The sequence below is a fragment of the Budorcas taxicolor genome, chromosome 20 (assembly GCF_023091745.1).
Source record: "Budorcas taxicolor isolate Tak-1 chromosome 20, Takin1.1, whole genome shotgun sequence".
Lineage (NCBI taxonomy): Eukaryota > Metazoa > Chordata > Mammalia > Artiodactyla > Bovidae > Budorcas > Budorcas taxicolor.
Window position 1 is genome coordinate 51061757 of NC_068929.1, and position 144179 is coordinate 51205935.

Here is a 144179-nt window from a genome sequence, read left to right on the forward strand (position 1 = left end):
GGTCTCCCCATCCTATTCCTCTGACATCTTCTAAAAATTATTTTTAAAAGATAGTTTGGTACTTTATTTTCTGTTTTTGAAGTGATTCTTCATTTCCCAACTATTGATTTTATTTATGAAAGATCGAGTTTGAAAAGATACAAGTGAACAAGATTAACTTTCTGTGTTGTGAAAGGGAAGGAGGTTAAGCAATTTTAACAGTTTTCTTTATAAACTAATGCATTGTTGAATTTTATACCATTTACTACTTGGTATTTAAAAAGTAGAATTAGAAATGCAATGTAAAGCAACTGAATTTGTAATAAATGTCAAGTTCAGTTTATGAAGTGAATGGAAACAGTCTTCATGGTTGTCATGGGTTAATAACTAAATCAATTTTTAAAGGGATCTCTGAACAATAATGCCAAATTAATCAGCCACTGATTCATTTGTACTGTCATCAAAACTGAAAAAGGGAATTAAAATATGGGCAAATTCTTTTCTGTCAAACACTCTGTCATAAAAAATAATGTTTTATTTAATGTAGATAATAGAGTGTCTTTTATGAATTCTTAGGGGATGGAAACCGATAGTGGCTTATAAAACTTCAAATCTATGGAAGTAATTAAAAGCCTGGGAATATAGTTGCATTGCTTCTTAGTGAAATATATCAATCTTGACTTTATTTTCATGTTAAAATTTTTTTCTTGAAGTTTCAACAGTTTTTTAAAGCCTAAAATTTACAAGCAACTGTATGAGTCCTATCATTTACTGTAAATCAGAATTGTCTTCTTTATCAATTCAGTTCAGTCACCTAGTTCAGTTCAGTTCAGTCACCCAGTTGTGTCAGACTCATTGTGACCCCATGAACTGCAGCATGCTAGGCCTCCCTGTCCATCACCAAACTCTCAGAGTTTACTCAAGCTCATGTCCAATGAGTCGGTGATGTGATCCAACCATCTCATCCTCTGTTGCCCCTTCTCCTCCTGCTTAAAATCTTTCCCAGCATCAGCGTCTTTTCTAATGAGTCAGTCCTTCACATCAGATGGCCAAAGTATTGGAGTTTCAGCTTCAACATCAGTCATTTCATTGAATTTTCAGGACTGATTTCTTTTCAGTGACTTATCTCCTTTAGGATGGACTGGTTGGATCTCCTTGCAGTCCAAGGGACTCTCAAGAGTCTTCTCCAACACTACAGTTCAAAAGCATCAATTCTTCAGCACTCAGCTTTCTTTATAGTCCAAATCTCACATCCATACATGATTACCAGAAAAACCATAGTTCTGACTATATAGACCTTTGTCAACAAAGTCTCAACTTTTTAATATGCCATCTAGGTTTGTCTTTGTTTCTCTTACAAGGAGTAAAGTGAAAGTGAAGTAGCTCAGTTGTGTCCAACGCTTTGCGACCCCCGTGGACTGTAGCCTACCAGGCTCCTCTGTCCATGGGATTTTCCAGGCAAGGATACTGGAGTGGGTTGCCATTTCCTTCTCCAGGGATCAAACCCAAGTCTCCTGTATTGCAAGCAGACGATATACTGTCTGAGCCACCAGGGAAACCCAAGCATTTTTTAAATTTCAAGGCTGCAGTCACCACTGCAGAATCACTGCAGTGATTCTGGAGCCCCTCAAATTGAAGTCTGTCACTGTTTCTACTCCAAAATGAAGTCTGTCACTGTTTCCACTCATTCTGCATCTATTTGCCATGAAGTGATGGGATCAGATTCCATGATCTTAGTTTTCTGAATGTTGAGTTTTAAGCCAACTTTTTCACTCTCTTCTTTCACTTTTATCAAGAGGCTCTTTAATTCATCTTCACTTTCTGCCGTAAGGGTGGTGTCATCTGTATATCTGAGGTTATTGATATTTCTTCCTGCAATCTTGATTCCAGCTTGTGCTTCAACCAGTCTGGCATTTCACATGATATACTCTGCATATAAGTTAAATAAGCAGGGTGACAATATACAGCCTTGACATACTCCTTTTCCTATTTGGAACCAGCCTATTGTTCCATGTCCAGTTCTAACTGTTGCTTCCTGACCTGCATATAGGTTTCTCAAGAGGCAGGTCAGGTGGTCTGGTATTCACATCACTTTAAGAATTTTCCACAGTTTGCTGTTATTCACACAGCCAAAGGCTTTAGTGTAGTCAATAAAGCAGAAGTAGATGTGTGTGTGTGTGTGTGTGTGTGTGTGTGTGTTTAATTATCTTGCTTTTCTATTATCCAATGCATGTTGGCAATTTGACTTCTGGTTCCTCTCCCTTTTTTGAATCCAGTTTTAAAGTCTGGAAGTTCTCAGTTCACATACTGTTGATGCCTGGTTTTGAGGATTTTGAGCATTATTTTGATAGCATGTGAGATTAAGGCAATTTTGTGGTAGTTTGAACATTCTTTGGCATTGCTTTTCTTTGCGATTGGAATGAAAAACTGACCTTTTCCAGTCCTATGTTCACTGCTGGTTTTCCAAATTTGCTGGCATATTAAGTGTGGCACTTTTAAAGCATCATCTTTTAGAATTTGAAATAGCTCAGCTGGAATCCATTACCTCCACTAGCTTTATTCCTAGTGATGCTTCCTAAGACCCACTGAACTTCAAACTCCAAGATGTCTATATGAGTTATAGCACCATCGTGTTATCTGGGTCATTAAGACCTTTTTTGGATAGTTCTTCTGTGTATTCTTGCTACCTCTTCTCAATATCTTCTGCTTCTGTTAGGTCCACACCGCTTCTGTCCTTTATTGTACCCATCTTTTCATGAAATGTTCCTTTCATATCTTTAATTTTCTTGAAGAATTCGCTAATCTTTCCAATTCTATTGTTTCCCTCCACTTCTTTGCATTGATCACTTAGCAAGATTTTCTTATCTTTCCTTGCTATTCTTTGGAACTCTGAATTCATATGGATATATCTTTTTTTTTTTTTAATTTGCCTCTCACTTTTCTTCATTTCTCATCTATTTATAAGCTTCCTCTGACAACCATTTTGATTTCTTGCATTTCTTCTTTTGGGGGATGTATTGATCACTGCTGCCTTTACAATGTTATGAACCTCTGTCCATAGCTCGTCAAGCACTCTATCAGATCTAATCCCTTGAATCTATTTGTCATTCCCATTGCATAACTGTAAGGGATCTGATTTAGTCATACCTGAATGGTCTAGCAGTTTTCCCTACTTTCTTCAGTTTAAGTCTGAATTTTGCAAAAAAGGAGTTCATAATCTGAGCCACAGTCAGCTCCTGGTCTTGTTTTTGCTGACTATATAGAGTTTTCCCATATTTGGCTGCAAATAGTATAATGAATACTTATCTTAGTGTATTAAACCCTCACCAAATAATATATCTAGTTTAAATATTTTTCAAAATGACAGAAAAAAATGAGAAATCTCCCTTAAAGTTCTAGGGAAACTAATTCAAGATATAGTCATCATGTCATTATAAAAATGATTTTATATTATGATACAGCTGAATGGAAGTTGAACACAAAAGAAAGTTGATTGCTTATATTATTTTGATTTTCTAAACAGATGTTTCCTTTAGGGTAAATTGCATTTTAATGTAACAGAGAGAAATGAGAAGGATATTTCAATATGTTTTATTTTCCAGAATATTCTGCCAGAACTATCCTCATCATTTCAAAATAAGTGGTTTTGTCTTTATATTCACTCATTTTACAAATATTTGCATAGTTACTAGACATTATTATTGATTTACAGAACTGTCTGTACATATGAATCAATCATTCATCCAATAGCTAACTGTAATTTACATCATGTATTATGGATAGTCATAAAGCATAAGACATATTAAGGTAATAAATAGAAATTAAAGGGATTGAAAGTATCCTAATAGATAGTAAAATGCTGTCATTTTAAATGTTCCCTAAACATCATTGCATTTCAGTTATTGTCCTAAAATAAAAAAACTTATTAAAGACACAAATAAAACAATCTTTCCAGTATGAATAAGGAAGTATTTTGGTTTAGAAATAACATGAAATTGATGTAAATATCTAGAAGATACAGATACGGAAATACATGCTTATATTTACAGGCAAGTAAAGAAAACTCTCTAAAATATATAGTTCACTCCTGAGTCAAATGGGAAATTTTAATTCTTCTTGATATGTTAGCAAAGCATCCAAACTCTTGGCTGAAGTTTATTATTATTTCTTCAAAAAAAGGCCCATTGCTTTTGTGGAGACAAGCAAGAATATTTTCAACATATTTGCATGTTACTTTAGGTATACATATTATGCATACATATTATATAATTGGCTTATTGGTCATTTTATTATAATGACCTCTTAAGACACCCAATACAATATCCAACAGATTTCCAAGAGTGGGTATTGTGATTTTTCCTATTTTTATGGTAAATATTGGTAATGTTTTATGATCAGATACTACAGTCACCCACACCCATATATATCCCAGAACATGTAAATTTTTGACATAAACCATCACTTAGTGAAGTTATGCCCTTTCTAAATTTCATGCAAGTTCGTCTGACAAGACGGATGACCCATTAACTTAACGAGATACTCCAGTTCATTGGCATTTCCATTTGATTTCCAACTGATAACCTACTTTCTTTGTCTTTATTTATCCCTAATATATTTTGGTATATCCTGTCTACCATTTTACTAATTTTTTAAAAATTGATACATGAAATATCTACCATTTGCTTCTCATTGTCTTAAATCCTGTCTGCAAGATTTTGAATTTGGCTGATTACAAATTATCAAAACTTTGCTCATGCTCATAATCAAATAATTTTATATTGATGTAAAAATTCATATAGCATTTTTAACATTTTCTATAATAAATCAGAATCAGTCAGGTCAGTTCAGATCAGTCGCTCAACCATGTCCGACTCTACGACCCCATGAATTGTACCACGCCAAGCCTCCCCATCCATCACCAACTCCCGGAGTTCAGAAAAAATCATGTCCACCGAGTTGGTGATGCCATCCTGCCATCTCATCCTCTGTCGTCCCCTTCTCCTCTTGCCCGCAATCACTCCGAGCATCAGAGTCTTTTCCAATAAGTCAACTCTTTGCATAAGGTGGCCAAAGTACTGGAGTTTCAGCTTTAGTATCAGTCCTTCCAATGAACAACCAGGACTGATTTCCTTTAGAATGGACTGGTTGGAACTTCTTGCAGTCCAAGGGACTCTCAAGAGTCTTCTCCAACACCACAGTTCAAAAGCATCAATTCTTCGATGCTTAGCTTTCTTCACAGTCCAACTCTCAAAGCCATACATGACTACTGGAAAAACCATAGCCTTGACTAGACGGACCTTAGTCACCAAAGTAATGTCTCTGCTTTTGAATATGCTACCTAGGTTGCTCATAACTTTCCTTCCAAGGAGTAAGCATCTTTTAATTTCATGGCTGGAGTCACCATCTGCAGTGATTTTGGAGCCCCCCAAAATAAATCTGGCACTGTTTCCACTGTTTCCCCGTCTATTTTCCATGAACTCATGGGACCAGATGCCACGATCTTAGTTTTCTGAATGTTGAGCTTTAAGCCAACTTTTTCACTCTCCTCTTTCACTTTCATCAAGAGGCTTTTTAGTTCCGCTTCACTTTCTGCCATAAGGGTGGTGTCATCTGAGGTTATAGATATTGATATCTGAGGTTATTGATATTTATCCCATCAGTTTTGATTGCAGCTTGTGCTTCTTCCAGCCCAGTGTTTCTCACGATGTACTCTGCATATAAGTTAAATAAGCAGGGTGACAAAATACAGCCTTGATGTATTCCTTTTCCTATTTGGAACCAGTCTGTTGCTCCATGTCCAGTTCTAACTGCTGCTTCTTGACTTGCATACAGGTTTCTCAAGAGGCAGGTCAGGTGGTCTGGTATTCCCATCCCTTTCAGAATTTTCCACAGTTTATTGTGATCCACATAGTCAAAGGCTTTGGCATAGTCAATGAAGCAAAAATAGATGTTTTTCTGGAACTCTCTTGTTCTTTTGATGATTCTGCGGGATGTTGGCAATTTGATCTCTGGTTCCTCTGCCTTTCCTAAAACCACCTTGAACATCTGGAAGTTCATGGTTCATGTATTGCTGAAGCCTGGCTTGGACAATTTTAAGCATTTACTTTACTAGCATGTGAGATGAGCTCAATATGCTACTGGAGATCAGTGGAGAAATAACTCCAGAAAGAATGAAGCGATGGAGCCAAACAAAAACCATACCCAGCTGTGGATGTGACTGGTGATAGAAGCAAGATCCAATGCTGTAAAGAGCAATATTTCATAAGAATCTGAAATGTTAGATCCATGATTCAAGGAAAATTGTAACTGGTCAAACGAGATGGCAAGAATGAAAGTCGACATTCTAGGAATCAACGAATGAAGATGGACTGGAATGGGTGAATTTAACTCAGATGACCATTATATCTACAACTGTGGGCATGAATCCCCTAGAAGAAATGGAATAGCCATCATGGTCAACAAAAGAGTCCTAAATGCAGTACTTGGATGCAATCTCAAAAAATGACTGAATGATCTCTGTTCGTTTCCAAGGCAAACCATTCAGTATCAAAATAACCCAAGTCTATGCTCCAACCTGTAACACTGAAGAAGCTGAAATTGAACGGTTCTCTGAAGACCTACAAGACCTTTTAGAACTAACACCCAAAAAAGATATCCTTTTCATTAAAGGGGACTGGAATGAAAAAGTAGGAACTCAAGAAACACGTGGGGTAACACGTAAATTTGACCTTGGAATACAGAATGAAGCAAGGCAAAGGCTAATAGAGTTTTGCCAAGAGAACTCATTGGTCATAGCAAACACCCTCTTCCAACAACACAAGAGAAGACTCTACACATGGACATCACCAGATGGTCAACACCAAAATCAGATTGATTATATTCTTTGCAGCCAAAGATGGAGAAATTCTATACAATCAGCAAAAACAAGACCACCAGTGGACTGTGGCTCAGATCATGAAATCCTTATTATGAAATTCAGACTTAAATTGAAGAAAGTAGGGAAAACCACTAGACCATTCAGATATGACCTAAATAAAATTCCTTGTGATTTTACAGTGAAGTGAGAAGTAGATTTAAGGGACTAAATCTGATAGATAGAGTGCCTGAAGAATTATGGACTGAGGTTCATGACATTGTACAGGAGACAGGGATCAAGACCATCCCCATGGAAAAGAAATGCAAGAAAGCAAAATGGCTGCCTGGGGAGGCCTTACAAATAGCTCTGAAAGGAAGAGAAGTGAAAAACAAAGGAGAAAAGGAAAGATATAAGCATCTGAATGCAGAGTTCCAAAGAATAGCAAGGAGAGACAAGAAAGCCTTCCTCAGTGATCAATGCAAAAAATAGAGGAAAACAACAAAATGGGAAAGGCTAGAGATCTCTTCAAGAAAATTAGAGATACCAAGGGGACATTTCATGCAAAGATGGGCACGATAAACCTACCAAAATGATAAATTATCTTTCAATATTTTCTAATATATAAATTGTGCTGTCCTGTGCTTTCTCAGTTGCTCAGTTGTGTCCAGCTCTTTCTGACCCCATGAACTGTAGCCCATCAGGCTCCTCTGTCCAAGGTATTTTCCAGGCAAGAATACTGGAGTGAGCTGTCATTTCCTTCTTCAGGGGATCTTCCCCACTCAGGGATTGAACCCATATCTCAGGTTTCCTGCACTGGCAGGCTGATTTTTATGACTGCATCACCTGAGAAGCCCTCTTACAGAGAAAGTTCATGTAATATAATTAGTTTTTTAAATATTGTTGAAGAAATTATGCATCTATTTGTTGCATCATTTTACTTAAGAATTATGTATGCCAATTTTCATATGCATTATAACTATGTCATTTACATAGACATGTATATTATATTCATAAAATATTAAGTATATTCAAACTAAACATGTTATAGATAAATTTATATTAGAAATACATTTATTAAAGAACATATAATTCATATAATACATATTCTACATGAAGGATATCATTTTCACATTATCTATGTGCACATTTAACTTATAATGTGAGTCCTCTATAATTAACATGCAAAATTCTAATACCATTTTTATTTTCAATTCATTCCCTCTTTCAACCCATTTTGCTCAATAATCTCAGAGCAGAATTTGAGCAGTCTATTATGCTAAAAAATAAAGGGTTCAGAGAAAATGAATATATTATTCTGTTCGTTTTCAGTAAGTTTCTTCACCCCAATACTTGAAAAATAATAATGCTATTTTTTGTGCTTTGTCAAACCAAAAACACTGTTCACCTTAGAGCCTTTACACTGGCTGATCTCTCTGTCTGCAAAGATCTTTTCATAGATATGATGCTGGTATCTTCTTCACTTCTTCAAGCATTTGCTAAAGAATTGTATTACAATGAAATTTAATTATACTATTTCATTTAAATGATTACCATTGAGGTGGAGTTTTACTCCATCAGGATTTTTCAGTTCTGGGCTCTGGTGTCATTTGAAGATAGATAATCTTTGTTGTGGAGAAAGAAATGGTAACCCACTCCAGTATTCATGCCTAGAGAATCCCGTGGACAGAGCCTGGTGGGCTGCTGTCCATAGGGTAGAACACAGTCGGACAGGACTGAAGCGACTTAGCATTCATACATGCATTGGAAAAGGGAATGGCAACCCACTCCAGTATTCTTGCCTGGAGAGTCCCAGGGACAGAGGAGCCTGGTGGGCTGCTGCCTATGGGGTTGCACAAAGTTGGAAACGACTGAAGCGACTTAGTAGCAGCAACAGCAATTCTTTGTTGTGGGACCAGCTCTCTGCATTGTATTGAAAGTGAAAGTTGCTCAGTCCTGTCCAACTCTTTGCAACCTCATGGACTATACTGTCCATGGAATTCTCTAGGCCAGAATACTGGAGTGGTATTATTAAATACTGGTAGCCTTTCCCTTCTCCAGGGGATCTTCCCAACTGAGATATTGAACCCAGATCTCCTGCATTGCAGGAGGATTCTTTACCAACTGAGCTATCAGGGAAGACCAATTAAGAGGGTGTTAAGTTATATCCCTGGACTCCAAATATTAGATGACAGTAATGTTCCTCACACAAAAATTGTGGCAATGAAAAGTGCTTTTCAGTTCAGTTCAGTTGCTCAGTCGTGTCTGACTCTCTGTGACCCCATGAATTGCAGCACGCCAGGCCTCCCTGTCCATCAGCTACTCCCGAAGTTCATTCAGACTCACATCCGTCGAGTCAGTGATGCCATCCAGCCATCTCATCCTCTGTCGTCCCCTTCTCCTCCTGCCCCCAATCCCTCCCAGCATCAAAGTCTTTTCCAATGAGTCAACTCTTCGCATGAGGAGGCCAAAGTACTGGAGTTTCAGCTTTAGCATTATTCCTTCCAAAGAAATCTCAGGGCTGATCTCCTTCAGAATGGACTGTTTTGATCTCCTTGCAGTCCAAGGGACTCTTAAGAGTCTTCTCCAACACCACAGTTCAAAAGGATCATTTCTTCGGAGCTCAGCCTTCTTCACAGTCCAACTCTCACATCCATACATGACCACAGGAAAAACCATAGCCTTGACTAGACAGAACTTAGTCAGCAAAGTAATGTCTCTGCTTTTGAATATGCTGTCTAGGTTGGTCATAACTTTTCTTCCAAGGAGTAGGCATCTTTTAATTTCATGGCTGCAGTCACCATCTGCAGTGATTTTGGAGCCCCCCAAAATAAAGTCTGACACTGTTTCCACTGTTTCCCCATCTATTTCCCATGAAGGGATGGGACCGGATGCCATGATCTTTGTTTTCTGAATGTTGAGCTTTAAGTCAACTTTTTCACTCTCCTCTTTCACTTTCATCAAGAGGCTTTTTAGTTCCTCTTCACTTTCTGCCATAAGGGTGATGTCATCTGCATATCTGAGTTTAATGATATTTCTCCCGGCAATCTTGATTCCAGCTTGTGTTTCTTCCAGTCCAGCGTTTCTCATGAAGTACTCTGCATAGAACTTAAATAAGCAGGGTGACAGTATACAGTATTGGCAAATATCCCCTGGGGGCCTGGTAGAAACATCGCTTTCCTTCTCAACACATACACATGGTGGAGACCCTTGTAGTAGGTTATAATGCATGTATCAATGTTTTCTTCAATTGAAAATAACTCTGGAATTAGAGACATTTGAACAACCATATTATGACTAAGAAGTCACAGAATTTATTTTTTGATAATCTGATCTAAAGAAATAGCATTCCACCTTGCATTTTCAAAAGACACAAAATGAGATCTGATGCAGAAGCCAGAATAAAAATAATTTCCAATTTTTTTCCCCTTACATTCTTACAATGAGGATGCTAGTGGCTATACCTAAACATAATGGTTACTATTTGGATATTTTATTTGTATCAGTCATAATGTTAAATGCATAATTAATTTATCTGGAAGTATAAGTAGATTATTATAAATCTCCAAATGAAATAACATTTTCAGGTATTTTTATAAGTAAATGTGAAAATGAAAATGGTTTCAATTACTGCCTAAGCAAGCAAAATAGTTTAAAAGCAACCAATGTTTTAATAGCTAATGGCTGCATATGCTACATGATGTATTGTACATTGAAAAGGGGAATCAATCCATATAATCTGAATCCATAGAAAACATACATAAATTGCTCATTTAACAGATAATTTATTAAAATTTTCTATAGATTATAATTGATGTTCCACTGTCTTTTCTACCTAATGTAAGAAATTCATAGATTATGTAAATATATGTGAGTCATATCTTTGAAAATAAAGCAGATACTTTATTTTAATCTTTATACTCACAGGAGCTAGTAAAATTGTAACACAATTATGACTCAATAAATAATTGTAGAATCAATTTTTTTGATGTAGGTGATACATTTTGCCTGCCTTAAAATTGTACTTTATGTTATTTAATTCTTCCCTCTTAAAGTATACTTGGAACTCAAAATTATGTAAGAAAGTTCACCTGAATTTCCTAAAAATGTAATTTAATAACTTTCTCTTCAATCCATTCTTCTTTTACTCAAAGGCTACACCCTGGACATTCAGTTGCCTTGTATTGGCTCTGCTATTGATCCCATCATCCTCTAAGTTATTTTTGTCTAGACTTCTGTTGCCATTAGACTGCCATTTAACTTTTCCAATATCATCAGTATTCACCTTTACTTTCTCAACTATTTTACTGAAAAGCCCAGAGTTCAACCAGTGTTTTCAACAAAAGCAATGCAGAGCACACATATATCTACAATAATATATAAATGTGTAAGCTAAATGTCTACAATTATCTCATGAGTCATAAGAAGGCAATGTTTTTCTAATTTCCTTATAACTGTACACACACACACACACACACACACACACACACACAAACGTCTATAATATTCTTGTGGCTCATTAGAATAATTCCCTAACTATTCACTATCGCCTAGTTGGAGTTAACACTCATCCCATATGATTTGTTTGACAGATGAATTATGAGTCAAAGTGGTAAAGGGTCACTTCAGGACCAAATATAAAAGGTATTGTGTATTTCAACTCGGCCTTCTCGCTCTTGGTCCCCACCATAAGAGCAAGTGTCTGATGTAATGCCTTTCCTTGATTCTGTATTATGGAAAAAGTAGATAGGTTGAGCCAAATCAAGCCTACCTCAGGTGAGTCTAGCAGAGATTAGAAGACACAGAGTTTTCAAAAAACCTCTTGCAAAGCAAGGAAGAAGTACTGGAGCTTTGAGATTATTTGTATGCTGTGTATCTTCATAGAAGCAAACTAACATAAATACTCAATAGGTTATTTTAGTCTTGCCTCACTATTCCAGAATTTCCTTCCCTATTCAAAAAAATTATACCAAGCTTAAAATTCAGGATTGTGCATTTTTCATGCATATCAAATCCAGAGGTTAAATAGGTCCAGAATTAGTATTTCAGCAACTAAATAATGCATGTAGGGCCAAGCTCCTTTTATATTTCCTTCGTTTCCTAGTAGCATATTGGATTTCCACATTCAAGCTTGTCCATTTACGATCACAGATGGCTATGACAGTTCCATCAGCCACGTTCTTACTCAAACACATGAAAAGGGATAAGTGAATTTTTCTCATGCCTTTGTTCTTTGCAATGGAAAGAAACCCCTCACCACCAAACAAATCCATCCCCCTCCAAAAAAAAAAAAAAAAATTCTGGAGGAATCTCAACAGACTTTTATTCACGCAGTATCAGTCAGATTTCCCATAGTTATTCCTAAATCAATTACTGAGAAAAAAAAAAAAAAAAAACCCTGCAATTTTCTTTAAAGTTTTAGGCTATTAAGACTTAGCTCTTCCTTGATTTTCCTGTTTTAAGGGAGAGTAGATAAAGTCAAGTTTGAAAGTTGTAGGCAGGAAGGTAAGCTGCTAGTCACTTTTATTTTTAATTAAAAGCTAGGTATATAGAAAGTAATAATATCTATTTTTTAGAGACACAAAAAAGTTATAGAATCATACTGCTTCCTAACATTTTTCTAAATGTCAGTGATTTTTTTTTTTTAACCTACCACACTTACGATTACAATGTTAGGAAAATTATGTAAAGTAAACATGTCTTGTACAGTGCTACATTTTTTATTAAAATTTAATGAAAAGTTATGAAATGCACATTCTGGCACAACTTGGATGAAATGTGTTTTGCTAAGCATATTCTTCAGAAAAGTAAATCATTATGGAAAATATTCATCTACTTTTCTGTTTTGACTTGGGTATTGTATTGATATATTCAAGCTGCCATAACTAATTTCCACTGACTGTGTTACTTATAAAACGTAAATTTATTTTGTCATAGCTCTAGAGACTGGAGGTTCAAGATCAAAGACCAACAACAGTATCAGTTTCTCCTGAGTCTTTTCTCCTTGACTTGCAGATGGCCACTTTCTCTTGGTGTTCTCATATGTCCTTTTTCCTGTATATACATCTTTCTGATCTCTCTCTTCTGGTAAGAACACAGTCAGATTGAAATTGGATTCCACCCTTATAACCTCATTTAAGTTTACCCTTTTTAAGATGCTATCTCCAAATACAATCACATTGCACGTTAGGACCTCAACATATGAATTTTAGGAGAAAACAATTGAGTCAATAACAGGTATGTTTCTTTAGGACAATAGAAGTTGCTACCCTCTTCTAAGTGTTTTTTTTTTTTTTTTGCCTTATTTTCATATTCCAAATTTTATTTCGTTAGCCTGGATTTTTTTCTACAGTTCTAAAAATACAAATACAATTTTAAAATATATTTCCACCTATCAGATGTTATCTATGATCCCAAAGTGTAATTTTTCAGCCCTTCATTAAAGGTGTTATGATGCTGAGAAAAACCTTTCAGATATCAGAGTTTTAGCCTTGAAAAACCTCAATGACTACTAATCAGTCTGGATTTTTTTTCCAACACTGTTTTTTTAATAATTTAAAGCATTTAGGACAAAGTACATGAAACAACTTCTTTCAAAATCAATTCGTTAAGAATGAAATGCACAAAATATATTCAAAATGAAAATTATAAACCAGTGCTTTCTTTCTGACTGCATTCAGCCATAAAATATTAAGTGGAATATTAAGAATAACAATTAAAGAGCTTAGCTTTTAAGCTGTCTGGTGATGTGTAAGATTCAGTTCTTTATTGCCTATTAGAAAAATTACTCAAGATGGCTTTAGCTATTCTAAGTGAATATAGAACTGCCTGCTCAGCCACAGTGGCAGAAAGTACTTAATGAGTACTAAAAGTTCTTACATTTTCATTCTGGATAAACTATTTTGTAATTTTTCCGAGGTGAGTTTATTTAATTGGAATAAAATTTAAAGTGATATTATACCTAAAATAAATCATTACAACTAACTTGTTCTTAACCCTGGAAACATTTGGAAAGTTATTTTCAATGTCTCTTTTCTAAGACAGTCAATCACATAAAAATGCTCATTTATTTAATGTTCCTAATGAATAGTAATAGGAAATAAATCCATAGAAGATATCTAAATTGTAAGAAAACCACTTCTGGTTTGAGACAAAGTCCATAAGAAACAGCAAAGCATTATGAAACAAATTATATCTTTTTTTGATTAAAAGCAGTTTATTATGTGCTTTTTAGTAAGAGGTATGCTGTAAGTGGAAATGAGGTAATTGAAGGCAGAGGCCTCTTTGACTGCTCAGCTCTACAAGGTGAGAAGGATACAGCCAGCATAAGTGGGAAGGAAAAAAAAAAAAAAAAAAAAAACACCTTTCTTCTTAATGAAAACTGCTGGCTGCAACATGAACATGGGATTTTATTTCAGTTTATGTGAATTCTTTCTTTCATTGGTAATCTTAACTCTTCAGAAAATAACATGCCATTCCGTGGTAGCACAGCTTTTCCTTTCCTGTCTTGTAAGTAAAAGAGCTCTGGGATCAAGATGATAAGAGTCTTTATCGAGTACTTTAGAAGTCTAGGAAATAAGGGGTGGTATAATCATGGCCCTCCAGGAGTGCTGTGGTAAAAAAAAAAAAAAAAAAAAATCTCCAGTACATCAGCTCTGGTGGTTGTACTTCACGAGATTCTAGTTTCAATGAGGTCAGACAACAGCAATTTGTTATGTGGGTCATGGCAGAATCCTTCTTCTCAACACTACAAACAATGACTCTTTTGTCAATATAAATACATCCTAATGTATTTAGTCTCCCTGTAGGCTGTATTACAAACTTGAGAGCTATTGTGCCAAATTGTGCCACTCAGCATTATAACAGCTTTTCATCTTGCCTTTTTTCCCCTACTTTATAATAAAAGAAAATAAAACACACTATTAAAAGGTAAGGCTTCTCCTCAGTTTTTTAAATATACATTTTACTTTGCAGACATTGTAAGAAATGAACATCACAAGAATGGACAAGTTTTAGAATGTGTTTTAAGACAGGAATATAATACAGCAGAAAAGTTATATTAATAATTCAGTTCATTTATATTTTTATTTCCTCACAAGTAAACTTCTCTAAATCTATTCTTTCTTATTCATCCAAATAAATACGTATCTGTTAAAAAAAAATTGGAAGAGATAATTTGTCCCCAAAATTGTAAATTAATGTAATACAATGAACAATGATTTTGCAATTATCTGGATAAATATTGGTAGATCTTTCAATTGTTATTCTATTGTTATTCTAAATTTCCTAACTTAAAATTCTTACAATTCCTGGAGCTTTAGATTAAAGTATTGCAAAGCAATTAACATAAATATATATTAAAATGAGAAACTATTAATATATTATGATGAGCCATTTTGTTACATATGCCTTTTTTTTTTTTTTTTTTGCTATATTTTATTTCACAGTACTGTATTGGTTTTGCCATACATCAACAAGAATCTGCCACGGGTGCACAGGAGTTCTCAATCCTGACCCTCCCTCTCACCTCTCTCCCATACCATCTCTCTGGGTCATCCCAGTGCACCAGCCTCAAGGATCCTGTATCGTGCATTGAACCTAGACTGGTGATTCGTTTCTTACATGATATTATACATGTTTCAATGCCATTCTCCCAAATCATCCCACACTCTCCCTCACCCACAGAGTCCAAAATTCTGTTCTATACATCTGTGTCTCTTTTGCTTTCTCTCATACAGGGTCATCATTACCATCTTTCTAAATTCCATACATACGTGTTAATATACTGTATTTGTGTTTTTCTTTCTGGCTAACTTCACTCTGTATAATCAGCTCCAGTTTCATCCACCTCATTAGAACTGATTCAAATGTATGCTCTTAAGTCTCCTTTTTCCTCATCCATTCATAAAACAAAGAGAAAGAGCCAGGAAATTTCTACAGTCTCATCAAATACTAATACAATTTATATGGTATTTTTTCTATACTATCTTCACTGTATATCTGTATAGCAACCCCTGTTCACACACACACACACACACACACACACACACACACAATGACCATACACACACTAACAGATAAACTATAGTAGATAATGGACTGGGTTTCAAATTGTGGATATCCTAGTCTTATTGTTCTGAAAAAAAAAAAAAAAAGATATGAGGTCAAAAACATTAGGTTTTGAAGTTTTTTTGTGTTGTAACTTTGAGAACAAGAAGTTTAACTCAGACAAACTGTAAAAAAATGCTTTTCTCAAAAATCTGTATAAATAAATAAGGAAAAAGACAACCTTGTTCTCAATGAGTCATGATTCCTGGAGGCAAAAAATCTTAGACAAGATGTTAAACAACAGTCATTTGCTGTTTTAAGATTCAAAGATACTGTACTTTCCTTGTTCTCTGAAATCCACATTAAATTTTAAATGATCTGCTTATAGTAGGTGCATTTTTTATATTTGTACTTGAAAAATTAACTCCAGTTTTAAGTATTCACTGATAATAAGTTTTGTAAACAAATAGACATCAAGTAGCTGTTGAGTTGGCCCAAAAGTTTGTAACCCCAACAAACTTTTGGGCAATCCCCTAAAGTACTTACCATATCAAAATTTCAATAATAATAGGTTTTTTTTCTATTAAAATCATTTTCAAAGATCAGACATTTGGTAATGGAGTGTTAAAATGTAAGCACATATTTATAATGCTGTGACATTTAAACTACATAACACACCAGCAGCAGAGAAGTATTGGGATTGCCCAGTTTTAAACATGTGTGCTCATATTCTAACACCTGTCATTACAAAATGTCTGATCTTTGAAAATGATTTTAATAGAAAAATCAATTATTATTGAAACTTTTAATATGATTAAGTACTTTAGTAAGTACCTTGAAAACACCTCTTGAGAAACCTATATGCAGATCAGGAAGCAACAGTTAGAACTGGGCATGGAACAACAGACTGGTTCCAAATAGGAAAAGGAGTACATCAAGGCTGTATATTGTCACCCTGCTTATTTAACTTACATGGAGCGTACATCATGAGAAATGCTGGGCTGGAAGAAGCACAAGCTGGAATCAAGATTGCCAGGAGAAATATCAATAACCTCAGATATGCAGATGACACCACTCATACACAGATGACACCACTCTTATGGCGGAAAGTGAAGAGGAACTAAAAAGCCTCTTGATGAAAGTGAAACAGGAGAGTGAAAAAGTTGACTTAAAGCTCAATATTCAGAAAACGAAGATCATGGCATCTGGTCCCATCACTTCATGGGAAATAGATGGGGAAACAGTAGAAACAGGGTCAGACTTTATTTTTTGGGCTCCAAAATCACTGCAGATGGTGACTGCAGCCATGAAATTAAAAGACTCTTACTCCTTGGAAGGAAAGTTATGACCAGCCTAGATAGCATATTGAAAAGCCGAGACATTACTTTGCCAACTAAGGTCCATCTAGTCAAGGCTATGGTTTTTCCAGTAGTCATGTATGGCTGTGAGAGTTGGACTGTGAAGAAAGCTGAACGCTGAAGTATTGATGCTTTTGAACTGTGGTGTTGGAGAAGACTCTTGAGAGTCCCTTGGACTGCAAGGAGATCCAACCAGTCCATTCTGAAGGAGATCAGCCCTGGGATATCTTTGCAGGGAAAGATGCTGAAGCTGAGACTCCAGTACTTTGGCCACCTCATGAGAAGAGTTGATTCACTGGAAAAGACTCTGATGCTGGAAGGGGTTGGGGGCAGGAGGAGAAGGGGATGACCGAGGATGAGATGGTTGGATGGCATCACTGACTCGATGGAGGTGAGTCTGAGTGAACTCCGGGAGTTGGTGATGGACAGGGAGGCCTGGTGTGCTGTGATTCATGGGGTCACAAAGAGTCGGACACAACTGAGCGACTGAACTGAACTGAACTGATGAATGCTCCTCTACTGTTTCTTGGTGGCTCCTCTCTTATCTCTTCAACCCTTCCCTTCCCTGATTAGTAACTGTGTGAATCTGTCCTTTGGGACTCAGGGAGAATCATGGAGGCTGGAGTCTGTTCTCTGCAAACAAGGAACAAGGTACTGAGGCTTCCATAACCAGGAGCCATACAGGGTATTGCCAGCATCACCCTAATTATTAGATTAATATTATTTTATAAATAAACACAGTTATTCTGTTTTTAAAGAATTCAGAGTATTTCAAATATTGTTAAGGATATTCTTATTTTTGAAAGAAGTTAAGCTCTCAATATACTTTCACTTAAAGATCAAAACCATTTTAATATTTAGCTGATCTTGCATTAAACTTTCAGCTCCAAAATATTTGATGAGCATCATATATAATTTAATTAAGCTACATAATATATTTAAATTATTATAAAAATAATTTTATTTCAGCTAATTTTAAGCTATAGATTTTTTTCTGTTGTGAATTTCTTGGCTAAAACATCTAAGAAATGAGACAGCTATCTATTTTTGACTGGGGACTGTCTTCCTAAATTTATTTTATTTTTCACTCTGCTTGTATCCCTCAGGGAGATATTTTATTTCCATGAGATGGTTCCAACATGTGTATTTAATTTATACTATGGGTTATAATCTATGGTACATTAATTGTCTTCTGATTTTTTTTTTTCTTTTCTGTCTTCTGTTTGGAAAAACTCAGAAACTGTCAGAACCAAGAGGAGTTTAAAAACATATGGTGTTCATATTCTTATTTTTTGAGAAAGAAGTTACATACCCCTATCTTTTTGGAGCATATCTTTATTTTGTGTCACTGCAAGATCCTCCAAATTGACGTTGTGTTTTACTTTATTCAGCTCTAGAATTAGCTATCTCTAATGATTCCTGGTTCTCTTTATTTGAGAATGGTATGCAGAAAGTAACGAATGGGTTCTGGGTGTGATTTCTGCTACTGGCATGTCACTGCTTTAAAGCCCTCTCAGTAGAATGAATCAGGAAATAACATGTATGCATTCTAAGCTATGCATTCCTACATATCTATAATTGTATATGTATCTTGCCATTTGTATTAATATTAAACAGATTTGATGTATCTGGCTCTAATCTATTTCTAATTATCAAGTGGATTGGTCTAGTCTTTTTTCCTTCTATATCATAACTTCCTTCTCCCTCAGTGAGAACTCTATCTCCCACCATATAATCTCCACCTAACTTATTTCTCCAACTTCAATATACACGTATAGTAGATTCTGAAGTGTTAAATCACACTACTAACGATAAGCATATTAACCTTTAAATATCATTCCCAAATAGCTGTTCCACTGTATCTATGCAATTGTTCATTTAATGCATCTATAGAAAGATAAATTGGTTGCTTGATTTTTCTTATTATTAATAAGTAAATTTTCTATAAACATGCACATGAGCTGACTCATTGGAAAAGACCCTGATGCTGAGAAAGAATGAGGGCAAGAGAAGGGGAAGAGAGAGGATGAGATGGTTGAATGGCATCACCAACTCAATGGACATGAGTTTGGGCAAACTCTAGGAGATAGTGAAGGACAAGTAAGCCTGGCATGCTGCAGTTCATGGGATCACAAAGAGTAAGACACAACTTAGCGAATGAATAACAACAACACATGCACATACAGGTTGTTGTGTGAAAATAATTTCCACACAACTATCCAGGAGCGTGACTACAACATTGTGTGCAAATCTATATTTAATTTTATAATAAGTATTAAATAACCCCTCTAATAATACTTCCTGACATTCTATATTTTCATTCATTTTGAATTTTGGTTTAATTTTAATAGCGTGCAAAGATATCACACTGTTTCCTCAATTTACACATTCTTAGTGACAATCACAAAGAAAGGCAATGCCATAGACTCTTGAGAATCCCCTGGACTGCAAGGAGATCCAAAAGGTCCATTCTAAAAGAGATCAATCCTGGATGTTCTTTGGAAGGAATGATGCCAAGGCTGAAACTACAGTACTTTGGCCACCTCATATGAGGAGTTGACTCATTGGAAAAGACTCTGATGCTGGGAGAGATTGGGGGCAGGAGGAGAAGGGGACGACAGAGGATGAGATGGCTGGATGGCATCATGGACTCGATGGACATGAGTCTGAGTGAACTCCGGGAGTTGGTAATGGACAGGGAGGCCTGGTGTGCTGCAATTAATGGTGTCGCAAAGAGTCGGACATGACTGAGCAACTGAACTGAGCTGAAGAGCTCAGTTTAATTTGCTGTTATAGTAATTTTTAAAATTTGATTATTATATTTCTTATTTGAATATCTTATATTAATCATCTAGATTTTTCTTTTTGACTTTTGTCTTAACATTTTAGTGAATACTGTTTCCTTACTGTTCTTTTAAGCTGTCATTTAAAAAATATGTAATCCCAGTAGACCCCATATTTTATTCCTGCTCTAATTCATGGTGCTTTGTTTCATTAAATTAATACTAATTGTACTCCAGTAATATCATTACCAATAATAACTATCTATAGTTACTAATAATAACTATCTTTTGAAATAATCTTAGGGCCTAGCTGAAAGTGACTTCTTCCAGAGGGTCTCTAATAAATTCAGTGAAGCACTTTTGAATACTATAATGTAGGCTCTATATAATTAATTTTATGACCTTTACAACTTTCATGAAAAGTTAATTCTTAATAGATCATCAATATAAAATATAAAATTCCAAAATGTATAGAGAGAAAAATAGGAAAAATTGTTTTGTCCTTGAGTTTGAGGATGTTTTAAGGTATAACATTAAAAGTGCAATTAATTAAAAAAAACTGATAAATTATATTTTGCTGAGATTGTCTAAAGACAAATAATATATAATCCAAGGATGAAAAGAAAATATTTGCAAATAACATATCTAATTAAGGACTATTTTTCTTGATACATAAAGAACTTAAAAGTTAAGAGTAAAGTAATAAACCACCAATTTATTTATCTGTCAATGAATTGACAGATAAATTCACCCATTCCAGTCTATTTTAGTTGGCTGATTCCTAAAATGTTAACGTTCACTCTTGCCATCTCCTGTTTGACCACTTCCAATTTGCCTTGATTCATGGACCTAACATTCCATGTTCCTATGCAGTTTTGCTCTTTACAGCATCAGACCTTTCTTCTGTCACCAGTTACATCCACAGCTGGGTGTTGTTTTTGCTTTGGCTCCATCCCTTTCTTTCTGGAGTTATTTCTCCACTGATCTCCAGTAGTATATTGGGCTCTTACCAACCTGGGGAGTTCCTCTTTCAGTATCCTATCATTTTGCCTTTTCATACTGTTCATGGGGTTCTTAAGGCAAGAATACTGAAATGGTTTGCCATTCCCTTCTCCAGTGGACCACATTTTGTCAAACTCAGCTCTAGAAAAAAGGTAAAATTCAAGTATTGCTAGATTACAGTGTGGAAGAACATAAAAATATAAAAGTGATTAAGAGCAACAAAGGTGACTAAGAGTTTTAAAGGATACCGCAAGGGTCTAACAAATATCGAAGTATATTTACATATGTCAAGAAGCAAGTCAAAAGCAAAATATAGAGCCAATGTTTGAAAATTTTCCAGAATCAATGAAGGATACCAATTCATAACTCTATGAAGCCCAACAAATCCAAAGCAGAATAAATATGAGTAAATTCTATTCTTAGATACATTATGATAAATTTCCAGAATACAGTAACTAATGGGATAGGTAGTAGATGGGGTTGGATAGGGAAGGTTAATTAATTTTTGAAAGAGGAAGAATTAAATTGACTATTGACTTTCTACCTAAACCATGGTAGCTAGGAATTAGTGAAATTTTATTTCCTATGATTTTAGAGAAAATAACTACTTATCTATAATTCTATTTTATAGATAATTTAAAAAATAGAAGAAATATAGTTATATGGAGTGGTCAAGATGTCAGAGTTGGAAGACTATGAGTTCATTTCATCCACAGTACACCAACATTTATTACTATTTATGGAGCAACAATTGATAAGAAAAATCAGAAAACTGGAAGAAAAAAATCTACAGCTAAAAATATGAAGAAGATAGCATAAAAATGTGGATAGGAGAATGCGTGCATGTATGTGCTAAGGAATGCCGGAGAGGATGAGACACAAAGTAGTTGGGTCCCACAGTCTGACAAACAGGAGGATAATTACAATTGCAGAAGCTCTCTCCAGGGAGCAAGGGGTTCGAGCCCTAAATCAGACTCCCTAGCCTGAGCGTCCTGCACTGTGAAGATGAGCCCTTTGAATATTTGGCTTCAAGAAAAGCAGGGCTTACTTCTGGGGGAACCAGAGGACTGAGAGAAACAGAGAATGCACTCTTAATGGACACACACAAAATCTCACATGTTCCAGGACCAGGGCAGAAGCAAAGATTTGAAAAGAGCCTGGATCAGAATCAGCAGCTAATCTTAAGAGTACCCTGGAGAGGCAGCAGGCAAGCATAGCTCACCCTGGGTACACAAACATTGGAACAGCCATTTAAGGGAGCTTATATTACAATGTGGAGGCTGGTGTTGAAAAGCACCATTTTGAATCCTCCCTTTAGCTTATTAGTGCTGTCACTGGTCCATCACTGGACTTTAGTCACCAGTACTGGAATCTCTTAGACCAAGAAACTAGTGGAGACACAGCTCCCTCTCAGAAGCACGTCAGTTACTTTAAGACCACCTGAACCCATAGCCATTAGGACTCAGCCTTGTACAGCAGAGGGCCTAGCCCTTGGCCCTGCATAATACTGCATAGACAGTAGGTCCAGGAACTCCAGGCCCTTCAGCTTGAGGCCCTGTGACCCAGCTCTATGCACTAGTAGACTGGAAAAAGCCTCAGGACCAGCCTTACCCACCAGTAGGCCAACACCAGCGCTGGGACCCTTGGGCTCTGAAGTCAGAAAGAGCAGGATATGGCTTCATCCACTAGTGGGCTAGAATTATAGCCACACACCAGAGGGAAAACAACAGCTCCAGGATGACTGCAGCCACACAGCCTGCCATTTCAGGATGCAGCCAATCCACCAGTAGCCTGGCAGCACCTCTGGGATGCCCTGGACCCTATCCCTGCTTACCAGCAGGCCAACCACAGCTTTGGAATACCCTGGTATCCTCAGGCAGTAGCCATGGGATCCAGAGCTACCCACCACAGACACTGCCATCAGCCACCCTAGGGAACAGCCCTATCTACTAGTGGGCAGAAATCAGCTCCAGTATCCCCAGGGCCCTGCTGTCAGAGACCCCAGGAGCCAGCAACATCCATCAGTGACTGAGCAGTGGCCACAAAGACACTTTGAGCATTGTCCTTACCCAGACGCAGGCTAGCATCAGTTCCAAGACATTCACCCTAAGATCCAGGCTCTACTCGCCATGGGTGAGGAAAGCTTTGGAATAAATCAGACACAACAATAAGCCGTGTCTGAAACTGTCCCCAGCAGGTCAAAATACTTTTCTGGATAGATCTCCACAGGCAAGGGAAACAAAAGGTAAAATAAACAATTTGGACTCTGTCAAACTAAAAGGCCACTGTCTGACTGGGAGAAGATCTTTACAAAGGATATATTTTATAAGGTGTTAATATTTAAAATATACAAAGGATTCAGACAACTCAACATTTTTTTTTTAAGTCAACTGGCTTGAAGAATGAGCTGAGGATTTGAATAGATAGTTTCCCAAAGCAGACATACAGATGGCTAACAGGCATAAGAAATGAAGCCAAACACTGCTAATCATCAGAGAAATGCAAACCAAAACCCCAGAGAAATCAGAATCACACCTGTCAGAATGGCTACTATCAAAAAGACAACAAACAACAAGTTTTGTTGAGAATGTGAAGAAAAAAGAACCCTTGTGCACATGTAAATTGGTGCAGCCACTAAGGAAAACAGTACAGAGGCTCTTCAAAAGATTAAAAACAGAATTAAGCCTAGGAAAAGGAAAACAATCATTACAAAAAATACATCCACGTCTACTTATTGCAGCATTATTTACAATAGTTAAGTGGAAGCAATGTAAGTGCTCATCAACAGATGAATGGGAAAAAGAAGTGGCAACATCTGTTGGATCACAGAAAAAGGAAAAGAATTCCAGAAAAACATCTATTTCTGCTTCATTGGCTATCCTAAAGATTTTGACTGTGTGGATCACAATAAACTGTGGGAAATTCTTAAAGAAATGGGAATAACAGATCATGTTAACCTGTCTCCTGAGAAATGTGAATGCAAGTCAAGAAGCAACAGTTAGAACCAGACATGTAATAATGGACTGGCTCAAAATTGGGAAAGGAGTTCATCAAGGTTGTGTATTGTCACCCAGTTTATTTAACTCCTATGAGAATATGCCACTAAAGGAATACTATCTGCATCAGCAATTAAAAAGAATGAAATCTTGCCATTTGCAACAACATGGATGAACTTACAAGGTATTATGCTGAGTGAAATAAGCCAGATGAATACAACTATTATATTATTTCACTTATATGTAGAATCTAAAACATAAAAACAAATGAATAAATGTAACAAAACAGAACCAGAATCAAAGACTTAAGGAAAAAAAGCTGGTAGTTGCCAAAAGGAGGCAGGTGGGGTGAGGAATAAAATAGATGAAGGAGATTAAGAGGTACAAATTCCAGCTTCAGAATAAATGACTCATGGGTATATAATGTACAGCATGGGGAATAGCCAATAACTATGTAATATGCTTGTATGCTGGCATATCATAACTAGACTTCTGGTGTTGATTAGTTCAAAATGTATAGAAATATTGAATTACTATGCCATGTCAAAAGAACTAACATAGTGTTGTAGGTGTATTATACTTCAAACAAATAAATAAACAAAAAAAGAAATTAGATTTCTTGTTACCACAACTTGGGGGCTTGGGGAGGGAGAGGCGAACGAAGGTAGTAAAAAGGCACAAAATTTTAAATATAAGATAAAATAGTATTAGGAATGTAATGTAAGACATGATACATATGTGTGTTATATAAGTAGCTATGAGGTTGAATACTAAGATTTCTCATCACAAGAATATTTTTTTTTCTATTTTTAAATTTTGTATCTGTATAAGATAATGGATATTCTTTAAAGGCAGTGTGATGATCACTTCATGATGTATGTAAGTCAAATTATTATGCTGCACACCTTAAACTTATACAGAGTTGCATGGCAATTATAGCTCAAGAAAAATGGAAGAAATCTTTTTTAAATATATAAAACCTAAAACCCCAACAGAAGGTGAAATTAACCACAAATTAGTCAAAAATAGAACTTGAGAATGAATAACCAAGAGTAAAATAGTTCTAGTTAGTATAAGTTTCATTTTTCTAACAATAACCATCACCATCATTTAAAATAAAATCTTTGGAAACTGTATTTGTAAAAAAGAAGTTAAAATTGGCATTTGCTCAGGTTACTGCCCTCATAATCTCAGAGTTTTATCTTATTTTATTGTCTTCTTTTTCTCCTTATTTTCATAGTCATTGTCCTTTCTTTGAAAGCCATGCCCTTAGATAATTTAAGATCATTTTCACAGTTCAGTTCAGTTCAGTTCTTCACTCATATCAAACTCTTTGCAATCCCATAGACTGCAGCACGCCAAGAATCCCTGTCCATCAACAACTCCCAGAGCTTCCTAAAACTCATGTCCATCGTGTTGGTGATGACATTCAACCATCTCATCCTCTGTCTTCCCCTTCTCCTCCTGCCTTCAAACTTTCCCAGCATCAGGGTCTTTTCCAGAGTCAGTTCTTCCCATCAGGTTGTCAAAGGGTTGGAGCTTCAGCTTCAGCATCAGTCCTTCCAATGAATATTCAGGACTAATTTCCTTTAAGATTGACTGTTTGATCTCCTTGCAGTCCAAGGGACTCTCAGGAATCTTCTCCAACAGTCTTCAGTGCTCAGCTTTCTTTATGGTTCAACTCTCACATGCATACATGACTACTGAAAAAACCATAGATTTGACTAGATGGACATTCGTCAGCAAAGTAATGTCTCTGTTTTTTAATATGCTGTCTAGGTTGGTCATAGCTTTTCTTGCAAGGAGCAAGCACCTTTTAATTTCATAGCTGAAATCACCATCTTCAGTGATTTTGGAGCCCAAGAAAATAAACTCTGACACTGTTTCCTTTTTTTTCCCATCTATTTGCCATGAAGAAATGGGCCCAGTTGCCATAATCTTTGTTTTTTAATTATGTTTTAAGCCATAATTTTCACTCTCTTTCACTTTTATCAAGAGGCTCTAAAGTTCCTCTTCACTTTCTGCAATGAAGGTGGTGTAATTTGCATATCTGAGGTTATTGATATTTTTCCCACACTCTTGATTTCAGCTTGTGCTTCATCCAGTCTGGAATTTCACAGGATGTACTCTGCATATAAGTTAAATAAGCAGGGTAACAATATACAGCCTTGACGTACTCCTTTCCCAATTTAGAACCACTCCCATTGTTCCATGGCTCATTCTAACTTTAGCTTCTTGACCTGCATACAGATTTCTCAAGAGGCAGGTAAGGTGGCTGGTATTCCCATCTCTTGAAGAATTTTCCAGTTTATCATGATCCACACGGTCCAAGGCTTTGGTGTAGTTAATAAAGCAGAAGTAGCTGTTTTTCTGGAACTCTCTTGCTTTGTTTAAGATGCAATGGCTGTTGGCAGTTCGATCTCTGGTTTCTCTGCCTTTCCTAAATCCAGCTTTAACATCTGGAAGTCCTCGGTTCACTTACTGTTGAAGACTTGCTTGAAAAATTTTGAGCTTTACTTTGCTAGTCTGTGAGATGAGTGCAATTTTGCCGTAGTTTGAACATTCTTTGGCCTTGCCTTTCTTCGGGATTGGAATGAAAGCTGACCTTGCCAATTTTGTAGCCACTATTGAGTTTTCCAAATTTGCTGGCATATTGAGTCCAGAACTTTAACAGCATAATGTTTTAGGATTTGAAATAGCTCATTTTCACTTAGTTCCTTCAAAGACAATTTCCTCACTCAATTTTCTGATTGTACCCTTAATTTTGATTTATGAACTTCACCTTCTCAGCAATCTTGGCTACATATTAACTGCACTGTGGCTGTCCTCTATGATATTGTTTTCTCCAGAAATCTTGATTCTTTAGACAGGGAGACATACATTTTCAAAGTGTTAACTAGCTCCTGATTCCCTTCACCTGCTTGAAGAATAAAATTATAACAATGAATAAGCTACTTGAATGTTTAAATATACTTAATATATTCATCATTTTACATATGAAAACATAAATGAAAATTACAAAGACAGCCTTATACAATCAATTTAAATGTTATATATGCATTTAAAAAATATAATATTGGATTATGGTTTTGCATGTGTTCAGGTTTGGAAAGACTGACCATAATTCCATCAGATGATATCTCCTTTTGTGCATCCAATTCTACATACTATTTTACATATATGCTACAGGAATTTCCTCTTTTCTTATTTTCTGGAGATTTATTCATCCATGCCTCCTCTTTATCACTTTAAAAAAGCAATCTGATAAAAAAGGCAGATATGCACACTTGCTGCTGTTGACACTCTGCTCTGTATCTCATTCTAATTTCCTGCCACCACCTTCCAAACTGATCTATATCTTGGCAATTCCCTGTGACAATCTGTTCACAGCACCATCTACTGTTTTAAAGATAAGCATTATTTTTATATCCTGAACTACTGTAACAAATGACCTTTATACATTTACTAAAACAATGACTGATGATTACTGATATGTTTTCAATCAAGACTATAGCAAACAACCCAATTCATCTTATAAAAATAGTCAAATGAATTCAAACATTTGAAGACTTCCCCCTTTCCCCTTTCCTCCATCCCATTTTGGAGACACTTCAGCTTTACTGTTAGACTGGCTGCTTTGTCAATGTCATCAAATAAGGCAAAGGACAAGCACATGCACACTGCCATTTAATATACCACCTGAATCAGGAACACAGTAGTCCAGAATATTTTGAAACATTATTTCAGGACTTATTCCAGCTAATCACTCCACCCCCAAATAATCCTTTCCTCTCAAATCTGAATATGTGGGAGCAGTTGCCCTTTTAGATTTGGAGGGGACTTGGGTAACACAAGATAAATTAGATTCTTAGTTTGGTTTGTTTGGCTTCTTTTTCCCTCTTGTCAGTATTCCACTTAAGCTGTTTCCTATCGTGCACCTTGCTTCCCTTCTCACCAGAGGACTGACCTCAGGAGACAGAAAAGAGCAGGCTTTGTTGCAGCTAATTAGAGAGGGTAGCTACCTGGGAAACTGGCTGGCTACAACAACACAGTAACTATTGAAGATCTTTGTATTTAACAAATCTTTACCAAAAACTTTATTGTGATCAGGGTTCTGGAATAATTTCACAGTTTTTCACTTTTAATTCTGGTTATAGTTTATGTTTGTTTTCATTTGTTCATTTTTTTCCTTCTTGAGAATATGTTCAACAGCTTCAAAATTTCACATAATTCATATAACTTTAATAATCATATTTAAAAATCATAGAACATTGTGTACTGGGCTAGTTTAAAACTGATATTTTATATTTAATATGGAAACTAATTTCTTCATTCCCTTTCTTACAAGATTATATATATTTATATAAATTTACTATATATACTTATATGCAAATTCATTTTATATAATTATATGTAAATTAAATATATATAATTATATATATATTAATTTTACAGCAGACACACATACCCCACTATATATATATAATCACTATGCTCATTCTCAATGTGTTGACCCTCAGTCTTAAATCACAAAGCAAACATTTCACATAATCAATAAGGAAATATGGTAATATTTAGTAATTTGCATAAATTTCAGTTTCTCCTTTTGATATACAAAAAATAATATTCTATTATGCTTTGAAGTGGTTTGTTTGCTTTTACTTGGATTAAATAATCTAAATGAAATATAAATAACTTGGAATTGAAAAAAGGAAATAAGTTTTATTTGTTCAGTTTACTTCAGTTCAGTTCAGTCACTCAGTTATGTCTTGACTCTTTGCAACCCTATGGACTGCAGCATGCCAGGCATCCATGTACATCAACAACTCCCAAAGTTTACTCAAACTCACGTCCATTGAGTCGGTGATGCCACTCAATCATTTCATCCTCTGCTGCCCCCTTCTCCTCCCACCTTCAATCTTTCCCATCATCAGAATCTTCTTTATTAAAGACTAATTTCTTCGCATCAGGTAGCCAAAGTATTGGAATTTCAGCTTCAACGTCAGTCCTTCCAATGAATATTCAGGACTATTTCCTTTAGGATTGAGTTGTTGGACTTTCTTGCTGTCCAAGGGACTCTCAAGAGTCTTCTCCAACACCACAGTTCAAAAGCATCAATTCTTCAGCACTCAGCTTTCTTTATAGTCCGAGTCTCACATCCATGCATGACTATTGGAAAAAATATAGCCTTGACTATAAGGACTTTGTTGGTAAAGTAATGTCTCTGCTTTTTAATATGCTGTCTAGGTTGGTTATAACTTTTCTTCCAAGGAGTAAGTGTCTTTTACTTTCATGGCTGCAGTCACCATCTGCAGTGATTTTGGAGCCCAAGAATATAAAGTCTGCCACTGTTTCCACTGTTTCTCCATCTATTTGCCATGAAGTGATGAGACTAGATGATATGATCTTAGTTTTCTTCATTTTGAGATTTAAGCCAACTTTTTCATTGTCCTCTTTCACTTTCATCTATAGGCTCTTTAGTCCCTCTTTATTTTCTGCCATAAAGGTGATGTCATCTGCATATCTGAGGTTATTGATATTTCTCCCAGCAGTCTTGATTCCAGCTTGCGCTTCATCCACCCAGCGTTTCTCATGATGTACTCTGCATATAAGTTAAATAAGCAGGGTGACAATATGCAGCATTGACATACTCCTTTTACTATTTGGAACCAGTCTTTTGTTCCATGTCCAGTTCTAACTGTTGCTTCTTGACATGCATACAGATTTCTCAAGAGGTAGGTCAGGTGGTCTGGTATTCCCATCTCTTTCAGAATTTTGCACAGTTTATGGTGATCCAGACAGTCAAAAGCTTTAGCATAGTCAATAAAACAGAAATAGATGTGTTTCTGGAACTCTCTTGTTTTTTGATGATCCAACAGATATTGGCAATTTGATCTTTGGTTCCTCTGTCTTTTCTAAAACCATCTTGAACATTTGGAAGTTCATGGTTCACATGTTGTTGAAGCCTTCATAGGAGAATTTTGAGCATTACTTTACTACTGTGTGAGATGAGTGCAATTGTGTGGTAGTTTAAACATTCTTTGGCATTGCCTTTCTTTGGGATTGAAATGAAAACTGGCCTTTTCCAGTCCTGTGGCCACTGCTCAGTTTTCCAAATTTGCTGACATATTGAGTGCAGCACTTTCACAGAATCGTCTTTTAGGACTTGAAATAGCTCTACTGGAATTCCATCACCTCCACTAGCTCTGTTCATAGTGATGCTTTTAAGACCCATTTGGTTTCACATTCCAGGATGTCTGGCTCTAAGTGAGTGATCACACCATCATGATTATCTTGGTCATGAAGATCTTTTTTGTACAGTTCTGTGTATTCTTGCCACCTCTTCTTAATATCTTCTGCTTCTGTTAGGTCCATATCATTTCTGTCCTTTATCAAGCCCGTCTTTGCATGAAATTTTCCCTTGGTATCACTAATTTTCTTGAAGAGATCTCTAGTCTTTCCTAATCTATTGTTTTCCTCTATTTCTTTGCGCTGATCACTGAAGAAGGCTTTCTTATTTCTCCTTGGTATTCTTTGGAACTTTGCATTCAGATGGGTATATCTTTCCTTTTCTCCTTTGCTTTTCATACCTCTTATTTATTAAGGAACTTACGAAACATAACATTTTTTGAAATCAAAGTATCATATATATTTAGTTCTATAATAATCAAATTTTTACAAAATAAACTCTGCATAATAACACTGTAAATTGAGAATCTAGCATGGTCTCTCTGATTACTGCACACACAGACACAGACACACACACACACACACAACCAGTGCACTCACAAAGTACAAAAGTATATAACTATACTTATAAATGAATTACTATAAACTGTTTTTGACCTAAACTTAAGATCCAATACTATAAAATCATTATTTCATTTTCTTGTATGCTTACCCAAACAAAGTATGAGCTGAATTGTTTCTCTCAAAAATGTAACTGTTGAAATTTTAATCCATAATACTTCTCAATGTGACTGAATTTAGAAATAGGGCTTTTAAAGTGGAAATAAATTAAAATTCTGGTACTTTACCATGCTGACAAGTGAGAGAATTCATTTGCCAGCATTTTTTTTAATTGCCCAAGAAGACTATTGCCTGTTTTTAAACAATATGATAGGTCTTATGCTCTCACATATTGTCTTCAAATGTTGCTGCCTCTGTGAATATCTTGTTATACAGATATAAAATAATCACATTGATAATCTATGGGAACTCAGGACTATTTATCTAAGTCCCTGTGGGACTTTTAAATAGTTCTTATCAATCTTCCTGAAGCTCATTATTTTTTCAACTATTTTTAGTGTTTGTGTAATTTAAAGAAAATATTTCCATATTTGTTACTCAAATATAATTTTATATCATTTACTGTATGTGCCTCTGACCTGACTGTACACATATAATCTCTACACTTCCAAGTTTGTTGGGGAAAAATAAGGCTGTTAAATTCAAATACCTATAAAGAAGAGACTAGGATGTATTCATCAAAAGCACACTGATCAGTATACATAGAAGAGTGCTGGGGATTGTGGAAAACTGGAAATTGATGAGTACATTAAAAGATATTTAGATACACTTTTGGTTGACACAGTTGGTCAAAATAAAATATATTTGAAGTCTAAATAATGATACATTGGTAACACATTTAATGTCCTCACATCAGTTAAGTACTCATGAGCCACTGTATTTTCAATATGCATGGTAATAAAATTGATTTTGAAATTCACTGTTCCTTATTTTGTTCTCAATATGATCCTAGTTTCCATGTGATTAATATAAAGTATTCAACTGATATCTATATGTCAATAGATTATGGAATTATACAGGTAATATTTGTTAGTCTTTGATGGTGAAATACAAGACAAAGTATGCAAAGTATGGAAAGTAGAATGCCAAATATTCTTTCATTGAATGTGTATACTTTGTGTTAACTCATTGCTTTGTGCTTTATGTGATAACACACACCCGCAGTAGCAAACATGAGATCTTCTTAGTCTAAAGTTGCACTGCCCTGTGACTAAAATTAACAATGGGCATTACCTTCCTCTGGCTCACTAACCTGATGATGAATTTTCATTCCTCTAATATAATAGAGGGGTCAAGTTGGTCTTATATCTACAAACAAAATAATATTTAATATAATGAAAAAATGTAAATAATATGGTTATGACTGGAAAGGTCTCCAAAAGATTTGACCTTTCTTGGCTTTATGTATAAACAAATACAATGGGATTTTATTCTAAGATAATCTTACATAAGAAAAAAATCTGTGTATATAATGGTGCTGCTGCTATTTCACTTTAGTCATGTCTGTCTCTTTGTTATCCTATGGACCATAGTCTGCCAGAGTCCTCTTTCCATGGGATTCTCCAGGCAAGGATCCTGAAGTGGATTGCCAAGCCCTCCTCCAAGAGATCCTCCCAACCCAGAGATCAAACCTGCATTTCTTATGTCTCCTGCATTGCAGACAGGTTCTTTACCACTAGTGCCACCTGGTAACCTGGTAAGTCCATACAAAATATTGATAAACTTAATCTTTTATTATTATTTTTTTGATGGTTGAAAAACAGCTTAACTGAACTATTCTTTTCTATCATCTTACTTTAAGGTCGGAACTAACTCAGTTTAAATGTTCAATATTATAGGGGCATACAGAATAACAAAGCAGTAATGATAGAAAAACAAAATTGGAGAAATCATACTTGCAAAAGTAATATAGTGGATGGGATGATTCTTGACCAAGATATTAAGTATATGTCATTCTCAAACTTTTACATATGGAAAGCAAAAAAAGAATTTTCAGCTGCCAAACTATGGCTATTTAAGATGAATTTTCAGAATATTTTTCACAAAAATTGTTGGAATGCTTTAATCAAGATTTAGTCTGTAGTGGAATTTAATTGTGCTAGTCCTTCCTGTTAAATATGACTATGTTATTAGATCTGATTATGAGGTGAAGTTAAAGATAACAGACATTATACAGTAAGCATAATGTACCACATATAGTGTATGACAGAAATATTTATAAATAGAAGCTACTTTCTTCAGTTGTATGTGAATATATTATTCTATTTTTCCCATGACAATTTTTTCTTCACTTGGATCATTGCAAATTAACTTTTATTACACAAATATAATTAAAGGAGTAATGATACATATAATAAAATAATATAAAATGGGTTTAAGTTTCACAGGGATTAAAGTATTATCATATTTAGTTTGCTATTAAAATCCGTATCATGTCTTTTCATTTTTTAGTAGATATAAATGGAGCATTCAGACATTTAGAAACTTTATGTTATGTCTTATAACTGATGCAGATATAAGCCCAGATTCACTCCCTTGAAACCTGTGTATATTAGCATCAACTTATCATTTGATAGTCATCATACTTCACTCTCTGATATTCCCTCTTATCTCTCTGTTCTCCTGTTTTGATTTCCCGATAGATTCTCCTTTGTTGTTATTTAGTCACTAAGTGATGTATGAATCTGCAACCCCATGAACTTCAGCATGTCAGGCTTCCCTGTCCTTCACTATCTCTTAGTGTTTTTCCTTTATTTCAGTGATGGCACACCCACAAACTTTTTCTAGCTCCCTCTTCTTTACCCATAATTCTATAGTTATGCCTGGGGGAATTCTCACTTATTTATATTTCTCTATATACTATTTTATATAAAGATAGTCCCAACCTACATTTTAACCTAGATCCTCTACTTGACAACTTCATATAACACTATTATAATACAGCTGACTATATTTAGATATATATACATACATATGTATGCTGTATATTTTGCACCTATCTATATGTGTGTGTATCTGTATGTTTGTGTGTCTATGAAGTACATCCAAATACATATTTGGCCTTTGGCCCATGGTCACTGCTTCCTAAAGTGACTTTTTAAAGAATGTCAAAACTGCTATTTATGACAATTAGTAGTCATATCACAGAAACAGTTAAAAAAAAAAAAAGCTCATAATCTTTTAAAACTACCTGAGGGTGCAAGTTGTTTTAATTAATCTTTTTTGCTTGATTGCACTTAACTTCCACACCTTCCATTTTTAGTCATCACGAGACAGTTCACAGTAACTCTATTTACAAACTATGTAAAATCATAGTATAGGAAAATGAATCTTAGAAATAATTACACATTATACAAGATGGTAATAGCTGGCAAATATTATGCAAAATGCACATGAATTTTCAATCATCTGATTCTATATCAAGACACTTCTTTTTAATAAAGTCATCTGTGAACAACAGTTTGCTGAATCAAGGTATAAAAATGTCTTGAGAAGTTACATAACCTACCAAAATTCCTAACAGTATTAGAATGAGGCTGTGAGATAATAACCCAAAGGATGTTTAGAGGAAGTCTCATTTGCTTAGTTATTCAAAAATTAAGTGGGACAAATCACAGGGGAATATAGTTAAAGAAATGATGCTATGTATTTCTTGAAGATGGGCACACTGATCTTGATCTAATGGCCTTTTCTTTATTTTGAAATTATAGGGTAACTTGAAACTTTCCACTCATTTTTATGTTCAGTTTTCATAGCTCTAGAGTTTGCTCTATAAACTAAATCTGTACACATTTTGAGGAATAAAAAGTTTTGAAGCTTTTTTTTTTTTTTTAATTCTAAGGATGATGTCTATACAGTATAGTTCATTTCAGTGATTAATGATCATACCTACATTTCCAAAGTTTTCATCATGTTAGCACAACATCACACATTTGTGACATAAAACTGTGAAATAAAGAATCTGTTCTCATACCAGTCATATTAAATTAGAAATTTTTAAAAAAAATCTGTTTGCAATGTAGATAGTGATGCTATATAATAGTATGATTATACTAAATAAAAAGAAGCAGGAAACCTATAACACTAAGGTGAAGTCATTTTAATATCCATATCCTTTTCTTACTTTTTTAATTTCTTCCTTCCTCTTTTATAAAGAATCAGCTGAGGGGGTTGCTTAATTACATAACAGGGACCAAGGAAGGAAGAGGGTGTACTCTTAAGAAAAGCAAAAATATGCTTAATCTGAATCACCACAGAATAACCCTGTCAACTGTTTTGATGGAATTTTTCCAGTCTTTTATTTCTAAATGAAATTTCATATAAATATCATGCATATTATATAAATGGTTAATATTTTTAAAATATTATGTGTGTGTGTGTGTACATGCTAAGTTACTTTGGTCATGTCCAACTGTGTGACCCTATGGACTGTAGGCCCCAAGGCTCTTCTGTCCATGGAGATTCTCCAGACAAGAATACTGGAGTCAGTTGCCATGCCCTACTCCAGGGGATCTTCTCGACCCAGGAAACGAACCCGTATCTCTTATGTCTCCTGCATTGGCAGGTGGATTCTTTACCATTTGTGCCACCTGGGAAGCCAAAGATATAACATAAAGAGAGATAAATATTCTTTATTTTTTCAGTTAATTAAAGGTACTTTTCAAGTTAAGAAAACAACCAATGCAACATATTATAGTGGAAACTATGCAGCTTTTAACATCAGCTTGTGTTTGTGCTGAGTCGTGTCCGACTCTTTGTGACCCCAAGGCTTGTAGCCTACCAGGCTCCTCTGTCCATGATATTTTCAAGGCAGGAATACTGGAGTGGGGTACAATTTCCTACTCCAGTGGATCTTCCTGACCCAGGGATTGAACCAACGCCTCCTGCATCTCCTGCATTAGTAGGCAGATTATTTTACCAGTAAGCCACCAGGGAAACACTTAACATCATCTAGACCCGACCAAAAACATTTTTTTTTTTTAATTCTAATTAGCCAGGAAAGTGTACTCACTGGCAGGATTCTGGGTTCTGGAAACAATATATGAGATTTATTCAGACTATACTTTCTGCTACATGTTTTTCTCTGCCTTTCACTTTCTCCTTCACATATAAAGTGTACTAAGAGAGCTTTCATTCCCTTGAGGAAGCTACCACACTTTTGACTTTTTCTTAGATTTATTAGGTAGAAATAGGTTATCATTCTTTCTCTTGTCTTATCCATTTTTTCTCACAGCACATAAATTTAGATATTATTAAAATTTAGACTCTTTTGAATTATCATGAAGTTAATTTTACAGTATCACAGTTTAAGAGGTTTTTTTTTCCTCTTTATATAAGAGGAAATCAAACAACTTTTACTACTTGCCACTTCACAAAGCTTATATAATAACATGATATTCTAATTCTTGTCTTACAAAATGTTTAATGCTTTGGCACTTTTATTTGACTTTTAATAATCACATTTGAATTTTCCATTCCTTTTACTGAATTCTCTTAAGCTGCTGAACCAATATGAGAAAGAGACTTTGATAATTACACTGTGAAGTTTAATCTTTAAATTTTAGGAATACTTTAATTATCACTGGGAATTTGTAGAATAAGCACTACATATTAATTTATTGAGCAACATGAGCACTGAATTATCAGTTTCAGACTGAAGATGGCATATGTATGGACTGAAAACTCCTAAATAATATAGGATTGACCAGGAGAAATTCCAGGCCACAGAATGTTTAATTAATTTCATAGTAAATTAGTTCTGAAAGATTCCCCAGATAGGTTGAGAAAATCTCTTTATTCATATGAAATTATAAAGGCTTCCCTGGTGACTCAGGTGGAAAATAATCTGCCTGCAAGGTAGAAGACCTGGATTCAATCCCTGGGTTGGGAAGATCCCCTGGAGAAGTGAATGGCAACCTACTCTAGTATTCTTGCCTGGAGAATCCCCTGGACAGAGAAGTCTAGCACTTTACTGTGCATAGGGTTTCAAAGAGTCAGACACAACTGAGCAACTAACACTTCACTTTTGGCTTCCCTGGTAACTCAGACAGTAAAGAATCTGCCTGCAATGCAAGAGATAGGGCTCAACCCTTGAGTCTAGAAGATCCCCTGGAGAAGTGAATGGAGAATCCCACGGATGAAGAAGCCCGGCGGGATACAGTCTATGGGATCACAAAGTGTCAGACACACCTGAGTGACTAACATTTTCATTGTCTTAACTGCAAAAGCTTTAGAGGTATTCCATCCTGATTATCTCCCCTAATCCTGATAAATAGATGCAGAATAGGATTCTTTGTTCAAAAAAATGACACTCAGAGGGATCCAAATCCAGGCTCATTATTTTGACAGATATGGCCGACAATTTTTCTAACAACCTAACTAGAAGATCTGTAAACCTATGGTAGTATACAGATATCCTACTGCTGATTTTACTTGATTTCTGTAACCTCTCTGCCTTTATTATATTTCCTTCACTTTGGTAGTCTTCTAATGCTGTGATCAAATTTTGCTACACTGGAGTCTTAAATCTTTACCTCTGTAGAAATGGGTTGTTTAAAAAAAAAATCCCAAATTTGTAGGAAGAACACTAGGTTTGGCTTAGTTTGGAGTCAAAAAATTACTTTATAAAAGGTTAACTGAAGTATATGATGAAGCAAAACAAGACAATGAAACAAAGCAAGACTCTGTGGATCATTCCTGGGACAGATTCCCTATACTACCTCCCTTTCCTCCTATTCATAGAAAATCTTTATTCTTCTAAGCATCCCCTTCGTTCCAAAGAATAGATTAAATCAGAGAAGTGAGAAAATACAGAGATAAAGGAAAGCAGTTAAGGAAAACAAAATGATAATAGTTTAGCCCTTTGAGAACTTTAGTTCTTTCTCAAAGGCTATAGATAATATCCCGAGCTATATTTTTTAGTACCTGTTTCACAGGTACTAAAACCCACACCAAGTGGAAGAAATTAACTGCATGCTTACCACTAGCATGTAGAGCCCAGATTGGTTAGAACCAGAAGTTTGATGATTGAAATCCCTGACTCATCACCATTTACCTCACAATAAAGCAATCAGACAATTGCTCATAAACTGATCACACACCCTGTGATACTCTCTCACATTGTCTTTAAAAACCTGCCCCTGAAAGCCATTGAGTAGTTCCGGTGTTTGGGGCATGAGATGCCCATTCTCCTTGCTTGAATGTGAATGTGCTAAGTTGCTTCAGTTGTGTCCGACTCTTTGAGACCCCACGAACTGTAGCCTGCCAGACTCCTCTGCCCATGGGATGCTCCAGGCAAAAATATTGGAGTGGGTTGCCATGCCCTTCCCCAGAGAATCTTCCTTGGGATCTCCCAGGGATTGAACCCAAGTCTCTTGGATCCCTTGCAAGAAAGGCAGATTCTTTACCACTGAACCACAGGGAAGTCCCTCCTTGTTTGAGACCCAGCAATAAGTGAAGTAGTTTTCTTCACCACAACCTCGTGTCATGACTGGCTTTACTGATTATCAGATGGACTAACCCAACAGTAGAAGTTTTCTCTAAGAGAATACAAATATTTCTGTTTTATGGCAAGTCATTCATCTCAGTCTACTGGAAAAGTTCTTCAAGTATCTATTTAACAAATAAAATCTTGATTATTAATTAATCTTCTGTGTCTACATCATTTACTGGAGTGGATTGTCATTTCCTTCCCCAGGGGATCTTCCTGACTCAGGGATCAAACCCGGGTCTCCTGCATTGTAGACAGAGGCTTTACCAACTGAGCCACCAGGGAAGTCCTACTTTACATCAGGTTAAGGAAACATTGTGAATATTTAAATATTTGCAAAAGGTATCTTAAAGGTTATAATATTTGAATTAATTAGAACTCAAGCATTTGGCATTTCATATTAGATACAATTCCTAAAGGTGACTCTATAGGTATTTTACATATATATATATTATTTTTAGATCTCCTTCTTGTAGAATAGAATAAGAGAAAGTGAAAACAGTTTTCCTATAATTTCTTTATTATTATCAGTAAACCCAGGGAACAGAAATAGTATGGAAATAATATATATGAAGAAGCAATAAAGTTAATAATTAGAAGATTATAAATTATAACCTGGTTGACCGTCAGATATATCCATTTTATGTTTATCATTACAAGCTGCAAAATAAGAGTAATATTTATAAAGTATTGCTCTTTTACTGACCTTTATAAAGTGAAATACAAAATAACTTCCACATAACAGCATCATATTTAAAGGCATCTATCATTTAAGTTAAAGAATTTCCAAAAGCATAAGCTTTAGAGACAAGGTAAATTGATTGGTAAGGGACACATACATTATGATGATTAATATTTGAAGTTTCCTTATAAAATGCTTTTATCTTTTTATTTTTTATTTCTCTGTATCATCTGCCTCAAGTTCAAAAAAAAAAACAATTTTTAAACACTATAATTATTTTCATTTTACAAAATGATTAGAAATAAATGTAAGTTATTTTCAGATTTTTGTTTAACAAAATGGATTATTCACTATGTTTTGCAATTGTTATTCAATATGTTATTCTTTGCATATATTACTTTGGCCACTTGATGCGAAGAGCTGACTCATTGGAAAAGACCCTGGTGCTGGGAAAGATTGAGGGCAGGAGGAGAAGGGGACAATAGAGGATGAAATAATTGGATGGCATCACCAACTCAATGGACATAGGTTTGGGTGGACTCTAGGAGTTGGTGATAGACAGGGAGGCCTGGCGTGCCGTGGTTCATGGTGTTGCAAATAGTCAGACATGACTGAGCGACTGAACTGAACACAAAAAGAACACTTTAATTTTTATTAATAAGAACAAAGTATTCTATCTTTTAGATGTAGAAATGCCAGATTAAATCCATTTTTTGATAAATATTTATTTTTATTTAAAGTAATTAAAAAACTAGAAATATTTTGTTCTTCTATTTCAGCCACTGTTTGCAAATAAATACAATATTTTAGATGTTGCCAAATCACTCTCCATGAATTTTTTACTAATTTATTCACCTACAGACTATATGACAGTACTTTTTCTTCATATAATAATCAATACTTGATATTATCTTTTGTTTTCATTTAAAAAATATTTTTAATTTAATTGGAGGTAATTTCAGAATATTGTGGCTGGTTTGTACCATGCATCAGTATGAATTTTTCTCTAAAATATTACTTTAAAACATATTCAAATATATGTATGAAAAATTGCATTTTGTGATTTACAAGAGAGGTTGAGCATTACTGTAGGTATTTACTGATTATTGATATCCATTTTTCTTTGATCTCTTTGTTCCCATATTTCGTGCCTCAGGATAATTTTTTAATGCAAATTTGTTTGTATATTGAGGAACTTTGCTTTTTGGTTAACATCAGTGTTTTCTAGCTTATCTTTTTTGTCTTCATTTGTGCTTTTTTTCTGACATACTAAACTTTATTTATTCATTTTAATCATTCCTGAATTAAAATGCTCTATTTTCTTATAACTCTTTCATTGAATGGTTTGATTTGATAGGCATATCAAGAAACAGCTGTATTTATGTGTGTATGTGTGTTTATATAGCCCAGCCTATAGTTTTCATGCCTCTTGATTTCTCAGACAAATCCCAAACATATTTAGGTATTTGAAAACTTCATTTAAAGTTATTTCCAAGATCAGTTCTAATCAAAATCAACTTTTTTTCAATTTTTTAAATTTAATTATGTTTTCTACATACATCTCTATACATAAATGGGCTTCCCAGGAGTCTCAGATAGTAGAATCATCCCACAATGCAGGAGACCTGGGTCCAATCCCTGGGTCAAGAAGATTCCCCTGAAGAAGGGAATGGCTACCCACTCCACTATTCTTTCCTCCTGCTGCTGCTGCTTCTAAGTCACTTCAGTCGTGTCTGACTCTGTGCGACTCCATAGACAGCAGCCCACCAGGCTCCCCTGTCCCTGGGATTCTCCAGGCAAGAACACCAGAGTGGGTTGCCATTTCCTTCTTCAAAGGAAGAAGGAAATTCTTGCCTAGAGAATCCCAAAGACAGAGAAGCTTGGTGGGCTACAGTCCATGGGGTCACAAAAAGTCAAACACGACTGATCAACTGGCACATTGAAGAGTGAGTGAAAGTCATTTAGTTGTATCTGACTCTTTGCGACCCCATGCACTATCCATTGACGTTTCCAGCCCAGAATACTGGAGTAGGTAGCCTTTCCCTTCTCCAGGGGATCTTCCTGACCCAGGAATTGAACTGGGGTCTCCCACATTGCAGGTAGATTCTTTACCATCTGAGCTATCAGGGAAGCCCAACTAGCACATTAACAACACATAGAAAAGGTAAGACCGAGGTTAATTATCTTGTTGAAGGAAAGTAAAGGGAAATAAGACCTTAGCCTGCAATATGTTTTCCACATCATCTATGTGAGCTAGAGGTAAATTTCCATTTTCAGTTCAGTTCAGCTCAGTCACTCAATCGTATCCAACTCTTTGCAACCCCATGGAATGCAGCACGCCAGGCCTCCCTGTCCATCACCAACTCCCAGAGTTTACTCAAACTCATGTCCATTGAGTCAGTGATACCATCCAACCATCTCATCCTCTGTCATCCCCTTTTCCTCCCACCTTCAATCTTTCCCAGCATCAGGGTCTTTTCAAAGCAGTCAGTTAGTTCTTCGCATCAGGTGGCCAACGTATTGGAGTTTCAGCTTCAACATCAGTTCTTCCAATGAACACCCAGGACTGATTTCCTTTAGGATGGACTTGGTTGTATCTACTTTCAGTCCAAGGGACTCTCAAGAGTCTTCTCCAACACCACAGTTCTAAAGCATCAGTTCTTTGGTGCTCAGCTTTCTTTATAGCCCAACTGTCACATCTGTACATGACTACTGGAAAAACCATAGCCTTAACTAGATGGTCAAGAAACACCTGGAGTAACAGGCAAATTTGGCCTTCGAGTACAGAATTAAGCAGGGCAAAGGCTAATAGAGTTTTGCCAAGAGAACACACTGGCCATAGCAAACACCCTCTTCCAACAATACAAGAGAAGACTCTACACATGGACATCACCAGATGGTCAACACCAAAATCAGATTGATTATATTCTTTGCAGCCAAAGATGGAGAAGCTCTATACAGTCAGCAAAAATAAGACCTGGAGCTGACTGTGCTTCAGATCATAAACTCCTCATCCCAAATTCAGTCTTAAATTGAAGAAAGTAGGGAAAATCACTAGACCATTCAGGTATGACCTAAATCAAATCCTTAACGATTATACAATGAAAGTAAGAAATAGATTTAAGGGCTATATCTGATAGACAGAGTGCCTGAAGAACTATGGATGGAAGTTCATGATATTGTAGAGGAGACAGGAGGCAAGACCATCCCCAAGAAAAAAATTTCCATTTTACGTACATTTAATTCTTAATTTCTCCGTGGTTGCATTATCAAATGGATGGTGAAAGGAAACAGGTTTCTTTTGACTGGTGTTGTTGGAATTTGGTAATGATATCTCCTTTGTGGATGACACCCACCTGTCAGCCCTTGCTCATTAGCATAATAAATTATATGAATGCAACACTTTGTCCCAGGATTACACTGACACCACCGTCACATTTCCTTCAACTTGACTAACCCAACTCCCACAGCCAGATATTTGGAGAATGCTTTTGGAAGCCTCTGGGAAGTAATTGGAATAGTTTAGGTGATGAGGGTGGAAACCTTGTAAATATGATTATATCCTTATGAGAGTCAGGAAAGAACTTTCCTCATCTCTCTGCTTTCTGGGCTATGAATATGGATAGAAGAGTAGTCAACAGCTTGCATCAGAAGATGGCTTTCATTAGAACCTGAATGCTTGCACCCTGTTCTTAGAACCCCAGTCTCCAGAACTGTAAGAAGTAAATTTCCGTTTTTTATATGCCTCCTAATTTATGGCAGTTTGTCATAGGAACCTGAATTAAGATTCTTATTATTCCCTTCAACATACTGGCTTATTCTCTGATCCTCCACTGGACTTTTTACACATAGGCTGGCAATGGATTATGGACTAAAAGTTAAAGACTGATTTTTGTCCATCTCTCTGCAAGTCACATCCTAGCAAAGGAAATGCCAATTCACTCCAGTATCCTTGCCTGGGAAATCCCATTGACAGAGGAACCTGGAAGGCTATAGTCCATGGGGTCACAAAGAGTTTGACATGACTTAGCAACTAAAGAACTATAACAAACTACAAGTCACATAAAGATTATGCTAGCATATTTTCCAAATAAGAATTATATTCAGATATTCTCTATAAAACAATGTTTTCCTAGTCAGGAAATTATGCTGATTAAGTTTTAAAAAATGTCTTACAGAAAAATTTTTATAAAGCATTTATTCAATTTCATCGACTGATTCCTGTATACTATATGTTTATTAAAACTTCAAAGAATATTATTTCTGATTGGCTAATAATGTTATATATACCAAGTTTAATTGCAGATACTTTTGTCACAATGAATTTGGAAACTGTCATCACTATTTTTATTTTAAAATTTATTGAATTTTGACCTAGTGGTCTAGTGGAAAGAAACAACATATTTCATGAGTATGAAAAATAAAATTGCACTCATAATTAGGCATATAATTTTGTTTGTATTTACTATATACATTTATTAATTCAAAAATTCTAATATTTTATATAGTATGCATATTTCAATCACTTAATTTGCCAGGGTTCGCAAAAATGAGTCAGATTGACTAAAAAGATTATGTTTTTTTAAATATTTCTATATTTCTATATTTCTGGAAATATATTCTTATATTTTTAATTTTTAGTTTATAAATTATGTGACATGAGGATTCTTTTACTCTTTGGATCATCATTACAATCTGAATACTTCTGAAATGCTATTTCTTAGATGAATCCCTGACACAAATATATATGTTTGTGTTATATTATTTCATCAATCTAAAAGCAATTTTTCTTTACAAATTTGAGTTTATTCATTTATATTGGCTTGAAATTTTTAGCATATTTTAGGTGAAGTTCTATTTTAGTGCTCTGGGTTTTTTGTTTGTTTGTTTCATGCTGTATAAATCACTTTTTCCGTCTGTTTTAATACTTGCATTTAATAAACTTTAAAGTCAGTACATTATAGACAAATTTATGTGCCATGCATTCATGTATGTTTTTTATTTATAAATTACAACTGGGACTATTGGCTTTTGTCAAAAATGTTAAAAATTGATGACTTTATACTTCTCCTTCTAAGCCTGGATTTCAGTTTATTTTTATTTTTACTTTAGTTTTCCTGCTTGTTAATTTTATGATAAGTAAAAAAAATTAAAATAAATCAATACAGAGTGTTAACTTAAACATATATATTATTGTTGCTAATTATATAGTAAATTCTCACAAGAACGGTAAGGTTAGTAGTACCTTTCCCATCTCTTTCACTCCTGCTCTCACTCTGTACATGAATTTTTGTCCTTCATGACATTTACCTACAACAAATGCATCTTAAGTATTTAATCTTGGGTCTCTATGTTAATGTGTTCAATGCAGAGCAACAGTTGGTTTATCCTGGTTTTAGGTTTAAGTGGAAATCTAAAATCACATGCATGTCTGCCTGAATCAGGAAATACAAAGTAAACCTACTGTTTTGTCTCATGGAAGTGTATCTTTAATTCTGTAAGAATAGGTTTGTGATGTATTGGAAGTAGTATTTAAGTTTAATTAAGAAAGCAATTCTTCAATATAGAAGTTATAATCAAATATTCATTACAGTGGTAAAGAAAACACCTTATTGATATGTGAATTGCAGATATTTAAATGCATATATTTAAAAACAAGCTTTTGCCATATATTTAGCTGGAAAATTTTTGACATTATATTATTTTAAATGTTTTGTACTCAGAAGGGTAATCAAATTATCCAGGTATATAGCAAGAAATCAGCTGAATAAATACTGAAAAGTCAGCTGCATTTTCAAAAACAAAAATATCATTCTAAGCTAAAACTTACACAAGATCATTACAGGGTAAAATGATAGGAGGTGGTAGAGTTTATTTATAGTAGTGGAAACTTTTTTTTTTCAAATATCATGAATAGAGTTCAAAAATTCAATTAAAGTAGATGATATTAAAACAGTTGCTGAAGGAACACTGTAAATATACTCCTTAGTCCTGAATTCTTGTGCTAGTCCCCTCTCTTATGTTAGTTTAACAGTAATAAAGGAAGAACTCTATAGCTATGTCATTAAATAAACTAAAAGCTAATAATGATAAAACAAATAATTTCTAATGTTCTGCATCTATTTTTTGCAATAGTATCTAAAACTTCCTAAATATTTGATCAGTCTCATTTCAGTCCAATACACTGTACCTATAAACTACTTTATTTTTAACCTTTCGTCACTAATTGTGCATTTTCTTGGCAAAACTCTAGTAGTCTTTGCCCTGCTTCATTCTGCATTCCAAGGCCAAATTTGCCTGTTACTCCAGGTGTTTCTTGACTTCTTACTTTTGCATTCCAGTCCCCTATAATGAAAAGGACATCTTTTTTGGGTGTTAGTTCTACAAGGTCTTGTAGGTCTTCATAAAACCGTTCAACTTCAGTTTCTTCAGCGTTACTGGTTGGGGCATAGACTTGGATAACTGCGATATTGAATGGTTTGCCTTGGAGACGAACAGAGATCATTCTGTCATTTTTGAGATTGTATGCAAGTACTGCATTTGGGACTCTTTTGTTGACCATGAAGGCTACTCCATTTCTTCTGAGGGATTCCTGCCTGCAGTAGTATATATAATGGTCATCTGAATTAAATTCTCCCATTCCCATCCATTTTATTTGGCTGATTCCTAGAATGTTGACATTCACCCTTGCCATCTCTTGTTTGACCACTTCCAATTTGCCTTGATTCATGGACCTGACATTCCAGGTTCCTATGCAATATTGGTCTTTACAGCATCGGATCTTACTTCTATTACCAGTCACATCCACAACTGGGTATTGTTTTTGCTTTGGCTCCATCCCTTCATTCTTTCTGGAGTTATTTCTCCACTGAACTCCAGTAGCATATTGTGCACCTAATGACCTGGGAGTTCCTCTTTTGGTATCTTATCATTTTGCCTTTTCATACTGTTCATGGGGTTCTCAAGGCAAGAATACTGAAGTGGCTTGCCATTCCCTTCTCCAGTGGACCACATTCTGTCAGATCTCTCCACCATGACCCACCGTCTTGGGTTGCCCCACAGGCATGGCTTGGTTTCATTGAGTTAGCCAAGGCTGTGATCCTAGTTTGATTAGATTGACTAGTTTTCTGTGAGTATGGTTTCAGTGTGTCTGCCCTCTGATGCCCTCTTGCAACACCTACCATCTTACTTGGGTTTCTCTTACCTTGGGTGAGGGGTATATCTTCACAGCTGCTCCAGCAAAGCACAGCTGCTGCTCCTTACCTTGGATGAGGGGTATCTCCTTGCCGCCGCTGTTCCAGACCTTTAGTGTGGGATAGCTCCTCTAGGCCCTCCTATGCCTATGCAGCCACTGCTCCTTGGGTGGCTGCGCAGCTGCAGATGACACCACCCTTATGGCAGAAAATGAAGAGGAGGTAAAAAGCCTCTTAATGAAAGTGAAAGAGGAGAGTGAAAAAGTTGACTTAAAGCTCAACATTCAGAAAACGAAGATCATGGCATCTGGTCCCATCACTTCATGGGAAGCAGATGGGGAAACAGTAGAAACAGTGTCAGACTTTATTTTGCAGGGGCTCCAAAATTACTGCAGATGGTGACTGCAGCCATGAAATTAAAAGACACTTACTCCTTGGAAGAAAAGTTATGACCAACCTAGATAGCACATTCAAAAGCAGAGACATTACTTTGCCAACTAAGGTCCATCTAGTCAAGGCTATGGTTATTCCTGTGGTCATGTATGGATGTGAGAGTTGGACTATGAAGAAGGCTGAGCACCAAAGAATTGATGCTTTTGAAATGTGGTGTTGGAGGAGACTCCTGAGAGTCCCTTGGACTGCAAGGAGATCCAACCAGTCCATTCTTCTGAAGGAGAGCAGCCCTGGGATTTCTTTGGAAGGAATAATGCTAAAGTTGAAGCTCCAGTACTTTGGCCACCTCATGCAAAGAGTAGACTCATTGGAAAATACTCTGATGCTGGGAGGGATTGGGGGCAGGAGGAGAAGGGGATGACCGAGGATGAGATGGCTAGATTGCATCATGTACTCGATGGACCTGAGTCTGAGTGAACTCCGGGAGACGGTGATGGACAGAGAGGCCTGGCGTGCTGCGATTCATTGGGTCGCAACCAGTCGGACACGACTGAGCGACTGAACTGAAACTGAACTGATTACTAATTGTTTATATTTCTCTGCTTTGGTCGCAACAGTCCTAAGAACTGGTACATAATTACCATAATTACCGTTCAATTGAGGATATTTTATTATCAAATTATGGGATTCTTATAATGACCTCTTCAAAATGCCCACATTTATTATCCCACAACACATGAATATGTTACCTGGAATGGTGAAAGATAGTCTGTGGATGTGATTAACTAAAGGACCTTAAAATGGGGGAAATTATCTTTCATTATCCAATGATGAAACCTTAACATATAAAGAAGTTTATCAGATTGTAGTGAGAGAGAATTATGATTACAGGAGATAAAAGACTGCTAGAGGAGGGAGATAGAGGAAGAATATGAATCAAGAAATGTCAGCAGCTTCTAGAAGCTGGGAAAGGAAAGTGAATTGATTGAATCTTCCTACTTAGCTTCCAGAAAGGAATGCAGACCTGCTGACACCTTGATTTTAGCCCAGTGGAATCCCTGTAAGAATTCTAATATACAAAACTGTAAAATAAGAAATTTATGTTGTTTTAAGCCACTAAATTTGTCATTAATATGTTAAAAGAGCAAAAGGAAACTTGGTATCCAGGTTAAAAAATTTAAGGTAATCACTCAATTCTCACAGAATGCAGCTTTCGGAGTAGTCTCTCTCTCTCTTTTTTATTTTATTTTATTTTGCTTTTCTTTTCAATACCTTTCTTTTCTCCTGAATTTTACTATTCATATTTTTAAGCCTAGTCCTGAGCATAGCAAAAGGAATTCAACAAAAGTTGAGTGAAATAATCAATGAAGAAATTAATGAGATGAATTTGATACTTTCAAATAATAAGTGGTTATCTATTAGCATCAAGAAATTTCTCCTCAGTAAATATCCTTTCAATCATTATTGATTAGATTTTGACAGACAATAAAGTCAACTTACCTGCATCACGTGAAGGTCTGACTATCTAGTAATAGCCAGAGACCAAGAGTAGTGGCAAGTACAACTATAGTTAGAAAAAGGATTGAGAATGTTACTAATATGCCTCCCCAGCTGAGAATATGTATCTTGGACAGGATGCAAAACAAAAAATATGAAAGGAAGGTAAAACAACATCAATTTACTTAGTTGGAAAGAAACGGAAATAGGTATCAGGAGAAAGAAGTTCTAAGGGCAAATCTGTAAATCTGTCACATTTTTAGATCAGTGCCTTTGAGACAAATTTTAAAATTTCCTGCTTGTCTCTTTCTTCACATACAATTGGAGGAATTTGCATTAGAAGCACTTTTGGCTCTAATTTTGTTACTTTAGATTGTTGTTATTGTTCAGTCACTGAATGATGTCTGACTCTCTGCAACCTCATGGACTGCAGCACATCAGGCCTCCCTGTTTTTCACCATCTCCTGAAATTTGCCCAAGTTCATGTCTATTGCATCAGTGATGCCATCCAGCCATCTTACAAGTTCTAATTATTACAGCAGTTAAATTTGATAGCAAAAATAAAAAAAACTTACAGGGGTCACCCAGAAGGGTATTTTGATCATTAGTCAGAGTCCAACAGCTAGTTTTCACCCACACTGTAACATTCATCATGAACTTTATTTCTTCTGCCCCTGAGTTAACTGGTGCAAATGCTCTTACCTCAAATAAGGCTGCATCATTAGTAAACAAACATACTGTTCACAGCCTGATTTCTTGCTCAGACATTGCAGTACACACTCTGGTCATCCTGACCTTTTCAAGTGGTGAGAGTTTGTCAGAAGATTCAGAGACTATGTAAATTTTAGAATAAATATATAGAGTTAATAAAGAAGTGGAATTTTTTTTATTATTTTGCACTGAACCACTCGCTCACATATAAATCCTGACATTTTATAAAATTCCATATAACCATAAAATGTGCAATGTTCTATTCATAAAATAAAACTTGTAGTCCATTTAACAGCTAAATATATTTATTTCTGTAGAGCTTCTGTATTTTATTTTCTAAATTAATTTGCTCAAATTGTAAGTACCATTAACATTTTGAAAGTTGTCTTATTTGTAATATGTATCCCACTTGATTATTGCTGGTGAGCTTCTAAGCAGCAATACTGTTAAACTTTCTAATCAGTTTCTATAAATTCTATTGTTTATTCTATATAGATATTTACATTACTGATAATTACATTCCTGATAATTGCAGGCTTATTTCTCCAATGAAAATAGTTCTCACATTTGTTTCATTTTACATTATTCTAATTTACACCAATTCTTCTAATTGCATGATCTGTTTATATATTTGAGATATTAACTGTTTAGCAGTCATATCATTTGCAAATATTTTATCCCATTTATTGGACTGTATTTTCATTTTGTGGATCATTTCCTTTGCTGTGGAAAAGCTTTTAAGTTCAACTACATCCCATTTATTTTTCTTTTTGTTTCTTTTGCCTTAGGAGATAGATCAAAAATGAATATTGCTACAATTTATGTCAAACTGTTCTGCCTAGGTTTTCTAGTAGGGGATTTATAGTGTCATATCTTACATTTTGGCATTTAATCTGTTTTGATTCTATTTTTGTATATGGTGTGAGAAAAAAATATTCTATTTCATTATTTTATGTGTAATTGTCCATTTTTCTCAGCACCGTTTATTGAAGTCTTCTTTTAACTCCATTGTGTATCCTTGCCTCCTTTACCATATGTTAATTGACTATAGGTGCATGGGTTTATTTCCAGGATGTATATTTTGTTATATAGATCTATGTGTCTGTTTTTGTGCTAGGATCATGGTTGATGTTTTGATTACTGTAGCTTTGTTCAGTTGAGTTCAGTTCAGTCGCTCAGTCGTGTCCGACTCGTTGCGACCCAATGAATCGCAGCACGCCAGGCCTCCCTGTCCATCACCAACTCCCGGAGTTCACTCAGACTCATGTTCATCGAGTCCGTGATGCCATCTAGCCATCTCATCCTCGGTCGTCCCCTTCTCCTCCTGCCCCCAATCCCTCCCAGCATCAGAGTATTTTCCAATGAGTCTACTCTTCGCATGAGATGGCCAAAGTACTGGAGTTTCAGCTTTAGCATCATTCCTTTCAAAGAAATCCCAGGGCTGCTCTCCTTCAGAAGAATGGACTGGTAGGATCTCCTTGCAGTCCAAGGGACTCTCAGGAGTCTCCTCCAACACCACATTTCAAAAGCATCAATTCTTTGGTGCTCAGCCTTCTTCATAGTCCAACTCTCACATCCATACATGACCACAGGAATAACCATAGCCTTGACTAGATGGACCTTAGTTGGCAAAGTAATGTCTCTGCTTTTGAATATGCTATCTAGGTTGGTCATAACTTTTCTTCCAAGGAGTAAGTGTCTTTTAATTTCATGGTGGCAGTCACCATCTGCAGTGATTTTGGAGCCCAAAAAATAAAGTCTGACACTGTTTCTACTGTTTCCCCATCTATTTCCCACGGAGTGATGGGACTGGATGCCATGATCTTCAGTTTCTGAATGTTGAGCTTTAAGCCAACTTTTTCATTTTCCACTTTCACTTTCATCAAGAGGCTTTTTAGTTCCTCCTCACTTTCTGCCATAAGGGTGGTGTCATCTGCATATCTGAAGTTATTGATATTTCTCTTGGCAATCTTGATTCCAGCTTGTGTTTCTTCCAGTCCAGCATTTCTCATGCTGTACTCTGCATACAAGTTAAATAAGCAGGGTGACAATATACAGCCTTGACGTACTCCTTTTCCTATTTGGAACCATTCTGTTTTTCCATGTCCAGTTCTAACTGTTGCTTCCTGACCTGCATACCACTTAGTGCCACTGTAGCTTTGTAGTATAGACTAAAGTCTGCAAGCATGAGATATCCAGTTTTGTTTCTTTTTCTCAAGGTTGCTTTGGCAGTTTGAGGTCTTCAGTGGTTTGATATAAATTTTAGGATTATTTGTCCTAGCTCTAATAAAACATAGATTATAATTAAAGCTATTTCAAAATACTTGTGTGTGTGTGTGTTTAAAATATTTTTATTTATTTTATTTTTTTAATTTAAATTTTTATTTTACTTTACAATACTGTATTGGTTTTGCAAACATTGACATGAATCCACCATGGGTGTACATGCCTCCCCAAACATGAACCCCCCTCCCACCTCCCTCCCCATAACATCTCATCATCCCCGTGCACCAGCCCCAAGCATGCTGTATCCTGCATCGGACATAGACTGGCGATTCGATTCTTACATGATAGTATACATATTTCAATGCCATTCTCCCAAATCATCCCACCCTTTCCCTCTCCCTTTGAGTCCAAAAGTCCGCTATATACATCTGTGTCTTTTTTGCTGTCTTGCATACAGGGTCATCATTGCCATCTTTCTAAATTCCATATATATGTGTTAGTATACTGTATTGGTGTTTTTCTTTCTGGCTTATAATGGTTATATTTCCCTGTTCTGTACAATATATCCTTGTTGCTTATTTATTTTATGCACAGTATTTTGTATTTCTTAATCACGTGGGTTTTTCTTTCCCCTCCCCATTTCCCTTTTCTCTTTTGTAACCAATTTTCTTCTCTATATCTGTGAGTCTATTCTTGTTTTGTTTGCATTGTTTTTTAGGTTTCACTTATAGATGATAATATACAGTATATCCCTTTCTCTGTCTGACTTATTTCATTAAGCATAATAGGTTAGGTTAATCCATGTCATTTTAAATGGCATAATTTCCTTCTGTTTTTAATGACTGGATAATAATCCACTGTTTGTGTGTGCGGTGTATATGTATATATATAAATATACATATACATATATATATAACACATCTATATATAATCAATCATTTGTTGATTCACTTTATTCATCATTGTCAAATATTTATTTTTGTATTATAAACATAATTATTAATTATATTTTATATATTAAATGCATAATTTATTACATATTTTAATTGATATTCTAATTTTGGTGTCACAAGTTCATTGTTAGTATATACAGATACAAGTGATTATTATATATTTATCATGTATCTTATAACCTGCTAACCTCAGTTATTAGCTATGAGTTAGAAATATCATTTTTGTAGGTTCCTTCGGAATTTTTACATAAACAGTTACATGAAACGCCGAAGAGAAGTGTTCAGTTTTTACTTCTGTGTACCTTTCTTGCCTTGTTGCTTTAGCTAAAACTTCCAGCATTATATAAAGCAATAGTATAGATAGCAGATTGCAATTACTTGTCTGTGAATGGAAGAAAGTGTTCTTTTTCTGATTAAATATGATACTATTTATAGAGTTTTTGTAAATATTCTTAATAAAGTTAATGAATTTGTACTCTATTCTCATTTTCTGAGTTTATTTTTTTCAGGATGGGGTGTTAAATTTCATCAAAATCATTTTTTAATTATTTGATATGATCATGTGATTTTACTTCTTAAATTAATATGGTGTAATACATTGATGGATCTTTGAAAATTAATCAGTGGTATACCCCTTGAATAAATCTCACTTGGTCATAATGTATGATGTTTTCATATATTACTGAGTCTATTGCTAATATTTTGATAAAGATTGTTGTTTTTATTTTGTGATTTAGGTATCATGAGGTCTCCCCAGGCCTAGTATTGAACCCAGATCATTCCAAATGGTTTCTTTACCATTGCAGGCAGTTTCTTTACCATCTGAGCCACCAGGGAAACCCTGGTAATACTAACTTCATATAATAAATAGAAATGTCTTTTTTCATTTTGTATGTTATGAAAGGGATTATGGAGTTGATTTTAAGTCTCTTTACATGTTTACAGTTATAAAAGGGCCCAACATTTAGATGAACTCCACTAAGTTGCTTGCTTTGTCACTTCCTGAAATTAGTAATAAGTTTGTATCAGGGGATCTTGGATGTTTGTTTTGCCCAGGGCCCCAAAGCATTTGTCGCTGGTCTGATTTGTGATATATAAATATGGTTACTGCTGAAGAAATAGTTGACTCAAATCAATATATGCAAGATTCCCACAATGAAATGAGATAACATTTCTTAACATGCATTGATTTGCAATAAATGACACATTTGATATATATTCTTTGGTATTTATGAATTTCACATGTATTACATATCCATAATGCTATAGAGGTCTTCTTTGATCTTCTTTTATTGATTTTAATAAAAATATAAATCTTTGATACTAGATATTTTAATTTGCATATCTAATTATACATGAATTATTAAAGAACTATTGGAAAAATAGATTGAGTCCACAATAATGCATGCATTTTCTCATTATAATAAAGTTTAATTAGAAGTCTAAGTTACTGATTTCTTGCTTGGGTAAACTAATTCTTCTATTACTGGTGGCAACACAAACATATCATAATTATGGGATAGTACTAGGTAATGGAGAAGTTTCTCATCAAATAATTATACCTCTCAGTTTGATGGATCTTGAATGAGAAGAGGAAAACAATATCAGTTATAGTAATATATTTTAATTTGCTTATTTTTCTACTTATAAAATTCATAAATAGTCTATATTACATTATATGAATATATTTCTTTTCAATTATTCAGGCAATCAAGAGAGAAATAAACATATTAAGGAAATACTAACATTCAATGAAGAACAGAAATCTTATAAGTTTATGTTTTAAAATTGCTTATTGTCTTTTTTGGTGGGGGAGGGGCAAGATGGTTGAGTAGAAAGATGCAGAATTCTCTTCCCTTCACATAGACAACAGAAACACATCTATACACAGAACAATTCTCAATGAAAACTAACTTGAGACTAGTAGAGAGTCCTATGCAATGAAGGCTGTAAGAAAGACCAGAGGGAATCAGATAGGAAAGGGAAAGAAACCATAAAATTAGGACCTGTGACCCAGGAAGGAGACTCAGACAAGGACGGTATTACATACATGGAAATCCTCCTGAAGAGAGAGAGGTCTGAGCCATATACGGAGCAGCCCAGCTCTAGGGTTCAACAACAGGAAGATGAGTTCCCTAGACTGGGTAGACCACTGGTAGGCCTAACAGGAGGGCTGTGGGAAGCCAGGACTCTACTCCTGAAGAATATTCACATACTTGCTTATTCTCGAAGTAAGGTAGAGAAGGCAGATTAAAAAAGGCACAAATCTTTAATGATTTCCCTGGTAGCTCAACTGGTAAAGAATCTGCCTGCAATACAGGAGACCTCTGCTCCATTCCCGGGTCAGGAAGATCCCATGGAGAAGGGATAGGCTACCCATTTCAGCATTCTCAGGCTTCCCTGGTAGCTTAGATGGGAAAGAATTTGCCTGCAATATGGGAGACCTGGCTTTGATCCCTGGGTTGGGAAGATCCCCTGGAGTAAGGCAGGGCAACCCACTGCAGTATTCTTGCTTGGAGAATCCCCAGACAGAGGAGCCTGATGGGCTACAGTCCCCGAGATCACAAAGAGTTGGACAGTACTGAGGGGCTAAGAAAAGCACTAATGTTTTCAGCAACTGTTAGGTGCACACGCCAGCCTGGGCTGAAGGACTGCCTCAGTCCCACTTGACACAACTCCGAACGGGGGTGAGGGCTGCCATAGCCAAAAATATGAGTTCAGCTATGGGGCCCCACATCAATTTAAACCTTAAGCAGATCTGAGCAGGGTGCAGGCAATGTATAGTAGCCCTGACAGAAGCAGTGCATCAGACGTAGTTTGGATCTCTGACTGTCAGAGAATATGCCGAGACCATGCTGAGCACCTCTGCCAGCCCCTCTTGCTCCAGCAATAGCTCCCCTTGGGAGCAAGAGTGCTGGTGCTGGGAGAGGAGAGGGCACACACTGAAAGACAACAGAGCCAGCTTAGACTGTGTCCACAGGGTTTCCCCTCCAGAAACTTGGGACCCAACCCTGAATCTCATAGGCACTGGGAAAGCTCTGGCTCTAGCCCCTTCTTCTCAGACCCACCTCCTGTCAAGGTGATAGCTACCGGTACACACTGGGGAAAGATGGGACTTGTGCTTAAGTCAGATCCACTTCTCCCACCAAAGTCACTGGGTACACACAGACTTTACAAGGTCACTCCCACACAAGGACACTCCTTCAAAACCACATGAAGTAATTTATTTCACCTAATTTTATAGAGATGGAAAAACTTAAGCAAAATGAGAGATGGAGGAATTGGTTTCAGTTGAAAGAACAAGCAAAAGCTACTGAAAACCAAAAAAAAAAAAAAAAAAAAAAAGCAACTAATGTAAAAGAAATAACTCATTCGCCAGGCAAAGAATTTAGAGAATTATTCAATTGGGCCTTCCCTGGTGGCTCAGTGAGGAAAATCTGCCTGCCAATGCAGGAGACACAGGTTCGATCCCTGACTTGGGAAGATCCCATGTGCTAAGGAGAAACTAGGTCCGTGTGCCACAACTGTTGAGCCTGGACTCTAGAGCCCAGGAATTGCAACTTCTGAGCCCATGTGCTGCAACTACTGTAGCCCATGTGTGCTTAGAGTCTGTCCTCTGCAACAAGAAGCTACCACAATGAGAAGCCCTGACACCACAACTAGAGAGTAGCCCCTGCATGCTGCAACTAGAGAGAAAAAAAAAAAAAGCCCATGCAGCAAAGAAGACACAGCACAGCCAAAAAAAAAAAAAAAAAGAATGCTAACTGAATTAGGGAGAAGAAAAGATGAACATAATGAGAACTGTCCTCTTCGAACTGATTTTTCTGTGTTCCGAGGAGTTTAGATCTTCGCATTTTATGTTTGTCTTTCTACAGGTATTCTCTGATTTCTTATTTGATTTCTTCAGTGACCCATTGGCCAGGGAGATAGTTTAAAATATCAAGGAACAGCACAAATGAGCTCCTCTGGTTTGTAAATAACTTGGGCAAATGGAGCAATTGAGGCAGGTACATTGGGGTGCCTTGTTAATGTATCCTTACCAGGATTAAGCAGTCATGAGGGACTTTGCTGGTAAGAGAAGGGAGAGAGATAGCAAGTAAAAATTACTGCACTTAAAAGAGTTATATAAAAGACTTAAAAAAAGAACACAGGAGGAGACATCTGGCAGAGAAATGCTGAATGTGATGAGAATTCAGGAGAGCTTCTACTGCATGAGACACAAAAATGGTTAAAGGAGATCCCACAATAATTTTCTCCTCAATCTTAACCAAAAGGGTTAAGGTTGTAATGGCCTTAAGCAAGACAGTTATCTCCATATCATAGGGTCCAGCTGTTGGCTATAATACTCTAATGGATCAATGATAGTCCCTGTGATTTTGGGTGAGTACCCCAGGGGCATTGCCTGTCTTTTTATACACTAAAAGAAAAAAAATGAATTTAATAACTGGAATGCCCAAGGGTAGGTGAGTTCATCAAACTCTTCTTTCAGGTCTTGAAGCCTATGTGGTCCAGCTTTTCCCATAAAACTGAATTAAGGTTGGTACTGTTGGGAAACATATAAAGACATTGGGCCACAGGAGAAAAAGTTGAAACCCACCTTCAGCAACAACCCACTAGACTGAGAAAGCCTCAAAGTGATACATAGCTTTGAATTTTGAGAAACTTAGGACACCATGGAATCTAGATGCAACTCTTTTTCTAAATCGGATGCCCTAAATATCTAAACTGGATTTGAGCAAACTGAAAAAAAATTTTTTTTTCCATTTTCTCTCCCTTTAAGGCTAAAAGCTGTAGCAGAGGGACACTGTCTTCCTGTTAGGAGTCTGGAGAAAGACAGCAAAGAAACAAATCATCCACGTTCTGTGATAGAGTAAAACTCTAGGGAAACTTTATATCACCCAGATCAGCCTTTTAGGATTTGTAAGAAATAAGGTTTCTCTATAAAACCCTGAGGCATTACTTTCAGGTGAGTAGGTTTTCTTCCCAAGTGAAAGTAAGATATACTTTCATCAACTGGACTACCAAGGAATGCACTGCATACATCAATTATAGTAAAGAATTTATTTCCAGTGGGAATGGATGCTAGAACATAAAAAGGTTAGGGATATCAAGATGTTGAGGGATAGCGACACTGCATATTGCTCAGAGATCCTAGATAAATCTCAACACTAGGCCTTTAGATCTTCTTACCAGTAAAATGGGAGTGTTACAGGGACTAGTACAGGGATAGTAAGGCCTTAGGATCTGTGATCTTCTATTAGAAACTTTATGCCTTGAAGGGCTTCTGTACAAAAAAATTCCTGAAGGAGATTTTGATGACTGAAGGAGATTTTGATGACTCTATATGCATTTGGTCATGATAAAGGACAGAAATAGGAAGAATGCGACAGAAGCAGAAGAGATGAAGGAAGAGTCAGTGAGAATACATAGAAGAACAAAAAATGTCTTAATGACCCAGATAACCATGATGGTGTGATCACTCACCTAGAGCCTGGCATCCTGGAGTGTGAAGTCAAGTGGGCCTTAAGAAGCATTACTAAAGCTAGTAGAGGCGAGGAAATTTCAACCGAGCTATTTAAAATCCTAAAAGATGGTGCTGTGCAAGTGCTTCACTCAATATGTCAGGAAAGTTGGAAAACTCAGCAGTGCCCACAGAACTGGAAAAGGTCAGTTTTCATATAATCCCCCAAAAAGGGCAATGGCAAAGAAAATTCAAACTATTGTACAATTGCTTTTATTTCACATGCTAGCAGGGTTATGTTCAAAATCCTTTGAGCCAGGCTTCAGCAGTACATAAACTGAGAGCATCCAGATATACAAGCTGGATTTTGAAGGGGCAGAGGACCCAGAAATCAAATTGCCATCATACACTAGATCTTGGAGAAAGCAAAGGAGTTTCAGAATTTAAAAAAAAAAAAAAATCTACTTCTGCTTCATTGACTCATCTAAAGCCTTTGACTGTGTGAATCACAACAAACTGGAAAACTCTGAAAGAGATAGGAGTACCAGACCACCTTACTTGTCTCCTGAGAAACTTTCATATGGGTTAAGAAGCAACACTTAGAACCAGACGTGGAACAAGTGACTGGTTCAAAATTGGGAAAGGAGTATGACAAGGCTGTACATGATCACCGTGCTTATCTAACTTATATACAGAGTGAAAGTGATAGTGAAAGTCCCTCAGTCCTGTGGCCATTCACTTGAAGGCCTTTGCTGAAGCTGAACCTCTGATACTTTGTCCACTTGATGCAAGGAGCCAACTCATTGGAAAAGATCCTTATGCTGGGAAAGATTGATGGCAAAAGGAGAAGAGGGAGGCAGAGGATAAGGTGGTCAGATAGAATCACTAATTCAATGAACATGAATTTGAACAAACTTTGGGAGATAATGGAGGAGAGAGGAGCGTGGCATGCTGCAGTCCATGGAGTCACAGAGTTGGACATGAATTAGCAAAAGAGTCATACATGACTTAGCAACTGAACAACAGCATCATCAACCCTCAGAGACAAGACAGATAAAAGGTGTTAAAGTGTCATTTAATTCATCTGGTTATTTACTTTGATGGTGACTATCAAATTCTAAAATTATTTTCCCCTTTTGGGAGGCACAAATCCAATCATGATACTCCTCTGCTACTGCTAAGTCACTTCAGTTGTGTCCGACTCTGTGTGACCCCATAGACGGCAGCCCACCAGGCTCCTCCATCCCTGGGATTCTCCAAGCAAGAACACTGAAGTGGGTTGATACTCCTCTAAGAAGTCATAAATGGGACTAGACAGAGGAACTAATGAATGTATACCTCCTAAGGGCCTAAACAAAAGGAATCATAGGTTCAGAGAAAGGAAACTTTTGAAGTTCATTCCGGATCCTCACTATTTGAACTTAGTACTCTGAGGCAGATAACACCCAGATGTTAAAGCTGGATTTAGAAAAGACAGAGGAACCAGAGATCAAACTGCTGACATCTGTTGGCTTATGGAAAAGCAAGAGAATTCCAGAAAAAAAAAAAAAATCTACTTCTGCTTCAACGACTATGTTAAATGTGGTTGTGTGGATCACAACAAACTGTGGAAAATTCTTGAAGAGATGGGAATTCCAGACCACCTGACCTGCCTTCTGAGAAACTGGTATGTAGGTCAAGAGCACAGTTAGAACTGGACATGGAACAATGGACTGGGAACGGGGTATGCCAAGGCTTGTTTAACTTATGTGCAGAGTACATCATGCAAAATACCAGACTAGATGAATCACAAGCTAGGATCAAGGCTGCCAGGAAAGATATCAGAAACTTCAGATATGCAGATGACACCACTCTTACGGCAGAAAGAGAAGAGGAACAAAAGAGCATCTTGATGAAGCAAGTAAAAAAGCTGGCTTAAAACTCAATATTCAAAAAATGAAAATCGGACATCTAGTCCCATCACTTCATGGCAAGCAGATGGGGAAACAATGGAAACAGTGATAGACTTTATTTTCTTGGGCTCCAAAACCAGTGCAGACTGTGACTGCAGCTATGAAATTAAAAGACACTTCCTCCTTGGAAGAAAATTATGACCAACCTAGACAACATATAAAAAGCAGAGACTACTTTGCTGACAAAGGTCCATCTCATCAAAGCTATGGTTTTTCAGAGAGTTCCAGAAAAACATCCATTTCTGCTTTATTGACTATGCCAAGGCCTTTGACTGTGTGGATCACAATAAACTGTGGAAAATTCGGAAAGAGATAGGAATACCAGACCACCTGACCTGCCTCTTGAGAAATCTGTACGCAGGTCAGGAAGCAACAGTTAGAACTGGACATGGAACAACAGACTGGTTCCAAATAGGAAAAGGAGTAAGTCAAGGCTGTATATTGTCACCCTGCTTATTTAATTTATATGCAGAGTACATCATGAGAAACGCTGGGCTGGAGGAAACACAAGCTGGAATCAAGATTGCCGGGAGAAATATCAATAACCTCAGAAATGTGGATGACACCACCCTTATAGCAGAAAGTGAAGAGGAACTAAAAAGCCTCTTGATGAAAGTGAAAGAGGAGAGTGACAAAGTTGGCTTAAAGCTCAACATTCAGAAAATGAAGATCATGGAATCTGGTCCCATCACTTCATGGGAAATAGATGGGGAAACAGTGGAAACACTGTCAGACTTTAATTATGGGGGGCTCCAAAATCACTGCAGATGGTGACTGCAGCCATGAGATTAAAAGACGCTTACTCCTTGGAAGAAAAGTTATGACCAACCTAGATAGCATATTCAAAAGCAGAAACATTACTTTGTCGACTGAAGTCCGTCTAGTCAAGGCTATGGTTTTTCCTGTGGTCATGTATGGATGTGAGATTTGGACTGTGACGAAGGCTGAGCACCGAAGAATTGATGCGTTTGAACTGTGGTGTTGGAGAAGACTCTTGAGAGTCCCTTGGACTGCAAGGAGATCCAACCAGTCCATTCTGAAGGAGATCAACCCTGGGATTTCTTTGGAAGGAATAATGCTAAAACTGAAACTCCAGTACTTTGGCCACCTCATGCGAAGAGTTGACTAATTAGAAAAGACTCTGATGCTGGGAGGGGTTGGGGGCAGGAGGAGAAGGGGACGACAGAGGATGATATGGCTGAATGGCATCACGGACTCGATGGACGTGAGTCTGAGTGAACTCCGGGAGTTGGTGATGGACAGGGGAGCCTGGCGTGCTGCGATTCATGGGGTTGCAACGAGTCGGACACGACTGAGCAACTGAACTGAACTGAACTGAAAAGAGTTTTGGTTTTAGGAGCCTTCATTCTTAGAGTTGGGATCATAGGAAATGAGGAATTTGGTCAGATACTAAAGGTGTTCAGATTTTGAGGGAGATAATTCTCTCTAAACTAATTTAGTGGAATTTTTGCCCCCATTGGACTCTATGAGAACAGACACAGAAGCCCAAGGTTGGAACTAGTTGTGAAAAGTCTCAGAGAGACCTGACTAAAGATAGGTCAAACAGAGGCATTCTCTCACCCTGACAATCATTCATGCCTAGAAGAAAAAAGTCTCATTATAATAATGTTTGACACCGTTTCAGGAAATTTGTTTCCTCACAGTCTTAATGCTCCAGTCAATGAACAGCCCCTTAAAGACTCATTAATAATGGCAGAAATGTCTACACATTTATCTGACATTTACTTTAGATCAAGAGCTCATTTGGATCTTTCTAAGTGGTGTATTAATAGAGATCATTGTCAGATTTCTTAAAGAAAGCAGGTTTAGACTCATTTGCAATTTTTTTTTCATTATTTTTGGAAGCAAACTAAATATAACACACTTGAATTTTGAATTCTATGGTGAAATCAACGGATTGAGGGAAGAAGAAGTTGATTTTTTCATGAAGCAAAGCCTTCTTTTATTCTCCAGTGTGAACCTAATGAGAGAAATGCTTTCTCTGCAGTACAGGGAACTGAAGGTCATCATCAATTCTGTTTACTCCTGTTGCCAAGTGACTTCATTGCTTGTAAATAATTCATGATACTGTGTTATAAATAACATTTTATGTAGAAGAAAACCATGTCTGGTTTACTAAGTGTTTCTTTAATCTGCAGAAATATGTCAACTCATATAGCTTCCACCTCTGTATACAGCCTTAGTATAGTCATGTAAAAATAGCTTTCTGAAACTTTACTATTGAAATGAGGTGTCTGATTGTTGATATACAGAAAACTTGTAGCAAAAGGTAAACTGATATCCACCAGATTGTTATTTTTAAGAGTTCCCTAAAGAAGCAATGTAATGCATCAAATGTTTATCTGAATTACTTGAATACTCAAGGGATTATTAAATGATGTGTTATAGGCTAAATTTCATAAAGTAAAAATTAATGCAGAAGCAAATCCACCCCCACCCCTAAATCTTGATTTTTTTTTTCTTTTTCAAAACAGTAAATAAAAAGATTTGGGGAGAAAAAAATGTTTGCCTTTTTCTTTCTATTAAAGTTTTCAAGATCTTTCTTACACTTACAGAGTATAATTGTTCACCATTGAAATAATATATGCCTTTATTAGACAAATAGGTTTTCCCTGGTAGCTCAGATGGTAAAGAATCAGCCAGCAATCCTGGAAATGCAGATTCAATCCCTGCATCAGAAAGATCCCGTGGAGAAGGCAATGGCAACCCACTCCAGTATTCTTGCCTGGAGAATTCCAAGGACAGAGGAGCCTGTCCATAGGGTACAGAACATGTGGTTGCAAAGAATGAGACAGGACTGAGCAACTAACACATACAATAAACAAATATAACTACCTAATTTATAAATAATGACATACAATAACAAATATTTCTCTAATTTGAAATTTAGTTGGAAAAATTCTTCTAAAATATTGTACAAAATTTTACTTTACAGTATTCACTTCACTATTTCTTTCATTCAACCTTACTTAAAAGTGAGTAAAGTTCATGATGATTCAGTTATCTAGTAAAATAAAAATATATTTAAACAAAGAATTGCATTTAACTGTACATGGAATACTTCATGTGCTTAATTACATTGATATTTTACAGCTTAGATGTGCAAATATGTTCATACCTCACAATTTGATAAAATATTTGACATTTCAAATATATGCCTATCAAGAAACCAAGATACATTATTTTTTACACATTTCTGTATGGTCAGGGATTTTTAAGAAAGGAAAATAGGCAACCAGAATTAAGTAATATTAAATGGCAAACAGTGCTTGAAAGTCAGAGGGTGTATATTTTCCCAGAATCATTTGATCACATTCCAGGGACAATAGAGCCAGAATCATTTGTTCTCTTTCAAAGAGTAATGTAACCTTTCTCTTTTCCCCTATAGTCAAATGTTCCCACTAAAGACATGTGAAGTCACTCTTCTTCTTTTCCAATAGCTACTATACAAGAGGCTCCAAGATTCATAATTTCAGATTTCTTCAGTGGTACAGAATTTTCTTTCCATGTACATTTTAGTGTTGTTGTCCTTGCCCCAACTTTCCAATATGGAATACTGATCTATTTACTTATTGTATTTCATTCACTAGAGTTTTGTAGTTTTGTACACATTTTGTTATATTTAAATTTTGAGAGTGCTAATGTAAATAATATTTTGTTTTAATTGGAAATAAACCTTATTCATGCCGGTATAGAGGAAAGGGATTAACTGAATTTTGTATAATAGCCATACATCTTACAATCTTATTAGATTGGTTTATTAGTTCAAAGAAGTAAATGAATGGAGAGATATTCCATGTACATGGATAGAGAGACTTAAAATTATCAGGATATCACTTCTTTCCAACTTGATCTATAGATTTAGCAATCCCAACCAAAATCCTAAGTTATTTTGTGGTTTATGATGACTGATTCTGAAGTTTATATGGAGAGGCAAAAGACTCAATATAATCAACATAATGTTGAAGGAGGAGACAAGTTGGAGGACTAACACTGCCCAACTTCTAGACTTATTGTAATGATATAGTAATTAAGACTCAGTGGTGGCATTATTTACATTTGCCAAGATATGAAAGCACCCTAAGTGCCCAAGTATCAAGCAAAAGATAAATGGATAAAGAAGATACACACACACACACACACACACACACACACACACACTTACACGATGGAATACTACTCAGCAATAAAGAAGAAAACTCTCCATTTGTATCAACACAGATGGACTTGGAGGATATTATGAAATATGCCAGAGGAAGAGAAATCATGCATGATATTATTTACATATGGAATCCAAAAACATCAACAAACTAGTGACTGGAAACAAAAAAAGCAGATTTATAGATATGGGGGCAATATAGGGCTATCTAGAGATTAAGAGGGACAAGCTATTATGACTAAAATAAGCTAGAAGGATATAGCCAGCATCTTGTAGTTTAGTCACTAAGTCCTGTCCCGTACTTTTACGACCCCATAGACTTTAGCCCACAGGTTCCTCTGTCCATGAGATTTCCTAGGCAAGAATACAAGAGTGGGTTACCTTTTCCTTCTCCAGGGGATCTTCTTAACCCAGGGATCAAAACTATGTCTCCTGCATTGACAGGCTGATTCTTTACCACTGAGCCATCAGGGAAGCCCAACCAATATTTTATAATAACCAGAAATGGAGTTGTTGCTACTATTCAGTTGCAAAGTTGTATCTGACTATCTAAAGACCTAAAGAACTAAAGACCTAAAGAACTGTAGCACACAAGCCTTCCCTATTCTTCACTATCTCCCGGAGTCTGCTCAAACTCATATCCATTGAGTTGGTGATGCCATCCAGGCATCTCATCCTCTGTTGCCCCCTTCTCCTCTTACCCTCTATCTTTCCCAGAACCAAGATCTTTTCCAGTGAGTTGGCTCTTTGCATCAGGTAGTCAAGGTACTGGAGCTTCAGTTTCAGCACCACTCCTTCCAATGAGTTTTCAGGGTTGATTTCTTTTATGATTCACTGTTTTATTTTCTTCTCCCTGCAGTCCAAAGGACTTTGAAGAGCCTTCTCCAGCCCCACAGTTTGAAAGCATCAATTCTTCAGTACTATAATTTCTTTATGGCCCAACTCTTACATCCATACACGACTACTTGAAAAACCAGGGCTTTGACCAAATGGACCTTTGTCGGCAGTATTGTCTCTGCTTTTTTAATATGCTGTCTAATTTTGTCATAGTTTTCCTCCAAGTGGCAAGTGTCTTTTAATTTCATGGCTGCAGTCACCATCTGCAGTGATTGTGGAGCCCAAGAAAATTAATTATGTCACTGTTTCCACTTTTTCCCCCTCTATTAGCGATGAAGTAATGAGACCAAATGCCATGATCTTTGTTTTTTGAGTGTTGCATTTTAAACCAGCTTTTTCACTTTTCTCATTCACCTTCAAGAGTCTCTTTAGCTCCTCTTTGCTTTCTGCCATTAGATTGGTATCATCTGCATATCTGACATTTCTGATATTTCTCCCAGCAATCTTGATTCCATCTTGTGAGTCATTCAGCCCAGCATTTTGCATGATGTACTCTGCATATAAGTTAAATAACCAGGTGGACAATACACAGCGTTGACATATTTCTTTCTCAGCGTTGAACCATTCCATTGTTCCACGTCCGGTTCTCATGGACTATAGCCAACCAGGCTTCTCTGTCCATGGAATTCTCCAGGCAAGAATGTTGGAGTGGGTAGCCGTTCCCTTCTCCAGGGGATCTTCTTCACCCAGGGGTCAAACCCAGGTCTCCTGCACTGTAGGCAGATTATTAACTGTCTGAACCACCGGGGATGCAACTGAGCACATTGTTCACATTGTTATTGGCAATACTGAATGCTTTCCAATTCAGTTCAGTTCAGTTCAGTTCAGTCCAGTCGCTTAGTCGTGTCTGACTCTTTGAGGCCCCATAAATCGCAGCACGCCAGGCCTCCCTGTCCATCACCAACTCCCGGAGTTCAATTAGGCATTAATAGCAAAATAGCCCACAAGAAATGAAATAAGCTTTTAAAATATTACTGCATTTGTATTCTTCTCAATCATTTAATTTATATTTGATGATTTTGGTGTTGTAGTTCAGTTCCTAAGTTGTGTCTGACTGTGACCCCATGAAGTGTAGCACGCCAGGCCCTTCTGCCCTCCACTATCACCCAGAAGCTTTTGGTGGTTTGGTTACATTACACAAAAATTAACAACTTGAACTTTTCCAGGTTGCTGTCTGTATGTGCAAATGTAAATTTTATGAAAATTTGAATAAAACTCCCAGCTCAGAAATAAACAGAATAACACCATTGAAACTCTATCTATAATTGATGTGATCAATAGCCTCTTAAAGTTCCCTCCCCTCCCCCGCCCCGCCCCGGGGAAAGAAGAGATGCCTTTGTGGTCTTCTGTGTGGGTGCCCGGAGGCGGCCGTGACGGCCCCACAGACCAAGGCTTAAACCGCAAGCAGACCGGGGTCGGTGGCCTCGGTTCCTCCCGGGGCCGCCCTCTGCCGTCCGCCTGAGGGCGCCGTCTTCCCTCTGCATCTGTATCTGTCTCCTGTTGTTCTTTTGCCATCAGGACGTTAGCCCTGTTGATCAGGACCTTCCCTGACAAACTCCTCTTTTTTTTTTTTTTTTTTTCCCCAAGATTTGTACACGTTCTTTTTTTTTTTTTTAAATTTTAAAATCTTTAATTCTTACATGTGTTCCCAAACATGAACCCCCCTCCCACCTCCCTCCCCATAACATCTCTGTGGGCCATCCCCATGCACCAGCCCCAAGCATGCTGTATCCTGCATCAGACATAGACTGGCGATTCAATTCTTACATGATAGTATACATGATAGAATGCCATTCTCCCATATCATCCCATCCTCTCCCTCTCCCTCTGAGTCCAAAAGTCCGTTATACACAGCTGTGTCTTTTTTCCTGTCTTGCATATAGGGTCGTCATTGCCATCTTTCTAAATTCCATATATATGTGTTAGTATACTGTATTGGTGTTTTTCTTTCTGGCTTACTTCACTCTGTATAATCGGCTCCAGTTTCATCCATCTCATCAGAACTGATTCAAATGAATTCTTTTTAATGGCTGAGTAATACTCCATTGTGTATATGTACCACAGCTTTCTTATCCATTCATCTGCTGATGGACATCTAGGTTGTTTCCATGGCCTAGCTTTTATAAACAGTGCTGCGATGAACATTGGGGTACATGTGTCTCTTTCAATTCTGGTTTCCTCGGTGTGTATGCCCAGCAATGGGATTGCTGGGTCATACGGTAGTTCTATTTGCAATTTTTTAAGGAATCTCCACACTGTTCTCCATAGTGGCTGTACTAGTGTGCATTCCCACCAACAGTGTAGGAGGGTTCCCTTTTCTCCACACCCTCTCCAGCATTTATTGCTTGCAGATTTTTGGATTGCAGCCATTCTGACTGGTGTGAAGTGGTACCTCATTGTGGTTTTGATTTGCATTTCTCTGATAATGAGTGATGTTGAGCATCTTTTCATGTGTTTGTTAGCCATCCATATGTCTTCTTTGGAGAAATGTCTATTTAGTTCTTTGGCCCATTTTTTGATTGGGTCGTTTATTTTTCTGGAATTGAGCTGCATAAGTTGCTAGTATATTTTTGAGATTAGTTGTTTGTCAGTTGCTTCATTTGCTATTATTTTCTCCCATTCAGAAGGCTGTCTTTTCACCTTGCTGATATTTTCCTTTGTTGTGCAGAAGCTTTTCATTTTAATTAGATCCCATTTGTTTATTTTTGCTTTTATTTCCAGAATTCTGGGAGGTGGATCATAGAGGATCCTGCTGTGATTTATGTCTGAGAGTGTTTTGCCTATGTTCTCCTCTAGGAGTTTTATAGTTTCTGGTCTTACATTTAGATCTTTAATCCATTTTTAGTTTATTTTTGTGTGCGGTGTTAGAAAGTGATCTCTCCTTAACTTGATTTCCTCAGTGAAGACCCGACTCCCAGTCAGGTCTTGACCAGAGGTGCTGGGGTTCAGGACCCCCACATCTGAATTCCAGGCGAGCCCATGACAGCGTCCATTGATGTGGATGGTTACTATTGATGTGATCTTAGCGAATTGGCCTATTTGACTTCTGTGCATATGAAATAAGAATAGGCTTACAGTATGAACAGTCATACACAAATACTTAGTAACCTGCCTTCCTAAAATTAAACATTGAGTAGTATCATAATTATCACATAAATACATGCAACATTTAAAAAGAGAATTTTTATATGCACACACACTATATATATACATATATGTTATCATAGGCAAATATATCATTCACATCAGGTAGATGTTATGCGTAATGGTATTTTATTTTTTATAATTATTAATAATTGTTTTCTAGATTTGAACAGTTGTAGTTTAGCTTTTATTACATATTGTCAGATATTTAAAATTATTATCAATATTTTTGGACATGTTATAGAATTGGCTTTGTATAGTCTGACAACCTTTATTAAAACTTGAAACAGTACATATTTGATTTTCTGCAAAATAATAGCAACATATTTTTAAGATATATGATTATATTTGGAAATTGTATCATAGTTCTCAATTAACTATTGGCTTCCTCTTCAAGAAAATAACAGACTAGAACTTCTTTGCCTGTTTGGAGTATGTGTATTAAATATTTATCATTTAATATGTTTCAAGTGGAATTATATTTTCATATATTATTCATTCTGTCTTTCATTTCTCTGTAATTACTAAATTTTTGAATAGTCCTCTTTTTAATCTGAGTGGAATAAAATATTTAATCACTAAGGTATTTTATTCTGCAACAGGTATCTACAAGAACTTATAATTTACCTTTTATCATTGACTTAAACCACATTATTTTCAGAAAAGCTTTCCTTTAAATGTGTCATTATGTCTTTTATCTGATACGATCATTCTTTTCTATTTTTAAGCATTATCCATTTTCCCTCAAATATTTATACTATTATAACTATTATATTGTATCATAATGTAATTGTGAACATTTGAGAAATTGTATTTCTCTTTCTATGCTTATTTTATTTACATATTTAAAATAAAATTTAAAATATCTCAAGATTTTTTTCATAGTATTTTGAAGACTTGGACAGAATAAATCTAAATTTTCATGATAACATGATAAAATGATAAATCAATACACTTTTAGGGCTTTCTTGGTGGCACAGATGGTAAAGAATCCATCTGCCATGCAGGAACCTGGGTTCCCTGGAGAAGGGAATGACAACCCACTCCAATATTCTTGCCTGGAGAATTCCATGGACAGAGAAACCTGGTGGATTGCAGTTCATTGGGGTTGCAAACAATTGGATACGACTAAGTGGCTAACACATAATTTTTTATATGCTTCCAAAAGGATCCTGCAAGCTTAGTATGCTATATATAATTTGGATGAATGTTTGTTCTGTGCATAATTTCTGTAAAAATAGATTAATCCTCTTACTTAAAAATCCTATGATAAAACCCTACAAAATGTTTTCAAACACTAGTCCCCATATTGAGTTACTTTTTATACATTTGATCATTTTTTTGTCCTTGTTGATCTGAAAGGTGATATAGTCAAATTGTTGAGTAATTGACTTATTATATATAACAGTTGATGCCTTCGAACTGTGGTGCTGAAGACTCCTATAAGATTTTTGGACAGCAAGCATATCAAACCAGTCAATCTTAAAAGAAAACGGCCCTTAATACTGGTTGGAAGGACTGATGTTGAAGCTGAAGCTCCAGTAATCTGGTCATCTGATGTGAACAGTTGACTCAATGGAAAAGTCACTGATGCTGGGAGAAAGATTGAGGGTAGGAGGAGAAGATGGTGTCAGAGGACGAGATGGCTGGATGGCATCACCAATGCAATGCATAGGAACTTGGGCAAACTTCAGGAAATGGTGAGGGACAGGGAGGTCAGGCATGCTGCAGTTCATGGGTGTCACAAAGAGTCAGATACAACTGGGTGACTGAACAACAAACAGTGTAACAGATACACAGTCTAAAGTTGTTAAATACACACAAATTAAAAACATTCGTTTTAAATTGATTACTTTGATTTGTTTATATTTTTAATTGATATGTTAAACAGTACCATTACTTTGCCATTAGTACCAGTGTTGCTGATTCCAAATGTCTATAACCTACTATCTTTAGGATTTTCTGTTACAAAGCAGAATACATAGCACTCATTGAAAGACCACACCTGGTAATGAACAGAAATACTTAGAAGCATAGACTAATGACAGGGCTGTTCCCACAAAAGCAATGAGAAATAGTAGATAAGATAAAAGGTATACACAAAACTTCATTTTTTTCCCTTGTTTAATTTTAGTGCATTAATGCTGATCCTCAAATAATTTTTCAGATCACATTACAGAGTAGTAGTGAAGGTTCATAGAAAAATAGTGTAATTGGAAAAACATTTGAGTGAACTTCTGACATTTAAAAATATTCTAATTTACTATAGGATGTTGAAAAACCTTGGATCTAGTCATATTTTTCCCTAATTACCTCTTAGAAGAGAAGTTCAGTTGTAAGCTTTTCCTCTGACATTGTATTCTGTTTCTTAATTGTAGGCTGGCCCACACTAGGATAAAAGTGGTTAACAAAGTATATGTCATAGGAACTAGAGAATGGAGATATTTTGCTTGTAGAATTGTGGGATATAGGAACAGAATCAAAAAAAAAAAAGATTTTCCTAAGCTAAGCATGGGCAGCACAAGATACTCACTGATGTTTTATTCAGACAAAATTGCTTTTTAGTGTCTCATGAATGCAGGTTCACAGCTGCTTACATCTCCCTGTGGTGAAAATCCATGGAGGTTACATTATCTGTCCATTGCAAAATCAAACTCTTCTGTCCCTTTTCTTTTAAAATAACAAACTGGAGAATTTTTGGTGAAGAGATGATACAAAAATTTAAAAAAAACAAAACAAAACAAAACCCTGTAATCTGCCTTCTTGCTTTTACTTCATAATTGGTTGCAAAAAGTCACATCAAAATAAAAGTTCTTAAAACACTTGCAGCTTCCCCAATGAGAAAAATCACCCTGCTTAATTAACTATGGATAAGAAATCATAAGGAATCCATACACTGATGAATTATGGTAGGCAAAGGCTGTCAAATTCTGAGTGCATGAATTTAAAAAGTCACCACATACTTTGGTTGGAAAATCTTTGACAAATTTAATGATCTGATTTTATACATGCTCATTTAAGTTAGCATCTATATTATCTATATACAATTGTAAATTCTACTCAGCTAACATTTATGAGGATAAATGATAATATTATCCTTATACTACAACTTAAAATCTGATATACTATAACAATTTTATAGTCTTCTATGTTAATTTTTATACATTATTTTTTAATTTCCTTTATGAAACTTTAAATTCAGAATTACTGAGTTTATATTTTAAATTATGATTATTTCAGAAAAATATTACAATGATAGCAAGAACTTTTTAAATTTAAAAGATTGCTTCAAAAGATATTGCCAACTTACAGGTCATTTTCTTAATTTCAAACTTTGTATCAAATACATATAGGCTAAACTAAAAAACTGATACGATAGAAAATCATGCCCCACAAAATTTCTGAAGAGAGTATATTTTTCATATTATGTTTGCATTACTGAAAAACTAGCTTTATTACTGATTTAGCTCTATATGCTAACTATAGCAAATATATATATTTTATCACAAATATATTTCATTTGAAATGTGACTAAATCTACTGACTCAGTTGCAGTTGGATATTGTGGGAATCACTATGAGAAAGTATTTGCAAATTAAGAAAAAATATCTTTGGTCACAGATACTGTTGGAGAAGGCACTGGTGATCCACTCTAGTACTCTTGCCTGGAAACTTCCATGAACAGAGGAGCCTGGTAGGCTTCAGTACTTGGGATCGCTAAGAGTTGGACACAACTGAGGGACTTCACTTTTTCACTTTTCATTTTCACTCATTGGAGAAGGAAATGGCAACCCACTCCAGTGTTCTTGCCTGGAGAATCCCAGGGACTGGGGAGCCTAGTGGGTTGCTGTTTATGGGGTCACGCAGAGTCGGACACAACTGATGTGACTTAGCAGCAACTGTATTTGTTACATTTTAATAATTTTAAAAAATTATTCAAAAAATAAATAAATTAATTATTCAAAACTGTTCTAATATAATTTAAATAAGTATTAGATATATTTAATAATGGTTTAAATTTAGTTTTACCTTTGTATCTAAATTTTTTTAATTACTTATAATTTTTTAAATTTTATAAATAAATTTCAGGTGGGTCATTATCAGTTCTACTTCACAAATTAAAAAAAAAAATGCATTCTTCAGCTGAAAAGAGGCATTATATTTCCACTTGGTTCTGTTTTCCATTTGTCTATTTTTACAGTCAATAATGTGGTTGAATTTTGGTTATCATGGATATTGTTTCATTTGTTCCACAGAAACTATACTCTTTGTACCACATGAATACTTTTTTAATGCTAGACATAATTGTAGCTTGATAACATTTTATCCACTACAAAGTATAACATACATTTTTAAATATGCTCCTGTTCATACCAGAAGGTAATCTTGTCAGATGAAGATAGCTAATATTGATATCTCTATTGTACAGGTGAGGAAATAGTTTCAGAAATGCAAAATTGTTTCAATTATTCATGTGCTGAGAAAAGTAGTGATAAATCCAAGTTTTATGTTCAAAGCTCTTTTTCGCAAATAGAGAATACATACAAAACAGAAAGGACTCAGAGCTTTTATTTAATGATATATTTTTATAACTAGCAATTTTTATGTCCCTAAGTTTCCCAATAAACGGTCATGATTTCACATCATTAAACATAAAACGAGAGGGCAGTGTAGGGGAAGGAAAGACAAAAATAACATGAAATAATCTTACTGCCAGATTCTCATCCTTCAACAGTCATTAAACATATGAGAAGACAGTGTTACACTCGTTCAAAATAAATACACTGCTTTTCTTTTTCACTTTATTTTTGTTATTTACTTTCATGATTCACTTTGTCTTCTGAAGTACTTCTAAAATATACGCAAAGGAGAGTTTTAGTAATTATCAATTCATGAAGAGTTGAAATCAGTACCTTTTTCCATCTAATCATCAAATATTATAGAAGAGTTAGGCACATATAATTTTGTTTTTCAGTTGCTCAGTCATGTCTGACTCTTTGTGATCCCATGGACTGCAGCACGCAAGGCTTCCCTGTCCACCATCTCCCGGAGCTTATTCAAACATGTTCATTGAGTCGGTGATGCCATCCAACCATCTCATCCTCTTTCGTCCTCTTCTCCTCCTGCCTTCAATCTTTCCCAGCATCAGGGTCTTTTCTAGAGTTGAGTCTTCACATCAGGCAGCCAAAGTATTGGAGTATCAGCTTCAGCATCAGCCCTTCCAATGAATATTCAGGACTGATTTCCTTTAGGATTTACTGGTTTAATTTCCTTGCTGTCCAAAGGACTCTCCAGAGTTTTTGAACACCACAGTTCAAAAACAGTTCTTCAGCACTCAGCCTTCTTTATGGTCCAACTTTCACATCCATACCTAACTACTCAAAAAATTACCCCTTTGGCTATGGACCTTTGTTTGCAAGGTATTGTCTCCGCTTTCTCACATGCTGTCTAGGCTCGTCATAGCTTTTCTTCCAAGGAGCAAACATCTTTTAATTTCATAGCTGCAGTCACCATCTGCAGTCATTTTGGAGCCCCCCAAAATAAAGTCTGTCACTGTTTCCATTGTTTTCATGACTATTTGCCATGAAGTGATGGGACCGGATCTCATGATCTTATTTTTACCATGAATCATAAAGAAGGATAAAGGCTACTTTTTTTTATCATATTTTAAATAATTACTTAATATGATCAAAAATTCAATAAGTATGCTAATTTCAAGTTTGCCTCACAGAAATATGAATTGCAATGTGTTTGAATCATCATCCAAAAACAACCCTTTCACTTTCTTTGCTTGAAAGGTGTCTGTAGTTTTAGTGTATATGTCCATTTCTTTCTTGGCTTCTTTCTATCTCTCTCCCTCTTTTAACTTCCTTATATGTATTTTGCTAGATAAAACTCTGGAGATTTACAACAGTGTTGAGTGAATCCTCCTGCCATAGCTGTAGTTATAAATTAAAGATCATATCAAAACTCTTGAACAAATTCAAGTTGTATTTCTTTTTTGACTGAAGTGTCAAGAAAACACCATATATAACTTCTATTATAATATGTAATATCAGGTCTTCTTGTGTTTAGAGCATTTGAATATAATAGTTAATAGGTTTCATTTGCTTTCTGGATATGTGTGCATTGAGAGCTATTATCAGTCATAGGATGCTATTGTCTTCTATATTCTTTGTGTATGTAGAATAACTGTAATTTTGTGTTTTTTTTTTTTTCACTCATGTATAACTTGACATTACTTCTCTTAAAACTTATCAAGGACAGGAGAAGTCAACATAGCTTTTCTAGTATCTCATTGGTAAAATCTCCTCTTTTTCTTAACTTAAGAATTGTTTTAAACATGATCTCTTTCTTCCTACAATCTGCTGTCTCTGAACCTATGCTCCACCCATATTTTTATCCTGACACTTTATTTTTACCTTGCTTCTCACAAAGCAAGTGGAAAAGAGTGAAATATATGTTTATAGAGATTAAATTAATGTTTACTTAATGTTAATGTATAAATGAGTGAAAAACCACCCTTATGGCAGAAAGTGAAGAGAAACTAAAAAGCCTCTTGATGAAAGTGAAAGTGGAGAGTGAAAAAGTTGGCTTAAAGCTGAACATTAAGAAAACAAAGATCATGGCATCTGGTCCCATCACTTCATGGCAAATAGATGGGGAAACAGTGGAAACATTGTCAGACTTTATTTTTGGGGGCTCCAAAATCACTGCAGATGGTGATTGCAGCATGAAATTAAAAGACACTTACTCCTTGGAAGAAAAGTTATGACAACCCTAGATAGCATATTCAAAAGCAGAGACCTTACTTTGCCAACAAAGGTCCGTCTAGTTAAGGCTGTGGTATCTCCAGTAGTCATGTATGAATGCGAGAGTTGGACTGTGAAGAAAGCTAGTCATGTATGAATGCGAGAGTTGGACTGTGAAGAAAGCTGAGCACCGAAGAATTGATGCGTTTGAACTGTGGTGTTGGAGAAGACTCTTGAGAGTCCCTTGGACTGCAAGGAGATCCAACCAGTCCATTCTGAAGGAGATCAGCCCTGGGATTTCTTTGGAAGCAATAATGCTAAGGCTGAAGCTCCAATACTTTGGCCACCTCATGCAGAGTTGACTCATTGGAAAAGACTCTGATGCTGGGAGAGATTGGGGGCAGGAGGAGAAGGGGACGACCGAGGATGAGATGGCTGCATGGCATCACGGACTTGATGGACGTGAGTCTGAGTGAACTCCGGGATTGGTGATGGACAGGGAAGCCTGGCGTGCTGTAATTAATGGTGTCGCAAAGAGTCGCACACGACTGAGTGACTGAACTGAACTGAACAGTTATTCTACATAAAAAAATAATATAGAACACAATAATATGCTTATGACTAATAATAACTCTAGAAAATATGAAAAAGGAAATTAAGAAATGGAGGCTAGAGGGAGAACTCAAATCTACACTTCTAGTTGGAGTCATCAAGAATGAGATAACAGGGTAAATCATGATAACAAATGTTTAATAAATTTGTCCATACATCTGTGTCTCTTTTGCTGTCTCACATACAATTAAAATAAATAAATTTTATTAAAAAAAAGTTGCCCAGAATTAAGCAGTGAGACACCTTTTAAACAAAATAAGTATACTAAATTCCAAACAAATGACAGGTATAAGAAAAGAAGGGAATGAGGAAGGGAGGGGAAGACGGTAAATAAAGAAAAATATTTAGAAAAAATTTGGGAGTGCAAGCTTCACACCTTTAAAAAGGATAGGAAAGTAGAGTTGATCAGAGGAAGAAGTCAAACCAAAGGTGAACTTATACCCAGAAGGTAAGGGCTTCCCTGGTGACTCAGTAGCAAAGAATCTTCCTGCCAATGCAGGAGACTCAGGTTCAATCCCTGAGTTGGGAAGATCCCCTGGAAAAGGAAATGGCAACCCACTCCAGTATTCTTACCTGGGAAATCCTATGGGGAGAGGCGCCTGGCGGGCTACAGTCCATAGGGTCCCAAAAGAGTAGGACATGACTTAGCAACTAAACAAGCCAGCAGGTAGTTTGGAGACTGTCTGACTGCTACTGTATAAGGAGAGATGAACAAGCACTGGTTTGAGCTGTTATGGGAAGAGAATGACTTCGGACAAGGTTGCTCTTTGAAACTGATCCAGAATCTGAGTAAGCTGACAGACAGTTGGAGGCAGCCTGCTGATCACACCCCCCAATTGATATGGACAGCTAAGTCCTTAGTTAAAGGAAATGTGGAAAGTTCATATCCTGATCCACTATACTGCTTCATTAGACTTGCCATCTGGAGATCAAGTATTCAGTGGTATCAATGCTCTTATTGCACTATTGAAATGCCTGTAATTTAAAAATTTCTGCTTTTCAACTGAATGCAGATACAGCATAAAACAAGACACAAACTGAGAAAAGAGAAAGATATATTTTTATAAACTTTACTAAAGGATTTTTATAAATCAAAAAGAAAATGATTAATAGTCTGGGAAGGGGGAGGAAAGTAACAAAGGACATGGTTTCCAAAAAACATGTATAAAGGTCTAAATCCTGTTGAAATATGACCAGCTACACTTAAAATAAGAGAAATACATATTTTCCTTCAATGGAAAGCCAGTAATTGGCAATCAGTTTTGTCAAGTACAAAATATCTACAATATTCACAGTGTGTACAAGTATGTAAACAGTTCTCCTGCACATTACTGAATTATATGGAATATTGGGTAAAACATTCTTCCAGGACATTCAGAAATATCTTTCAAAATGAAAAATGCACTATATGTTTTCCCTAGCTTTTCTACTTTTATGTATTTATGTTAGAAATATACTTGATTTTGGGGAAAAATATCAATTAGGGACAACTGAAAACCAGTGTATACCAATGTGGACTTTGCTTATGGCACTTTCAAGTGGCTAAATAAGGTACAGATATTAGAAGAAAGATGGGTATATGTACCAAAAGGAAATTTACTCAAAGGACTAACATCCTTTCCAAACCAGATTTCCTCATTAAAAAGAGCAAGGTATATAAGTGCATATTCATAGGCTAGTTGCGTTAAATATATGCATATCCTCACAGACAAACAAGCTTAGATTAGAAACTAACAGTCACACACTATGTGAAAAGTTAAATTATTTCTATTGTTAATACGTAAAAGCTACTTCTTAAAACAAGTCCTCTTTCTGCTAATGGTCTAAAACTTTATCATAGTAGAAGAATACAGTTGCTTCTTTTAAAAAAAAAGTCATAGCATTTTTCTGTTATTTTATATCATCTTTATAGGTATACATTGTTGTTTAGTCACTAAATCATGTCTGACTTTTATGATCCCAAGCACTATAGCTCTCCAGGCTCCTCTGTCCAAGAGATTTCCCAGGAAAGAATACTGGAATGGGTTGCCATTTCCTTCTCCAGGGGACTTTCCTGACACCAGGGGATTGATTCAATCCTTCTAACGGATTGAACCTGCATCTTCTGGTTGTCAGGTGGATTCTTTACCACTAAGCCACCTGGGAATCCCCTTTATATGTTTACCTTAACATATTTTGCCGAATTCTCAACCTCACCGTGGTAGTCAATTTCAGATATGACTCACAATGTTCCCCAGCTCCTGGTATTCATGCTCTGATGACTCTGCTTCCCATGTGTGACTGGGCCTACTGATTTGCTTATGACAAAAAAAAAAAAAAAAAAAAAAAAAATTTGGCAAAGGTGATGAAGATTATTTCCAAGATTAGTGTTTAAAAGTGTGTGTATTTCATTTTGTTTGGATTTTCTCTCTTTCTCTGTTCTAACTGGCAAGAAACTTGGAAACTTTCAGGTAACAGCCCAGGAGAAGCTGAATTCTGTCAATGGCCTTTTGAGTGGTTAGTGAGGGTATATCGGAAGTGTTCTTTCCTCCTTCCAAGCAAGGAAATCAAGCCAGTCAATCCTAAAGGAAATCAACTCTGAATATTCATTGGAAGGAATGATGTTGAAGCTGAAGCCCCAAAACTTTGGCTACCTGGTGTGAAGGTCCAACTCATTGAAAAAGACCCTGATGCTGGGAAGAATTGAACACAGGAGAAGGGGTTGACAGAGGTCAACATGGTTGGATGGCGTCACCGAATCAATGGACATGATTTTGAGCCACTGGAGATAGAGAAAAACATGGAAGTGTTGCAGTCAACGAAGTCGCAAAGAGTTGGACACGACTTAGCCACTGACCAATGAGCAACCTTCCCTAGTTGAGTTTTCATGAAAGATTAGTAATCTGGAAGAACAATTGAAAAGTTTTGAGAGACATTATAATTGAGGACCTAACTAAGCTGTACCCAGATTTCTGAATCACTGATACTGCAATGTAATAACTATGTATTGTTTCAGATCATTAAATTTTGGTGAATGTGTTATTCAGCAATAGAGAATAAGGACACATGTTGAAAGTAAATATTTGGCCAAAGAAAAATATCATTGTGATAAAATATACCCCTGGACAATATGAATAAATTGAAGCATTTAATAAAATATAAAAATAATATTTTATATAGATTCTATAATATTATATAGATTCCTGTATAATTTTAACAGGATACATTAGATAAGTGGTTTTCAAAGGGTGAATGGTAGATCAGTGACAACGAAATTGAGGAAAATTTAGAAATGCACAACTCAGGCTCTAAGTCAGACCTAATGAACTGGAAATTCTTGTTTTAGAGACCAATATTCTGTTTTACCAAGTGATCTACATAATGCTGATGTAAAACTCACCAAAAGTTAAGTGGATTTTAAAAAGCAAATGTTCAATTATTGAATAGTTAGAAAGGGGTGAGGGGCTAAGAAAGTGGCCTGTAACATGAGCTTATTCTTTAAAAGTAGGTTGATAAGAGTTCAGTTCAGTTCAGTTCAGTTCAGTCGCTCAGTCGTGTCCGACTCTTTGCGACCCCATGATCGCAGCACGCCAGGCCTCCCTGTCCATCACCAACTCCCAGAGTTCACTCAGACTCACGTCCATCGAGTCCGTGATGCCATCCAGCCATCTCATCCTTGGTCGTCCCCTTCTTCTCCTGCTCCCAGTCCCTCCGAGCATCAGAGTCTTTTCCAATGAGTCAACTCTTCGCATGAGGTGGCCAAAGTAGTGGAGCTTCAGATTTAGCATCATTCCTTCCATAGATATCCCAGGTCTGATCTCCTTCAGAATGAACTGGTTGGATCTCCTTGCAGTCCAAGGGACTCTCAAGAGTCTTCTCCAACACCACAGTTCAAACGCATCAATTCTTCGGCGCCCAGCCTTCTTCACAGTCCAACTCTCATATCCATACATGACTACTGGAAAAACCATAGCCTTGACTAGATGGACCTTAGTTGGCAAAGTAGTGTCTCTGCATTTTTTTTTTTTAAATTATTTTTACTTTATTTTACTTTACAATACTGTATTGGTTTTGCCATACATTGACATGAATCCACCACGGGTGTACATGTGTTCCCAAACATGAACCCCCCTCCCACCTCCCTACCCATAACATCTCTCTGGGTCATCCCTGTGCACCAGCCCCAAGCATGCTGTATCCTGCATCAGACATAGACTGGCAATTCATTTCTTACATGATAGTATACAGGTTTCAATGCCATTCTCCCAAATCATCCCACCCTCTCCCTCTCCCTCTGAGTCCAAAAGTCTGCTCTACACATCTGTGTCTCTTTTGCTGTCTTGCATACAGGGTCATCATTACCATCTTTCTAAATTCCATATATATGTGTTAGTATACTGTATTGGTGTTTTTCTTTCTGGCTTACTTCACTCTGTATAATCGGCTCCAGTTTCATCCATCTCCTTAGAACTTATTCAAATGTATTCTTTTTAATGGCTGAGTATATTACACCCGATTATACAGAGTGTCTCTTCTTTTGAATATGCTATCTAGGTTGGTCATAACTTTTCTTCCAAGGAGTAAGCGTCTTTTAATCTCATGGCTGCAGTCACTATCTGCAGTGATTTTGGAGCCTTCCAAAAATAAAGTCTGACACTGTTTCTACTGTTTCCCCATCTATTTCCCCTGGTGTGATGGGACTGGATGCCATGATCTTCGTTTTCTGAATGTTGAGCTTTAAGCCAACTTTGTCACTCTCCTCTTTCACTTTCATCAAGAGTCTTTTTAGCTCCTCTTCACTTTCTGCCATAAGGGTGGTGTCATCTACATATCTGAGGTTATTGATATTTCTCCTGGCAATCTTGATTCCAGCTTGTGTTTCTTCCAGTCCAGCATTTCTCATAATGTACTCTGCATATAAGTTAAATAAGCAGGGTGACAATATACAGCCTTGACGTACTCCTTTTCCTATTTGGAACCAGTCTGTTGTTCCATGTCCAGTTCTAACTGTTGTTTCCTGACCTACATACAGATTTCTCAAGAGTCAGGTTAGGTGGTCTGGTATTCCCATCTCTTTCAGAATTTTCCACAGTTTATTGTGATCCACACAGTCAAAGGCTTTGGCATAGTCAATAAAGCAGAAATAGATGTTTTTTTCTGGAACTCTCTTGCTCCTTCCATGATCCAGCAGATGTTGGTAATTTGATCTCTGGTTCCTTTGCCTTTTCAAACACCAGTTTGAACCTCAGGAAGTTCATGGTTCACGTATTGCTGAAGCCTAGCTTGGAGAATTTTGAACATTACTTTACTAGTGTGGGAGATGAGTGCAATTGTGCAGTAGTTTGAGCATTCTTTGGCATTGCCTTTCTTTGGGATTGGAATGAAAACTGACCTTTTCCAGTACTGTGTTGTAGGTTGATAACAGAGTCACCATTTTCTGATGGCCACATATCAAAATGCATTTTCAAGGCTTATTTAGGTTATAGGTTATCTCATCAAAAACCATTCCCAAATTTAGTGGCTTTAAAAAATTCAAGGCTTTACTCTATCTCATAAGCTTTTCAGTTGACTAGGTAGTTTTTCCAATGGTCTTGCCTTGGTTCACTCATGCTCTTACATCCAGTTAGTGACTGCTAGAGGACTGAATCTAACTCTCTCTGTCCACAATCTCTCTACATCATATAGTCTGGTTTGACTCTCTTTAGATGGACTCTGGCTTAAAAGACAGCAATAAACACCCAGGGGCCTTCCAGACTAAGCCTGAAACTGTCACAGGGTCACTTTCATTATGTTTTATTAGGATAGGAAACTACAAGGCCACCCAAATTCTAGAGAAGAAGAAAATATAGAGTTCATCTCCAGATGAGAGGAATAGCATGAACATAAAAGGAGGAGAGAAATTGTTGGCTGGCCATCTTAAAAGAAAAGCTATCCCAGAATTTATTGTAACCAGAGAATAAATGTTTCAAGCAATCATTTAAATGTTTCAGGCCAGAAATTATATACAACCCTTCACTAATATTCTTTTCTAGAGTTATTTAAATGGTGCCACCTAATTTCAAATAAGAGAAAGTGCATTTCTTTGTGTACCCTGCAGAATGATTAAACTGGTGAATGTTAATAATGTCTACTCCAAAAAAGATTCACTTTTGTATGAATTTCAGTATTAGTGATGTTAATAATATAACAACAAAGTCATTTTGTCTTCCTTCGTTTCCTGTGTTGTAAATAACCAGGACAATGACTAATCTATTCTTTACATTTTAAATTTGAAGATTCAGTTGCAGGAAATGATTCCTGTGATTGCTGAGAGAAGGGCGGTACACTGCTTTTAAATTTATTTCTGAAAATTTTTCAGAGGCATACTTAAAATTATTACTTTTTTTCTAATGCTTTTTCTAATATTTGCATGTGCTTCCTAATTTTTAAAATATCTTGAATGAAATATGTCATAAAACACTGGTTCTTAAAATGGAATTGCAGAAAATAAAATCATCTCTCACTTTTGTCTGCATTTTACTTTGATTTTATGTTTACAAAAAATGATATCTCTGATGAATTTAAAAGGTAGGTTAATTATTCCATTCAGTTCAGTTCAGTCACTCAGTCATGTCCGACTCTTTGTGACCCAATAGACTGCAGCATGCCAGGTCTTCTTGTCCATCATCAACTCCCAGAGTTTACTTAAATTCATGTCCATTGAGTTGGTGATGCCATCCAACCATCTAATCTTGTTATCCCCTTCTCTTCTCACCTTCAATCTTTCCCAGCATCGGTGTCTTTTCAAAGGAGTCAGTTCTTCACATCAGGCGGCCAAAGTATTGGAGTTTCAGCTTCAGCATCAATCCTTCCAATGCATATTCAGGACCGATTTCCTTTAGGATTGACTGGTTGGATCTTCTTTCTGTCCAAGGGAGTCTCAAGAGTTTTCTCCAGCATCACAACTCAAAAGCATCAATTCTTCAGTGCCTAGCTTTCTTTACAGTCTAACTCTTACATCCATACACGACTACTGGAAAAAAACATAATTTAACTAGACGGACCTTTGTTGGCAAAGTAATGTCTCTGCTTTTTAATATGCTGTCTAGGTTGGTCATAACTTTTCTTCCAAGGAGTAAGCGTCTTTTAATTTTGTCATTAGGAAAGCTATTGTGCAATAGATTCTTACATGAGATACTTACATTCTCAAAGCATCATTTTGCTACTTCTTGCTCAGATTTCAGCAAATAAAATACTTTCTTTGAAAACTATTACTAGAATATTCTTCCAAGTTATCACAGTTTAATAAGATTTATTTAATTATTAGATTTTTTAACATGTATTAGCTACTATATCATCCTGTTTGAAATTTTGAATAAATCTCTGACAAAAAATCAGAAATTTTTAGATATCTTGTGTTTATCTTTGAGACACAAATCTTTATCTTTGAAGACTAATAAAAGCACCATTATATTTTTTCTGGTTCTAGTGGTTAATACTTAAATATTACACTGTATTTTAAATTCTGTCAGAAAGCCAAGTGAGGAAAAACCACTGTAAAACTGTAACTCTTAAATCATTCATAAATTCACTGTGTTTGTCTAGTGTCAATGACAACTATATGTCACTTCCTACTTGATGATTTTTTCACTCCATAAATAGCTTTTGAATTAAATTAAACATTTTCTATGTACAACTCAGAAACTCCTAAGCAAGTAATTAAGCAGAAACTGATACAAATTTAACATTAATTGTTAGTTCAGTTCAGTTGCTCTGTCATTCCAACTCTTTATGATCCCATGGACTGCAGCATTCCAGGCTTCCCTGTCCATCATTAATTGTTAAAATAAGTGTAAAAAAATCTTGAAATCGAAAGTCTAGAAATAGATCCACATCAATATATTCACCTGATTTAGACAAAGAAGCCAAGGCAATAAAATGGAGAAAAAACAGCTTTCTCAACAAAAGTGCTGAAACACTGGAGATCCACAAGTGGAAAAATAAAGTATTTAAACAAAGATCATTCTCTCCACAGAAATAATAATAATAATTCAAAAAGACTTATGCCAGCACACCCTGTGGCTACCAGGACTGCTATATTCAGGGCCTTTGACCCCACAGCAGAACACTGTTAACCCCCAACTCCACCAGAGATCCTTGGACACCCATAGGCAATTTTGGCTCAGTCTCTTGTGGGATCACTGCTTCTTTCTCCTGGGTCCTGGTGTGCGTAATGTTCTGTTTGTGCCCTCCAAGAGTTTGTTTCCCTGGTCTTGTGCAATTTTTGTAATCAAACCCCACTAGGCATGCATTGGAGAAGGAAATGTCAACCCACTCCAGTATTTTTGCCTGGAGAATACCAGGGACAGAGGAGCCTAGTGGGCTGCCATCTATGTGGTCTCACAGAGTTGGGCATGACTGCAGCAACTTAGCAGCAGCAGCCTTCAAAATCTAAGTCCTTGGGCGTTCTCAGTTCCTTTGCCAGATCCCCAGGTTGGGGAAGCTGTTGTGGGCCCCAAAACTTTTACAACAGTGTGATAACTTCTTTCATATAATTTTTCTTCAGTTTGTGGGTCATCTGCTTGGTGACTCTATGGTGGGGTTAATGGTGACCTCCTTCAAGATGATTTATGCCACATGCAACACTGCCAGGTCTGTTGACACCAAAGCGCCTGTCCCCACTGCTGATCCATGTCTCCACAGGAGATAGTCAAACACTCAGAGGTAGGTCTGGCTCAGTCTCTGTGTGGTCTCTGGGAACTGGTACGCACAAGGTTTTGTTTGAGCCCTCTGAGCATCTCTGGCAGTTATGGGGCTTGATTCTAAATGCAATTTTACCCCTCTTACCATCTTGTTGGGTCTTCTGTTTTGCTCTTGGATGTGAGGTATCTTTTTTTGGTGGGATCCAATTTTCTCTTATCAATGGTTGTTCAGCAGTAAGTTGCAACTTTGGAGTTCTCAAAGGAGAAGATGAATAAACATCCTTTTACTCCACCATCTTTTGTCAGGGTCATTGGTTGTAACCAGTATATCACTCTCGTTAGAGATATTGAAAATTGGGAGGTTATACATGTGTGGGTGTGGAAGGTATGTGAAGATCTCTCTACATTAAGGTCAATTTATACCCAACTCTAAAACAACTTTAAAAAACTAAATTACACTAAAAATAAGACTACTGGTTGTTTATGAATATTCAACTGATGTACATATAGAAGTAACATTTTTGATAGTAGTTTTTGTGCATAGGAGAATATATTTAAAAATACATATTTCTGTAATGAGTATTCTGAAAGAAGTTTGTATCTAGAATTCATAGCTTGCAGAATTTCAAAAATCTTTATGGACATCAACTATTAAATTGATTTCAACCTATAGAAGTCATTTCAAGAACCCTTTTCACCTAAGTTTTAGTTTTCATTGACTAAAATTGGGAAAGATTGAAAGAAAAAGGAGAAGAAAGGGGCAGAGAATGAAATGGTTAGATAGCATCACTGACTCAATAGGCATGAATTTGAGCAAACTCCTGGAGTAGTGGAGGACAGAGGAGCCTGGCATGCTCCATAGGGTTGCACAGAATTTGACATGACTCAGTCACTGAACAACAACAACTAGACTAATTAATAACAGCAAGACTAATGTTAAAGGATATTACCTTTTTAAAGTCTTTAGAAGTCTACTATTTTCAAGTGTGACTAATAGCATTTTTTATAATATATCTCCAATAAATAAAGCATAGAGAAGCATGCATACACATACACACATGAATACAAGGGTGTATATTGAGCAGAACATAATTTCCCCTGTCACTATATTTGTCAGTGTGGCAAAAACTAAATAAAGATGATACTCAGAATGAATGAAATCATCTTACTATCTATATATTTACATAAGACTAATGTAAAACAGTTGCACATGCTTTACCCCTATGTTTGTACAATCTTTGTACAATCCTCAAAATTCTCCAAGACAGACTTCAGCAGTATGTGAACCATGAACTCCCTGATGTTCAAGCTGGTTTTAGAAAAGGCAGAGGAACCAGAGATCAAATTGCCCACATCCGCTGGATCATGGAAAATGCAAGAGAGTTCCAGAAAAACATGTATTTCTGCTTTATTGACTATGCCAAAGCCTTTGATTGTGTGGATCACAATAAACTATGGAAAATTCTGAAAGAGATGGGAATACCAGACCACCTAACCTGCCTCTTGAGAAATCTGTATGCAGGTCAGGAAGCAACAGTTAGAACTGGACATGGAACAACAGACTGGTGCCAAATAGGAAAAGGAATATGTCAAGGCTGTATATTGTCACCCTACTTATTTAACTTATACGCAGAGCACATCATGAGAAACGCTGGACTGGAAGAAACAAGCTGGAATCAAGATTGCCAAGAGAAATATCAATAACCTCAGATATGTAGATGACACCACCCTTATGGCAGAAAGTGAAAAGGAGCTAAAAAGACTCTTGATGAAAATGAAAGTGGAGAGTGAAAAAGTTGGCTTAAAACTCAACATTCAGAAAATGAAGATCATGGCATCCAGTCCCATCACTTCATGGCAAATAGATGGGGAAACAGTAGAAACAGTGTCAGACTTTATTTTTTGGGAGCTCCAAAATCACTGCAGATGGTGACTGCAGCCATGAAATTAAAAGACGCTTACTCCTTAGAAGAAAAGTTATGACCAACCTAGATAGTATATTCAAAAGCAGAGACATTACTTTGCCAACTAAGGTCCGTCTAGTCAAGGCTATGGTTTTTCCTGTGGTCATGTATGGATGTGACAGTTGGACTGTGAAGAAGGCTGAGTGCCGAAGAATTGATGCTTTTGAACTGTGGTGTTGGAGAAGACTCTTGAGAGTCCCTTGGACTGCAAGGAGATCCAACCAGTCCATTCTTCTGAAGATCAGTCCTGGGATTTCTTTGGAAGGAATGATGCTAAAGCTGAAGCTCCAGTACTTTGGACTCCTCATGGGAAGAGTTGAGTTATTGGAAAAGACTCATGCTGGGAGGGATTGAGGGCAGGAGGAGAAGGGGACGACCGAGGATGAGATGGCTGGATGGCATCACGGACTCGATGGTCGTCAGTCTGAGTGAACTCTGGGAGATGGTGATGGACAGGGAGGGTTGGAGTGCTGCGATTCATGGAGTCTCAAGCAGTCGGACACGACTGAGTGACTGAACTGAACTTGTACAATCTTGGCTATTACTTCATACAATGAGGTAAACACACAAAGATAAATAAAAGCATACACATTTTCTGAACAATTTCAACAATGATAAAATAGAAGAAATTATTTTGTCTGAAGATAAAGTTCAAATGTGTAAGTTAAAATTCTTTTTAAAATTTAAAAAAGTTATTTGGAAATAATTAGTAAATTTCAATTATCCTCAAAAATATCTTGGGCAATTATTTAAAAAGCACACTAACGTATATATGTATGAAAATATATTCTTTCCATTTTGTGGAAATATGGGTTTCTGGGAATGTAAGGATTGCTAGGAGTTTGTGTCCCTTTTTTTTCCTCTGATAAAAATATACTTTCTCTGAACATATCTTGTTCAGTGCTCATTTTGCCTTCACTCCATATTATATCAAAATCTTTTTTTTTTTCTTATTTGAACTTCCCTCAAAAATAAATAGAGTTATGCTTTTAGAAGAAGGGGGGCAGCTTAACATAGACACATGTTGTAAAGCACATTATGTTTACCCATTAGTTTACTTCTGGAAGAAGTACACTGAAAGAAGATTAAATAAAAGCCCTGAGAAAATGGAAATGGAAGTCAAAAATAGAAACTTCAACTAGAAATTTGAAGTTTTAGAGAAGTTTAAACATAAAGAGGCACTGTAAAGATGTTTGTGCAGATTACAGTAAAGAAAACCACAAAAAAGAAACTTCAGGGCTTTTTTTTTTTTTTTAACCTCTTGTTCTAGACTCATTACTTAAAGTATGTAAACATATGCAATCAATTGAACTACTAATAAAAGAGTCAGATATTTTTGGAAGCAATACTGGTAGATGTTGGAGAGTAAAAATGATCCATGAAAATGTATTTTTAACACAGCAGCAAAACATGTTGATGGACAGATGGGTTAAAAATTTGGTTATGAACTAATTTTTGGTCTTAATATGTCTGCATGAATATTTAAAATTAATGAAAACTGTCTATAAGTGCCCTAAACATAACTATATGTAAAATCAAGGATTTGGATTTTCATGTTTTTAAGTCCTTAATTTTTTAGAGAATAGATGAAATATTCTACAATTATACTTTCATAAATTAACCTACTTATTAACATGCTTTCTAGGTGATAAATACCAATAATATACTTAAAATAATATATTTGTATTAAACTGTTTAAACATCATATTAGTAAGATTTCAAGAGACAATAATATAATTAAATAAGTTGCTTCAGTCATGTCCGACTCCTTACAAATCTATGGACTGTAGCCTGTAATCCAGTTAACAGACAGCTAACATCCAAGCAAGTTACTATAGCATCACACAGAAATATACTACTCAAACTACATGCAGGAAAAAACAACAACAAAAAAAAGATAGCTAGATTGATAACCATGAAAACTATACTACCTTGAGAGCTCAATAATTTATAACTATCTCTTTAATTTATAATAAAGGGATTAGCTCTTTAAACTGACAACATCAATGGATCACAGAAAAAAACAAGAGAATTACAGAAAAATATCTACTTCTGCTTCATAGACTATGCTAAAGCCTCTGACTGTGTGGATCACAGCAAACTGAAAAATTCTTCAAGAGATGGGAATACCAGACCACCATACCTTTCTGCTGAGAAACCTGTAAGCAGGTTAAGAAGCAACAATTAGAACCAGACATGGAACACTGACTGGTTCAAAATTTGGAAAGGAATGCATCAAGACTGTATATTGTCAGCCAACTTATTTAACTTATATGTAAAGTACATGATGCAAAATGCTGGGCTGGATGAATCCTAAGAAAAACTAAAGACCCTCTTGATGAAGGTAAAAGAGGAAAGTGAAAAAAACGGCTTAAGACTCATTATTCAAAAATCTAAGATCATGGCATCCGACCTCATCACTTCATGGCAAATAGATGGGTAAAAAATGGAAAGAGTGAGATAATTTATTTTCCTGGGCTCCAAAATTGCTGCAAACGGTAACTGCAGCCATGAAATTAAAAGACACTTGCTTCTTGAAAGAAAAGTTCTGAGAAACCTAGATAGCATATTAAAAAGCAGAGACATCAATTTGGCGACAGAGGTCTGTATTATGAGAGCTATGGTTTTCCCAATAGTCATGTATAGATGTGAGAGTTGGAAAGTTAGGAATGCTGAAAGCCAAAACATTAATGTTCTTGACCTGTGGTGCTGGAGAAGACTCTTGAGAGACACTTGCACAGCAAGGATATCAAGCCAGTGAATCCTAAAGGAGATCAACCCTGAATATTCATTGGAAAGACTGGTGCTGAAGTTGAAGCTCCAGTACTTTGGCCAACTGGTGAGAAGTGTTGACTCACTGGAAAAGACCCTGATGCTGGGAAAGATTGAGGGTAGGAGGAGAAAAGGGCAAAAACAGATGACATGGTTGGATGTCATCATCTACTCGAATCACATGAGTGAGCAAATTCTGGGAGATAGTGAAGGACAGGTAAGTCTGGTGCTGCAGTCCAGGTGGTCAGAAAGAAGCGGACATGACTTAGCAACTGAACAACAAACAAATTAGCCTTATTCTGAAGAATTAGATCTTTAATTTATAATAAAATTTTCTTTGCTTCCAATGTCCAGATGAGTAGCTTGAAACGTAAAATACCTACTGAGGTATATATAGTAATATATATCATATAAATTCATATATGTGTACACATATGTATGTATACAATACATATATAGGTACACATATGTGTGTATACCATATATATATATATATATATATATATATATATATACACACATGATACATGATAAGAAAAATGTAATGTATACAGATATTCTGCTATAGGCATGCTAAAATTCCATTCAATTTCAATCTGTTTCTCTCTATAGCTATGTATTATAATCCAACTGAGATAATCAATCTGTTTCTTTCTTTTGCTTATAGTACAAACCAACTGAGCAAAATATCACTGTGTTGTCTTTATTACTTTAATATTCTATACATTTCTAATTCATGGATCAATTTTTACAAAGGAAAATTGATTTTAATATGGACATTTGATCTTTCCTTTTACTATATAACGGCTTTTTATATATACCCCAACTCCCTCCACCCACTTGAATAATTGATCTATCAGACTATTGGATTAATAGATGATGTGATGTGAAATAAAAGACCAAAATGAAATAATTACAATAAGAACTACAATTTTCAATTACTTACTGCTTTGTAGTTCTATGCAATTTTTAAAAAAATTTTGTGTATAAACCATTGTCAGTTCAGTTCAGTCACTCAGTTGGATCTGATTCTTTGCAATTCAATGGACTGCAGCACACCAGGCTTCTCTGTCAATCACCAATTCCCAAAGCTTACTCAAAGTCACATCCATAGAGTATTGATACCATCCAACCATCTCATCCTCTGTTGTCCCCTTCTTCTCCCTTCAACCTTTCCTAGCATCAGGGTCCTTCCCAATGAGTCAGTTCTTCACATCAAGTAGCCAAAGTATTGGAGTTTCAGCTTCAGCATCAGTCCTTCCAATGAATATTGAGGACTGATTTCCTTTAAGATTGACTGGTTGGATCTCCTTGCTGTACAAGAAACTCTCAAGAGTCTTCTCCAACACCACAGTTCAAAAGCATCAATTCTTCGCACTCAGCTTGCTTTACAGTCCAACTCACACATCCATACAAGACTACTGGAAAAAACATAGCTTTGACAATACAGACATCTGTTGGCAAACTAACGTGTCTGCCTTATAATATGCTGTCTAGGTTGGTCATAGCTTTTCGTCCAAAGAACAAACATCTTTTAATTTCATGGCTACAGTCACCATCTGCAGTGATTTGGGAGCCCCCCAAAAGTCTGTCACTGTTTCCATTGTTTCTCCATCTATTTGCCATGAATTGATGGGACCGGATGCCATAATCTTAGTTTTCTGAATGTTGATTTTTAAGCCAACTTTTTCACTCTCCTCTTTCATTTTCATGAAGAGACTCTTTAGTTCTTCTTCACTTTCTGCCATAAGGGTGGTGTCATCTGTATATCTGAGGTTATTGATATTTTTCCCAATAATCTTGATTCCAGCTCATGTTTCAGCCAACCTAGCATTTTGAATGATATATCCTGCATATAAGCTAAATAAGCAGGGTAACAATATACAGCTTTGATGTACTCCTTTCCCGATTTGGAACCAGTGTGTTGTTCCATGTCCAGAGAGGCGGCTGCATGATCCTGGAGTGGTGACTGCACAGTGCTGAGCAATTTTGAGTAGATTCATTATAGGACAATTCAGTCACTTGATGTTTGGAGGCAGGACTGAGGTTTAAAGATGGTGGAGTAGAAAGACATGTGCTCATCTTCTCCTGCAAGAACTCCAAATTTACAACTCCCTGCTGAACAACCATCAACAAGAGAATTTTGGGTTGTACCAAAAAAAGATATCCTAACTCCAAGGTCAAAGGAGAAGTCCTAGAAAGATGGTTGGAGGGGCAAAATCACATTGAGAATCAAACCACATACCCACCAGAGACGAGTGGAGGGCTCAAACAAAACCTTGGGCACACCAAAAGACCCCACACAGACTGAGCCAGACTTGCCTTTGAGTGCTTGAGTGTCTCCTGTGAAGGTATGTATCAGCAATGGCCTGCCACAGGGGCAGGGACCCTGGGTGCAGCAGACCTGGGTATGGCACAAGCCCTCTTGGAGGAGCTCACCATTTACCATACCATTGAGTTGTCAGAACTTACCCAAGACTGGGGAAACAGACTCCTGACAGGAACAAACAAAACCTTGTGCACACCAGGACCCAGGTGAAAAGAACAGTGACCCCACAAGAAACTGACCCAAACTTGCCCATGAGTGTCGAGGAGTCTCTGGTGGAGGCATGGGTTGGTGGTGGCCTGCTGCATGGTCGGGGGCACTGGGATATTTGGTGGATAGGTTAGTCTAAACTAAAAATAAAATAGACCTAAATGTGGGCACATAAGTGTTCACTGTTCATCTAAATAATGTACATCTTAATGCTGCTGCTGGTAAGTCGCTTCAGTCATGTCCGACTCTGTGTGACCCCATAGACGGCAGCCCACTAGTCTCCTCTGTCCCTGGGATTCTCCAGGCAAGAATACTAGAGTGGGTTGCCATATATGTCTCCAAAGCATGAAAGTGAAAGTGAAAGTGAAGTCACTCAGTTGTGTCTGACTGTTAGTGACCCCATGGACTGTAGCCCACCAGGCTCCTCTGTCCAAGGGATTTTCCAGGCAAGAGTACTGGAGTGGGTTACCATTTCCTTCTCCAGTACATCCTAATATTATGGAAGAAAAGAGATTCCAGTAAAATCATTTTAACAAAAGAACTGGAGTCATTACAAGCTGAGATATTCTAAGTCAAGCAAAGTTTAGTTGTGTGGAATTAGGTCATTTCTGTTTCTATCTTCCGCTGCATTCACTACTTTGACTCAACTCTTTTATACCTCTTGAGCTCCACGGGTCACAGAGTGAAAACTATTTCTCTAGTGGTGCATTGTTGTGGTTTAGTGACTCAAACTTGTCCTACTCTTGGAGACCCAATGGACTGTAGCCTGCCAGGCTCCTTTGTCCATGGGATTTTCCAGGCCCAGGTATTAGAGTGGGTTACCATTTCCTCCTGTGGGGAATTTTCCAAGCCCAGGGATCGATCCCATGTCTCAGTGTCTACTGCACTACAGGTGGATTGTTTTACTGCTGAGCCACTGGTAAAGCTCTTAGTAGTGCATAATTTTAGGGTTTCTTTGGCAGCTCAGACGGTAAAGAATCTGCCTACAATGTGGGAGACCTGGGTTCCAACCCTGGGTTGGGAAGATCCCCTGGAGGAGGACATGAGAACCCACTCCAGTATCTTTGCCTGGAGAATCTCCATGGACAGAGGACCCTGGTGGGCTACAGTCCATGGGGTCGTAAAGAGTTGGACACAACTGAGTGACTAAGCACACAGCACATATGTTTGTATATGTGAATTTACATGCATATGTAATTGTGATGTTTGATTTAAATGTGCCTCAAAATCTGAGAACAATAATAAATGCACTGTTGTACTGCTTCGAAATTCTTCAGTTAATAATTGCTGACTGAACTAGCTTTAGTTATATAAATATAAATTCTAACTCCTGTGCATCATTAAAAAATAATCAACTTATGAATAAACTATAGATTAGTTGATTGGTACCTAAAAGAAAACAATATCAAATGCATATATACTATTTAAAAATCTTCAATATTGAAGATTTTACTTTTTGACTCAAACTTTTTTTCTTAGGATTCTGTAAGGATGGAATTTACAAATGTTGTACTAAGAAAATGCCTTATATATTATATGTGCTGAATGAATAAAGCTGAAGTACATTGATTCTAAATTTCTGTGGGATATCCATTCCATAATTAAAAAAGAAATGTCTCTCAAGCTTAACCTATTTTCTATTCTGATGTGAGATAGAAATCTATTTCCTTTTTCTTTTTATTTTAAACTTTCTGCAGAAAAAGATGTTGTCTTTAGTACATAAAACAATGTTGAAGAAATATTTTATTTTAATTTAAAATGTTTTCATATAATTACTGAGGATATCCCTTAAAGTCATTTTTCTTCATTCTAAACTAACACTCCTAAGTTTCATATCATTCTTTTCCTATTAGAAAAATCAAATTGCATATTTCATTGATTATAATTTTTATCAAAATCTCAAATGGACAAAATCAAATGATGTTGCTATGTCTTACAAAAATTTTGACAGTATCCCTTCCATCAGTGTAGAATGTCCATGATATAATTACGCATTCCTTATTTTAGTCATACAAGAACATGTGCTGTGCTGTGCTTAATTGCTTAGTCATGTCAGACTCTTTGCGACCTCAGGGACTGTAACCTGCCAGGTTCTTCTATCTATGGGGATTCTCCAGGCAAGAATATCAGAATGGGTTGCCATGCCCTCCTCCAGGGGACCTTTCCAACCCAGGTCTCCCACATTGCAGTCGGATTCTTTACTAGGAAACCCCAAGAATACTGGAGTGGGTAGCCTATCCCTTCTCTCGGGGATCTTCCCAACCCAGGAATGGAACCAGAGTCTTCTGCATTGAAGACAGTCCTTACACGCGGAGTTACCAGGGAAGCCCACATAAGACCATAATACTAGAATTCTCTGAACTGCTTTACACAGGACCTTAGTCCTTACAATCAAACACTCTGGAGAAAATACAAGTATGACAAATCGTAGAAGATATGGACACCAAATATAAGTGAGACAATGATCACAAAATATTTTTTTGCCAATATAGCATCACCCACTCCAGGAGATGGTGAAGGACATGGAAGTCTGGCGTGCTGCAGTCCATGGGGTCACAAAGAGTCAGACACGACTTAGCAACTGAACAACAATTACAGATATTACTTAGCCTTCCTGGGTGGCTCAGTGGTGAAGAATCCATCTGACAATGCAGGAGCTGCAGTAGACACATGTTTGATCATGGGGGGATTGGCGACATCCCCTGGAGGAGCAAATGGCAACCCTGGATATTATTCTTGCCTGGGAAATCCCATGGACAGAGCGGCCTGGTGGGCTAGAGTCCATGAGGTGACAATGAGTTGGATGCAACTTAGCAACTGAACAAGCACAAATATTACTTACCATCTAATTTCTAATCTATCCAAAATCCAATATCTATTACTGCCATGGTGGTGCCCTTTCAGAAAAGTAGGATAGTAGTGCAATGCTTCTCAAAATCCACATATTTTCAAGCATAGTAATAAATCTAACTCAATTATTAACTATTGCAACAAAACTCAGAGTGATATCTATCTACCTATATATCTTCATGGGTGGCTCAGATGTTAAAGAATCTGCTGCAGTGCAGAAGACTCAGGTTCAATCCCTGGGCTTGGAAGATCCCCTGGAGAATATATATAAAATAAAATATATGTTCTCAAGTCTGACTCTTTGTGACCCCATGCACTGTAGCCCACCAGGCTCCTCTGTCCATGGAATTCTCCAGGCAAGAATACTGGAGTGCATCACCATTCCCTTCAACAGAGGATCTTCCCTACCCAGGGATCAAACTCAGGTATGTTGCAGGCAGATTGTTTACCATCTGAGCCACCAGGGAAGCCCCTATACATATTTGTAAACTTTAGACTTTGGGTCAGACACTTTCAATTTCCTTTTTCTTCATGTATAAAACAAAGTGACTCAACTAGGTATCTTATATGTTGCCTTCTAACATGAAATAAGCTTACATTTCTTTAATGAAACTAACTTTTCCCCTAATATTTAATTTACATCATTTTGATGTTTTATTTAAGATCATTATTCTGCCAGCTCAATTTTACTAAAAATTATATATATATATATGTATATGTATATATATATAAATATATATATATATATATATATAAACATGGAGAAGGAAATGGCAATGCACTCCAGTATTCTTGCCTGGAAAATCCCATAGACAGAGGAGCCTGGTGGGCTAGAGTCCATGGGGTTGCAGAGTCAGACACCAATGAGCGACTTCACTTTTTACTTCACTCTTTCATATTTAAACATATATTAATTTAAAATAAAGCTAGATCAAAATAAAACTGCATATGCTTTTGCTCTTTTACACCAATTCGTTTATTCTCTTGTCATAGGTATTTGAGTACCTCAGTGAAAACTGCATTTTTAAAAAATCTGGATTCTTGCTGAAAATCATATTCTCTTTTTGAATTTCCCATTGAATAACTTTGTTTTTTCAATATAAAGTGTTTTGAGGGGAATATCACTCTTATAGCCATCCTTTTTAATACACGTTTTAAATTATATCTCTACATGCATTACATAATGTCTATTACATCCATTCACTGAAATAATATTTCTCAAATTAGTGTGCATGTTAGGGCTTTAAAATGTCTTTTAGAATTTTTTTTTTAACTAAGCAGGATGGGAAAATGCCCTTTATGCTAAGTCTTTAGACTAAAACCTGGGGACCATAAATCATGAATAGGGTTGAGGGAGTCCATGAATCATTTGAAATCATAGTTACAGCCTTGAGTGGATGTGCCTTGTATACTCAGATATTTATACCAGCAGTAGCTGTCATAATATTATCAAAGGATTCCAGAACACTCACAAAATTAAGAACTGATTCACTGAGTAGATCCATAAGAATGTTAACATAATGTTTGTGTGTGTGTATGTGTGCACATGTTAGCCACTCAGTCGTGTCCGACTCTTTGCAACCCCATGGTCTAAACCTTCCAGGCTCCTCGGTCCATGGAATTCTCCAGGCAAGAGTACTGGAGTGGGTTGCCATTTCCTAATCCAGGGGATCTTCCCAACCCAGTGATCAAACCCAGGTCTCCCACATTGCAGGCAGATTCTTTACCATCTGAGATGCCAGGGAAGCCTTATAAATATAACACTTCAACATATTCTTAATACCTCTTATATAACCAGGGTGAATAGGAATACCTAGCCTACATTCCTTCTGAGAAGAACAATTCTCTCATGAGCAATGGACACAAATGTTTAAATCCCATTAAATTAACCCAGTTATAATCTCCTTTGTTTGTTTCCTTGATGTTTTGTGCGTATGTATTTGTGTGTGTGTGTGTGTGTGTGCAAACATATATGTTAAGCTTCTCACTTATTTTTGTTACCTTCTAGGAGAAGGCGATGGCATCTCACCCCCGTACTCTTGCCTGGTAAATCCCATGGATGGAAAAGCCTGGTAGGCCACAGTCCATGGGGTCGCGAAGAGTCGGACACGACTCAGCGACCTCACTTTCACATTTCATGCATTGGAGAAGGAAATGGCAACCCACTCCAGTGTTCTTGCCTGGAGAATCCCAGAGACGGCAGAGCCTGGTGAGCTGTCGTCTATGGGGTCGCACAGAGTCGGACACGACTGAAGCTACTTAGCAGCAGCAGCAGCAGTTAATATTTATGGCACATATAGCTATATGACAAAGTTTGGTTACATTTGTTACCTGAGAAATTCACTTTGTGATACAAATTTTTAAACTTATGCTATGAATTGTTTTAAATTTATAGGTATTTACATTTTGAAAGGAGCTATATTAAAAACTTGTATGTAATTATGCTAAGCATGATCAAACGAAAAGTGCTGTATCTCTATTTTGGAGATCGTAGGATTTTATTTATGTCTAAGTTAACAGATACTGATATCAGAATGTGACTTTAATTCAAATTTTCTGAGAATGCTTTGAGGACCACTATTATGAGCTATGTTTCAGAAAAAGGGTGAAAAACGTTCAGAAAATGTGTGACTGCTCTGTGCAGTCATTCATGTTATACACTCCACTCGCATATGTGGTTTTATGTAAGTTGCAACCCAGCGTAGCAATGTATGATGAACTTGGTTGAAGTGTATATAAAAGTCTTTCTTTAGCTTATATGAAGCTTTAAGTTTATTAGTAATTGGTTTAATTTTTTATATTTGACCATGCAACCTTTTCCCCTTTATATCTCATCTCTTGCTTTGGATGAGTTTAGTTTTGTGCAGAACATCAGGAAATAAGTATAACTATATTAAACCGGCTATATTTTTCTTGAGGTACAGAATGAACTACATCTTAAATCATTTTAATGTATTGAGCAATTTAACTAGAACCACTATTCTATGTTTTTCATCAAGTCATAGTAAAATGACACATTTGATATACTAATCACTATCCTATTGCTTTGCATCAAATGTCTCCATTAATTACTAATAACATAAAGTTATGTGATAGGCATTATATCTTCATTTTATTTATGAGAAAAGCAATATGTGTAATGCAATACAGGTGATTTGCTGAGATTTAGCCTAAATAGCCCATGGTAGTCAGAATATAAATTGGAATGATTTTACTATGACAGATGAGATTTAACTCATTTTCCCTACTCTGAATCTTTGGTTCTTATGATGGCAAAACAATACTTCTTTTACAATAGGTCATAGATGACCAGGAAGGACAATGGGCATGTTTTGAAATCCCATTTGTTCTACATAAGAAATCTCTCACTTACTAAAAAAGAACAAAAAAACCTTTGATTGAAACAAACCTTTTTATATCCCTACTGACCTGAATGTTTTTGCTTTTACCTTTTTCACTGTGCATTTTCAGTTTCATTATTTTAAAAAATATTTAAATAAGCTTCCATTTTTAGGATAGTTTTAGATTTAAAGAGAGTACCAAAGATAGTACAGAGAAATTTCTCTACTCTTGATACCCAATTTGCCCTATCCTTAACATTTTACATTGCTGTGGTACATTTGTCAGTTAATGAACAATAGAGACTCAGTGTTACTAACTGAAGTTCATACATTTTTTTTCATGTTGCCTCACTTTTAGCCAATATCCTTTTTCTGTTTCAGAATTTCATGCAGAACACCACATGACATTTAATGGTCTTGTTTCAGACACTTTTTGGCTGACAGTTTCTTAGCGTTTCCTCTTTTTTTATGACTGCCAATTTTGAGGAGTATTGGTCAGGTATATTTTAGAATATTCCTCAGTTGTATCTTTCTGATGCTTTCCTTCGGGATATGGGCTCTGGAGAAAAGATCACAGGGATTAAATATAATAGATTCCTTGATAATAAGGTATTTATTCATTTGTATTTGACGTTCACTGGTCATGGCAAATATCTGTAAGGAACTTGACTTAGATTCAGATCTATCATAACTACCACTGAAAAACAACATTCTTTCTATGTGTATATACATAATTATTTTAAAGTAAGTGGAAAAATAAAATTTATCTCATGTAGATACACATTTATAAGCATAGATATCCTAATAATACATATTTATTAGGCTAAGCAATTTCTCCCCGTTATAATTTTATTTCAGTATTTACTAATTGAGAGCATTTGATTTTTCACCAACATTCTAGTCTAATTCCCTAATTCTTTCATTTTTAGAAGTATTTAGTTGGTAAAACTGGAGATGAATTGATCAATGGGCATGTAATGCGGTTAATGAGGATAACATTTTAAAGGCACAGTATGTTCAGGTTTAAAGAAGGCTGTAGATGAGATGGAAAGATTTGATTTTATGTGATAAAATCATCTGTCAGGACATAATCTTTGTAGATTAGTTCAAACTTGAATGTATATTTCTGAGGTTGAAGTAAAGAGAGACTATTATGGAGAACAATGGTGGAAAGATACTTACTGAAACATTTTTTCAAGAATATAAAAATAGTTAATATTAAATCAGAATACTACAAAACTATGGTGACTGCAACCATAAAATTTAAAGATGCTTGCTCCTTGAAAGAAAAGCTATGACAAACTTAGACAGCATTTTAAAATGTGGAGACATTACTCTGCTGACAAAGGTCTGTCTAGTCAAAGCTATGGTTATTCCAGTAGTCATGTATGGATGTGAGAGTTGGACCATAAAAAAAGCTGAGCACTGAAGAATTAATGCTTTTGAACTGTGGTGTTGGAGATGACTCTTGAGAGTCCCTTGGATTGCAAGGAGATTAAACTAGTCAATCCTAAAGGAAATCAGTCCTGAATATTCATTGTTAGGACTGATGCTGAAGTTGAAGCTCCAATACTTTGGCCACCTGATGTGAAGAACTGATTCATTAGAAAAGATATAATTCTGGGAAAAATTGAAGGCAGGAGGAGAAGGAGATGGCAGAGGATGAGATGGTTAGATGGCATCACTGACTCAATGAAGATGAATTTGAGTAAGCTCTTGGAATTGGCAATGGACAGGGAGGCCCGGTGTGCTACAGTCCACGGGGTCGCAGGGAGTAGGACTTGGCTGAGCCATTGAAATGAACTGAACGGAAAAGCAATGTTCTTCTGCTTTTTCTTTTTTCCTTCAGTCCTACTGTCATAGTCATGCCCTTTTAATTCTTTGGTTTTACTTCTTCTTGTGGATATCTACATAATTCTAATTTTATTTTTGATACTTATTTGCTAAAATTAGATGCTATATTTACTGGCACCTGATGTTTTATAAACTTTTACAGCTCTTAGAAGTCTTGACCTTGCATTCACTTATAAATTTAAATTATATATTTAAAGTCTTTTTGTTGTTGCTGGTCAATTGAATCTTTCACAGATCCAGGAATTCTCCACATTTAAAGATATATTTGTCTTATGTACTATTTTAGTTTTCCCATCCTACCTCTGTATCCTAAATTATAGCAAAGGACACATATATTTAGATTGCTACTGTCTTTAACATTCATTTATAGCAGAATTCATTTTGAAGTTTTTCAGTGCTTTGGTCATAAAGCTTACAACACCATTTATATTGCAACTACTATATAAATATAGCTTACATTGAAACAAATGTGAGTAATGATTACATTACTTTCCTGAATTTAATGCTGTATCCTTTAAGTGAAGAAACAAGAACAAAGTTTAATATATGTCTCTATCATTTGCTAAAATCCTGCCAGCCACAATTTATTTGCTTCACACTAAGAAAAGTTATTTAATATTAGAAGCTTTTGGTGGTGGTGATTTTTTCTTACCTCCTAGAGATTTTTGTTTGTTTCTTTGTTTTTGCTTTTTCACTCTTATTTTCACTTTGAATTGCTTTGTTTTATAACAACCTCAAAATTTTGAATGCTATTAGGCAAAATATCTTCCTTGGTGACTGGGGATTTTCATTTTTCTTTTCCCTTAGAGACCTCTATCTTGGAACAGTCTAGCCTGCTCCCACTGGGACCAGTTTCCAAATAGTTTCCTACCCAGCTGTCTTTGTGTTGATCCTTTTTCTGTTACTGTTTCACTGATTTTAAAGTACTGTTATCTGGATATCACAATCTCTTTTATCTTATATTATCCCCATGTTCCTCTGAATTAATTTTTAAGTAAGTTCTTGAAAATGGGTTCAGGTGAGAGAATTTTTCTCTATGCTTACTTGTCTAAAAATGCCTTTTGCAATGTAGGTTTATTTATTATTTGAATATATATACTTTACTTTAAAAGTTGTCATTGTTATTCACTGGCTATGTCCTGTCTGACTCTGCTGGACTATATCCTGTCAACCTCCTCTGTCTGTGGGATTTTCAAGAGAAGAATACTGGAGTGGATTGTCATTTCCTTCTCCTGGGGACCTTCCTGACCCTAGGGATCAAACCTGTGTCCCCTGCATTGGCAGGCAGATTCTTTATCACTCTTTAAAAACATATATATCATTATTTTCTACAATTTGTAATTGATAAGGCAAACATGATGCCTTTCTGGCTTCTTTGTGTTGTATATTATTTTTTGTTCTTTTTAATATTTTTCTTGTCTTAAGAATTGTAAGATAAAATTGGTAATTTATCTAAACCTGAGTCATTTTAGACACTATCTTAGCATTTTTCAGTTTGAAGTCTCATGATGTTTTTCTCTCTGATTATTTCCCTTCTGTTTTTGGTTCATATGTAGCCAATTATTCCATTTCACATTTCCCTTGTGATATTGAATCTCTTAAATTTCCTCATATAACTCATATTCTCATATTCTCTGTTTTTCTTTTTTCTAATTTATTTAACCTTTCAGTGAAGACTGCTCTATTTCTGGCTTCTTTGTGTTGTGTATTATTTTTTGTTCTTTTTAATGTTTTCCTTATCTTAAGAATTGTAAGATAAAATTGGTAATTTATCTAAACCTGAGTCATTTTAGACACTATCTTAGCATTTTTCAGTTTGAAGTCTCATGATGTTATTCTCTCTGATTATTTCCCTTCTGTTTTTGGTTCATATGTAGCCAATTATTCCATTTCACATTTCCCTTGTGATATTGGATCTCTTAAATTTCCTCATATAACTCTTATATTCTTATACTCTCTGTTTTTCTTTTTTCTAATTTATTTAACTTTTCAGTGAAGACTGCTCTATATTCTAGTTCTTAATTCAATATTTGGGGATAGAAAAATTAGATCTTAGTTTTACCTTATAGTTTTATGTTATATAATCTATGAATACAATAATTTTGTAACATTCTCAGAGTATCTTCATTCAAGTTTTTATATATATTTTTTTAATCTTTAAGTTTTAAACTATTTTTCAATTGCCTACTCTATGGTCAATTTACTGTCATTGTTTTTCATTTTGGCTTTTCTCTTTCATGCTTGGTTTTTCTTGATTGCCTGATCTTATTAAAATCTCAAGGAATTTAGAGCTCTGAAATTTTACTTTTCTGCTAAATATTCAAACTAAGAATTTTAAATTTTCTATATTTTTGTTCAATTTACTTCGAACAATTTTCTCATGGAGGCTTAGACTACAATCTTGGTTAGGAGAAATCAGTTCCTAAGTGCTACAGCTGTATATTTTCAGGATATCAATTAATCTAGTTTTTGTGGTTCTTGTCTTCATCATCCATTTTTCTCTACCTGGTTATTGTGAACTGAACATACCTGTTTTACTATCATACACATTAATTATCATCCTTTGCTACTGTTATGGACAAATCAAGCCTACAATATTTTAACCTCCATAACCCCAAAACACAATCCTATAAATAGTGAAAGTGAAGTGAAGTCCCTCAGCTGTGTCCGACTCTTTGTAACCCCATGGACTGTAGCCTACCAGGATCCTAAGTCTATGGGATTTTCCAGGTAAGAATACTGGAGTGGGTTGCCATATCCTTCTCCAGGGGATCTTCCCGACCCAGGGATGGAAGCCGGGTCTCCCACATTGTAGGCAGACACTTCACCATCTGAGCTAACCAGGGAAGCCCCATCCTATAAATACTTAATGGTTTACAGAAATTTCTGTGAACTTTAAATAGTTGGAGACTTCTAAGACAGCTTCCAAGAATAGGATACTAATTTCTGTTTTTTAGCCATGCTCAACATGTAAAAGAAGCCCTTTAAAAAACTATAAATTTTGAATTGAAATAAGAAGTGGTATACCTGTGTGTGCGTATGCATCTAGTATTTCTCACAGTTCAATAATTGCAATGAACAATTGTAACATTTCACCTAACTCTAGTTAGAGATTACCAACTGAGATATAGTTGTATTTCTAAATGAATGTCTCTCTTTAAATAAATTATCTCTGCAATCCACATTACATTTACTTCTATGATGATTGCAAGAGAGATTTATTTAGTTACTAGAAGAAAAAAAAACTTAACTTTTTACATTTTCATATCTATATGAAAAACAAAAACAAAAACAAAAACCTAGTTGCAGGGGAGAAAAAGCAAATTGTTTTTTTAATTGACCCAAACTTGATCTTTTGTCAGCAATCCCATTGCGGTTTCAACAGTGAATTGTTACTTCCAAAACATTATCTTTCAAAATATTTCAAATTTTATTTTTTTACTTTCACTTCAGAAAAATGTATGACCCGACTGACAGTAATAAAATAACATCCGTAAAATGATCAGTGCCTATTTGATTTTAAGCAGAGATTACATTAACTGAACAGTGACTTGGTTCAAGGAGATGCATCTTGAAAGGTTATAAAGAGGCAACTATATATAAAAGTGAATGAAGAGGTAATTGGTTCGAAATTCACAACAAAGTTCCACTCTTTGCCTTTCCACTTGCTCTCAAAGAAGAAAGAATGATGTGATATATTTAAATGTCAGCAGAGTTAAAGTCATTCTTGGACTAAATATAAGATAGTTCAGTTTGTTTGTTTGTATCACAATAAAGTTCAAAATAATGTATTCTCTTAAATAATAAAATATTTAAAACTATGATTCTGTATCTCCTACGTGGATTTTAAGCAGCAATGTGCTGGTAAATACTCAAAAACAGGCTCTTCCTATAGAGGAGGGGTGTTTGTCAGCTTTCACGATGAAAATACTCCATGGCTGATTTCAAACTGCCTACCTGTCCTACTGAAGACAAATAGAGAAGAGATGCTAACAAGAGGCTCTGTGAGCAACTGTAAGAAGAATCCTGCAGACCATTACCCTAAGGCAGTTGTGGTGAAAAGGAAAATTGTTAAAGGTTTAGATCATCTAGTCTGCATATAAATGATTTTGTTGTGTTACAGATCAATATGTAATGACTTTAAAAATAGAATTGATACTGCTTAATCATGAGTTGGTTGAGCAGCTTCCTTTGTAATCACAAGAGATTAAAATGTAGCATGGGTAAAATATGACTCTCCTTCCTCAATGTTTATACCAATGTGTGAATGTGACTAGGAGTCAACTCTATATTCTGCTGCAATTTCCCATAATTAATGATTTGAATTTTACCTCTAGAAAATATGTGCAAAGACTTATTTAACTCAAGTATACTGAGAGGTTTCCCCTCTCAATATTTTATCATGTTTCCAAAGGTTCCAATTTACTTGTGACCAACATAATAATGTATGTTTTTTATCATTATAGATGTTTTTGCTATGAAATATATTTGGGAAGTATAATGAAAATAACCATCTTTGAGTGTGGAAAAGGACAGGAGAGATAAAGTTTCTTCTTAATTTTTAATGTCATATATTTGGAATGCCAGTATTTTTTTGTTTAGTTTTTGTGTGTCTGTGTGTGTGTGCATGCACAGGATGTGCTCAAGTTTATAAAAGTTGATTTAAGAGCTGTGTGCAAATTCTAGTAATTTATCAAATCTATGGTTCTGAAGCCCACTCGCTCTATTTCTTTGGCTCTCTCTATCCATTGCTGATCAGATATGTTAAAATACTGGATATTGGCATGACAATTGTGAATAGCATGCACAGTAAAAAGAGGTTTCAAAGAGAAAAGTATTCTGAATAAAGAAGTTGCATTTATAGTTTAAAAAGTTTGTGCTGTTATGAGTCATTAAGTATTAGTCTAAGTCTGATGATATTCTGTTACTCCAAACATCAATAACCTAAAATCTCATAATTTCATTGAGAGATAAAAAGAATATAATCCACAAATGAGTAGGAAACATTAGCAACAAATATTTTGTGTACACCAAATCTCTTGGTACTAGAAGGAAATATCTTTAAGAAGATAGGGGATAATTAGAGTCAATGATAATCCCAGTTCTCATGCTTTTTTAGCATAGATTCTAAACTAATAATATTTCTGTCTTCCTTTTCAATGTTTCTTAGATTTTCCCAGTGGAATAGATGTGAAATACTAGGTACTTGTTGTACACAGTAGTCACTGAATATATGTGAATCATTCTCTAAGTTTACAGGTCTTACTGCCTTCATAAAAATATAAGACTTCACTATTCTTGCTTCTATGTGTAAGTAGGCTAGGTTAATGTCTGGGGAAAAGGTAGCCTTTGCAATCATAAGCAGAAGCTGTTTCTATCTCCAACAACATGCCTGAATGAGTTTGAGTCAGTAAGTTAATAATATATCTGCTCCACAGAGTTAGTCACTTTCTCTTGCACACCTCCAATAAGAATTGAGAGTAAATTTAAGTAATTTGATCTGTTCAAAAACCCAAGCTGTGATCTTGTATTGCTTTGGATTCAATGTTTCATTATTCGTCAATCTTTTAAAACTGGGTTAATTTTTAGGAAGGATTTACCAGACAAGAATACTGGAGTGGGTTGCCATTTCCTTCTCCAGGGGATCTTCCTAACCCAGGGATTGAACCCACATATCCCACACTGCAGGCAGACTATTTACCATCTGAGACATCAGGGAAGCCCAATACTTAGGCAGGAAAGGGAGCATTACTCACTGCCCTCTTCAGAATTCAGCAATGATTTTGACCAAATATCTTTTTTTTTTTTTATCTTTACTTTATTTTACTTTACAATACTGTATTGGTTTTACCATATATTGACATGAATCCGCCATGAGTGTACATGAGTTCCCAAACATGAACCCCCCTCCCACCTCCCACCCCATATCATCTCTCTGGATCATCCCCATGCACCAGTCCCAAGCATCCTGTATCCTGCATCGAACATAGACTGGCAATTCATTTCTTACATGATAGTATACATGTTTCAATGCCATTCTCCCAAATCATCCCATCCTCTCCCTCTCCCTCAGAGTCTAAAAGTCTGCTCTACACATCTGTGTCTCTTTTGCTGTCTCACATACAGGGTCATCATTACCATCTTTCTAAATTCCATATATGTGTGTTAGTATACTATATTGGTGTTTTACTTTCTGGCTTACTTCACTCTGTATAATCAGCTCCAGTTTCATCCATCTCATTATAACTGATTCAAATGTATTATTTTTCATGGCTGAGTAATACTCCATTGTATATGTGTACTATAGCTTTCTTATCCATTCATCTGCTGATCAGTTACACTGTAGATTTTCACAAGCTCAAGAATAATGGTTCGAGCTAGAATGTATACCTAGTATCCACTATTCTCTAACACACTAATCTGGTTCAGGTTCAGTTTTTCCAAATATAGGTGACTTAAAATATCCTTCCAAGACATTTGTTTAGCCTAATATAATATCACATAACAATTCATCATTCATTCAGCAGACAACCCTGATGGTTGTCCCACCCAGTAGATAACCCTGATGGTCAAACAAAAGGAAGCATCACAGACTACCAAAGTTAGATTATAGATGCATGGAAAAAGAAAAAAATCCATGCACACATTCCAACAGCCACATTGATAACAATGTAAACGATCTATAGCACTATAAAATAAAACTATATCTTAAATGGTAAGTTGGTACATTAGTAAAAAGTTATAAACCCCTAGCCTTTTTGGTTAGAGTTTATCACATCTGCTATCAAATAATTATAGCAATTTCAAAGATTTCAACCTATCCTTCATTTTGATCTATTAACTTGATACTTGCAAGAATCTCATTCCAACTTTGTGCACAGGTGACACTGCTACCAATTAAAAGAGGAAAATCCACAGCAGAATAATTAAGAGTAATCAAAAGTAATAAATATATATTGGTTGATAAATACATCCATGAAATAACACACAAAAATGAGGTCAAGTAGCATATAAAGCCTTTAGGAAAATTATGAACATACTTATGTTTCTAACTTTCACAAATTATTGAGAAACAATTTTTAAAAGGGAACATTTTGTTCCATCACATAAACTGTGAATGAAATGCAAACTGAGTGTTGTCATGGAATATTTTATGAGTATGCAGTATTTTACATCATTTTAAAAATAAATAACATACAGAAGACTTCTCATAAATGTATTGAATCAGTTCAGTTCAGTTCAGTCGCTCAGTCGTGTCCGACTCTTTGTGATCCCATGAATTGCAGCACGCCAGGCCTCCCTGTCCATCACCAACTCCCGGAGTTCACTTAGACTCACGTCCATCGAGTTAGTGATGCCATCCAGCCATCTCATCCTCTGTTGTGCCCTTCTTCTCCTGCCCCCAATCCCTCCCAGCATCAGAGTCTTTTCCAATGAGTCAACTCTTTGAAAGAGCCTCCATTTTTTTTTTCTTTTAAAAAAATGGAATATAGTTGATTTACTATATTGTGTTAGTTCAAGTGTATGAAAAAGTGATTCAGTCATACATATATATATATACATACATACACATGTATGTTTTATATATATATATATATATATATATATATATATATAGAGAGAGAGAGAGAGAGAGAGAGAGAAGTGTGTATCTGTAATCCCATACTCTTAATTTAGTCTCCCTCCTACCTTTTCCTCTTTGGTAACCATAAGGTTGTTCTCTGTATCTATGAGTGTTTCTGGTTTTGTATATACCTTCATTTGCATTGTTTTTTAGATTCCATATATGTGGTATTGTATATACAATATTTGTCTTTGACTTACTTGATTTAGTAAGATATTCTCTAGGTCCACACATATTGCTAGAAATGGCAATATTTCATACCTTCTTATGGTTGCAGATCACCATCTTTGCTTGTACACTGTAGTGCTTCAGCTAACCTAGACATCTATATGGAATAGCATAGCCAGTGACATATTTTGGAATCTGATCATCCCTGGTATATTTGATCCATACTTGACCACACAATAGCAAATATTATGCTTTCAAAATATTGACAACAATATGCAGTGATTAAATGGCTATCTGCATGATTTCAGTTCAGTCGCTCAGTTGTGTCTGACACTTTGCTACCCCGTGTACTGCAACACGCCAGGCTTCCCTGCCCATCACCGACTCCTGGAGCTTGCTCAAATTCATGTCCATTGAGTTGGTAATGCCATCCAATCATCTTATCCTCTGTTGTCCTCTTTTGTTCCCGTCTTCAATCTTTCCCAGCATCAGGGTCCTTTCCAATGAGTTAGTTCTTTGCATCAGGTGGCCAAATGTTGGAGCTTCAGCTTCAGCATCAGTCCTTCCAACGAATATTTAAGACAGATTTCCTTTTCATTGATTGGTTGGATCTCCTTGCAGTTCAAGGGACTCTCGAGGGTCTTCTGCAACACCACAGTTCAAAAGCATTAGTTCTTTGGTGCTCAGCTTTCTTTATGGCCCAGCTCTCCTATCCATATATGACTACCAGAAAACCATAGCTCTGACTATATGGACCTTTGTTAACAAAGTAATATCTCTGCTTTTGAATATTCTATCTAGGTTTGTCATAGTTTTTCTTCCAAGGAGCAAGTGCTTTTTAATTTCATGGCTGCAGTAACCATCAGCAGTGATTATGGAGCCCAAGAAAATAAAGTCTCTCACTGTTTCCATTGTTTCCCCATCTATTTGCCATGAAGAGATGGGACTGGATGACATTTTCTTAGTTTTTGAATGTTGGATTTTAAACCAACATTTTCACTCTCCTCTTTCATTTTCAACAAGAGACTGTTTAGTTCTTCTTCATTTTCTGCCACAGGTGTGGTGTCATCTGCATATCTGAGGTTATTATTTCTCCTGACAATATTGCTCACAGGTTGTGCTTCATCCAGCCTGGCATTTCCCATTATGTACTCTGCATTAAATAAGCATAGTGACGATATACAGCCTTGATGTACTCCTTTCCCAATTTGGAACTAGTCCATAGTTCCTTGTCCGGTTCCAACTGTTGCTTCTTGACCTGCATACAGATTTCTCAGGAGGCAGGTCAGGTGGTCTGGTATTTCCCATCTCTTTCAGGATTGTTTACAGTTCATTGTGATCCACACGATCAAAAACTTTGGTGTAGTCAATAAAGCAGAAGTAGGTGTTTATCTGGAATTCTCTCTCTCTCTCTTTTTTTTTTTTTTTTTTTTTTTGATGATCCAGTGATGTTGGATATTGATCTCTGGTTCCTCTGCATTTTCTACATCCAGCTTGAACATCTGGAAGTTGTCAGTTCACATACTGTTCAAGCCTTAGCTTGGAGAATTTTCAGAATCATTCTGCTACCATGTGAGATGAGTGCAATTGTATGATAGTCTGAACCTTCTTTGGCCTTGCCTTTCTTTGGGATTAGAATGAAAACTGAGCTTTTCCAGTCCTATGGCCACTGCTGAGTTTTCCAAATTTTCTGGCATATTGAATGCAACATTTTCACAGCATCATCTTTTAGGATCTGAAATAGCTCAACTGGAATTCCATCACCTCCACTAGCTTTATTCATAGTAATGTTTCCTAAGGCCCACTTGACTTCACACTCTACTGAGTGATCACACCATCCTGGTTTCTGAGTCATGAAGATCTTTTTTGTGCAGTTCATCTGTATATTCTTGACACTTCTTCTTAATATCTTCTGCTTCTGTTAGGTCCTCACCATTTCTGTCCTTTATTGAGCCCATCTTTGGATGAAATGTTCCCTTGGTATCTCAAATTTTCCTGAAGAGATCGTTAGTCTTTCTCATTGTATTGTTTTCCTCTTTTTTTCTGCACTGGTCACAGAGAAAGGCTTTCTTGTCTCTCCTTGCCATTTTTTTGGAACTCTGGATTCAGATGGAGATATCCTTCCTTTCCTCCTTTGCCTTTTGCTTCTTTTCTTTTCTCAGCTATTTGTAAGTCCTCCTCAGACAACCGTTTTGCTTTTTCGCATTTCTTTTTATTGGGAATGACCTTGATCACTGCCTCCTGTACAAAATCACGAACCTCTGCCTGTAAGTTTTTGGGCACTCTAACAAATCTAATCCCTTGAATCTATTTGTCACTTTCACTGTATAATTGTATGGGATATAATTTAGGTCATACTTGAATGGTCAAATGTTTCTTGACCTACTTTCTTCAATTTAAGTCTGGATTTTGCAGTAAGGAATTTATGGTCTGAGCCATAATCAGCTTCCAGTCTTGTTTTTAATAACTGTATAGAGCTACTCCATCTTTGGCTGTAGAGAATATAATCAATTTGATTTCAGTATTGACCATCTGGTGACGTCCATGTGTAGAGTCTTCTCTTATGTTGTTGGAAAAGGGTGTTTGCTATGACCAGTGCATTTTCTTGTCAAATCTCTGTTAGTCTTTGTCTTGCTTCATTGTGTACTCCAAGACCAAATGTGCCTGGTACTCTAGGTATCTCTTGACTTTCTACTTTTGCCTTGCAGTCCCCTATGATGAAAAGGCCATCTTTTTGGAGTGTTAGTTCTGGAAGGTCTTGTTGGTCTTCATAGAGCCATTCAACTTCAGCTTCTTCAGCATAGTGGTTGGGGCATAGGCTTGGATTACCTTGATATTGAATGGTTTGCCTTGTAAACGAACAAAAATCATTCTGTTGTTTTTGAGACTGCACCCAAGAGATGCCTTTCAGACTCTTTTTGACTATGAAGGCTACTCCATTTCTTCTAAGGGATTCTTGCCCACAATAGTACATATAATGATCATCTCAATTAAATTTGCTCATTGCAGTTCATTTTAGTTCACTGAATCCTAGGATATCAATATTCACTCTTGCCATTTCGGGTTTAGCCACTTCCAATTTACCTATATCCATGTACCCACATTCCAAAAGGTCTTGTGCATACATTCGTGTATTCACTTCCCCTGACCCTGCAGCAGACCACTGTCTACCTTCGCCTCTGCTGGAGACTCCTGGACACTTACAGCCAAGTCTGGGTCAGTCTTGTGGGATCACTGCTCCTTTCTCCTGGGTCCTGGTATACACATGGTCTTGTTTGTGACCTCCAAGAGTTTGTTTCCCCCGTCCTAAGTAAGTTCTGTAATCAAATCCCACTGACCTCCAAATCAAATTCTCCGGGGGTTCTCAGGCCCTTTGCCAGATCCTCAGGTTTGGAAATCTGTTGTGAGTACCAGAACTTTCTTAACAGTGTGAGAATTCATTTGTTATAATTGTTCTGCAGCTTGTGGGTAGTCATCTTGGTGGTTCTATGGTGGGGTTAATGGGACCTCCTCCAAGAGGGCTTATGCCACATGCTGGGTGACCCAGTTCTGCTGCAACAAGAGCCCCTGCCCCTGCGTCAGGCCACTGCAGACCGATGCCTCCACAGGAGACACTCAAACACTCAAAGTCAGATCTGGTTCAGACTCTGTGTGGTCTCTGGCTCTTGTTGTGCACAAGGGTTGCTTGAGCCCTCTTAGCATATCTGGTGTATAGGGGATTTGATTCTCAATGCAATTTCCCCCTCCTATCATTTTGCTGGGGCTTCTCCTTTACCCTTCGACATGGGGCATCTTTTTCTGGTGGGATTCAACATTCTTTTTCAAAGGTTGTTCAGTGGGGAGCTGCAGTTTTGGAGTTCTTGCAGGATAAATGAGCACACATCCTTTTACTCCCCCATCTTGCATCTGTATGGTTTACTGATAATTAATAATGTATCTACAGAAAGTCAACCCTGGCAGAAATGCAAAGATTTGGGCAATCAGACTGGGGTCTTGTCTGCACACAAGACGTGAAAAACAAGAGGGATAAAAGAGCCACTGAACTCCAACTTGCGAGATAGTTTGGATCACAGTGTTTTTATGGTGGAGATCATATATCTTCACTAAGTGTGGACAGAGAGTAGCTTGGAGGGGTTAAAAATGAATTATTGAAGACAGCCTAATCAGTGTCACTAAAAATAATTTACATTGCTCTTTTTGTCATATTTTCTATAGGATAATTTATCTTGTTCAGTCAGTGACATTTTGACCCACGCTGGCTCTCAGTCTCAGCAAAAGCACTTGGCTTTGCCATTGACAGCTGATTCCAGCCTCTAATTTCTATCACTCCCAGATAATCTTCAGTTTCATCACATTCCATCAGATGTAACTAGCAAAAATGGGTCAGGAACCATAGACAGGGTTCAAGCCTACCTCTATCCTTGAATCCTCTAAGCTCACAATCTTCTTATGAACTCTTTTATTTCTTTGTTGTATTTTCCTAACTTTTGTGGCACCATGCCAAGAGTAGCAACTACTTCTTGGATTCTTCAATTTGGGTTCCATTTATTTCTTTTTTATTGACTATGCCAAAGCCTTTGACTGTGTGGATCATAATAAACTGTGGAAAATTCTGAAAGAGATGGGAATACCAGACCACCTAACCTGCCTCTTGAGAAACCTACATGCAGGTCAGGAAGCAACAGTTAGAACTGGACATGGAACAAGACTGGTCCCAAATAGGAAAAGGAGTATGTCAAGGCTGTATATTGTCACCTTGCTTATTTAACTTATATGCAGAGTACATCATGAGAAACGCTGGACTGGAAGAAGCACAAGCTGGAATCAAGATTGCTGGGAGAAATATCAATAACCTCAGATATGCAGATGACACCACCCTTATGGCAGAAAGTGAAGAGGAATTTAAAAGCCTCTTGATGAAAGTTAAAGAGGAGAGAGGAAAAGTTGGCATAAAGCTCAATATTCAGAAGACAAAGATCATGGCATCTTGTCCCATCACTTCATGGCAAATAGATGGGGAAACAGTGGAAACACTGTCAGACTTTATTTTTCGGGGCTCCAAAATCCCTGCAGATGGTGATTGTAGCCATGAAATTAAAAGACACTTACTCCTTGGAAGGAAAGTTATGCCCAGCCTAGATAGCATATTGAAAAGCCAAGACATTACTTTGCCAACTAAGGTCCATCTAGTCAAGGCTGTGGTTTTTCCAGTGGTCATGTATGGATGTGAAATTTCGACTGTGGAGAAAGCTGAGTACCGAAGAATTGATGCTTTTGAACTGTGGTGTTGGAGAAGACTCTTGAGAGTCCCTTGGACTGCAAGGAGTTCCAACCAGTCCATGCTAAAGGAGATCAGCACTGGATATTCTTTGGATGGACTGATGCTAAAGCTGAAACTTCAATACTTTGGCCACCTCATGCGAAGAGTTGACTCATTGGAAAAGACTCTGATGCTGGGAGAGATTTAAATCAGGAGCAGAAGGGGATGGCAGAGGATGAGATGGCTGGATGGCATCACTGATTCAGTCGACATGAGTTTGAGTGAACTCTGGGAGTTGGTGATGGACAGGGAGGCCTAGCGTGCTGCAATTCATGGGGTCGCAAAGAGTCGGACATGACTGAAAGACTGAACTGAACCGAGTGTTAAAATTTTGATAGTACAACCCTTCAACACCTATATAACTAACATTTATGTAGACTCTTTATTTTGGAGAGACAGTTTATTATGGACACATGTATAAATTTTGGTTAACATACAATCTTCACACTTTCAGAAGGACATCAATATACCCTTTAAAATTTTTTTTCCATTTAAGTTTCTGGTTTAAACTATTTTAAATCCATGAGTATATTTTTCAACAGCTAAGATTTATTCAAGTTTCTTGTCATTTCACTGCAGCTTTCTTGAGCACATGTATTTTATTCATGCCAAAATTCATTATTTTATATTTGATATTAAAAATGTAAAATATCCAATGAACACACACCCATTTTATTTTCCTCCAAAAATATAGCTTACCCTACTAAAATTTCCAAGGACTGAGTCAGTGTTAAAATAATATTAATTTGTCTACATGATTTTATTTTAGGAAATGATATTTTTTAACATTTTGGTCAAACATATGGAGTAATTTTAATTCACATGACTAAGTGATTGTTACAAGTTCTATAAATGGGAATAAAATAAGCTTATTTCAAATGCCAGTCATACCAGCTAGTTATTTTTAAACATCTGATTAAGAAAGAAGACATAAAATAAAGTGCCATTAGACAATATTACACTTTTCTTTGATATTAGAATTCTGAGACAGCCTAAACATACATAAGTTGGCAGCTTTTTGTTTGTTTTTAAATGGAATTAACAGGGTAAGTTTTTCTATGTCATGCTTGAAAGTTATGTACAAAATCGTGTCAGCTTTCATTTTCATCTGGGGTCCATGAGTTAGAAGAAATGGCACTTGAATTATTCATGGCAAAGAGCTAAGCTAAAAACCAAAATATGGTATTATTCTTGGTATTAAAGATAACAAAGAAGTGTCCGTTGACATTTCTAAAAATCCTTTTAAATTTGTTAAAAACTCTTCTTCAAAAATTATTTTTATATATATCATCTGAGATATTAAAAGAAAATTTGACTTTGAAATGTATTTATTTATTTATTTTCGATTCTGAAATTTAAACAGCATCTATAGCAAATGAAAATAAAATATTAAAGCTTGATTAATTTAAACATATAAAAATTAGCAACATTTTATCAATTCTTACAATGATCCCTGGGCTTCCAGGTCACTCAGTGATCAAGAATCTGCCAGCTATTGCAGGATATGCAGGGGATGCAGCTTAGACCCCTGGGTAGGGGAAGATCCACTGGAGGAGGAAATGGCAACCCACTTCAGTATTCTTGCCTGAGAAATCCCATGGACAAAGGAGCCTGATGGGCTAGAGTCTATGGCGTCACAAAGAATCAGACAGGACTGAACGACTGAGCATGGAAGCATAATGATCCCTACATGCTGTCAGCTCTGAATAACTTCCTAAAAATCTCCAAAACCTTTCTTATTTGCATTTTAGAATAAGAATTTCAATAAACACAGTACTCTGAATATAATTGTGCATCGCCAGCTTAAACATGTAATGTAAAAATAGAAAGTGTTTTTCCTTAGCAATTCATGTGTAAGTTAGACATTTAGAGATGTAATTTTCATGCAATAACCTTAACACATAATTTATACTAAATAATTAGTCATCTGTCATACAGCTGAACCTATGTACATATAGATATAGATACAGACAGAGATATAGATATAAAAATGTTTCTTTCTCCTGGTAACTGACATGTAAGTCATTCCCAGAGACACTCACTGAGGGACTAAATTAAAAGATTCATATTTACCCATCCATTAATACATATGCATACATCCTACTATGTAGGAGTCTCTCTGTTAGCTACTGGAATTTCAAATAAACTGTCTGACCTGCCATTGTTATCAGAAGGAACAAGGACACAAATACCTTAATGCAAACATGCTGCTGCTGCTAAGTCGCTTCAGTCGTGTCCAGCTCCTAGAAACCCCATGAACTGCAGCCTACCAGGCTCCTCCATTCTTGGGATTTTCCAGGCAAGAGTACTGGAGTTGGTTGCTGTTACCTTCTCCGATAGGGCCATGAGAGGGAAACTATTTTTAATATTTTAATTTTATTGGAGGAGAGTTGTTTTACAATGTTGTTTTAGTTTCACGTGTACAGCAAAGTGATTCAGTTATATGTATACATATATTCATGCTTTTTTAGATTCTCTTCTCATGCAGATTATGCAGAATACTGGGTAGAGTTCCCTGTGCTATATAGTAAGTCGTTGTCAGTTATCTATCTTGTTGAATGTAGTAGTAGGCATGCATTCATCCCAAGCTGCTGATTTATCCTCCCCCTTCCATGTTTCCCTTTTCATAACCATTGGTTTGTTTTTGATGTCTGTAAGTCTGCTTCTGTTTTACAAATAAATTCATTTGTATCTTTTTTTTTCAAAATGAGATTCTACATATATATGATATTTCATATATTTGTTTTTGTCTGTCCGAGTTACTTCGCTTAGTATGATAATCTCTAAGTGCATACATGTTGCTGAAAATGGCATTATTTCCTTCTTTTTATGGCTGAGAAATACTCCATTGTATATATGTATAACATTTTTATGATGAGAGGAAAACTCGAACCTGTATTGGAAGGAACATCATAGAAGGCAACACTTAGCTATAATATGTTTGTTTGTTTGTTTTGATGTCGCTATACCAGAACTAGGCAAACTTTTTCTGTCAAGGGACAAATAGTAAATATTTTAAGCTCTTTAGGCCTTACAGTCTCTGTCTGTCACAATTATCCACCCCTGCTTTTTAGCAGAAAGTCAGAGGCAACATGTAACCAAGTGAGCATGGCTGTGCTCTAAGAATCTATTTATGGATACTAAGTAAATTTTACATGTCACAAAATATTCTTCTTCTTTTTATTTGTTTCAATCATTTGAAATGTAAAACCTATCTTGTTCAGCTGTAAGGGGGAAATATAGCAAACATCCCTTAATATGTATTCCATTCAGAATTAACATGTATATATTTTCCATTTTTGCTTAATTTATGTTATTTAGTTTATTTTAAAAAGTTAAGTAATATTTAAGATTTCTTTATCTTCTTTATCAATTCAAAATTTCCTTTAAGAAATGAGTACTTTCATGGATTTTTTTTGTATTGCTTCAAAATATATTTTATACATTACATTACATCACTATGTATTCCATAGGTATGTATATGGAATGTACCAATTGTATTAATTGCTATTGTCATTAATATATTTTCAATAAATTACAATTGATGTATTATTCTCCAAGTGTTTTTTACATTCATCAGTATATTACAAAGACTTATTCATGATGATGTATAGGTGTTTGTTCAGATATAAATAATGATATATAGTTCATTCAACAATAATTTCATTTTTTCCATTCTATGAATGATGGCTATTCCCTGTTCTTGAATTATGCAAATAATACTGCAGGAAATATTATTAAACATTTCACTTGGTATACATATATAAGACCATTTATAGGGCATGTAAGTGGAAATGAAGCTGTTAGACTTTAGAGAAGTATATATTCCATAGTACTAGGTTATTTTTCTCTCCAATGGTGTTACAAATTTATATGTTTCTTCCATTATGGAAAAGTCTCTTGATTTACCATTATTTTAAGCAGTTATAACTGAAAAAATTTATTTCTTTAGTCTGATTCCTATAAAATCATACCCAATTGTTATATTTGAATGCAAATTTTAATATTTTCATCAGTTAAGTTTGGTCAGTTCAGTCACTTAGTTGTGTCAAACTCTTTGTGACCCCATGTGCTGCAGCACACCAGGCCTCCTTGTCCATCACCAATTCCCAGAGTTTGCCCAAACTCATGTCCATTGAGTCGCTGATGACGTCCAACCTTCTCATACCCTGTCATCCCCTTCTCCTCCTGCCTTCAATCTTTCCCAGCATCAGGGTCTTTTCAAATGAGTCAGTTCTTTGTATATGGTGGCCAAAGTAATGGAGTTTCAGCTTTAACATCACTCCTTCCAATGAATATTCAGGACTGATTTCCTTTAGGATGGACTGGTTGGATCTCCTTGCAGTCCAAGGGACTCTCAGGAGACTTCTCCAACATCACAGCTCAAAAGCATCAATTCTTCAGCGCTCAGCTTTCTTTACAGTCCAAATCTCACATCCATACATGACTACTGGAAAAGCCATAGTCTTGACTAAATGGACATTTGTTGGCAAACTAATATCTCTGCTTTTTAATATGCTCTTTAAGTTGTTCATAACTTTTCTTCCAAAGAGTAAGCATCTTTTAATTTCAATGCTGCAGTCACCATCAGCAGTGATTTTGGAGCCAAAAAAAAAAAAAAAAAAAACAAACTCTGCCACTGTTTCCACTGTTTCCCCTTCTATTTGCCATGAAGTGATGGGATCAGATGCCATGATCTTAGTTTTCTGAATGTTGAGTTTTAAGCCAGCTTTTTCACTCTCCTCTTTCACTTTCATCAAAAGGCTCTTTAGTTCTGCTTCACTTTCTGCCATAAGTGTGGTATCATTTGCATATCTGAGGTTATTGATATTTCTTCTGGCAATCTTGATTCCAGCTTGTGATTCATTCAGCCCAGCATTTCTCATCATGTACTCTGTATATAAATTAAATAAGTGAAAAAAAATTAAATAAGCAGGATGACAATATACAGCCTTGATATACTCTTTTTTCCTATTTGGAAAAGTCTGTTGTTCTATGTGCAGTTCTAACTGTTTCTTCCTGACCTGCATATAGATTTCTCAAGAGGCAGGTCAGGTGATCTGGTATTCCCATCTCTTTCAGAATTTTCTACTGTTTACAGTGATCCACACAGTCAAAGCCTTTGGCATAGTCAATAAAGCAAAAATAGATACTTTTCTGGAACTCTCTTGCTTTTTTGATGATCCAGCAGATGTTGGCAGTTTGATCTTTGGTTCCTCTGTCTTTTCTAAATCCAGCTTGAACATCTGGAAATTCATGTTTCACATATTGTCGAAGCCTGGCTTGGAAAATTTTGAGGATTATTTTACTAGAATGTGAGAGGTGTGCAATTGTGTGGTAGTTTGAACATTCTTTGGCATTGCTTTTCTTTGGGACTGGAAGGAAAACTGACCTTTTCCAGTCCTGTGGCCACTGTTGAATTTTCCAAAATTGCTGGCATATTGAGTGCAACACGTTTCCAGCAACATCTTTTTGTATTTGAAATAGCTCAACTGGAATTCTATCACCTCCACTCACTTTGTAGTTATGATTCCTAAGGCCCAGTTGACTTCACATTCCAGGATGTCTGGCTTTAGGTGAGAGATCACACTATTGTGATTATCTGGGTCCTGAAGATCTTTTTTTGTACAGTTCTTCCGTGTATTCTTGCCACCTCTTCTTAGTATCTTCTGCATCTGTTAGGTCCATACCATTTCTGTCCTTTTTTGAGTCCATCTTTTGCATGAAATGTTCCCTTGATATCTCTAAGCTTCTTGAAGAGATCTCTAGTCTCCACCATTCTATTGTTTTTCTCTATTTCTTTGCACTCATCATAGAAGAAGGCTTTCTTACCTCTCCTTGCTATTCTTTAGAACTCTGCATTCAAATAGTTTAATAGGTAATATCAATATACTCTTTTGAAAAAATTTTATTCACATATTTTGCCTTATTTTGCTTTTGATGTTATACTTTTACTACACATGTGAAGAATCATTTAGTATAATTTTAAATTGCTTATATGATTCAAGTACTGCCATATATAAATGGTGAAAAATTGTGTTTCAATTTCTTTACTGTTTTTAACTTTATCTAAATATACTCAGTACAGAAGATTTCATTTTAAAGTAAAGCATTTCATTTGTTATTTTATTCAAAGAAAATCTTTTTGTTTCTTTCTCATTAACCTTAATACATCTAAACTTTGTTTATCTGTATCTTGAGAAGTAGCATTTGATTTGTTTTCTATAAGAGAAAGCAACTTTAGTGTCACTTTATAGATATTACATTATATATCAATTTGTAAGGCCACCTCTTTCACAACCAATTTTCCATAAATATCAGTACCTGATTTTAGAATAGTGATTAATATCCTTATTATAATTATATATGAATATAATACCTGTTTATTATAGATATATAATAATTAGACATAATATTCTAATATTTTTTAGATTTCCCTCGTCTCTATCCCACATATATACTTATTCCACATTTTATAATCAACTCATCTGAATCATTTAAAATAATTTAGAATGATGTGGATTGACATTTATTGAATTTTTAGTGATTATATAAAATTGGCATTTTTATACTTTTGGAACTTTTTAAGAGGAAAATGTATTTCTCCCCTTCCACTTGTATTTGTTATACATACATGAGTGACATTTACAAATCCATTTGTGTATAGCTTTGTCTTCTTGTCATTTTCCTCCAGATTATATATCATTTTGTCTGAAATCTTAGTTACTACTGAATAGTAAGCTCTTATTTAATATTCATATTGCATTCATACAGTTTTTGAACTCTTTGTAAAGAATTCTAGAAATTTTTTATTTAATAACTTTTGTATAAGTATAAGAAGACATGATGTACAGAAATCATTTTTGTACATTAACGTACAAAATTAACATTACATTAACATTTCTGTATTACCATTTTACACAGGCAGTCTTCACTCATCTTATATTTTGGATTTCATTGATTAATACTTCAGTGCTAAGTATAATTTTTGTGGTTGTATTAATAATTGGCATCATTTCCATATTACTTTTTTGAATTTATTTGGTGTGCTTATACTTGAATTGTACAATATTTATGCATGACTAGATTAGTTGTTTCCAAATACCATTTTATTTGCTATAATAGAATTAGCACCCATGTCATGTGACCCACTGTCACATGACTGGCCCATACATATTGTATGACTGGGTCTCTCTAAGGGCTTGGCAGCCCAGAATTACCACCTGAGGTCAACTAACTAGAAACAGATTGTATATTTTTCCATTCATAAGGGCTTTATTTAAATATCTACCTGGATTATCACTGCTGCTTGTACTTTACATCCTAAAGACACTTTGAGCCCAACACTTAAGAATCTTCTGGACTTGATTTCTGGTCTCAGAAATTGAGTTTTGTAGTCTGCCCCCAACATAAATCTTACTTTTTCTTTTCACAAGAATTCCCCTCACTGACTGACTGACTAACTGCTCAAACCATCCAGCAACTATCCTTACCATCAAGTCTAGGTAGTTGATTAATTTAGTACTTTAACCAGAGAAATCTGCCTGAAGTGAAGTAAGAACTAGTTTTTCTAAGTTGTTCAATGGGAAAACAAAAGGAGGGCTTGGCCAAGGGGACCTTAACATTTCCCTCCTCTAAGTAATCTTTATACAAGCTTCTTCCAGACTCTAGGTCCTCATTTCCCTTTACTTAGAACATTTACTTTAGAAAACTTGTAATTGCAGATTATATTTATGGTCCTTCAATGTGTGAATATGTTTTAAAGTTTCTTACCAGTTTCACACTGCAGGATTATTTTCTCAAGGGCATGGGGGGCATCCCTTTGAAATGTAACCATGAAGAAAGTTTGAGCTTCCCCATTTCCCATACTCTGTGGAAAGGTGGGAGTCTAACTTCTCTGGGTGCTTTGCTCAGAGTTTTAAACCTACTTTCTAGCATGGCAGTTTATTTTTCCTTTGGGCAAATCTAATCAGAAAACAAGCTTCCCAGGTGACACTAGTGGTAAAGAACCTGCCTGCCAATGCAAGAGATATAAGCGATGGGCCTTCTTTCCCTGGATTGGGACAATCCCCTGGAGGAAGGCATGACAATCCACTCCAGTATTATTGCCTGGAGAATCCCACGGACAGAGGAGCCTGGTCGGCTACAGTCCACAGGGTCGCAAAGAGTAGGACACAACTGAAGCGCCTTAACACACACACACACACAAACAGGAAACATGTGGCCCATGATCTGTTTTTCACCTGGCATTTAAAAATCCTTTCCCTGCCCTTTGTTTTTGTTTTCACAGGGCTGAACTCAGATGGAGTGTACTGGAGATTTCCTTTTGCAATAGCTTTGGAAAAAGCTTTCCTTGTTTCCTTGTTAGACTACAGGAGAGTTGTGAATGCAGGGAGTCCAAATAAATCTTGTCCAAAAGATATCAGTCCTACAGTGATGATGAGATTGTTAACCTCTGAGAATATTTGCTAAGCCTGAGTTTGGACTGCCACAGACAGCAAGAGTCTTTTAGAGTAAAAAGAAACCATTAGAGCTTTTAAGACTGAAATGACTGATATGATATATTAATATTATATTCTCTAAGATACTCAAATACAAGATAATTATTAGACCTGCCAATCACCTCTACATTTTTCCTCTGAGTTCATGATGGTGTAGGAATCTAGGGTGGCTGCACTGGAAGATAAACATAAATCTCACTGTTAAAGCCCCAAATCTTACAGGATAGAAGAGCCAGTGATAATACAAAATATATATTGTCCTCAATATATTGAAACTAACTGAAGGTGTACGACAGTATTGACTTAAACTCCTAATTAGAACAAAGATCTCACTGCAGCTCTCAGAGAGATGAAAGGGAGTTATCTCTCTGTTAGAAAATAATATATATACAACATATCCATATGTCTTTTAAAAATAAAATCCAGTAGAAGATTTAAGAAAGATAGAAGACATAAAGAAGTATAATGTGCTCTGACATTAAGAAGAAAAAGACATAACAACACTGTTTTCTTTTCCTATTATTGTGTTCAATAATATTCATAAAAAATAAGTATAAAACACCTATATATCACTCATTTAAAAATTTCTTGGGAATTCCTTAGTAGCTCAGTTGGTAAAGAGCCTGCCTGTATTGCAGGAGACCCCGGTTTAATCCCTGGGTCAGGAAGATCCTCTGGAGAAGGAAATAGACACCCTCTCCAGTATTCTAGCCTGGGAAATCCCATGGACAGAGAAGCCTGGTGAGCTGAAGTCCATGGGTTCACAAGAGTCAGACATGACTTGGTGACTAAACCACCATAAACATTTCTTAATGCTATATATCTGACATTCACATATTTTATAGCATCTTACATTCCACATTTAATGTGTGCAATTTTTAAAGAGATTTTGTTGTATGATTCCTAAGCAAAATGGAAATAAAATAAATATTTTTGGTTAGTATTAATTTGATTTACAGATTTCCAGTTAAAGTGCTTATTGATAGCTTCATGATTATCATAAATATGTATTTATTTTATTTAATTACCATGGATGGAACAGAAGCATTTGTCCATTCATTAATCATTCACACAATTACGAGATAAAGCAAAAATAATAACTACCAAAAAATATTTTGTGAATTCAGAAAATGTGTTAAAACATTGTTTAATCAGTACATTTGTTTAGCACAATATTTGTTTCTACTAGTGTGTTTTACAAGTAATCTTAGATTCACTATGAATTTGAGGATAGTGGTCTCATTTAGATTACTTTATCACTATAAAGATTTGGTAATTGAGAGTGTGTATTCCTGATGTTAAGAACCAGAATAGGATGTGTACAGAGTATGTTAATTGTGCCTTTTATCTTACAGAACTCCAAACAGTTATCATTTCATTTTAAGAAAAATTAAAATTCAATAGAAAAGAGAGAGTGGAAGAGTCATTCAAGCACATGCTAATTAAAAGGACTTATCAGCGGATTCCATCATGTTAATAAGCATACTGAAAATATACTGAGTTGGGTTTATACACCCACTTATGAAGACATGTAGTTCACACAAGTACTGCGGAAAGGTAGTATCATAAACAGAGCTGAAATGCAACCGATCATTTTTAATTTACTTGTTCATTATTCTTATGATTAGATTTCTTTCAAGTTCAATTAACAAAGATTACTTTTCTTCTCTACATTTTTTGGAAAATCGCCTCATCATTTTATTAAATAGATAATGCTCTCTTCAATACAAATAGATAATGCTCTCTTCAATACAAATTAAAATTAAATGATTTGAAAACTGATATATGTTTTAGATGATTTATTTAATGAAAGAAACAGTAAATTTTTCCTCTTCATTGTCTCCATAACAATATTTTCATGTTCTTAAAATTAATTATATTAAAGTGTAAACATCTTGTGAACATTAGAAATGTCCTACATGTTTGTTTATCAACTGTTTTCATCATCAAATTTGTCAGAATAAATTTCAATGCATAAATTAATATAAAGCATCTTTTTAATGGACCCAAGTGACTGACAAGTTTAACTTCTGAACTGACTAATGCACATCATAATTATATTCTTTGGAAATATTGGATTGAATTGTATCTGCTTGCTTCATCAGCCCACATCACTGAGCAGTAAGCCCAAATTCAAAGAACTGAAAAATCATGCTACTTCTATAAATATTTCATCACTATGTGAAACATATTTCATCTCATGTGAACCATGAGATTTCTTTCTTTCTTTCTTTTTCTTTCTCTCTCTCTTTTTTTCTTTTTTAGCTGCACCTCTTGGTTTGTAGGCTATTAGTTTCCTGGACTGAATCTGGACTCAGTCAAATGAAAGCACAAAGTCCCAACCACTGGAACACCAGGGAACTTCCTCAATTCGGAATTTCAAAATAGATTTTTTTTTTTCTCATTTTGTACCTTTGAATGAAAGAAACATAAATCCAACCCCTTTTTCAAACATAACTTTATCTACCTCAAGAATCAGACAGTTCAGTTCAGTTCAGTCGCTCAGTCGTGTCCGACTCTTTGTGACCCCATGAACCGCAGCAGTGAACTCTGGGAGTTGGTGATGGACAGGGAGGCCTGGCGAGCTTCAGTCGTGTCCAACTCTGTGTGACCCCATAGACGGCAGCCCACCAGGCTCCCGCCATCCCTGCTCCCCAGCTCCATTACCATGGATTCCCCAGCTCCATTACCCCTTGCTTATTATGTAAATGTCAGCCTGGTCCATTTATTTGAGTTATGGAAATTTTGTATATTCTTAGTTAATTTTTTGGTTGATCTTTCAATCAATTTTGAGAGTTTAAAAATCTCCTGTAATTGTGGATATGCTTACATATACTTCCTGTTTTGAGGTTTCATTAATTTTTGAAGCTCTCTTATTGAATATATGCATTTTTAGCATTGTTATATCTTGTTGATGACTTGCAAACTACAAGTGCCACTAAAAATAGACTTTATATCAACATGAATCCACCACAGGTATGGCAACCAATACAATATTGTAAAATAATTAACCTCCAATTAAAATAAATAAATTTATATTAAAAAAAGAAAAAATAAAAATAGAATTTACTTAATCTGATAAAAATGTCCATACTTACTCCTTGGCTTATAAAATCATGGTATTCTTGACAAAGTTTCTGCTTTTTTCTAGAACTCATTAAATTACACCTAGCTTCCTAAATAATTTCTACTACACATCATGCAACATCTTTGTTTTATGAGAGCATTATAGAATGTAACATTTCTACTCTTGAACTTGAATTGGTACATTTCATATCTATTCATTTTCCACTGGCTGAAATTTGGCCATGCCTAACTCTCAAGCACATTTTTTCATTATGAGCACAACTACAGGGAAACACAAAATCCTGTTATAGCTACCCATCTCTAACACAAATCTTATGTGAATAAATTAGAAAATAAGATCACAAATTAATTAAATCCATGTTTTTATATAAAAAAGAATAAACCAAAATAAATAAAAATTATCTAAATGAAAGCAGAAATCAGTGGAATATCAACTTAAGAAGAATGAGGTTCTCAACAGCATCCATAATCTTAAAACTTGTAAATGATGAGGTAAAAACACAAAACTCTGGCAATATTAATCAGAAGAAAAGATGGATAAGTAAATTATCTTAGATGTAATAATTATTTGCAGTAAAAATATTTTAAACTTTAAATTATAATTCCTATAAAATAGTTACCTTTATTCAAAGAATTAATGATTATTATAAATCAATTTATTAGCAAAAGTTACCGACAAAATCTGAGAAGTTCACAAGTGAGTCATAATAAATCCTTAAGCTGTAGAAATGACTAAAACTAATACACATTTTACTAAAAAAACAGATGAGAATACTTTAAAATGAATACAAATTTAATTTAGGAGTGCAGAAGATTCAAATGTTTTAAATATAAATTGAGAATACTAACAAGGTTGAAAAATCACCACACCTTTCTTTTCAAACTGTTCACAATTTAGTAGCTGAGACCATTTTTCACTAGAGGTTGTCCTTTCCCGTTTCTAAGTACAGTTGTTGGAATCAGTTTTTCTCAATGGTAGTTAACGTTTTAAGTGCTTCCAATAATGAGAGGGATTTGGATTATTTTGGTTTTAGATATCCATATTGCTGACCTGGCCATTGTTCTTAATAAAGGTGTGTGTGCTCAGGTTGCAGCTCCATTTCTTAAAATACAGACTGCATAAATATTGCCTCTGTAAAACTTCAGAATTCAAGATTCCTGATTGTTTTTCAATATAATATTAAATATTTCCCTAGATATATTTATGAGAAACTTGTCTTTTTTAATTCAAAATAGGACCAGGGAAGGCAGAAATGGGTTTCATCATTTGTCAAAAATTTCCACTCACAGACAATAGTAAAGAAGTAAGAAAAAAATCTTACCTTCATTTCCTAGCACTGTCACTGTTGAGCCCTTACCAGAGTTTGATACTTCAGCTCTGTGACTCTTTACTGTTGTTTAATTTCTTGTCTTCAATAAGAGAGCTGAAAACCAAATGACCAATATCTGCTTGCTTAGTATCCTCCTCCACTTATTAAACTTTGAGGCTAGTTTATGCATATGCCTAAACAAAGTTTCTTAAAGCTGAGAAATATTAAGAAGAAACTGTCTGTGTTTAGTTGGATCTCCAACTGTGCCAGTCTGAGACCCTGCAGGAAATAGAATTCTCCCAAGGACCATTTGGAGAGATATGAAAGAAGGGTAAGGAATATAGTGATGGATGCTGAAGCACTCATGAAATAGTAATGATAGGAAGTCACAATCACTACAGATCTGAAGAAAAAAGAAGAGGGGATGAAATTACACAAGCCTGACAAATTCTAGAAACTCAAAAGAAAGGTTTCCTAAGGGCAGGACAGCAGTAAAACTCTTCCACCCCAACAGAGGCAGGGTCAGGATCGAACTCAAGTCTCCACATTGCAAGCAGATTCTTTACCAGCTGAGCCATGAGGGAAACCCAAGAATACTGGAGTGGGTAGCCTATCCCTTCTCCAGTGGATCTGCCAGACCCAGGAATCAAGCTGGGGGTGCCTGCACTGCAGGTGGACTCTTTACCAACTGAGCTATCAGGGAAGCCCAGGTACTTACAATTGTTCAGGTATTTACACTTGTTTTTGTTTTCCCCTGGAAAATAATGAACCTTTCTGATCATGCAGCTCTCAGCTCAATTATCATTTCTTCATAGATGCCTAGGCTAAAAAAAAAAAAAGATCTTATATTTCATGATCCCTCATTTATTTGCTCCATATTGAAACAAATATTGAAATATTTTTTTATCACTGAATTAGTTGATTTTTGCTCTTGCTGCTGTTGTTTCATTTAGAATATAATTTTAATGAGGTAATTTTTTTAACATACATGAAGTTCTTCTCTCATTGAACTTGTATAGGAGAAGAAAACAGAAGATACATAGACAAATAGCATGTTTCATACATGATGATTATCAAGAACAAAGATGGGGCTGTTGCTGAGTTGAAATGGGACTAATGGTTTTCATATACAGGCAAGTTGAGCTAGGTGATATTAGGTGAAAGAAAGGAAAGAAGTATGGTCAGTAGGTACACACAGGTGGAAATGAATAGACAAGGATGTAGGAGTTTCTTGATTTCTTTGAAGGGGAGCATATTTTAAAGTAATAGAAAAGAGATTAATATATTTGAGGAGGCCAAGAAATAAGGAGAATGTTTTCAAAAACAAATGGAGAACTAACAAGGCAAAAACAATTAGAGCATTCTAGGTCATTATAAGAATGTTGGTTTTTACATTCTGTTAGATTTTAAGCCATTCATAAATCTTAATCTTAACTGATCCTGATATTTTTACAGCTGTTTGTCTCTGGGCTAAGAATGATTTAAAGAGTGGCAAGTGTTGACTAGGAAGAACATTTAGGAAGATATTGCAATAATTCTCGTGATAAAAATCTGTTACAAATTCCAGCTGAGCTATTTCAAATCCTAAAAGATGATGCTGTTAAAGTGCTGCACTCAATATGCCAGCAAATTTGGAAACTCTACAGTGGCCACAAAACTGGAAAAGATCAGCTTTCATTCCAATCCCAAAGAAAGGCAATGTCAAAGAGTGTTCCAACTATTGCACAGTTGCACTAATCTCAGACACTAGCAAAGTAATGCTCAAAATTCTCCAAGCTAGACATCAACAGTATGTGAATTGAGAACTTTAGATATTCAAGCTGGATTTAGAAAAGGCAGAAGAACCAGAGATCAAATTGCCAACATCAGGTGGATTATAAAAAAAGCAAGAGAATTCCAGAAAAAACATCTACTTTTGCTTTAAAGTCTTTGACTGTGTGAAGTGAAAGTGAAAGTTGCTCAATTGTGTCTGACTCTTCGCAACCCCATGGACTATCCAGTCCATAGAATTCTCCAGGCCAGAATACTGGAGTGGGTAGCCTTTCCCTTCTCCAGGGGATCTTTGCAACCCAGGGATTGAACTGAGGTCTCCCACATTGCAGGTGGATTGTTGACCAACTGAGCAACAAGAGAAGCTCTTGTGTGGATCACACATACAAATTTGACTGTATAGATGAAAACAAACTGTGGAAAATTCTTAAAGAGATGGGAATATCAGATCACCCTACCTGCCTCTGGGGAAATCTGTATGCAGGTCAAGAAGAAATAGTCAGAACTAAAATGAAACAATGAACTGGTTCCAAATTGGGAAAGGAGGACATCAAGGCTGTACATTGTCAACTTGCTTATTTAACTCATATGCAGAGAATGACATGTGAAATGCCAGACTGGATGGAGCATAAGCTGCAATAGAGCTTACACGGAGATATATTAATAACCTTAGATATGCAAATGACACCAGCCATATGGCAGAAAAGGAAAGGGTACTAAAAAACCTCTTGATGAAAATGAAAGAGGAAAATGAAAAAGCTGGCTTAAAACTCAACATTGAAAAAACTAAAATCATGGCATCTGGTCCCATCACTTCATGGCAAATAGATGGGGAAACAATGGAAACAGTGACAGATTTTATTTTCTTGGGCTCCAAAATCACTGCAGATGGAGACTGCAGCCATGAAATTAAAAGGCGCTTGTACCTTGGAAGAAAAGGCATTATAAACATAGATGGCATATTAAAAACCAGAGACATGATTTTGCCGGCAAAGGTCTACATAGTCAAAGCTATGGTTTTTCCAGTAGTCTTGTATGGATGTGACAGTTGGACCATAAAGAAAGTTGAACGCTGAAGAATTGATGCTTTTGAACTATGCTGTTGGAGAAGACTCTTGATGGTCCCTTGGACAGCAAGGAGATCAAATCAGTCAATCTTAAAGGAAATCAGTCCTGAATATTCATTAGAAGGACTGATGTTGAAGCTGAAGTTCCAATAATTTGGCCACCTGATGTGAAGAACTGACTCCTAAGAAAAAACCTTGATGCTGCAAAAGATTGAAGGCAGGAGAAGGGGATGGCAGAGGATAAGATGGTTGAATGGCACCACTGACTCGATGGACATGAGTTTGAGCACACTCTGGGAGTTGGTGATAGACAGGCAAGTTGGTGTCTTGCAGTCCATGTGGTCGCAAGGAGTTGGACACAACTGGGCGACTAAAATGAACTGAGGAGCAGTGTAGTAACAGTGAAGGTGGCTAGAAGTGCTGACATCCTGAATAAAAGCAACTGCACAGTTTCCTAAAAGATTACAAGTGAATGAGACAAACAGAACAGTAAAAATTAAATCATTCCTTTTTTTCCCCCTCTAGAAATTGCAGAATCACAGAAAAACGGAAATCTACTCCATTTCTCCAAACGGAGAAATTACAGAACTACAGAAAAATGTAGAACCATTCCATTTATTAAAGTGGGTTAGACAGCCAAGTAGCTTGCTTGCGCATGGAAGAAAGACCAAAGGTTTGGTTTTCGAACGGTATTTAGATATTCTAATTCAGTAGTAGTGTAAGTGGTCTTGAATTTTAGGGTTTATTTCTTGAGTTTATGCAGTAAGTATAAAAGTAGACTTCAAACTGGATTCATTAGCATGGACATGAAATTTAAAGTAATAAAACTGCATGAGATCATTAAAGAGTACATGAACCCTTTTACACCACTCAAAGAATTAGACATTACAGAGATGATAAAGATTCTTGCATATTAGAATTTGGAATAGTGAAGTTTTTAGGAATAAAATCTAGGGTATGATCATGTGAATGAGTGGATGACATGAATTAAACATGAGATGAAGACAATATCACAAGAAAACATAGCAAGGAACTGAGAAAACAGGCCTTCAGAATCACTGTCTCTATGGATATTAAGTGAAGTGAAGTCGCTCAGTCATGTCCCACTCTTTGAAATGCCATGAACTGTAGCCTACGAGGTTCCTCCATACATGAAATTTTCCAAGCAAGAGTACTAGAGTGGGTTTCCATTTCCTTCTCTAGGGGATCTTCCCAACCCAGGGATCGAACCTGGGCCTCCTGCATTGCAAGCAGAGGCTTTTACCATCTGAGCCACCAAAGAAGCCCTTTTAAGGAACCTTGGGAGATAATTCTGTAATCTATACTTAAGAGTAATGAAAATATAATATTGCAAAACAAGATTATCTTCTTTCTAATGTGTCTTATCTTATCTTCTTTCAAATGTTTCTAACGTTTAATAGCCCATATATGTTCCTTGGGTCTTGTTATTAGGGAGATCATTGGTCAATATGCCTTGTCTCATTTATTGATGAAAATTTTCATGTAATTTTATGCTTTTATACATCATAAAGGCCTTCCCTGGTGGCTCAGATGGTAAAGTGTCTGTCTACAATGCGGGAGACCCGGGTTGAATTCCTGGGTTGGGAAGATCCCCTGGAGAAGGAAAAGGCAATCCACTCCAGTACTATTGCCTGGAAAATCCCATGAACAGAGGAGCCTGGTAGGCTACAGTCCATGGGGTGGCAAAGATTTGGACACGAAAATAGGTATAAATGGAATAAATATTTACAGATACTTTTTACAAAATATATAAACCCTTGATATGTTTTCTTAGTGAAAAGAAAGTGAAAGTTGCTCAGTTGTGTCTGACTCTTTGCCATCCCATGGACTATACAGCCCATGGAATTTTGCAGGCCAGAATACTGAAGTGAGTAGCCTTTCCCTTCTCCATGGAATCTCCCAACCCAGGGATCAAACCCAGGTCTCCCACATTTCAGGCTGATTCTTTATCAGCTGAGCCACAAGGGAAGCCCAGAATACTGGAGTGGGTAGCCTATCCCTTCTTCACCAGATCTTCCTGACCCAAGAATTGAACCAGGGTCTTCTGCATTGCAGGTGGATTCTTTACCAACTGAACTATCAAGGAAGACTTTAGTATCAATATTAAATGAATAACATTAAATAATATCATATTGTTCTTAAATTTGACTCATCCCTAACCAAAAAGAAATCTCAATCACCAAAAATATCACAGATATACATACTTAAGATATAATATTTTAACAGTAAATGCACAGGTGTAAGCCTTAATGTTTAAAGTAAATATTAAATGATTTTACCAATAACGTTGTGTATTATTTACAAATTAATAATATTTTAAAGATCCTACAAAGTCTTCTCTGTAGCTCGGATGGTAAAGAATGTGCCTGCAATGAAGAAGACCCAGGTTTGATCCCAGGATTGGGAAGATCCTCTGGAGAAGGGAATGGCAATCCACTCCAATATTCTTGCCTGGAGAATTCCATGGACAGAGGACTCTGATAGGCTATAGTCTGTGGGGTTGCAAAGAGTCAGACACAACTAGGTGACTACTACTACTGCTACTACTATTGTAACTTTAGTGGTTTTATGTGAGAGAGCAAACTCTACACTTGGTTTCAGTTACATAAATGTTTGTTGGCACTGATTTCTAATCATATCATAGACTATTTAATATTTTGAAGTAGAAGAAAGAAATAGACATAAATATTATGTTCTTTTGACATTAAAAATAGGCAAATGAAACTTCCAAAGAGAAAGATCCAAAAATAAAACTCACATTTAAGCAAGATGGCAATTTTTCAAATAACAAACATCTAAATCTGAATATATTTACATAGATGACAACAAACAAAATCAAACTATAATGGGAAAAAATTAAGGAAATGTTTCTAGTGTCAAAATTGAAAACAAAACTGACAAAATACCATCAAGATTTCCTCTAACATGCAAGGGTGCATCATTCTATTTTGCAGAAACAAACATGGCAAATGGTTGTACAGCTCTACAAATTTACTAAAAACTGCTGAATTGCATCTATCAGATGGCTGAACATTATGGTATGCAAATTACATGCCATAAATATAATGAATAAATTGGTTTGAATATCCATGTGTTATATATATACATATATGTAAATATACATATGTGTATTTTATCTGTATCTATGTATGTGCATATATGTGTATACATGTATATATATGTATATAAAAGGCCATCTAACAAGTTGAATGAGTAATCAAAACCATTCAGAATAGTCTTAGTGGAAAGATACCAAAGTGAAAAGACACCGATGTAGATAGTCTATTATTATCAGTTAATGGATCTAACAACAACAAAAACACATGTACACAAACAGAGAATTCATCTATATCATTTATAGTCTACCAGTTCTTCATGTAGTATAAAAATAAAATAAATAAAAAATGGTGATTAATTTTAATCACATTTGGTTCTTTGCTATTAAAGCAGAAAAATATAAAGTTCAGGAAGAATCATAGGATGGGAGTGAGAATCATTTCATTTTAACTTTGAAATATGGAGAAATTCCTTCCAGGTTATTATGGTACAGATTATTTTAAAAGTAATGAGACTTCAAACAACAGGAAGGACTTCCCCTAGTGGCCCAGTGGCTAAGAATCTGCCTGCCAATGCAGGAAATGCAGGTTCAGTCCCTGCTCCAGGAAGATCCAACATAACATGGGGCAACTAAGCCCACCCACCACAGCAACTGAAGCCCTCATGCCCTAGAGCCTATGCTCTGCAACAAGAGAAATCACTGCAATGAGAGGCCCACAAGTTGCAACTAGAGAGTAGCCCCCCTCACTGCAACTGAAGAAAGTCCGTACACAACAAAGAAGATCCATGGCAGCCATAAATAAATTAATAATTTTTTTAAACATAAGAAATAAAAGATTCAATGTAGAACATCTTATTCCATTTTGCTTACACTATGTTTCACATGGAATTTATATTTATTTTTCCTAGTGGTTTATACTAAAAATATTGAAATCATTTTATTAATTTAAATTTTTATTTTTACTTGAAATCATTTTAAACCTACAAACATTTCTCATGTGTGTATACTTCTAGAAAAAGCAGGTGTTTCTTGAAAATAATAAAGCCAACATTTAGAGTCCTTCAGTTGCATGCACCACCTCCCAATTTCTGAAAATAAGATACTCGCCTCATACTTGGTGTCATGAGTTCATAGAGTACTTAAGATTAATAACACCTATGTAAAAATCTAATACCCTAATTCAATAAAGAACACATAAGAAAAAAGTATAGTATAATCTTTTCATTTGGCAAAAATTGTAAAAATATCCATGAAATTAACAGTAAGCTAACAATAAAAATAACAAAATTTTAATGAAATTACTGTGATAAAGGATGTCACAGGAAAGGCTGAGCTGATGCTCTATTCTCACTGTAGGGAAAGAAATTACTAAATCACTGAAATATAAAGAATCAAGTAAAAGAGGCAAAGATAAAGGCAAAAAACAAAATTAAGAGGTGTCTGGCAGGTAATTAAAATGTTTATATTTAAGGTTCGAAGTATTTTTTTTTAATATTTTCAGCTTTTTAAAAATGTAATTCGTATCATTTATGTTCTAATTTTCAATAATTTTCTGTCTCATCTAATTAAATAGTCATGATTTTGCATTTTAAAAAGTGCTTCCACAAATAGTTTGCCTGCAAAATCCTGATTTTGTGTTGACTACTTCCAACATCTCTTTAAAATATTTTATAGTTTCTTCTATTTGACTCACTGATTCATCACTTGCCCCAGTTCTTCCTTCCATATTCCCTCTTTCACACTGCTTCCAAAATAGTTTTCCAATGTAAAAATCTGATCACAAGAGTTCATGACTCAACCATTTTTTTTACATGTAAATTTCAAACTATTGAGTAAAATGTGGCCCTTTCATCATGATGTACTGGTTAAGGTTTTTGGCCCATCTTTTAGTCAGGTTGTTTGTTTTCATATTGAATTTTAATGGCATTGAAACATGATAGTATTATCATGTAAGAAACGAATCTCTATTCTAGGTTCGATACAGGATACAGGATGCTTGGGGCTGGTGCACTGGGATGACCCAGAGAGATGATATGGGGAGGGTTGTGGGACGGGGTTTCAGGGTTGGGAACTTATGTACGCCTGTGGTGGATTCATGTCACTGTATGGCAAAACCAATACAGTATTGCAAAGTAAAAAAATAAAATTATAAATTTTCAAAAAAAAAAGAGTTATTTGAAGTTTTTGAATTATAGATCTTTACCAGATACATGTTTTGAAAATAGTTTGTCCCAGTATGTGACTTGTATACTCATTCTCTTGACATTATATTTCACAGTTCAGAGGGTTGTTGTTGCTGTTGTTAATTTTAAAAAAGTACAATGTGTGTGTGTGCTTAGTCACTCAGTGTATCCAACTCTACAATTTACCAGTTACTTTTTTTGAGAGGTTTTGTTTTTGTTTTATCTATAAAGGCATCATATCCAAGGTCATCTATGTTTTTTCCTATGTTTTCTTCTCCAAAGTTATCTTCTCTGAGTTTTATAGTCCTGTGTTTTACATTTAGGTTGCTAATGCATTTTGAGTTAGTATTTGTGAAGAGTGAAAGACCTCTGTCTAGATTCATATTTTTGCATGTGAATGTCCAATTGTCCATTGATTTGCATTTTAAGGATGAACAATTTCAATATTCCCATATATTTGGTTTATTTTATCAGTGTATTCCACAGTGTGCACTTTTTTCTTGTGAAGAATGATGTTATCTTTATACTATTCATCCTTGTCAATATTCAAATAGTAAATATAAAAATAGATCAAGACAAATACCAGAATATGAGAATATAAAAATTGGATGAAACTTTTCATCCCTGAAAAAAAGTACATTTTTAAAGAAGCTAATAGTAAATATTTGAGTTCTCTTCCTATGACTTGTGCATTGGTAAAAGTTGTAGTGAAAATTGTCAAATGACTTTCATTTTCTCTTTCTTGTTAAAAGCTTTCTGTGTGGAAAGTTGTCCTACACTGCGTCAAAAGAATAAGCTGTCAGATTGCTAATGTTTAATACATTGTGAGAACAACTGCCATGTACTATACAAATTGACCTTTTCAGGACTCCAGATTTGATTGGATGGACATTTCTCTCCTATTTAAAAACTCAAACCCCTGCTGGAAAGAGCTAGAATGACCATCTGTTGAAATTCAGAATACTAAAAAGGTTAAAGTACACAACCAAGTGCCTTATAAAATATTTCATAATTAAAATTTTCCACTTTATTTCGTGTCATAAATAATGAGAAAGTGAAATGGTGATATGAATTCAGTTTTCATTATTTAGAAAATAAAATGTAAAGTAAGAATGCAGTACTATTAGCTGTTATATTGAAGGTCTTAAAAAAAGGTATTTTAGTTTTGCTGAGGTATCAGGGATTAGTCTAAAACACACTCACCTTAGCACAAATGAATGTTTCATTTTAGTTCAAAATGTCATTTAGGAAAATAATAAAAAGTGTTAATGTTTGCAGTGCATTAAATCCTAAGGGTTTAAGTCATCTACTCATCAATGTTGGCATGTATACTTATGATCTAATTTATAATATCTCAGACATTTACAGTAGGATAAATTAAAGTACAACAGCTGGAATAGCGGAAATCACAAATAATTAGATGTGTCTTTTAAATGCTAAGATTGATTTTTTTTAGGAACTATGTTTTAGTTTGGGCTGCCTTAACAAAGGACCATAGACCTGGTGGTTTATAAACAACAGAGGCTGGAAGGTCCCAGATAAGCATGAGAGCACCATTAGGCTCTGGAGAAAGCCCTCTTTGAGCTCCCTTCCATGTTGACAACATATCTTTGCTTCTTCACATGTCAGAAAGACATGAGATTGCTCAGTGTCCTCTTCTTTCAAAGTCACTAATATCATTCATAACAGCTCCACTTTATAACCTAATTACCTCCCAAAGACTCTCCCTCTTAATACTCCTAATACCATCACAATGGGTATTAGATTTCAATATAAATGTTAGGGAATAGATATTCTGTCCAAATCAAATTATATAATCTAGTATATGATGCAAATATGATTTCTGTATACAATAATTACAACAACTGTATGTATTTAACAGGACTATGACTAGTATAGATTATTGATAGAACTTGAAGACTAATTTATTTCCATTGAATAAGTACAATTAAAATAAATGTTCAATAATTTGGTAATGACAAATTTAATTTGCTGAAAAATACAGAAAACTAAGCAATACTGATGTATATTTTGTTTAGCAAAAATTGAAAAGTTTTAGAAATATTTATTTTAATTAAAATGGCATTCAATTAATTATGAATTGAAGTTATTGAAATTATTCTTACAGAGTCATGCTGAATTGTTTTACCTCACCCAATATAAATCATAATTTAATTAAATATTCATTTAAATTTCAATTTTTGATATTAAAGGTGAGACAATACAGAAAAGATAGACTTTTAAACAAAAACTCTTTATGAAACAAATAAATCTGCTAACTTAAATATTTATATAAATATAGTTCATTAGATTTATTAGAGATATAGATGGAAAGAAAGATTCCAGGAAGCAAAATTGATGCATGAAAGCCTAAAGTGTGTGTGTGTGTATATATATATATATATATATATATATATATATATATATATATATATTTGTTTATTTATTTAGCTACAAAGAAATACATGCAAATCAGGCTTAAAACTGTTCAAATACATTGTATCAAATTAAGTATTATAGTTCTTACTCTCTGACATAACTGTAAACATAATTTGCATGGTTCCTAAGAGAAGGTAATAAAAGATTCATTAATTAACTGAGATGAAATGGATAAACTGCACTTGATATAAAAAAAGAGAATAAGTACTTAAAACTTAAGATACATTGGCACTGAAGTGGGTGGTAACTAATTAAACAGAAAAGTACATGTTGCAAACTAAAGAGTGGTTTAATGCTAAAATGGGAACAGGAAAGAAATGTGTTCTTAAGAAAGCAAAAAGGAAACTGAAAGTGAGCTATTGTGTAAAATGGAGACAACAGAAAAGCTTAGTGGAAGGAAGGGAAGGAAGGATGAAGAAAGGAAGAACTAAAGAATAAAAATCTCTTTCATCTGGTCCAGGCAAAAGAGAGGTAATGACTCTCCCCATGGCTTTGGCCATGACCTGCCTGAGCTGAAGTACAAATACACACCTGGATTTCATGTAATATTTAGTCTTACTAGATCTTTGTGCCATCTGAGAGATAATATTGTGCTTAGCTGTTCAGTCATCTCTGACTCTTTGCAACCCCATGGATGGTAGCACCAGGTTCCTTTGTCTATGCTCCCTTGTGTATGGGGATTCTCCAGGCAAGAATGCAGGAATGAGTTGCCATGCCCTCCTCCAGGGGATCATTCCTTCCAAGGGATCAAACCCAGGTCTCCCACATTGCAAAATACATTAATAATGAAAAGACTAGAAAAAGAGCAGCATTTAAATATATTTTTAAGATGTTCACCATTAAAGAAAAACGTGATCTATTTGGGAATAATCAAACAAAACTAGACAGATTTTAGTGACTAAAAACATTAAACACAGTTCAACAACTTTAAGATCAAACAGAATATAGAACACTTATAAATATACAATGGTTATACTGACAAAAACCATAGTCTCCTCTTGTCATGTACATTAGAAATCAGAAAAGAATAAGTAAAATATTTAAGGTGTTTAGATCAATGAATTGATATAGAAGTCAGTAGGTTAATGATATTTTTAATCTTGCTCCTTCTTCAGTGAACCGAGTAGAGCTCCTTTAAGGCAATAACACCCATTCATGACAGAAAATATGAATTGAAAATATATGCTTAAATAAACCTTAATAATAAGAAAAGTTAAACATTCATCATTTATTTTTAGTATATATATGTTTCCAAATAAAACAACATCAAATTTCATATATGTATTCATAATTCAATATTAGAATTGCTGCAATAGCATTTTAAATATTTACTGAATCAATTAATTTATAAACATATATATATATATACAAGAGTATATAAATATATCATATTTGCAATTAAATTTATCTTAATTCTGTTACTTGTTAGAAATGTCTGGTCATTAATGCCAACAAGAGTTAAAAACATAACTAGAGATTTTTCACGAACCAGATAATCATGATGATGTGATCACTCATCTAGAGACAGACATCCTGCAATGTGAAGTCAAGTGGGCCTTAGAAAGCATCACTACGAACAAAGCTAGTAGAGGTGATGGAATTCCAGTTGAGCTATTTCAAATCCTGAAAGATGATGCTGTGAAAGTGCTGCACTCAGTATGCCAACAAATTTGGAAAACTCAGCAGTGGCCACAGGACTGGAAAAGGTCAGTTTTCATTCCAATCCCAAAGAAAGGCAATGCCAAAGAATGCTCAAACTACTGCACAATTGCACTCATCTCATATGCTAGTAAAGTAATGCTCAACATTCTCCAAGCCAGGCTTCAGCAATACGCGAACTGTGAACTTCCTGATGTTCAAGCTGGTTTTAGAAAAGGCAGAGGAACCAGAGATCAAACTGCCAACATCCGCTGGTTCATGGAAAAAGCAAGAGAGTTCCAGAAAAACATCTATTTCTGCTTTATTGACTATTCCGAAGACTTTGACTATGTGGATCACAACAAACTGTGGAAAATTCTGAAAGAGATGGGAATACCAGACCAACTGACCTGCCTCTTGAGAAATCTGTATGCAGGTCAGGAAGCAACAATGAGAACTGGACATGGAACAAGTGACTGGTTCCAAATAGGAAAAAGAGTACGTCAAGGCTGTATATTGTCACTCTGCTTATTTAACTTATATGCAGAATACATCATGAGAGACGCTGGACTGGAAGAAACACAAGCTGGAATCAAGATTGTCGGGAGAAATATCAATAACCTCAGATATGCAGATGACACCATCCTTATGGCAGAAAGTGAAGAGGAACTCAAAAGCCTCTTGATGAAAGTGAAAAAGGAGAGTGAAAAAGTTGGCTTAAAGCTCAACATTCAGAAAACGAAGATCATGGCATCCGGTCCCATCAGTTCATGGGAAATAGACGGGGCAAAAGTGGAAACAGTGTCAGATTTTATTTTTTCGGGCTCCAAAATCACTGCAGATGGTGACTGCAGCCATGAAATTAAAAGACACTTACTCCTTGGAAGAAAAATTATGACCAACCTAGATAGCATATTCAAAAGCAGGGGCATTACTTTGCCGACTAAGGTCCATCTAGTCAAGGCTATGGTTTTTCCTGTGGTCATGTATGGATGTGAGAGTTGAACTGTGAATAAGGCTAAGCACCGAAGAATTGATACTTTTGAACTGTGGTGTTGGAGAAGACTCTTGAGAGTCCCTTGGACTGCAAGGAGATCCAACCAGTCCATTCTGAAGAAGATCAACCCTGGGATTTCTTTGGAGGGAATGATGCTGAAGCTAAAACTCCAGTACTTTGGCCACCTCATGCGAAGAGTTGACTCATTGGAAAAGACTCTGATGCTGGGAGGGATTGGGGGCAGTAGGAGAAAGGGACAACAGAGGAGGAGATGGCTGGATGGCATCACAGGCTCGATGGACAGGAGTCTGAGTGAACTCCGAGAGATGGTGATGAACAGGGAGGCCTGGCGTGCTGCGATTCATGGGGTCGCAAAGAGTCCAACACGACTGAGCGACTGAACTGAACTGAAGAGATTCTTCTCAAATACAATACTATAAAAATGTTAACAAAGATTTTCAACTCACACAATGGCAACTTAAAATTTTAACTTATATTAGAACAAGAAATACACATAGCCATGAACTTAACTCCTATAAACAGGAAAGTCAGGAGTAAAATATACTTGATGAAATCCATTGAAAATCTTTGGTGACACAGAGTATGAAAATAGTTATTTTTACCTTGAAAATGGTATAATATTGTCGTCTGAGATTAATCTAAACCTGAAAAAAATCATATAAACAAATTGATGTTAAACATTTTGAATTAATAATTATAATAAATAACATTAGAAAATACTCTGATTAATAATTGATTTAATTAATTAATGGAAAGATTTTGGCACCTGTTGTACATTGTCAATGGTTAGGAAATAGGCATTACTAATGCCACATAGATAATTCAGGAAGAAGTGATCATTAATAAAATGGGTCAGAGAAAGAAGTTCCACCTGTGCTGACATCAACTCACAAAAGGGTACTGGAGAGTCTCTTCATTATTTTGCTGTTTGTGTTTTCTTTTGCAGCTTCACCTTAACCTCTGGACTTATTTTTATTCCGTCTGAAAATCTTTAACATGTCTTTAAGTACAGGTTCAGTGTTAAGTTCTCTCCTTCAATTGTCTGATAAATTTTATTTTCATTTTTTCTCTTAATACTTTAAAATATTTAATGCAACGCTTTTTGTCTCACATAACTTTGAATACAAAATTAGCTGTAAGTCTCCCCCTGCTTCAGTTCAGTTCAGTTCAGTCAATCAGTCGTGTACAACTTTTTGTGACACCATGGACTGCAGCACACCAGGCTTCCCTGTCCATCACCAACTTCCAGAGATTGCTTAAACTCAAGTCCATCAAGTCAGTGATAGCATCCAATCATCTTATCCTATGTTGTCCCCTTCTCGTCCTGCCTTCAATCTTTCCCAGCATTAGGGTCTCTTCCAATAAGTAGTTCTTCCCTCAGGTGACCAAAGTATTGGAGCATCAGCTTACCAAAGTATTGGAGCATCAGCTTCAGCATCAGTTCTTCCAGTCAATCCTAAGGGGAATCAATCCTGACTGGTTGGATCTCCTTGTAGTCGAAGTGACTCTCAAGAGTCTTCTCCTACACCACATTTCAAAAGCATCAGTTCTTCAGTGTTTGGCTTTCTTTATACTCCAACTCTCACATCCATACATGACTACTGGAAAAACCATAGTCTTGACTAGATGGACCTTTGTTGACAAAGTAATGTCTATGCTTTTTAATGTGCTGTCTAGGTTGCTCATAACTCTCCTTCCAAGGAGTAAGTATCTTTTAATTTCATGGTTTCAGTCACCATCTCCAGTGATTTTGGAGCCGCAAAAAATAGTCTGACATTGTTTCCACTGTTTTCCCATCTATTTCCCATGAAGTGATGGGACAGGATGCCATGATCTAAGTTTTCTGAATGTTGAGCTTTAAGCCAACTTTTTCACTCTCCTCTTTCATGTTCATCAAGAGGCTCTTTATTTCTTCTTCACTCTCTGCTGTAAGGGTGGTGTCATCTGCAAATCTGAAGTTACTGATATTTCTCCTGGCAATCTTGATTCCAGCTTATGCTTCATCCAGCCTGGCATTTTGCATGATGTACTCTGCATACAATTTAAATAAGCAGGGTGACAATATACAGCCTTGACGTACTCCTTTTCCTATTTGGAACCAGTTTGTTGTTCCATGTCCAGTTTTAACTGTTACTTCCTGATCTGCCTATAGGTTTCTTAAGAGGCATGTCAGGTGGTCTGGTATTCCCATCTCTTTCAATTTTCCACAGTTTACTGTGATCCACATAGTCAAATCCTTGACATAGTCAATAAAGCAGAAATCAATGTTTTTCTGGAACTCTCTTGCTTTTTTGATGATCCAGAGGATGTTGGCAATTTGATCTCTGGTTCCTCTGCCTTTTCTAAATCCAGCTTGTACATCTCGAATTTCATGGTTCACATATTGCTGAAGCCTGGCTTGGAGAATTTTGAGCATTACTTTACTAGCATGTGAGATGAGTGCAACTGTATGGTAGTTTGCACATTCTTTGCCATTGCCTTTCTTTAAGATTGGAATGAAAACTGATCTTTCCAGTCCTGTGGCCACTTGCGTTTTCCAAATTGGCTGGCATATTGAGTACAGCACTTCAAGAGAATCAACTTTTAGGATTTGAAATAGCTCAACTGGAATTCTATCACCTCTACTAGCTTTGTTTATAGTGATGCTTCCTAAGGCTCACTTGACTTTGTATTCCAGGGTATCTGGATCTAGGTTTCACTCCCTTTAAATGTCTGTTTTCATCCCTACCCAGAACTCCATTTGGGATTTTCTTAGAGCTTCCATCTAGTTTGGAAACATATCAATTTGCCACTAATTCTCATTTTTTTCCCTCTTTCTTTATGTGGGAAATCACTTAAGGTTAAATGCTTCAATAATGTCCTGATTGCCCCTGAGTAACTACCGTATTTTTTCAAAATTGTTTTCTCTTTGCTTCAGCATAGAAAATTTGTTGTAATATTTGGACATGTGAAGTTTGTGCTGAACGTTAAAATGAACTTTGGATAGTAAAAATTTTCAACTGAAATCTAAGGCTACCCTTGTGGCTCAGCTGGTAAAGAATCTTCCTGCAATGCAGGATACCTGGGTTCGATCCCTGGGTTGGGAAGTTCCCCTGGAGAAGGGAAAGGCTACCCAGGGTCACAATGAGTCAGACACAATTGAGTGACTTTCACTTTCAGTTATCTTCAAGGCTACATATAGACATTTTATTGTGATCTGAATTTAGATGGTTTTCAAAATCTGGTAGTGAATGATCACCAAGGAAATGAGTAAAAAAGAGAAAAGAAGAGTTAAATAATGAGTCCTGCTGCTGCTGCAGCTGCTAAGTTGCTTTGGTCGTGTCTGACTCTGTGGGACCCCATGGACTGCAGCCCACCAGGCTCCCCTGTCCCTGGGATTCTCCAGGCAAGAACACTGGAGTGGGTTGCCATTTCCTTCTCCAATGCATGAAAGTGAAAAGTGAAAGTGAAGTTGTGTCCAACTCTTAGAGACCCCATGGACTAGAACACTCCAAAAATAGGAGATTGAAAAATCTAGAGGAAGCAGCAGAGGAGATAATAAGGATCAGTCACTGCATAGAAGGAGAATTAAGAGTCTGTGGTGGTATTCTGGAAACCAATGTTAGGAGAGTGTTTCCAAGAGAAAATAGTAATCATCTGAGTCAATGCATAAAGTGAATACTCAGAATATACTTTGGACTGACACAGTTAGAAATTTTTAAATATATAAAAGCAGATATAATGGAGTGTTGGGAATGAAGTTCGTAATGGCTATTAGAAAGAATTAAAAGTAAGAAACTAAGTCTGCAATCCCACTGACAGTGTTTTCATTAATCTCATTTTTTTTAGTGGTAATTTATAAAGTAATTCATATGGTTCAATTGTTACATTTCTAACAATCTCTCCTCTGCACATCACAGGTAAATGCAAATACTAGCAATAGATTCTGTATCAGACCAATTATACTGCTTAAGTAACAGAGCTGTCCTACTTACTCTTAAAATGGCAAGTACACAATTCAATGTTTTGTCTCATGCTAGCCCATGTTTCATATTTTCCTGTGTATACATAAAATGTGGCATGCTATCTCTAAATATAACAAGTTTAAGTAAGATAACTACCACCCTGGATTTAAAAATCTTAAAGAGCACTTGAAAGCATAATAATAAAGTATAGGTCATGCTTCAGAGAATGAAAATATTTGAATAACTGACATTTTTTTAAGTGCGTGGAAACTTTTGGCGAAGTCCCTGAAATTCCATAATAATTACACCTGCAATTGGATAGATTATTGCAGCTTTAATGGACACTAATTTTAATAGGTTGTAGGGTTCTGGTCCCGAATAATTTGGTTGGGTCATAGATATCAGACTTGGAAACAGTTAATGAGGAAATCCAAATGATTTGCTTTAATCAGCTGTGACATGCATGGGAATATATCCACTCTTCTGAGCATTAAGATTATGATCATGTCAAATAAATGGACTATGCTTGAATAACTGGAGCCGATTCAATGTGTTCTATTATAGATGCCTATTCAAAATCTGTAAGATAGCTTAGAGTAAACTGTCATTTTAAGATCTGTTTCTAATTCCACAACAAATAATTTCAAAGAAATGTCTTTTAGTTATCTACTAAGTAGCATGTGGTATGATCTGTTTCCAGAGGAATTACACCAGAAGTGTTTTTAAAATTGAGAAAATAATTATCTGGGACATGAAAACCTTTTTTTTTTTAGCAATTGTATGGTTGAACAAAACAAGCTTATGCAATTGTTATTACCATACAGAAAACATATATAAAGTATATTTAATAGTTTTGTCTAGCATATTATGTTAAAAAGTGTTACATCTCACTTGTTTCACCACATTTTCAAAATGATGACATTGTCCATTCAGTGTATTACCAGTTGAATTGTTAGTTACCATTTCATATATATCTTACAGTATATAAAAGAAGTATCATAGTTTTACATATGTTATGAACAAGTTCAGATTTTTGTGTTAAGTTTTTATTGTTTCTCAAAGGATTTTCTTCCAAATTATATGTTTGCCAATCCTACATAAATGTTCCTTGCTTCAATATCCTCAAGGGACCTGTTTCATCTCCTTTGTGTACTAAGTCACGTATCATTGTGTAACTGTATTTAAAAATAATTTTATTTTATGGTTATTATAAGCCGCAGCAGTGGCTGTGACAGTGCAGGAGTGGCTGAGAGGAGCTACCCCAAGCCCAAGGTAAGGAGCACCGGCTGAGCTTTGTTGGAGCAACTGTGAAGAGATACCCCACATCCAAGGTAAGGGAAACCCAAGTAAGACATAGGCAGTGAGAGAAGGCATCAGAGGGCAGGCACACTGAAACCACAATCAGACAACTAGAATATCTGATCACACGGAACACAGCCTTGATAACTCAATGAAACTAAGCCATGCCATTTGGGACCAGCCAGACTTTATTTTTGGGGGCTCAAAAATCACTGCAGATGGTGATTGCAGCAATGAAATTAAAAGACGCTTACTGTTTGGAACAAAAGTTATGACCAAACTAGATAGCATATTCAAAAGCAGAGACATTACTTTGCCGACTAAGGTCCATCTAGTCCAGGCTATGGTTTTTCCAGTAGTCATGTAAGGATGTGAGAGTTGGACTGTGAAGAAGGCTGAGCAATGAAGAATGGATGCTTTTGAACTGTGGTGTTGGAGGAGACTCTTGAGAGTCCCTTGGACTGCAAGGAGATCCAACCAGTCCATTCTGAAGGAGATCAACTCTGATATTTCTTTGGAAGGAATGATGCTAAAGCTGAAACTCCAGTACTTTGGCCACCTCATGTGAAGAGTTGACTCACTGGAAAAGACTCTGATGCTTGGAGGGATTGGGGGCAGGAGAAGAAGGGGGCGACCGAGGATGAGATGGCTGGATGGCATCACGGACTCGATGAATGCGAGTCTGTGTGAACTCCGGGAGTTGGTGATGGACAGGGAGGCCTGGTGTTCTGCGATTCATGGGGTCGCAAAGAGTTGGACACAACTGAGTGACTGGACTGAATGA